We start from the raw sequence: 144,179 nt of genomic DNA on the forward strand, positions 1-144,179 counted from the left end.
ATGGCTGTTAGCTGTCTGTGGACTGTTATAACAGGCCAATACCTATTGATCCCGTTAAGCCATATATAGAACACTATACAATTATCCTCTCTGTCATACCCAGATATGTGGCCAGGCTCTTGGCATTGCTTCCCTATTCTTTTCCATTATCCAAGATGTCGGACATTGGCCTTACATATATAACACGCAAGCGCGCACTTGGAATTGCCTTGCCCACAACTAGTATGGCCGCCCGACGTCTCGGAACAGCATGCGCTGCGGTCTCCAAGCCAGATGACGTGATCTCCGCTGTACAGCCGAAGCAACTTCCGTTACGCATTGTTTCCGGACATGCGTAGATCTACTGTTTACAAGCCGTGAACGGAATACCATACTTTGGACGCGGGCCCTCCCCGGATTGGTGGTTTTAACTGACATCATACAGATGGACAGGTCAGATGTCAAGCGTTATGTTTGTTATATTATTATTTCTGGCGATCGGAAGTCAGGACTTATAATATGGACATTGTGATATATTTTATTTCATTTATGTTGATTGATTGCACTATATACACTGTATTTGTCACAGGAATTATATGATCTGTATTGTTTATATTCACGCCCCTTGTTAGAGAGGTTGACACCCACATTAGGTCAGAGGGTAACACCCCGTTATGTCGTCATCTATTGGTGACCCTATATAACACTTGTCTATATGATGAATCACTATGCTTGATAAAGACCTTATTGTTAGGTCGAAACGTTGCATCACCTGTATGTTCTGGGACCAATAAACTCACTCATTTTTGGACACCAGCCGGAGTGCCGTCTTCCTATGTGTTTGTATTGGGTCTTCTACCTTAGACCTATGGTATTGATGGAGATATTTTGTAATGGATGGTCTGTGTCTCTGCAGCACCAGTACAGAAGCATCATCACTATTGCCATTGAGGATCACAGGAGATGCCAGTGGGAAGACCTTCGCCACGATAGATGTCAAAGTACAGGAAGAGAGATTTGATGTTTATTAAAGAACTAACAACATGCTCATGACAGACCAAGAAGAATGCAACCTAGAGTCGGAACAAACAAAGGGAACTTCAAAAGAATAGATTTGATAATGTCATACAGAAACCTCATTGGAGGATCTGGGCTCAGGTAGAACTTTATTATTGAGGATTTTTCTGAACCCTAGAGACCATTATGGACCTGAATATAGTTTATTATGGACTCAAATACTTACCAGATATTGAAGACTATTATCGAAGAAGGATACCTTCATACAGGGGGAATGTCGAACCTCCCTAGTGATCATGTGGCACAATGTCACACAGAATCTTCATTGGAGGACCTGGGCTCAGGTTGAACTTTATCCTTGAGGACCTTTTTTGAACCCTAAAGCTCAATAAGGACCTGAATACAGTTAATTAAGGCAACTTCAGAGTTGGAGAGTAATATTATTCTCAGAGGTACTAGTAAATGTTTTATATCACTAAGCACTTTACCAGACATTAGGATCAAAAAGAAGCAGGAATGGATAATGCACCATATTTTATTATATGTTATCTATTTATGAACAAACTAATAAATTATGTCAAGCATATCTTTTTGTGGGAGGAGGTGTGTCTGGCAGGTTGAGCTCACTTAAATTAGAAGACTATTGAATCTTATACGCCTCCATTGGCGGTTACTATGGTAGGGGTCACGGTTGATACTCCTAATATTGGGCGCATTGTTTGGCAGCTCTAATTTGCCATCTTTTAATATAGATATGGAGACAATAGGTAGATGGGACATTTTGTCTCACCTTGAAGATACCGTTCACAGACATGATGGTACCTCAGGGGATTGGGCAGACAGGAATTGGGTAGATAGGATTTGGAATATGGGGATATAATCATGATCCCAATTTTCCTATTGGGAGCAGTAAGTCACCTACTTCTATAAGGTATTGTATATTTTATCTTATTCTCCTCTTTTCTAGATTTAGTGGGACGTTTGTTACTATTATCTATCACAAGTAGTATGTGTCTATGTTGGGGGTTTCTTATTTAGGATCAACTATTGGGAGGTATGCATTACATAGTTCCTTCCACTTTATTATAGTGGATAAGGTCTGTTTGGCACTAGATAATTTATATATTTTATGTCACTTAAGGGTATTTATTCTTTCTTTTATCACATATTTCACTCTTTTATAAATATTGTAAGGAACCGTCCTCGGGGATTCACTCTGGGATCGTCCTGGACTACGCCACAGGATGCGTTTCTTCTCAATAAACCAGCAAACAAACGTTTATAATGCAAATCTGGCACCTTGCCAGTTTTATTAGACAGGTTGCAGGGAAAAAAAATAAACAAAAAGCAGGAACAAAACAAAATCCTAGACCGTCTGGTCACTGACTAAACAGATCAGGTTGTCCTGACTAACAACCGCTGAGCTTCCCTCAGCCGGTTAAACATATGTCCCCTGCAACCTTCTACTCACAATTCATGTCACTATTTGAGCCACTCATAGCTCGGGCTGTGTACTCCTCAGCAGGCTCTGTCTCTTCCCTACAGCCCACTTGCTGTCTCCTAGGAAGAGCCCAGATTATACTGACTCTCCATTTTATATATACACCTCCCTTCCCTCCTGCCTCATTAATTAAGAAGCAGGTGAGATTCTCCAGGGTTAGCCAAGTAAATACACCCTTTCCTTGCCACCTCATCACAATATATATACATATATATATATATATATATATATATATATACTCATATAGAGGGATCTATACATCCACAGAGGAAGCTTTTGACTTCATATCCTGTCGTCATATATTGTTGTGATATCCCAACCCTATATCTCGACCTCCTATCCCGACCTCCTATCCCGACCTCCTTTCCCGTCCTCCTATCCCGTTCTCCTGTACCGTCCTCCTATCTCAACCTCCTATCTCGACCTCCTATCCCGACCTCCTTTCCCGTCCTCATATCTCGACCTCCTATCCCGACCTACTATACCGACCTACTATCCCATCCTCATATCCCGTCCTCTTATCCCGACCTCCTATCCTGACCTCCTATCCCGTCCTCCTATCCCGTCCTCCTATCTCAACCCCCTATCCCGACCTCCTATCCTGACCTCCTATCCTGACCTCCTATCTCAACCATCCCATCCTCCTATCCCGTCCTCCTATCTCGAACTCCTATCCCGTCCTCATATCGCGACCTCACATCCCGACCTCCTAACTCGACCTCCTATCCCGACCATCCCGTCCTCCTATCTTGACCTCCTATCCAGAACTCCCATCCCGTCCTCATATCCCGACCTGTAATATGTGTCCCAGGTATTGAAATATCTCCAGCCATACAGAAGTTATGTGAGAACATAAATTTCCCATTGATTTGCATGGAACTTTAAACGAAAACCCTGACCCTCACAAATGGGGGTAGTTAAGGGTTAAATTAACTGTCCTATATTTTAAGTGGACATATAATTAACATGTGACCAAGTATTATCAAAATATATCCAGCCGTTTGGAAGTTATGCAGTAACATATATTTCTCATATAACATGTGTGCCAAGTTTCATCTTAATATCTTTAGCCGTTTGGACGTGATGCTGGAACATACATACATACACACATACAAACATACACACATTGAGTTTTATATATATAGATATACTAGCTGAGTACCCGGCGTTGCCCGGTTTTTCCTTCCTCATCCTTGTTGGAGAGGAAAATCAACATAGGAGGAAGCTTTTGACTTCAAATACTATCCCCATATATTGTTGTCATATCCCAACCCCATATCCGTCCTCATACCCCGACCTCCTATCCAAACCTCCTATCCAGTCCTCCTATCCCGTCCTCCAATCCCGTCCTCCTAACCCGTCCTCCTTACCCGTCCTCCTATCTCGACCTCCTATCCAGGTTCTCCTATCCCATCCTCCTCTCCCGACCTCCTATCCCGTCCTCGTATCTCGACCTCCTATCCTGTCTTCCTATACCATCCTCTTATCTCGACCTCCTATCCCATCCTCCTATCTCAACCCCCTATCCTGACCTCCTATCTCGACCATCCCGTCCTCCTATCCCGTCCTCCTATCTCCAGATCCTATCCCGTCCTCATATCCCGACGTCATATCTCGACCTCCTAACTCAACCTCCTATCCCGACCATCCCGTCCTCCTATCTTGACCTCCTATCCCGACCTCCCATCCTATCCTCATATCCGGACCTGTAATATGTGTACTAGGTATTGAAATATCTCCAGCCGTACAGAAGTTATGTGAGAACATACATTTCCCATTGATTTGCATGGGACTTTAAACAAAAACCCCGACCCTCACAAATGGGGGTAGTTAAGGGTTAAATTAACTACCCTATATTTTAAGTGGACATATAAGTAACATGTGACCAAGTATTAAATATCTCCAGCCGTTTGGAAGTTATGCAGTAACATATACTTCCCATTGACTTGTATGGGACTTTAAACATAAACCCCACCCCTGGCAAATGGGGGTGAGTAAGGGTTAAATAACCTATCCTATGTTTGTTGTTGACATATAAGTAACATGTGTGCCAAGTTTCATGTTAATATCTTTGGCTGTTTGGACGTGATGCTGGAACATACACACATACATACATACATACACTACTAGCTGAGTACCCGGCGTTGCCCGGTTTTTCCTTCCTAATCCCTGTTGGGGAGGAAAATAAACAAAGGAGGAAGGTTTTGACTTCATATCCAGTCCTCATATATTCTTGTCATATCCCAACCCCATATTCCAACCTCCTATCCTGACCTTCTATCCCGTCCTCCTATCTCGACCTCCTATCCCGACCTCCTATACCATCCTCCTATCCCATCCTCCTATCCTGACCTCCTATCCCATCCTCCAATCTCGAGCTCCTATGCCAACCTCCTATCCCGACTTCCTATCCTGACCTCCTTTCCCATCCTCATATCTCGACCTCCTATCTCGTCCTCCTATCCTATCCTCCTATCCCGTCCTCCAATGTCGAGCTCCAATCTCGACCTCCTATTCCATCCTCCTATCCCGACCTCCTATCCCGACCTCCTTTCCTATCCTCCTTTCCCGTCCTCATATCACGACCTCCTATCTCGACCCCCTATCTTGACCTCCTATCCCATCCTCCTATCTTTTCCTCCTATCCCGACCTCCTATACCGTCCTCCTATCCCAACCTCCTTTCCCATCCTCCAATCACGACCTCCTATCCCGACCTGCTATACCGACCTCATATCTCGTCCTCATATCCCGTCTTCATATCCCGTCTGTCACGATTCGGCTTCCAGGTAGTGGATCCTCTGTGTCAGCGAGGGAATGGCGTGGACCGTGCTAGTGGACCGGTTCTAAGAGGCTACTGGTGTTCACCAGAGCCCGCCGCAATGCGGGACGGTCTTGCTGCGGCAGTAGCAACCAGGTCGTATCCACTAGCAACGGCTCAACCTCGCTGACTGCTGAGAAGGCGTGGGACAGAAGGACTAGGCAGAGGCAAGGTCAGACGTAGCAGAAGGTCGGGGCAGGCGGCAAGGTTCGTAGTCGAGATGGATAGCAGAAGTTCAGGTAACACAGGCTTTGGACACACTAAACGCTTTCACTGGCACAAGGCAACAAGATCCGGCAGGGGAGTGCAGGGGCAGTGATCAGATATAGTCTGGGAGCAGGTGGGAGCCAATTAAGCTAATTGGGCCAGGCACCAATCATTGGTGCACTGGCCCTTTAAGTCTCAGAGAGCTGGCGCGCGCGCGCCCTAGAGAGCGGAGCCGCGCGCGCCAGCACATGACAGCAGGGGACCGGGACGGGTAAGTGACCTGGGATGCGATTCGCGAGCGGGCGCGTCCCGCTGTGCGAATCGCATCCCCGACGGCCATGACAGTGCAGCGCTCCCGGTCAGCGGGACCGACCGGGGCGCTGCGGGGAGAGAGACGCCGTGAGCGCTCCGGGGAGGAGCGGGGACCCGGAGCGCTAGGCGTAACAGTACCCCCCCCGTAGGTCTCCCCTTTTCTTTGTCCGGTAACTGCCTCCCCTGGGATGAGGACACCGGGAAAGAATGGAGGGTTTCCTCAACGGCAGGCAGCACAGCAGGAGTGGGAATGGGGAGGGAGGGCAGAGGGCGAAGCCTGGCACGGGGCAGTGTGACACCAGGACGGGGGCCATGAGGAGGCACTGAGGCTTGCCAGACGGGACTGGGAGGGGGGGGAGAGGCACTTCCTATGGCAGGCAGAGTCCCAGTTCTTGATCTCCCGGGTGGTCCAATCAAGGGTGGGAGAATGAAGCCGGAGCCATGGCAGACCGAGGAGGACCTCAGAGGTACAGTTGGGAAGGACGAATAACTCAATCCTTTCGTGGTGGGGTCCAATAGACATCAGGAGGGGTTCTGTGCGGTAACGCACGGTGCAATCCAATCTGACTCCGTTGACCGCGGAAATGTAGAGCGGCTTGACGAGACGGGTCACCGGGATGCTGAATTTATTCACAAACGACTCCAAAATAAAATTCCCAGAGGCACCAGAGTCCAAGCAGGCCACGGCTGAGAGGGAGGAGTTGGCTGAAGGAGAAATCCGCACGGGCACCGTGAGAAGGTGGAGAAGCAGACTTAGAACCAAGAGACGCCACACCCACGTGAGCTGGGTGCGTGCGTGCGTTTCCCAGACGTGGAGGACGGATAGGGCAATCCACCAAGAAATGCTCGGTACTGGCACAGTACAGACAGAGATTTTCTTCCCTACGGCGATTCCTCTCTTCCTGGGTCAGGCGAGACCGATCCACTTGCATGGCCTCCTCGGCGGGAGGCCCAGGCGTAGACTGCAAAGGATGCTGTGGGAGAGGTGCCCAGAGATCTAAGTCTTTTTCCTGGCGGAGCTCTTGGTGTCGCTCAGAAAAACGCATGTCAATGCGGGTAACCAAATGGATGAGTTCTTGCAGGTTGGCAGGAATCTCTCGTGCGGCCAGCACATCCTTGATGCGACTGGATAGGCCTTTTTTAAAGGTCGCGCAGAGAGCCTCGTTATTCCATGATAACTCGGAAGCAAGAGTACGAAATAGGATGGTGTACTCGCCCACTGAAGAATTACCCTGGACCAGGTTCAACAGGGCAGTCTCGGCAGAAGAAGCTCGGGCTGGCTCCTCGAAGACACTCCGGACTTCAGTGAAGAAGGACTGGACTGTGGCTGTGGCAGGATCATTGCGGTCCCAGAGCGGTGTGGCCCAAGACAAGGCCTTTCCTGAAAGAAGGCTTACTACGAACGCCACCTTAGACCGTTCTGTAGGAAACAAGTCCGACAACATCTCCATATGCAGGGAACACTGAGACAAAAATCCACGGCAGAGTTTAGAGTCCCCATCAAATTTGTCCGGCAGGGACAGGCGGAGGCTAGGAGCGGCCACTCGCTGCGGAGGAGGTGCAGGAGCTGGCGGAGGAGATGGTTGCTGCTGTAGCAGAGGCAGAAGTTGCTGTAACATGGCGGTCAACTGCGACAGCTGCTGTCCTTGTTGGGCAATCTGCTGCGATTGCTGAGCGACCACCGTGGGAAGGTCAGCGAGACTTGGCAGCGGCACCTCAGCGGGATCCATGGCCGGATCTACTGTCACGATTCGGCTTCCAGGTAGTGGATCCTCTGTGTCAGCGAGGGAATGGCGTGGACCGTGCTAGTGGACCGGTTCTAAGAGGCTACTGGTGTTCACCAGAGCCCGCCGCAAAGCGGGATGGTCTTGCTGCGGCAGTAGCAACCAGGTCGTATCCACTAGCAACGGCTCAACCTCGCTGACTGCTGAGAAGGCGTGGGACAGAAGGACTAGGCAGAGGCAAGGTCAGACGTAGCAGAAGGTCGGGGCAGGCGGCAAGGTTCGTAGTCAAGATGGATAGCAGAAGTTCAGGTAACACAGGCTTTGGACACACTAAACGCTTTCACTGGCACAAGGCAACAAGATCCGGCAGGGGAGTGCAGGGGCAGTGATCAGATATAGTCTGGGAGCAGGTGGGAGCCAATTAAGCTAATTGGGCCAGGCACCAATCATTGGTGCACTGGCCCTTTAAGTCTCAGAGAGCTGGCGCGCGCGCGCCCTAGAGAGCGGAGCCGCGCGCGCCAGCACATGACAGCAGGGGACCGAGACGGGTAAGTGACCTGGGATGCGATTCGCGAGCGGGCGCGTCCCGCTGTGCGAATCGCATCCCCGACGGCCATGACAGTGCAGCGCTCCCGGTCAGCGGGACCGACCGGGGCGCTGCGGGGAGAGAGACGCCGTGAGCGCTCCGGGGAGGAGCGGGGACCCGGAGCGCTAGGCGTAACACCGTCCTTCTATCCCGACCTCCTATCTCGACCTCCTACCCCAACCTCCTATCTCGACCTCCTATCCCGACCTCCCATCCCGTCCTCATATCCCGACCCACAATATGTGTACCAGGTATTGAAATATCTTCAAACGTTTGCATGGGACTTGAAACAAAAACCCTGACCCTCACAAATGGGGGTAGTTAAGGGTTAAATTAACTGTCCTATATTTTAAGTGGACATATAAGTAACATGTGACCAAGTATTATCGAAATATCTCCAGCTGCTTGGAAGTTATGCAGTAATATATATTTCCATTGTATGGGACTTTAAACATAAACCCCGCCTCTGGCATATGGGGGTGAGTAAGGGTTAAATCACCTGTCCTATGTTTGTTGTTGACATATAAGTAACATGTGTGCCAAGTTTCATGTTAATATCTTCAGCCCTTTGGAAGTTTTGTGGAACATACACACACACGTTGAGTGTTATTTATATATATATATATATATATATATATATATATATATATATATATATATCTATATCTATATATATATATATATATATCTATATATATATATATATATATATATATATATATATACATATATATATATTTATTTTTTTATATATTTTTTTTCATTTTTTATTGTTTATTTTTTATATTTTTTTTATATATTTTTTATATATATTTCTTTATAAACAAATTTTCTTTTCTTCTCCATATATATTTTTTATAATCAACCTTTTTTTCCATTTTCATTTTTTATACCTTATTTCACATTTCCTATCTTTGACTTTAATATTCTTGATCTTTAATATTCTCTCCATATTTGCATACACCCTATACTGAGCTTCAATAGGTTATTCTCCATCTGCCCATGTCATATTCATATATAAGAGTAATAACTTTTTTCTGGTATGAACTGATGTTTAATCCCCCATAATATACTATATTACATCAATCAAAGTCCCATTTCCTCTTTCTTTTCCTTTCATCCGTATACATACATTTATATACATGCCGTATATCTTTTATCCAATCAATATATTTGGCTGAAATGTATGTGTATGGATTGGTTGCTATTGGTTGTTATTACAATGTAGGGGTGTGGGAATGAATGAGATGCTGTGATGGCCTACGCATGCGCAATGACTATGGTAATAATGTTTACCGTTATGACTTTGGGCGCATGCGTGGAAACACTCTCGCTAGTAACAACAGGATGCATTGTTTGCGTCCGTGATGGTCACCTTCTCGCAAGAAGAATTGAGTATACATCACGTGATCGGGACTTCAGTCCCATACACTAAATATGTTCCATATCGTGTGCCTCTGCTCATGCGTCGTGACACACACTCTTTCATCTGTGACTATTGCAAACCGTATTATCAAGGTGCGCATGCGCGGTCTTTGGAGTCATCTCGCAATATTCTTATACAGGTGACACATGACCGGGACCTTGCGATCCCGTATCACGTGACACCCCCAAGGCCAGAAGGCATCCGGACCGAAATTTATCGCATGATGCACGTTGCTTGACATTATGAGGTGTGAAGTGGGCTCACTTGCCAGGTATCACCTCAATTAGTATGTATATATATATGTATATATATACTGGATGTGGGGACAACTGTAGCACAACACTCCTGAGGAAGTCGCTTAGCGACGGAATGCGTGGGGCTCTGGCGTGATCCTGTCCCTGCCTATCGGATGTCCATCTGTGTCTCTCACCTAAGTATTATTCAGACTCCCCTATATTCTTATACAGTGGGGATCAAAAGTTTGGGCACCCCAGGAAAAAATTTGTATAAAGAAGCCAAGGAGACTTCCGGTTCCGGCGCCATATGGTGAGGACGCAACTCACGAGAGCTCCGCATCTCGCCCCACTTCTCACTCTGAAACCGGCACTAAAGCCCTTTAACGGGATCCTGTTCCCTACCCCAGATCGGTGGTATCTTTATGGAGAGGTACCTCCTCAGGATGGGGAGCCGACAAAAGATTAAGGGCCAGCACAAGACCCCGAAGCGTGGTGAGGGACCTGGCAACACGGCGGACTCCCCCTGCTCCAGCCGCGTGACCTCTCATACACGCTCTGAAGGTGCGCATTCAGACGGGGGAGATGAGAAGGATCTGCTTCAAATAGACTATGCCAGGCTGGCGGTGGAGGTGGCCAAGCATTTATCTACTAACCTCCAGGGCAGTGTGGCGTCCTCCGTGCAAGCCTCCCTGCAATCGCTGCAAACAGAGGTGCAAGTGCATGCCGGCCCGTATAGAGGAAATGGAGATCCGGGTGGCGCAGACGGAAGGGGCGACCGACAAGCTGAATTCGCGCTCTGACCTACTGTAAAGGGAGAACAAACGTCTGTGGGAGAAGGTTGAGGACCTCGAGAATAGGTCCCGCAGGAACAACCTGCGTATTGTCGGCATACCGGAATCTGTGCCTGCGCGGGATCTGCGCCACATCTGCGAGACGGTGATTCCCCAGCAGCTGAACCTACCCCATAGGTGCAGAATCGAGCGGGCGCATAGGCTCGGACTGGATCTTCGCACCCCTCCTGAACCGGGTATGGCTCCGGGCTGCAACATAAGTCTAGGCCCCGTCAAGTGATCGTGCGGTACTTGGATTTTACTGACAAGACTGATATATTGAATGCCTTCCGCCGCAAGAGAGACGGCTTACATCTGGACAATCACAGGCTGTTCGGGGACTATTCCGCAGACGTTGCACGTAGGAGGAAATTGTTTGCTCCCATATGTTACCGTTTGTTCCAGAAGAACGTTCGCTTTGCCCTGATATACACTGCAACTTTGAAGATTTACCACCCTGATGGATCCGTGGACACTTACCTGTCGGCCGAGGAAGCGACATCGGGACTAGCTGGCCTGCTGAGCCTCTCTGTGGTGTCACAGCGCTCCCCTCCAGGCATGGGGAGGGGGGGACACAGCTCTTCTCCTCCACGCCTGAATGCCTCTGCCGAGACTTATGTGCCTCCCCCGTCGCATCGGGAGCTTAATGACTGGTCTTAAGAGACGCCGGATGACTTGGACTGCAAGGCCACTTTCGGACGACCTCCTGACGATTGGCGGAGGTTACTACGAGACTGTGATGTATCCTTCTATTAGGTGGCGATGGAAGCCCGCAAATTTAAAGAATTAAAAAAATTCAATGTTAATGTGATACAGTTTCTAGTTTAGGGTTGGCCCTACTTAGTAAAGGGGCATACTTTCCTTCAGTTCAGTAAGCACTATGGAAGGGGATAGTTCTTTGGGGGGGGGAGGGTTTTAGAGGGCAGGGGGTAGGCGTAGTGGGGAAGGGGGGGTAGAGGTAGGGGTGGGGGAGGGGGGATAGGAATAGCGGGGAAGGGAGGATAGGGGGGTGGGGCGTAGGGGGTGGAGATTAACGTTACTGGAAGGGGACACACAAAAAAAAAATATTTTTGCTACTGACTCTATCTGGAGCGCCTCTCACTGAACGGTTATCTTGACGTTTTTATCTTAGTAGGTGGGGTCTGATTACTCCATGTTGGCTCTCCGTAGGTTTATGTCCTGATGTCAATGCTATATCGGCTATGTGGTTCACCGGGGGTAATTTTAGGGGCGAGGGGGCGGAGCGGAAGTGGATTGAGGTTGTCAGACATGGAAAAAAGTGAAGTCGAGGGAGCTATGGTGGGTTCCACTATGGTGGGGACCTCTTGCTCGGGGGAGTCAGAGGGTGGGGGGGGGGAGTTGGGATGGGGGGGGGCGGGAGGAGGCCAGGGTGTGAGACATGTGTGGAGTTCTGTTTTTACTGGTACGTGGGGAGTTTTTGTAACTGCAGGTATATTACTTTGTTACTTATTGACAGAGACATTTACATCTTTCTTAGCATGGTTTAACTGTAATGCAATTGGTTTCATGGAATGTTAAAGGTTTGAGGTCACCGCACAAGCGAAACATGGTTCTGAGACACTTGAAACGCTTTTCTCCTGATGTAGCGCTTTTACAGGAGACACACCTGACTGACCAAGACTATGTAAGGACGCGTAAAAGTTGGGTGGGGGAGGTGGTAGGTTCACCGTCCAAGGGAGGGAAGGCCGGGGTTCTTATTCTTTTCCATAGGAAGTTCACCTACCAATTGATCTCACACTCTGAGGACGATGAGGGCAGGCTCGGCAGGGCGCATGTCAGAACTCCCTCTGGAGACTTGGACATTTTTAACGTTTATGGACCGAATGAGGGTCAGGCTCGTTTTTACGACTTTGTGGTAGCTCAGGTACAACAAAGCTTAGTGACCGACAGGATAGAGGCGGGAGACTTTAATTTAGTAATGGATGATCTGGAGGATGGGAGATGCACGACTCCCGTGGGGTCCTCGCAGCGGGCGAGACAGTCGGAGTCACTCCAACCCTGGGCGACTACTCTGGGATTCCTGTACTCGTGGAGGTTACTGCACCCTGACTCGAGAGAGTATTCTCATTTTTCCCACGCGCACAACTCGTGGTCCAGGATTGATTACATATTCACGTCATCGTCCCTGGCCTCGAGGATTGCGCACCACTCCATAGAGGACCTGGTTATTTCGGACCACTCCCTTCTAGTGTTCACATGTAAGGACTTGGGGCAAGGATTACCTGTGGTACTTCCAGAGGGGACTAGCTAGAGATGACCGGTTTGTCGACTTACTTAAGGGTTGGTGGCAGGAATATGTTACAGATAATAGTACACCCGGGATTGGCCCACAGACGTTCTGGGAGGGTGCTAAGGCAGTGTTGCGTGGCAGGATTCTGTCCTATGTTTATTCTACGAGGAAGCGGCTGGCGGGCCAACTCCGGGGGGGGAGCAACTGGGGAGGGAGTATACGCAGTTACTACAGCACTCGACTGCTCATAATAAGCAAAGGTGGGGTTTGGCGAGGGAGGAATATGAGGGCTATCTGGAAGGTAAGGAAAATATCAACAGGTCGTATCTTGATGCTCAATTATTCAGGTACGGGAACAAGCCTGGCAAGTTGCTGGCATGATTTGCTAAGTGTCCCCTTAAACAGTCTCATATAGTGTCATTGAAAGATGCCAGTGGGAGGACCCATTCTAATCCAGAGTCGGTAGTTAAAGTTCTGGCAGACTACTTCGAGGCCCTCTATGGGACTGTTTCACAAGGGGAGACACAAGTAAGGGATTGGATTGGTGAGGCACACCTTCCGTCCCACACCCCAGAGGACTTGGAGATGCTCAATACGCCTGTCTCTAGCGAGGATGTTAGCCCTATGCATCAAGAACCTCCCATCAGAGAAGGCACCTGGCCCGGATGGGTTTCGGCCGATTTTTATAAACTTTTAGTCACTGAGATTTCTCCCTCCCTGCTGGAACTGTTCAATGCATACCTTGATGGTCTCCCTATGTCGCAGGACATGAACACTGCACACATAAAGGTATTACCCAAGCCAGGGAAAGATACCCGGACGCCAGACGGATATAGGCCTATTTCTTTAATTAATATAGACTTAAAAATGATGTCCAAGATCATGGCGTATCGACTGGCAACTATCCTCCCGAGACTGATAGCCCCTGCCCAATTGGGTTTTGTAAGGGGGCGAGCGGCAGTGGCCAATCTCAGGAAGGTTATTGCGGTTCTGGATGATATTCACATCCGTCCCGAGGCGCATCCCTCTCCGGCCATCCTATCGCATGATTCCACTAAGGCATTTGATAGTGTGCAATGGGCGTGGTTATGGAGGGTGATGGGAGCGATGGGTTTCAGTGGATCGTTTCTCACTTACTTACTTTCGTTATATTCTAACCCATGTGCCAGAATATCCATCTCGGGCTTCTTGTCCCCTAGATTTATCCTGAAGAGGGGGACCAGGCAGGGTTGCCCACTTTCGCCTCTCCTGTTTAATATTGCATTGGAACCCTTAGCGAGGGTCCTGGCTTGCTCGTCGTTGGCGTCTGGAATACGGGTCGGGACAACAATACTTACAACGGATCTTTTTGCCGATGATAATCTGTTGTTCCTGGCGCGGCCGATGAGGGACCTGGAAGGGATTTTTGCAGCTGTTGCAGATTTTGGCAGGGAATCGGGATTCTCGGTGAACCAATCCAAAAGTGTGCTGCTTGACCTCAAGGGGACGACCGGATCGAATGCGGACTTTTGTACCAATTCTCCGGTGAGCATCTCGTACTCGAGCGTCACGTACTTGGGGGTTTGTGTGGGTTGTACCCCGGACTCTCTTTACCAGCTAAATTACCCTCCCCTGATAGACAAAATAGTCAGGGAACTTGACAGGTGGAATTCACTCCCTCTTCCCTTCATGGAAAGATGCGATTTGATAAAGATGATGAGTTTCTCGAAAATGGTGTATCCGATGCAGACTATCCCGGTGTTGCTGAAGCACTCAGATGTGAATAGACTGAACTCTGCATTCACCAAATTTATTTGGTCTCATAAGCGACCAAGAATTTCTTTACAAAAGCTTATGCTGTCAAGGGAATTGGGAGGCCTGAATTTCCCGGACGTACGCCACTATAATTTAGCTTGCCTCCTCTGGCACAGGCTTGACTGGGTTAAGGGGACATCATTCTATTCAGTTACCACATTAGAATCTGGGATGGTTTGGCCGTGGACCTTGTCCTCCTTGCTACACACCAGGTACGCTGCTTTACCTCGGGAGGTTTAGAATAGTTTGTTGTTGCGGGATACCATTGCAGCGTGGAAAGCGGGGAGAAAGGCAATGCAATTACCCTTTCTGATTAGCAAGTCGATGCCACTCTGGTCACACCCTGAATTTCCCCAGGGAAGAGGTAATAGACTGTTTGGTAGATGTAGGGAGGCGGGGGTGGAGAAGGTGCAACATCTTTTACACTCTCGAAAACCTAGATACTTGACTTTATTGGAATTGGGGGAGGCTTATGGGATAGCCTCGACCCACTTCCTTCAATATGGTCAACTGATGGCATTCCTGCGGCCCAGGCTGATGGATGTTTCAGTCATCCAGAGGCATACATCCTTTGATAGTCTCATGTCCACTGCTGATAATACTCACTCTCTATCGTATCTATATTGGAAAGTAAAACGTAAGGGTAGCGACTCCATAGAGTCATCCCTTTTCCTCTACTGGGAACGCAAACTGGATAAGACTGACCTGGCAAAGCCAATCTTGGAGGGGTGGGGGAGGGTGAAAAAAGCAGTAATAGGGGAATCGTGGAGGGAGACACAGTTTAAGGTGATGCACCATGCCCAGTATGGTTTTACCCTGCCTAAATCCCCGAGTAAACCTGACTGACTGGAGGCTTGCCCTAGCTGCAATAGACCGTGGACGGACCTTCTTCATGAACTGGTGTCGTGCCCCCGTTCTCGGAGGTTCTCGACAGACCTGTTTAATGTTATGGAGGAGAAATTGAGAGTACGTCTACCTGTTGATCCATTACTGATTAAGTTTCATATTTTTACTGGTCGGTAAGCGCTGCCTCTTAGCTAGATGGTTAGTGTCCTTAATGCCCTCTACTGAGGACGTCGTTTCTCAAATTACTAAGTACCTACACTGGGACAGGATGGAATATAGTCGGACTGCTAATAAGTCTGCAAAGGGGTTCTTCAAGAAATGGGCAACTTTTCTGACCTCCTTTTTGACGGATGAGGAAATTATACTAGTGGTAACACCATTTAAAGACTCGGAATGGTATCTGAGGAAGTCCATAGCAGATACTTTGGGACAACTCGGGCTTCCTTCTTGATAGTCGGTGGAAGCACTATTTCTATTTTATTTTTATTTTCTTAGGAGAAAGCTGTGTTTCGTGGTGGGGTGACCTCATGCCTCATGGCGATTTCTACCATAACTACTATACATTGTTTGTTGTTTTATGGAATTACCTGTAGTGTCCCTGATGTGCTGACAGCGGGGGGGGGGGGAGAGAGTTGGGGGGGGGGGATGGCATGATAATTGGGAGTTAGTCCATTACTGTCTGTACTGCTTCACTATAAGTTTGTCATTGTTCTTATTCCTTGAATCATCAGGAGAGGCCCTCCTGTCTTTGTTGGATATGTGGAAAATTGAAAAAAAAAAAGCCAAGGAAAGATGGTAAAATCTCCAAAAGGCATCAAATTACAGATTAGACATTCTTATAATATGTCAACAAAAGTTAGGGCTCGTTCACACGGCCATCTGTCCCCGTTGTTTTATCCCCGTTTTGTTTCCTTTCTTGCAGGCTTTAAACGGATTCAAAACGGTTAAAAAAAATCCCATTCATGTGAATGGGATTTTTTTACAATCCTTTTGCACCCGTTTGCACCCGTCTGCACTCATTTCCGTTTTTTTTATGGCAGAAAAAACGGCACATGCAGTATTTTTGCTTCCGTCCAAAAAACAGAAGAAAAAATGGATACAGTAAATTTAACATTGAAGTCTATGGAAAACGGATGAGCCTTTAATGTCATCCGTTTGCATCCGTTTTTTCAATCCGTTTTTTGATCCGTTTTTACTTTTGAGCATGCTCAGAACCAAAAAAAATTTTGGGGGGGTTTATTAACTGAACAAAAACAGATGCAAACAGATAACATCCGTTTCCATCCGTTATTGTCCGTTTTTTAAGTCCTTTTTTTATCTTTGATGGGAGAACGGGACGGGTCTAGACGGCCATGTGAACGCAGCCTTAGGTTTTATTTCCATCATTTACACTTTCAAAATAACAGAAAACAAAAAAATTGTGTCTGCAAAAGTTTGGGCACCCTGCTGAGTTAATATCTTGTACTGCCCCCTTTGGCAAGTATCACAGCTTGTAAATGCTTTTTGTAGCCAGCCAAGAGTCTTTCAATTCTTGTTTGAGGTATCTTTGCCCATTCTTCCTTACAAAAGTCTTCCAGTTCTTTGAGATTTCTGGGCTGTCTGTCACGCACTGCTCTTTTAAGGTCTATCCATAGATTTTCAATTATGTTGTGGTCAGGAGATTGTGAAGGCCATGGCAAAACCTCCAGTTTACGCCTCTTGATGAAATCCCCCTTGGATTTCGAGGTGTGTTTAGGATCATTATTCATTTGTAGAAGCCATCCTCTCTTTAACTTCAGCTTTTTCACAGATGGCATCAAGTTAGCATCCAAAATTTGCTGAAATTTTATTGAATCCATTTTTCCTTCTACTCGTGAGATATTCCCTGTGCCACTGGCTGAAATACAACCCCAAAGCATGATTGATCCACCCCCATGCTTAACAGTTGGACAGAGGTTCTTTTCATTAAATTCTGTTCCCCTTCTTCTGCAAACGTACCTTTGCTCATTCCGGGCCAAATAGTTAAATTTTAACCTCATCGGTCCACAGAACTTTCCAAAATGCATCAGGCTTGTCTATATGTTCATTTGCACAGTTCAAATGCTGATTTTTGTGGTGAGGACGTAGAAGAGGTTTTCTTCTGATGACTCTTCCATGAAGACCATATTTGTACAAGTATCTCTTTATAGTGGAATAGTGTACCACAACTCCAGTATCTGCCAGATCTTTCTGGAGGGATTGTGCAGTCAAACGTGGGTTTTGAATTGTTTTTCTCACAATCCTGCGAGCTGTTCTGTCTGATATTTTCTTGGTCTTCCAGATCTTGCTTTAACTTCCACTGTTCCTGATGACTGCCATTTCTTAATTAAATTCCGAACAGAAGATAATGACATCTGAAAATGTTTTGCTATCTTCTTATAGCCTTCTCCAGCTTTGTGAGCGTCAACTATTTTCAGTTTCAGATTTCTAGACAACTGCTTAGAAGAACCCATGGTGCTGATTGTTGGGGCAAGGTCAGATGAGTCTGGGCATTTAAAACCTTTGAGATTTACATCACCTGGTCTTCCCAGATGATGATTGAGAACAATCCATGACATTGGCAGGTCTCAGCTTTGCAAAGGGGGCAGTGCATGCCATAAATTCTGCAGGGTGCCCAAACTTTTGCAGATGCAATTTTTTTGTTTTTTGTTATTTTGAAAGTGTAATCTGTAATTTTATGCCTTTTGGAGATTTTTCCATCTTTCCTTGGCTTCTTTATGCACATTAATACAATTTTTTTCCTGGGGTGCCCAAACTTTTGATCCCCACTATATGAGACTGTTTATGAGACAGTACATTTTCTACATTTTTGTGGTTATTCTAATACAGTTTGTTTATTGCGGATGGGGTCACTTACCTGTGGGAAGGGGGTTCATGGCCCTTCTCCAGGGTTGTGCCGTGCTCTGTTTGAGCAGTTTTAATTGTTTTTAAATTGTCCCTGAGTATATGTTTTTTGATATGTTATTTGTACATGTGCCCTAAGGCTATTGTTACGCCGAGCGCTCCGGGTCCCTGCTCCTCCCCGGAGCGCTCGCGGCGTTCCCCTCTCTGCAGCGCCCCGGTCAGACCCGCTGACCGGGAGCGCTGCACTGACATTCACGATGGGGATGCGATTCGCATAGCGGGACCCGCCCGCTCGCGAATCGGATCTCAAGCCACTTACCCTTCCCGGTCCCCGGCTGTCACGTTCTGGCGCGCGCGGCTCCGCTCTCTAGGGCCAGCTCTCTAAGATTTAAAGGGCCAGTGCACCAGTGATTGGTGCCTGGCCCAATCAGTCTAATTAGCTTCCACCTGCTCCCTGTCCATATAACCTCACTTCCCCTTCCCTTCCTTGCCGGATCTTGTTGCCTTGTGCCAGAGAAAGCGTTTAGTGTTGTCCAAAGCCTGTGTGCCAGATCTTCTGCTATTGCCATTGACTACGAACCTTGCCGCCTGCCCCGACCTTCTGCTACGTCTGACCTTGCCTCTGTCTAGTCCTTCTGTCCCACGCCTTCTCAGCAGTCAGCGAGGTTGAGCCGTTGCCGGTGGATACGACCTGGTTGCTACAAGCTTTGCGGCGGGCTCTGGTGAATACCAGTAGCAACCTAGAACCGGTCCACTGACACGGTCCACGCCAATCCCTCGCTGACACAGAGGATCCACATCATCATCATAACAGTAGATCCGGCCATGGATCCCGCTGAGGTGCCGCTGCCAAGTCTTGCTGACCTACCCACGGTGGTCGCCCAGCAATCTCAGCAAATTGCCCAACAAGGACAGCAGCTGTCGCAGTTGACCACCATGTTACATCAACTTCTGCCACTGCTACAGCAGCAACCATCTCCTCCGCCAGCTCCTGCACCTCCTCCGCAGCGAGTGGCCGCTCCTAGCCTCCGCTTGTCCCTGCCGGACAAATTTGATGGGGACTCTAGACTCTGCCGTGGTTTCCTGTCTCAATGTTCCCTACATATGGAGATGTTGTCGGACCAATTTCCTACAGAACGGTCTAAGGTAGCTTTCGTAGTTAGTCTTCTGTCTGGAAAGGCCTTGTCTTGGGCCACACCGCTCTGGGACCGCAATGATCCTGCCACAGCCACAGTCCAGTCCTTCTTCGCTGAAGTCCGTAGTGTCTTCGAGGAACCAGCCTGAGCTTCTTCTGCCGAGACTGCCCTGCTGAACCTGTTCCAGGGAAATTCTTCTGTAGGCGAATACGCCATCCAATTTCGTACCCTCGCCTCTGAATTATCTTGGAACAACGAGGCCCTCTGCGCGACCTTTAAAAAAGGCCTATCCAGCAACATCAAAGATGTACTGGCCGCACGAGAAATTCCAGTTAACCTGTCAGAACTTATCCTTTTGGCCACCCGCATTGACAAGCGTTTTTCTGAAAGACACCAGGAGCTCCGCCAGGAAAAGGACCTTGATCTCTGGGCACCTCTCTCCCAGTATCCTTTGCAATCTACCCCTGTGCCTCCCGCCGAGGAGGCTATGCAAGTGGATCGGTCTTGCCTGACCCATGAAGAGAGGACTCGCCGCAGAGATAAAAATTTATGTCTGTACTGCCCTAGTACCGAACATTTCTTGGTGGATTGCCCTATTCGTCCTCCACGTCTGGGAAACGCATGCACGCACCCTGTTCAAATGGGAGTGGCGTCCCTTGGTGTGAATTCTGCTTCTTAATGTCTCACTGTGCCCTTGCGGATTGCTCCTTTTGCCAACTCCTCCTTCTCAGCTGTGGCCTTCTTGGACTCTGGTTCTGCTGGAAATTTTATTCTGGCCTCTTTGGTTAATAGGTTCTGCATTCCGGTGACCCGTCTTGTCAAGCCGCTCTACATTTCTTCGGTCAACGGAGTGAAGTTGGACTGCACTGTGCGTTACCGCACAGAGCCCTTGCTTATGAGCATTGGACTGCATCACGAGAAAATTTAATTTTTTGTTTTGCCTAACTGCACCTCTGAAGTCCTCCTCGGTCTGCCATGGCTCCAGCGTCATTCTCCCACCCTTGACTGGACCACCGGGGAGATCAAGAATTGGGGTCCTGCTTGTCACAAACGATGCCTCACATCTGCTCCTCATAGCCCCCTTCCTGGTGACACTCTGCCCCGTGACAAGCTTCACCCTCTGCCCCCCCTCCCCATTCCCACTTCTTCTGGTTTACCTGGCGCTGATGTAGCTACCTAGGACTTCTTTTTGTTCCAGAAGGAAACTCAAGAGGCGTCCCCTATGTTCTCGTCTCATTTTAAGGGACAAGGAGACAAAAAGAGGGGGAGACCTAAGGGTCTTGTTACGCCGATCGCTCCGGGTCCCTGCTCCTCCCCGGAGCGCTCGCGGCGTTCTCCTCTCTGCAGCGCCCCGGTCAGACCCGCTGACCGGGAGCGCTGCACTGACATTCACGATGGGGATGCGATTCGCATAGCGGGACGCGCCCGCATCCCAAGCCACTTACCCGTCCCAGTCCCCGGCTGTCACGTTCTGGCGAGCGCGGCTCCGCTCTCTAGGGCGCGCACGCGCCAGCTCTCTAGGATTTAAAGGGCCAGTGCACCAGTGATTGGTGCCTGGCCCAATCAGTCTAATTAGCTTCCACCTGCTCCCTGTCCATATAACCTCACTTCCCCTTCCCGGATCTTGTTGCCTTGTGCCAGAGAAAGCGTTTAGTGTTGTCCAAAGCCTGTGTTCCAGATCTTCTGCTATTGCCATTGACTACGAACCTTGCCGCCTGCCCCGACCTTCTGCTACGTCTGACCTTGCCTCTGTCTAGTCCTTCTGTCCCACGCCTTCTCAGCAGTCAGCGAGGTTGAGCTGTTGCCGGTGGATACGACCTGGTTGCTACCGCCGCAGCAAGACCATCCCGTGAATACCAGTAGCAACCTAGAACCGGTCCACCGACACGGTCCATGCCAATCCCTCGCTGACACAGAGGATCCACATCCAGCTAGCCGAATCATAACAGCTATATTTCTACTTAGTTTTCTGTCCTGCGTTTTTTGGTTTGAAATTTCATTTGTGTGGAAATTGCATATTTGGCCCCTTTGGCGTATTTTTTTTTGGTACCCAAAATTTGTTGGGCACCAAAAAAAAAAAAAAGGATGCAGTAGTGTTGGAAAAAAAATTATTTAACGAAATGTATATTTTTTATAACGAAATTTGAATACATTTTTAGTAAAGTGTGTGTGTGTGTTTCACTTTTTTTTCCCTCTCTCTTTTTTTACCTTTTTTAGGTAGTACTACTACTCCCAGCATGAAACAGACTGTTCCATGATGGGAGTAGTAGTACCTGTACTAATAGACACATCGCCCTGGGCTGAAACCATCTGGCCAATCACAGCTCTCTGTGGGAAATATGAATAGGTGTAGATACGTTAGTGCAGGGGACCATAGAAGAGCGTCCGGCCGCATCTATACATTATACAGGAGGATCGCAACAAAACCCAAGCGATCTGTCAATTAGTACAGGTACTACTACTCCCATCATGGAACAGTGTGTGTTCCATGCTGGGAGTAGTAGTACCACCTAAAAAATTAAGAATAAAAAGTGAAATACACACACACACTACATTTTTATTATTGTCGGCTATATTTTCAGTGCCCTGCCCGCCCACATAAATTGATCCCTGTTTAAAAATTTATAAAAATGTTGTTATAAAAAAGGTACATTTCGTTGAATACAATTTTTTCTGTCACTACTGTATTTATATATTTTTTTTAATGGTACCCTACGATATTTTATTAAAAAAGGTATCTCCATCACTTTTTTGGATCGCTAAAGTCCAAAAGAGAATAAAAACCACCTGAAAAAAGGCCAAAGTTAAAACCCACATGGCATTTTTTTTACTCCCATAGACTTCTATGGGAGAAAAACGCCCCGATTTCAGGGGAAAAAACGCCAGTGGCTCAACATGCTGCTATTTTGCAAAACCGCCAAGGAGCTGAAAAATGCCTAAAAAAGAGTGAAAAATGCCGCCCCCACCCCAAAAAAAAACAAAAGAAAAACAAAACAAGTACAAAGCCTAATAAAGCTTTTGAAATGCATTCATCAGCCACCCCTGTGCAAATCACCAACTTAGGCCTCAAATTTGTGCTCTCACACCTGAGCCCTGTTGTGCACCCTCAAAGCACTTTACGTCCACATATGGAAAGTATGGGGCAACGCCAGCATGTTAGTGTAAAAGATTAATTTTTTTTTTACACTAACATGCTTGGGGTAGACCCCAACTTTACCTTTTCACAAGGGGTAAAAGGAGAAAAAAAAAAAAAATTTGTAACGCAAATTCTCCCGAATACGGAAATACCCCTTATGTGGCTCTAAACTGTTGCCTTGAAATATGGCAGGGCTCCGAAGTGAGAGCTCCATGTGCATTTGAGGCCTAGATTAGGGATTTGCATAGGGACACACTCCGCCACCAAAAATACCCTACGGCAGCATTTCCCAAACAGGGTGCCTACAGCTGTTGAAAAACTCCCAGCATGCCTGGACATTCAATGGCTGTCCGGCAATACTGGGAGTTGTTGTTCTGCAACAGCTGGAGGCTCCGTTTTGGAAACAGTGCCGTACGAGATGTTTTTATTGGGGGGGGGGGGGGGGGGAGGGGGTTGTAACTGTGTAAGGTTGTGTATATGTAGTGTTTTACTTTTTATTTTGTGTAAGGGTAGTGTAGTGTTTTTATGGTACATTCACACGGGCGGGGGTGCACAGCAAGTTTCCCGCAGCTCAAACTTGAAGCAGGAAACTTGCTCTAAACCCCAGCTGTTGTATAATACAACTCTCAGCATGCACAGCCAAAGGGAATGCTGGGAATTGTAGTTTTGGAACAGCTGGAGGCACAACTACAACTCCCAGCATGCCCTTTGGCTGTCTGTGCATGCTGGGAGTTGTAGTTATGCAACATCTGGAGGCCCATTTTTACTATGAAATGTGTGGCTCAGCTGTTGAATAACTACAACTCCCAGCATGCACAGAAAGACAAAGGGCATGCTGAGAGATGTAGTTGTGCCTCCAGCTGTTGCATAACTACAACTCCCAGCATGCCCTTTGGCTGTGCATGTTGGGATTTGTTGCTAAGCAACAGTAGGAGGTTCAGCCTTCCCTCTTGCTATTGTCCTGCACCGCCGCTGCTGGTCCTGGGGCCCCCATCCTGCCGCCGGTAATCGAGGGCCCCAGCTGCCAGTGTCCACTTCCGGCACCCCTCTCGCCCTCCGGACTAGGGGCGGAGCGGGTGCCGTTATTGACACCCCCAGCAGCAGTTCTGATTCCGAATCAGGACGATCGTGAGGTGGCACCAGTGCCACCTTACTGCAGCTGGTAATGGGTGATTGGTGCTGTTTCTGACAGCACCAATCACCCTTTTTTTCCGGGTCACCAGAGACCCGACTGACCCGGAATGGCCGCAAATCGCCAGTGTCAGGACCCCCCCAGGGGTTTGCACGGGATGCCTGCCTAGGGATAACAGGAGGCATCCCGTTCCGTTCACCGCCTGGTTACTGGCGGTGAATGGAAAGGTTCAGGGCGTATAGGTAAGCCCTGGGTCCTTAACTCCTTGGGGCACATTCACATGGGGGGGGGGGGGGCCCAAACCTTCAGCTGTGGCAAAATGACAACTCCCAGAATGCGCTGACAGACCGTACATGCTGGGAGTTGTAGTTTTACAACAGCTGTAGGCACACTGGTGGGGAACCAATGAGTTAGAAAACAGACTCTAGCTCAGTGATTCCAACCAATGTGCCTCCAGCTGTTGCAAAACTACAACTCCCAGCATTGTTCTGCAATATCTGGCCCTTCAGATGTTGCAGAACTACAACTCTCAGCATGCCTGGACAGTCTGGGAATTCTAGGAGTTGTAGTTAATGTTATGCAACAATTAGGGAAGAACAGTTATGAGACCGCTAAGTAGTGGTCTCCAAACTGTAGCCCTCCAGGTGTTGCAAAACTACAACTCCAAGCAGGCCCAGACTGTCCAGGCATGCTGGGAGTTGTAGTTCTGCAACATATGAAGGGCCAGATATTGCAGAACTACATGCCCAGCATTCCTGACTGTCTGGCCATGCTGGGATTTGTAGTTTTACAACATCTGGAGGGCTACAGTTTAGAGACCACCGTATAGTGGTTTCCAAACTGTGCCACTACAGATGTTGCAAAACTACAACTCCCAGCATGCCCAGACAGTCAGTGCATGCTCAAAGTTGTAGTTTTGCAACATCTGGAGGACCACAGTTTAGAGACCACTACACAGTGGTCTCCAAACTGTGACCCTCCAGATGTTGCAAAACTACAACTCCCAGCATGCCCAGACATCCTTTGGCTGTCTGGGCATGCTGGGAGTTGTAGTTTTGCAGATTTTAGAAGGGCACAGAGAAGATCACTTACCACGATCTTCACTGCAGCCTTCTTCGCCGCACTTTCCGTCCGCTCCTCCTGCTGCCGCCGCTGCTCTGGTATGCCGTCTCCGCCGCCATTTTTAAACCTACTTATTTTCGTGCATAAAGTTATAATTGTTTAACAGAAGTAAAACAAAATCCAACCTATATAAGTAGGGTATCATTGTAATCGTATGGACCTACAGAATAAAGATAAGGTGTCATTTTTACTAAAAAGTGCTCTGCATAGAATCAGAAGCCCACAAATGTATTTTTTTATTTAGCCCCACAAATATTATTTTCTGTTTTTGCCATAGATTTTGTGGTGAAATGATAAATGTCATTGCAAAGTAAAATTGGTGGCGCAAAAAGAAGCCCTTATATTGGTCTTTAGGAGGAAAATTGAAAACGTTATGATTTTTAGAGTCAGGAGGAAAAAACTAAACTTCAAAAAAGAAAAAAACCTGTGGTCCTTAAGGGGTTAAAAGGCGAGGAGGAAAACAAGAAAATGGAAAAAAAAACTAAAATCGTTGCGTCATGAAGGGGTTACATGTCAAAGAGGGAAAATTGTCTGTGCCCTCAAGGGGTTAATAGATTTCTGGGAATGTATTATTACAGTAGAAATGGGAAAGATTGCTGCTGTGCCCCGTGATGCCAGTTTTGTTGTCAATAAAGAACAAGTGAAGCTGTTTCTGCCAGGACAAGCAGCAGCATAAGCCTCACGTGACCGTCCTGTCACCCAACTCATCCTAAAACCCGCCCCTTACGCCACTACTCCTGTGCGTGATGACATCATTGCCGTAACTGCTCACGTTCTCCGATGAAGGCGATATAGAAAGCTAAATGTCCGCTTATAACAATAAATAAGAGCGGCGCTCCTGCATGACAGCGCTGGGGAGGAGCGGCCTGGGTGTCGGGGGGTTCTAGCGTGCCCCGGAGCAGGGTGGCGGCTGACAGAAATAATAGCTGTACTTCATAAGGAAGGAGGGCACAGCTGCCGGGCCGCTGTACTAACCGGAGGATAGGGGGGAGCAGGGCTCTGTCTGGGGGAACCGGAGAATATGGCGGCGGTGGAGCTGGAGTGGATTCCGGAGACCCTGTATAACACGGCTATTTCCGCCGTGGTGGACAACTACAGCCGAGCCCGCAGAGACATCCGCAGCCTGCCCGAGAACATCCAGTTTGACGTGTACTACAAGGTGACAGCTCTCTGTGTGATGTGTACATACAGTGTGTGTGTGATGTGTACATACAGTGTGTGTGTGATGTGTACATACAGTGTGTGTGTGATGTGTACATACAGTGTGTGTGTGATGTGTACATACAGTGTGTGTGTGATGTGTACATACAGTGTGTGTGTGATGTGTACATACAGTGTGTGTGTGATGTGTACATACAGTGTGTGTGTGATGTGTACATACAGTGTGTGTGTGATGTGTACATACAGTGTGTGTGTGATGTGTACATACAGTGTGTGTGTGATGTGTACATACAGTGTGTGTGTGATGTGTACATACAGTGTGTGTGTGATGTGTACATGCAGTGTGTGTGTGATGTGTACATGCAGTGTGTGTGTGATGTGTACATGCAGTGTGTGTGTGATGTGTACATACAGTGTGTGTGTGATGTGTACATACAGTGTGTGTGTGATGTGTACATACAGTGTGTGTGTGATGTGTACATACAGTGTGTGTGTGATGTGTACATACAGTGTGTGTGTCATGTGTACATACAGTGTGTGTGTCATGTGTACATACAGTGTGTGTGTCATGTGTACATACAGTGTGTGTGTCATGTGTACATACAGTGTGTGTGTCATGTGTACATACAGTGTGTGTGTCATGTGTACATACAGTGTGTGTGTCATGTGTACATACAGTGTGTGTGTCATGTGTACATACAGTGTGTGTGTCATGTGTACATACAGTGTGTGTGTCATGTGTACATACAGTGTGTGTGTCATGTGTACATACAGTGTGTGTGTCATGTGTACATACAGTGTGTGTGTCATGTGTACATACAGTGTGTGTGTCATGTGTACATACAGTGTGTGTGTCATGTGTACATACAGTGTGTGTGTCATGTGTACATACAGTGTGTGTGTCATGTGTACATACAGTGTGTGTGTCATGTGTACATACAGTGTGTGTGTCATGTGTACATACAGTGTGTGTGTCATGTGTACATACAGTGTGTGTGTCATGTGTACATACAGTGTGTGTGTGTGATGTGTACATACAGTGTGTGTGTGTGATGTGTACATACAGTGTGTGTGTGATGTGTACATGCAGTGTGTGTGTGATGTGTACATGCAGTGTGTGTGTGATGTGTACATACAGTGTGTGTGTGTGATGTGTACATACAGTGTGTGTGTGATGTGTACATACAGTGTGTGTGTGATGTGTACATACAGTGTGTGTGTCATGTGTACATACAGTGTGTGTGTCATGTGTACATACAGTGTGTGTGTCATGTGTACATACAGTGTGTGTGTGATGTGTACATACAGTGTGTGTGTGTGATGTGTACATACAGTGTGTGTGTGTGTGTGTGATGTGTACATACAGTGTGTGTGTGTGATGTGTACATACAGTGTGTGTGTGTGTGTGTGATGTGTACATACAGTGTGTGTGTGTGTGTGTGATGTGTACATACAGTGTGTGTGTGTGTGTGTGATGTGTACATACAGTGTGTGTGTGTGTGTGTGATGTGTACATACAGTGTGTGTGTGTGTGATGTGTACATACAGTGTGTGTGTGTGTGTGTGTGATGTGTACATACAGTGTGTGTGTGTGTGTGTGTGTGTGATGTGTACATACAGTGTGTGTGTGTGTGTGTGTGTGATGTGTACATACAGTGTGTGTGTGTGTGTGTGTGTGATGTGTACATACAGTGTGTGTGTGTGTGTGTGTGTGTGATGTGTACATACAGTGTGTGTGTGTGTGTGTGTGTGTGATGTGTACATACAGTGTGTGTGTGTGTGTGTGTGTGTGATGTGTACATACAGTGTGTGTGTGTGTGTGTGTGTGTGATGTGTACATACAGTGTGTGTGTGTGTGTGTGTGTGTGATGTGTACATACAGTGTGTGTGTGTGATGTGTACATACAGTGTGTGTGTGTGTGTGTGATGTGTACATACAGTGTGTGTGTGTGTGTGTGATGTGTACATACAGTGTGTGTGTGTGTGTGTGATGTGTACATACAGTGTGTGTGTGTGTGTGTGATGTGTACATACAGTGTGTGTGTGTGTGTGTGATGTGTACATACAGTGTGTGTGTGTGTGTGTGTGTGATGTGTACATACAGTGTGTGTGTGTGTGTGTGTGTGTGATGTGTACATACAGTGTGTGTGTGTGTGTGTGTGTGTGATGTGTACATACAGTGTGTGTGTGTGTGTGTGTGTGATGTGTACATACAGTGTGTGTGTGTGTGTGTGTGTGTGATGTGTACATACAGTGTGTGTGTGTGTGATGTGTACATACAGTGTGTGTGTGTGTGTGTGTGTGTGATGTGTACATACAGTGTGTGTGTGTGTGTGTGTGTGTGATGTGTACATACAGTGTGTGTGTGTGTGTGTGTGTGTGATGTGTACATACAGTGTGTGTGTGTGTGTGTGTGTGTGATGTGTACATACAGTGTGTGTGTGTGTGTGTGTGTGATGTGTACATACAGTGTGTGTGTGTGTGTGTGTGATGTGTACATACAGTGTGTGTGTGTGTGTGTGATGTGTACATACAGTGTGTGTGTGTGTGTGTGTGTGATGTGTACATACAGTGTGTGTGTGTGTGTGTGTGATGTGTACATACAGTGTGTGTGTGTGTGTGTGATGTGTACATACAGTGTGTGTGTGTGTGTGTGTGATGTGTACATACAGTGTGTGTGTGTGTGTGTGTGTGATGTGTACATACAGTGTGTGTGTGTGTGTGTGTGTGTGATGTGTACATACAGTGTGTGTGTGTGTGTGTGTGATGTGTACATACAGTGTGTGTGTGTGTGATGTGTACATACAGTGTGTGTGTGTGTGTGTGTGTGTGATGTGTACATACAGTGTGTGTGTGTGTGTGTGTGTGTGTGTGATGTGTACATACAGTGTGTGTGTGTGTGATGTGTACATACAGTGTGTGTGTGTGTGTGTGTGATGTGTACATACAGTGTGTGTGTGTGTGTGTGTGTGTGATGTGTACATACAGTGTGTGTGTGTGTGTGTGTGTGTGTGTGTGATGTGTACATACAGTGTGTGTGTGTGTGTGTGTGTGATGTGTACATACAGTGTGTGTGTGTGTGTGTGTGTGTGATGTGTACATACAGTGTGTGTGTGTGTGTGTGTGTGTGATGTGTACATACAGTGTGTGTGTGTGTGTGTGTGTGATGTGTACATACAGTGTGTGTGTGTGTGTGTGTGTGTGTGTGTGTGTGTGCGTGTGTGATGTGTACATACAGTGTGTGTGCGTGTGTGATGTGTACATACAGTGTGTGTGCGTGTGTGATGTGTACATACAGTGTGTGTGCGTGTGTGATGTGTACATACAGTGTGTGTGCGTGTGTGATGTGTACATACAGTGTGTGTGTGTGTGTGTGATGTGTACATACAGTGTGTGTGTGTGTGTGTGATGTGTACATACAGTGTGTGTGTGTGTGTGTGTGATGTGTACATACAGTGTGTGTGTGTGTGTGTGTGTGATGTGTACATACAGTGTGTGTGTGTGTGATGTGTACATACAGTGTGTGTGTGTGTGATGTGTACATACAGTGTGTGTGTGTGTGATGTGTACATACAGTGTGTGTGTGTGTGTGATGTGTACATACAGTGTGTGTGTGTGTGTGTGTGATGTGTACATACAGTGTGTGTGTGTGTGTGTGTGATGTGTACATACAGTGTGTGTGTGTGATGTGTACATACAGTGTGTGTGTGTGTGTGTGTGATGTGTACATACAGTGTGTGTGTGTGTGTGTGTGTGATGTGTACATACAGTGTGTGTGATGTGTACATACAGTGTGTGTGTGTGTGTGTGTGATGTGTACATACAGTGTGTGTGTGTGTGTGTGATGTGTACATACAGTGTGTGTGTGTGTGTGTGTGTGATGTGTACATACAGTGTGTGTGTGTGTGTGTGTGTGTGTGTGATGTGTACATACAGTGTGTGTGTGTGTGTGTGTGTGTGTGATGTGTACATACAGTGTGTGTGTGTGTGTGTGTGTGTGATGTGTACATACAGTGTGTTATACATGTTATCAATGACTGTTCATTGTCCGGTATGGTTGCTGCAGATGACACTTAACATATTGGGAGAATTTATCATTGTGGAACTATTGTGGAGAGTTATGAAAACCAGTGTAGAGTGATGCAATTGCCCATAGCAACCAATCAGATTGTTCTTTTATTTTTCAAACTGAAAGAACAATCTGGTTGCTATGGGCAACCGGTCAACTCTTCCTTTGCACAGCTGTTGCTAAATCGCCCTTATATATCTTGCTTTAAACTTGTCGCGGTTGCTTTTTTTCTTCTTGTAGACTATTTTCTCATGACTGTCAGTATCAAGGTGATATTTCTATAGCGGTCAGGAATTTATCATTTTCATGAAAAATCTACAGCAGCCCAGATCTGCCTAACAAAACTAGCTGTGGCCAGCATAAGAAAAAGGCGTACAAATTGTCACAACATGGTGAAGAGTCACTGAGGTGTAAGAAATAAAGTGTACTAGCCCCAGTGACTTGCCAAGTTCACATTGGCATCAGGGATGTTGTTTGGGGGACAGTTTCTACATGTATGGAGTCAGTAGCCTTTTAGCAGCCCTCAGACTACAGCTACCAGCATATCTTATTATGGCTTTACAGTAACTGGCTCTAGTTGTCCCACAACAAGTTGCAGACAACCATGTGCTTAAAGGGGAACTCTGGTGGAAACAAGTAGAAAACAAATGTTTTCTAATCAACTGGTACCAGAAAGTTTAAACTGATTTGTAAATTACTTCTATTTCAAAATCTAAAGTCTTCCAGTACTTATCAGCTGCTGAATACTACAGAGAAATTTGTGAGGTTCTTTCCAGTCTGACCACAGTGCTCTCTGCTGACACTCTTTTTTTATTATAAAAGTACAAAACTTATACAAAAACACAAAACAAGCTTAACCAGCTATAACATAAATAAGAAATACACTGGTACCAAAGAACAAAAACAAAACCCTGCCTAACCGGCCAGCCCAGCTTTACAAAAACCTAAAATATGCCAACCCACCTAACCGAACCACACTCACACACATAACAAAAATGAACAAAAAAAAAAAAAAAAAAAATAGCGCTTGGCTTATCAAAATATGAAAATAAAATTTAGCACTACCTGGCTACAACTCAAAATCATCCATATTCGGGAAACACAAAAAAAAAAAAAAAAATTATAAATTAAAATTAAAATACAAAAGCACAACTTGGCTTTGCAAAATATAAACATAAACATAAAATTTAGCACTACCTGGCTACAAAAAAAAAAAAAAAAAAAAAAAAAAAAAAAATAATTTTTAATAAAATAAACAACGTAACAACATGAGAAAATCAAGTAAACCACGTAACATAATAACTGGTCCGACTGCCATGACTACTGTAATGCTGTAATATAGAAACAAAATGAAAACAATATATAAACAATATACATACAAAATCACATGAACATAATAATATAGTATTTAACTAAAAATAAATATATATACACTAAAGAAAACCTACAAAAACAATAGAAAACCCTACCAAAATCCCTACACTAAAACTGTACCCTCTCCCACACCACCCCTCCTGCACATGGGTCAGAGTCCATACCGTTCGTACACAAAGTCCTGTCCCTAACTGACCCATGTCAGGTCCCCAAAAGAAAAGCAAACACCACCACCCACAAATACACCCTCCCCACCTAGCACTCCTCCCAACCAACTTACACACAGACTTATACATACTAACATATACACACTAAACCAAAGCTACCTTTGGCCCAAGTTTGGTCGCCTGTAAGCCCTTCATACCATATCAGCTTAAAACAAAACAAAAAGCTAGCGTGTGCATGCATTAGCCCACCACCAGGAAGAAGGATGGCAGACTTGATACATCAAAATAATTTTAAACTCTTTCCCTAACTCCCCCCTACAATTTTCCCTAATTCTATCCCTCCATTAAAACTGACCCTGCTCTCACCCTATCACTATCCCTATAACACTGCCCCTAACCAAAATAAAGGTACTCTACCTAAAAAGGTCTAGTACCTAGGGCACATCAAAAGAAAAACCTCTCCACAGGAGAGAAGCCCTACTGGTACCAAGACTGCCATACTCCAAAGACCTGATCTTCCCGAGGTCACCGGTGATGTTCCTACAGACCTCCACCTCGGAGAGGATTTTCTGTTGGGTCGACACTAAACACCGTGCGTTCCACGTGTAGTACCTAACCACTAAACTAACTAAGAATAAAGTGCCCCGATCTCGGCCACCCAGGTTCCTGAATGCCCCATAAGCCCACTCCGGATAGGTTAGGCCGGCAAGTTGACTCCAGCCGATGGAAGCGCCCACCCTGTTGTAAACCCCTATATTAAAGGGACAATGAAGCAGGAAGTGGTCCATGCTTTCCAGCGTGTCCCCGCACTCTTCTCGGGGACATCCCCGGTCATCAGAGTTCCTGCACTTCAGGTTGTCCCTTACATATAGCTTCCCCTGAAAGCAGCGCCAGGCCAAGTCCCAAAACTTCTGGGGGATCCTTTTCATGTTTAAAAGGTACAACCCCACCCTCAGATCCCGACCTGGGCAGTCCCTGAGCGCCAGAGGCTTCTGGAAATGGGTCAACAGAACCCGTTTGTCAAGGAACTGCCTTGACTGGGTCCTGATCTCCCACACTCCCAGACCCCACCGACGTATCGCCTTCAGAGTCAGGGTAGCATAAGCCGGAAGATATCCATGGGGCGTGCGGAGGTCCTTCACTCGCCCTCCTCTCTCCCATTCCTGGAAGAAAGGCCGAAACCATTCCCTGCAGGAGAGTACCCACGGAGGAGCCCTCTCTTTCCAGAGGTTTGCGATGTTAGCTTTCAAGAAGGTGTTCGTAAAGAACACCACAGGGTTTACCATAGATAAACCCCCTAGTCTCCTCGTGTGGTACGTAACCTCCCTCCTGACTAGGTTCATCCTGTTCCCCCATAACAGTTGGAAAAACAGGCTGTAGATCCTAGTGTAGTAAGCCTCTGGCAAGATACATACGCTGCCCAGATAGATAAACAAGGGGAGCAGGTACGATTTGATCAGGTGTACCCTTTCCCTGAGGGTCATAGACCAACCCTTCCATTGGTCCACCTTCTGAGCGGCATCCTGGAGCTTACCATCCCAGTTTTTGGTGGGATAATCATCCTGGCCGAATGTGATGCCTAAGACTTGCTGATTCTTGGGGCCCTGGAAGGGTGTCCGGGAGATCAAACGTGGGATCCCCCCCTCCCAGCCAGAGACTCTCACACTTATCCCGGTTGATCTTAGACCCGGATGCCTCCGAGTAGCGGTCCACCTCCGACATCACCACATCGACCTCCTCCTGTGAGGAGACGAAAATAGTGACATCGTCAGCGTACGCCACCACTCTCTGGGTGACATCCAGCTCCGCCAGACTCATCCCGACTCCCGCCAACGGCCCACAATCTACCCTCCGGACGAAGGGATCGATTGCAAACACGTATAAAAGCGGGCTCAAAGGACAACCCTGACGGACTCCGGACCCCACCTCAAAAGAGCGGCCAGACCAACCGTTCACCAGCGGGAAACTCTCTGCCCCTGCATACAAGATCTTAAGCCAATTAACAAAAGTACTCGGTAAGCCATATCTCAGGAGGACGGACCAGAGGTACTCGTGGTTCACCCGATCAAACGCCTTGGCCTGATCCAGGGACAGCAAGTACCCCTTCCAGAAACCCGCACTACTCCGCTCCACTGCCTCCCTGACACCAAGGACAGCACTTAAGGTGCTTCGGCCTGGAACAGAGCAGTGCTGAGTCCCCGAAAGGAGCCGGGGTGCAAACTTCACCAGCCGATTAAACAGTATCTTGGCCAGAAGCTTCCTGTCCGTATTGAGAAGAGCTATGGGCCTCCAATTCTCAATTCGGCTGGGATCTTTACCCTTTGAGAGAAGAATCAGGGCTGACCTCCTCATTGACTTCGGCAGAGTGCCCGAGGAGAGACACTCATTGAATACCTCAGTCAAGAGGGGAGCTAAAGACTCCTTAAAGGTCCTGTACCACTCGGATGTTAAGCCATCCGGACCTGGCGACTTCTTAGGGGCAAGCCCCTCGATCGCCAGTCTCACTTCCTCTTCCCTGATTTCTTCTGCCAAAACAACAAGAGAGGGGTCTACCCCTGGCTCAGGAATGGTTTCAGCCAGGAAAGCCGACATCCTGTCTCGATCTAGATCCTTCCTTCCCAAGAGGTGCGAGTAGAAGGATCTGACGACCTCCAAGATCCCTGATCTGGACCGATTCAGAGATCCCGTACTATCAATCAGTCCTGAAATGACTTTACTACTCACTGACATCTTACAGTTTCTGTAAGGGTCGGGCGAGCGGTACTTCCCGAAATCCCTCTCAAAAACCAAAGATGCGTGCCTATCGTACTGACACCTCATCAGCAAGGACTTCACTCTGGAGATATCCTCTCGGCTACCTCCAGTCGAGACGAGAAGCTCGAGTTTCCTCCTCAGACCCTGATACAAGCGATACCTGTTCAGGGACCTGAGGCTCGAGAGCTGGCGGAAGAACCCCGCAACCCGCTTCTTGAATATCTCCCACCACTCTGACTTACTACTACAAAGATCCAGTAAAGGTACCTGACTCTGAAGAAAATCCTCAAAGGACTGTCTTACCTCCGCTTCCTCCAGGAGGGACGAATTCAGCTTCCAATAACCTTTTCCCATCCGGGGGGTCTCTGAAACATTCAGGGAAAACAAAATCATACAGTGATCGGAGAACTCCACCTCAACCACGGACACTGCGGAAGAGACGGCTTCCTCCTTCAAATAAAACCTATCTATTCTAGACCTGCGACTACCTTGATGATAGGTGAAACCCGCGTGGCCCGAGGGGCTCCGGATGTGGGCATCCTCTAGGCGAGCTTCTCTAGTTATGCTAATCAGTGCCACACTATCGCAAGTCAGCGGACCATTGGAGCCTCTCCTATCTTGGGACCTCGTGACATTATTGAAGTCCCCTCCAAAGATCACCTGCCGACTCGTAAAAAGAAAGGGCTTAATCCTCATAAAGAGATCTTTACGGCCCCGCTTAGTTTGCGGGGCGTAGATGTTAATGAGTCGGAGCTCTTGTCCCTTCATGAAGACATCTAAGATCAGGCACCTCCCCATTTCTAATTCAATAACCCGTCGGCATTCAACAGGAGCGGTAAAAAGGACCGCCACCCCACTATACGACTCAGCCGCAAGAGACCAGTGGGAGGGGCCGCGCCTCCACTCTCTCCTGGCTTTTACCAGGGAGGCTAGATCTGACAACCTGGTCTCCTGCAGATACAAAATGTCGGCTTCAACACGGCCGAGAAAAAGGCTGCAAATCTAGCCGTATCCGACTTTATGCTGGCACAATTAATAGATGCCAGCGTCAATGGGGTGAGTGCCGCCATACAGGGTGATTGAATTAGATGGCCTCACCATTTATTTCTTTTTCCCCTTCTTTTTAGCCCCCTCATCCCCCGAAGACGACGAAAGGGCAGGACCACTCTTACATCTTTTTTTAGACTCCGATTGGTCCATAAGGTCCCCGTGTCCGTCCGGCCCCGGTCTAGCCCTGCCCTCTGAGGAAGGTGCCTCGACAGGACAGGGCCCAGTTCCCCCCAGAGGCTCTTTCTCCCGAGGCACCCCGCCCTCACCTTCCCCCTCCAAGGAGGGGGAGGAGATGGTATCGAGGACGAGGTATCGGTTTGACAGGTCAATCAGAGGGGGGGCAGCCAGGCTTCCGCTTTGGACCTGGCCGGTAGTACCAGGAGCTTCAGAGGGCTCTGACCTCTTCTTTCTCCCTTTCCTTTTGCCCTTTTCTTTCTTTTTGGGCCTCACCCCACTTTCCTCATCCACACTTTCATAGTGGGAGGAATCGGAAGGGTCGGCCATATTGCTTTCCTCTCTGTGAAGTCTCCTGATCTCCTCATCCAGCACATTCTCCACCAGGGCTTCAGCAGTTACAGGGCCAGCTTCAGGAGCAGGGACTGAAGCTACCCCCGCCACCTGGGCACTCTCCAGCTCCCTACTCCTTCTACGATTTTCCTCCCGCCTTAGTTTGGCAGGGCCCTTTTTCCTCCTCACTAGCCCTGTTGCGCCCCCATCCCTGCCCGTACCCTCCCCAGCCGAGGCAACGTCACAGCTCTCCTCAGCTGGAGCGGCCGCCGCATGGGCGAAGGCGCTAGGACAACGGCTGAAAGGGTGTCCGAGGACACCACACAGGTGGCACCGGATCTGCCGACAGGATGCGGCCAGATGACCCACCCCACCACACAAAGCGCAGACCTGCACAGTACAGGCTGCGCTAAAGTGGGTGGGGCTGCCACACCTGTGACAGACCTTAGGCTGCCCCTGGTAGAAGACCTGGATCCTATCACGTCCAAGGAAGGCGGCTGACGGAATGTGGGCAACCGTACTCCCTGAATGCTTGAGTTTGACGGAAAACGTCCAGGCCCCGGACCAGATCCCGTGCTCATCCAAGTTTTTCTTGGGCATGTCCGTCACATCCCCATACCGTCCGAGCCAGGTCATGATATCATAACAAGAAAGTGACTCGTTACGGGTCAAAACGGTCACCTTCTTGACAGCATTCTGACGGGAAATCGCCTTTACGGCGAACTCCCGCCAGCCGGGCTCGTTTTTTGCCACTTCGTAGTTCGACCAGAAGAGTTCAAGACCCTCCGGCCGAACGAAACTGACATCAAACTCAGACGAACCATAGGGGTGAATCAGAGCAAAGATGTCATTCGCCCTGAATTCCATCTGGAGGAGGAGCTCAACCACTTTAGCGCGAGGCGGGCACACATCCTTGCCCCTCCAAATCAGACGGACCACGTTCCTACGGTTATTGTCCTGCCCGGGTGTCGGGAGGGACCAGACCACCTCCCCATTCTGCTCTCGGAATGCCCCCAAACCGTGCCTCTCTATCCAGAAAGACAGGTCGACCTCACCCCTTCCCTCTACCTCGATTGACCTGTCGCCCCTACGTAGAGCCTCCAGGAGGCGCTGCTGCAAGTGACCCCCGGGGCCGGATGGAGAGGGGGACCCCCCGGCAGCGACATGAGCATAGCTCCTAGGAGCAGTCACTACCGGGGGGGCAGCCGAACCAGACCCAGACTCAGACCCAGGACCACCATTCACACCACTACACCCACCAACATTCACACCACAATTCTCATCATCCATACCAGACTTTGTATTCATACCACCACTACTCCCACCATTATTCACTCCACTAACACTCCCACATGCACTCTTCTCATTCACAACACTACCACACCCATCATCCTCACCCCCTACACTCGCGTTGTGCCTAACATATCCTGGGCTGGCTGGGACTTGTAGTACTGCCGGTTTTAACAGAGTCTTTTTCGCTGGCTTTGCTGTTGCTGGGGTCGACTCTGATGGCTCCTCCTCCATGGGCGATGTTACTGCCTGAGCCTGGGGCTGCCCCTCCGAGCGCACCCCAGCTCCTCCCACAACGCCATCACCATGTCTTCCCGACTGCACGGGCTCTGAGGCTGGCACTGGCACTCGGACACTCCCCCCCCTCACAGGAGAGTGCCCCGCAGCACCCACAGAACACACAGACCGACCGTTTTCCACTCCCGATGCCCGGACACTCCCCCCCCTCACAGAGGAGTGCCCTGCAGCGCCGGTAATGTCCACGGCACTCGGGGGACCGCCCCCCAAGCACACAGACATATCACTTATCTGGACACTCCCCCCCCTCACAGGGAAGTGCCCCTCAGTGCCAGCAACACCTGGGGAACCGCTCCCCAAACAAACAGTAGCATAGCTTGCCCCTGGTGCCTGGACACGCCCCCCGCCACCCTGGGGCGCTCCCGCAGCACCAGGGCTGCTCACCTTAAGCCCAATAGGACTTGCTGGCTCTATAGCGTCCTCTGCCGTCTTGGACGCCATGCTGTACCCCCCTTTCTGGCCCCGCTTCACCACAGAAACGGGGACTGGCAGTTTGGGGGGCCCAGCAGTCTGAACCAACTTTACAGCTGGCCCAGACTGCTGGAAAGGACGAAACACATAAGTCACAGTCTCCTGAACCTTCTGCCTTTTCTTCCTTTTCTTTACTAGATCATCTTTACCGAGATCCTCACCAAAGGTAAAATCCTCCATACGGGTAGGGGACTCCTGCTGTATAATGGCTTGCAGCAAACCCCCACTGGCCAGCTCCTCCTCACCGCTCTCCTCTGTCTCCCCATCACTGGAGGGTAGCGCCACCTGGGCTGGCTCAGGGTAGCTATCTTGGGGGGGCTGGGGCTCACACACACTAGGGGTGGCATCCATTTCACTTCCCACAGCCGACTCTCCGCCATCTTCCTCCCCTCCTTCCTCCTCACTGCTCTCCTGAGGGCAGCATGCACCATACTTCCTTTCCTTGAATCTCTCCTCATTAACCAGTTTTTCTTTTAGGAATCCTGCCCCCTCAGAGATTTTTCTTTTGGCCTCCTCCACCTCCGCCACCTCTATCTTCAGAGCCCGCACCTGGGCAGTGAACTTCTGCCTCTTACCTGTAGGGCCCTGGTCAGCCTGGTAGCGGGCAAATCTCAGGTCCTCTCTCAGAGTCCTCAGCTTCCTGCCCAGCTCTTCGTACTCCGCCATCTTTGCTTGTATCCTTGAGCCATATGTCGCCAATGACTCCCTTGGTCCCCGTGCCCCCCATTGCTGGGGTTCCGGGGTAACAGAAGGACCGCTGGTCTTTGCTGATGCCTTATGTCCCTCTGATCCGGTCAGGGGAGTGGGCTCCACATTTCTGCGGGCCCTGCTGGAACGTCTCACCCCGACCTTGAATCCGGCTGTAGACACTTTCTTCCCCCCTCTCGCCAGCCGGGAATGAGAGGTAGAAGCCCGAGGCTCCATGCAGGAAAGCCCTCCCAAGGAGCCTGCCACGCTCCTGGGAAAGCCCGATGTAAAAACCTGCTTCTCTGCCTGGAAGTCTGGAGAGCAAATGGAGCCACACCCGACAGCTGCACACACTGAAACCACAGGATGTGCTCTCTGCTGACACCTCTGTCCATGTCAGGAACTGTCTAGATTAGGAGCAAATCCCTATAGTGAACCTCTCCTGCTCTGGACAGTTCCTGACATGGACAGAGGTGTCAGCAGAGAGCACTGTGGTCAGACTGGAAAGAACCTCACAAATTTCTCTGTAGTATACAGCAGCTGATAAGTCCTGGAAGAGTTAAGATTCTTAAATAGAAGCAATTTACAAATCTGTTTAACTTACTAACACCAGTTGATTTGAAAATCTTTTTTTTCCCACCGGAGTTCCCCTTAAACATTTGTGTTGGACCTTGTGTTGGGTCACACAGGGAACTTGTCAGTGCTGGTGTCGAGAGCATGCAAACACTGTTCTGTATCAAACATTCTAGTGTCAGACTGCGCTTTAAAAAACTCTTGGCAATGCATTATGGGGGAGATTTATCAATACATGCATAGAGGAAAAGTTGACCGGGTGCCCATAGCAACCAATCAGATTGCGTCCTTCATTTTTGAAAAACCTCTAAAAATGTAAGAAGCGATCTGATTGGTTGGTTGTTATGGGCAACTCAGCAGCTTTTCCCCTTTTTTGAAATGTGTGTGTATATATATATATATATATATATTTTTTTTTTTTGGACTAGTTTTGATAGATCTCCCTCTAAGTTCTCAGGGTTCTATGTACTAGGAATATTTTCATTGGACCTATTGTGATGTGAATAGACAATAATGTTATGCCGTCTCCTTCTGTCAAGAAATATATGTATCTCATATCTGTGACTGACTATGCAGCTGCCATAGAGGCTATGGATTGGTGGCTTTTGTGGAAATGGTTGAGCCCAGATGAAGCAGTGTGTAGGTTTTTCATTTATGTCTCATTCACAGGGGTAACAATCCATGCTGATTTGGGTGATGGCTGCGTGGTTTTCAGTGTCCATGTCAGTGTATTTTTTCATAAAATCGCATTGAGTTCAATAGTAACCTTTACACAAGGCAGAAAAATGAGTTTTTCAGCATTTTTGCATGGATTTGCTGCAGATTTCTCCAATACTAAAATCGCCATGTTAAGGGTGCGTTCACACGCTAGTAACTAGCAGCGGAAATCCGCTGCGAGTTATGCTACCATTGTTTTAAATTAGTCCACAGACAGTCCGCAATAGTGTCAGATTTGCGGGCTGTCCGCGGACCTATTCAAATGAATGGTAGCATAACTCGCAGTGAATTTCCCGAAGCGGAAAATCCACTGCTAGTTACTATCGTTTGAACGCACCCTAAAGGCGTACTCCAGCGCTATCTTATCCCCTATCCAAAGGATAGGGGATAAGATGCCTGATCGCTGGGGTCCTGCCACTGGGAACCCCATGATCTTTCACGCAGCACCCCATTACCATCAGCCCCAGCAGCATGTTGGCTCCGGGTCTGATGACTGCCGATCGATCATGCTCTGGGGGCTGATGGTAACTGGGTGCTGCGTGAAAAATCACGGGGGTCCCCAGTGGCGGGACCCCCACAATCAGGCATCTTATCCCCTATCCTTTGGATAGGGGATAAGATGTCTTAGTGCCTGAGTACCCCTTTTAATCCACCTCAATTTCAGATGTGAAATTCCTGTACAGATTAAATCTGAGTAATCAAATTTTCTAACATGGGAACAAGCCCTGAAATCCTTCACTCTTGCGACTTTGGCTGAAAAACCAGCGCAACGACGGCAAGTGTGGTTCCAACCTAGAGGGGTCTTTGTACAATTGACTTTCATTAACATCCATGGGATAGGTAATAAATCTATGGTCACTGTTATCCCTAAGGCTGGGTTCACACTATGGAATGTCCTAGCGGAATTCTGCTCAGTAAATTCTGCTGGATGAAGCTTGACATACTGGTGAATCAGTTTTCCGTGAACCCATTCACACTGTGGAATTCTCTGGTCTGAAAATTCTGATAAAAACATTCTGACAGAACACTGAACCTGTGTGTCCTGGCGGAATCCACTCTGCAGACATTGCCGTCTGTGGGGGTGGAAATGTCAGCGTGGCTGCGCTGGCACTCGGACGCTCTGGACTGAAGTTTTCTGTAAAGTGCGAACCCGTTCTAACTTTGACCTTGGTGAGGAGAAGATTGAATGAAGTGTTGGTATAGCATGCACAGTGCTGAAGTTTTTAAATGGATGGGATTAAAGGGGTAGTCCAGTGGTGAAAAACTTATCCCCTATCCTAAGGATAGGGGATAAGTTTGAGATCGCGGGGGGTCCGACCGCTGGGGCCCCCTGCGATCTCTCTGTACGGGGCCCCGGCTCTCCGCCGAGATAGCTGGTGTCGACCCCCGCACGAGGCGGCGGCCGACACGCCCCCTCAATACATCTCTATGGCAGAGCCGGAGATTGCCGAAGGCAGCGCTTCGGCTCTGCCATAGAGTTGTATTGAGGGGGCGTGTCGGCCGCCGCCTCGTGCGGAGGTCGACACGCCCCCTTCCAGCGGGCTGTCGGGGCTCCGTACAGGAGATCGCGGGGGGCCCCAGGGGTCGGACCCCCCGTGATCTGCAACTTATCCCCTATCCTTAGGATAGGGGATAAGTTGCTCACCACTGAATCACCACTGGACTACTCCTTTAAGTTTCCACTTGGGTTTTTTTTCTGGCAGTTTTTGGATATCTGCCACTGCAGTTTTTGAGCCAAAGTTAGAAATGTATTCAAAAGGAATAGGACATATATAGGAAGGACTTACACTTCTCCTCCCTTATGGATCCATTTCTGACTGCAGTGGCAGTTTTCCAAAAACTGCCAGAAAAAAAAAAAGTGAAAACTTAGCCTAAGGTTATGTTCACCTGACGGAATGCCCGCATGGAGAATCTCTGTGCGGACATTCTGGAGAGTGCGGGCATCGGCATTATCTGCTGATGTACGTGAATGCGCCGTCTCATAGACTGCTATGCAAGCTTAGCACAAAGAATGAACATGTTCATTCTTTGTGCAGACACAGAAATAGGAATTTCCGTGCTGGGAACATCTGGCACAGAAATTCCACCGTGTGCACAGAGCAGCAGAATCTGATTAACCCATTAACGACGCAGGACGTAAATGTACGTCCTGGTGAGCTGGTACTTAAAGGACAACTGCAGCGGAATTACTTATCCCCTATCCACAGGATAGGGGATAAGTGTTTGATCGCGGGGGGTCCGCCATTAACCCCTCAGATGCCGTGGTCAATACAGATCACAGCATCTGCAGCATCTCGGTACTTTGAATCGATGATCGGATTGCCTGCAGCGCTTCCGCGGCAATCCGATCATCCAGCATGGCAGCCGGAGGTCCCCTCACCTGTGTCTGCTGCCTTCCACGGGTCTTCTGCTCTGTTCTGCGATCGAGCAGACCAGAGCAGAAGATGACCGATAACACTGATCAGTGCTATGTCCTATGCATAGCACTGAATAGTATTAGCAATCGAATGATTGCTATAAATAGTCCCCTATAGGGATTATTAACGTGTAAAAAAATAAATAAAAAAATACAAAAAAATAGAAAAAAACCCTCCCCCAATTAAAACGTAAATTGTCCCATTTTCCCTATTTCACCCTCAAAGTGTAATAAATAAATAAAAAAATATACATATTTGGTATTGCGGCGTGTGTAAATATCCCAACTATTAAAATAAAATGTTAATGATACCGTACGGTGAAGGTCAAAAATAGCTTTTTTTTTTTTTTATAACATTTTATTAAAAAAAATTAATAAAAAAAGTTACGTTTTATATAAGCTAATATGGTATCAATAAAGTACAGATCATGGCACAAAAAATGAGCCCTCATACCACCACTTTTATATGGAAAAATGAAAAAGTTATAGGTCTTCAAAATAGGGGGATTTTAAACGTTTGGTTAAACAGTTTGGGATTTTTTTTTTTTTTTTTTATGAGCGCAACAGTAATAGAAAAGTATGTAACATGGGTATCATTTTAATCGTATTGACCCATAGAATAAGGAACACATGTCATTTTTACCGTAAATTGCACGGCGTGAAAACGAAACCTTCCAAAATTTGCTAAATTGCGGCTTTCTTTTTAATTTCCCCACACAAATAGTATTTTTTTGGTTGCGCCATACATTTTATGGTAAAGTAAGTAATGGCATTACAACGGACAACTGGTCGCGCAAAAAGCAAGCCCTCATACTAGTCTGTGGATGAAAATTTTAAAGTTATGATTTTTTTTAAAGGCGAGGAGGGAAAAAATCAGAGTTGTGCCTAGTAGAAAGGAGACTTCTAAGTCCGTCCTTTTTATATTTCACATTCCTTTTGTATACACTTCTGTCTAGGCTCAAAAACAGCAGTTGCAGTTTTCCCGAAAAAAAACCTGTGAAAACCTAGCCTTATGGAGATGGCCATTAGTATAGTACCGCACTTAGTGGTTTTTTGTCACCCATGAAGACTGAATGGAGTGTGCATATTCCATTCAGTATCCTCATCACTGAGACTGCGGCGCTCAACATTCAATTGCACGCTCACCCCATTGATCTTGGGGGTCCCAGGCAATAAGACATTCCTGTGGATAGGTGATAAATGTTGGTTGTGGAAAAATTAAACGGTCATCTAAAAAATAATTTTTTTTCAGTTGACATCTCAAAAGTATAGCTCCTTGTGCGCTCCTCTCTAGCTCTTAGCAGTGACGTCATTTTGTTACTCAATAGGAGTCATTTTAATTGCATGGATACATGGTTATTGACTCGGATGAATAATCTGGATCACTGTAAGTTCACAAGCGGTTTTGTTTTTATTTTCCGTTGCAATTTTTTTTTATTCTTTTAGTTTTTCGAACAGTCACCAGTTTCATACTTGTTCAAGTAATAAAATACATTTTTTTTATTTTATTTTTTTATTTTATATTTTGCGTCTGATCTACTGTTTGAATATTATGGTGTACGGATGCTGTGGCATTTTTGACAATTCTCCACAAAGTTTCCTGGAGAAATAAAGACAAAAATAAATGAATAAATAAAAATAAAGTGTGAGGTCATGCCCCCTCCCATAGACTTGTATTGAGGGGGCGGGGCTATGATGTCCCAAGCTCCAGCATTTGGAACAGTTTGTTCCAAACGCTGAGCAGCGGAGTACCCGTTAAAGGGGGTTATCCAGAATAAAAAAAATACAGCTGATTTCTTCCAAAAAAACAGCACCACCTCAGTCCACAGGTTGTGTGTGGTAGTGCAGCTCTGTTCCATTAATGTGAATGGAGCCAAGTTGCAACACCACGCACAACCAGAGAACAGATTGATGCTGTTTTTGGGAGTAGTTATATCTGCTTTTCCTCTACTGGATATAAAATAACTTTGAAAGCATGTAAGCTGCTGGTCCAGACTGAGCTGTCTTTCAGAGTGAATTAAAGTTTTGTGGGCTGGAACAGCCTTGTTAGAGATGGGCGAATTTTTCAGAAATTCAATGAGGCAGATGCAACGAATTTTCTGAAATTTTTTTTTGATCCGAATTTATTTGCGGCGTATCGCTATTAATAACGGCTATTTCCAGGCTATACAGAGCCTCAATAGGAGTGTAGAACACTTTGCCTTGCTGTAAGACGCATAGGAAGTGTGCTGTGTTAGTGAAATAATACTGTTATTCAGTATGACATGCAGATTACAGGCATCGCTATTAGAATCACTGCACTGTCCCTGCTTGCAGTCTTTGAATGTGGAGTGCTTCATGTGATGATCTCGATTGGCAAACTGTGAAACGACTTCTAAACTCTGCTTGCCTGCCTGCAGTGATGTGGACTTGAAGTCAATGGATTTCCCCTGTTCTGATCTGTATTGTCAGTAACAGATTATTGACCACACAGTGTCTGCTTGGTCTCTAGCCAGAACAAAGATCTGTATTGTCAGAAATGGGGATTAGTGTGCACACAGTCTCTTCTCTCTCTGCAAAATGCCAGTCTTCTGCAACGGCTGCCATGTATATAGGGCTGGGTAGCCGCCATTTTAGCGCGTTTCCCCCCCCCCCGGTCCTCACAAAATGTAGTGAATGAAGCGATTCGTTACCACGAAGCACGAGGAAGTTCGGATTCAACTTAATCAGCTTTGACTCCTCTAAGTCTGATAATAGGAAAACAGCTTTTTTTTTAAATTTCAGATACATTACTAGGTTTCTTATCTTCTCTTGTACTATTTTAGGTTTGAAGTGACATTGGGACATTTAAATCTTAACTCTTTGGTGACACACAGCTTTTTATATTTTTATTTTTTATTTTTTTTGTGTGTTCATGAACTCCAGAACTGAGCATACTTCACAGCAGTTGCCTGTCTGCTTCTATAAGATGCCAGCATGCACGGTTAATGACTGACATCTGTCAATACCAATTTTCAGGCATTTAAATGTGTACATTTGCCAGTGGTTTGGGGAAACCGATAGGCACCCGGCAACCGTGCCAATCACTTAGTTTGCAGTGGCCTTCTGTAGGCCTCCGCGCTGCCCATATTGGTTCTACTTATACAGTCTGCCTTTGGGTATGCAATTGCATTGATCAGTATAAGCAGATTAATAATTAGTTCTAATAGTCCCCTATAAGAAATTAAAAAGTCTAACTAAAATTCTGGTTGCAGTATAGCATAAACTTAAACGTTCTTTACATAAACCTCTGAGCTACCTTACCCTAAATATATGAGATATACACTGGGCCAGGCACCAGGAAGAAGACTGGCCCAGTCTGTCATATTGACCTTCAACTGTTGGCCAAGGCCGATCACCTCTGTGACCAGCAATTAGCAAAGCTGCTGTGTTGTGCATCAGGTTAATGCAAGAATACAGTGGAGACCAGGACAGCAATACTGTAGTCATCGGGGAAGCGGCGAGAGTTTTTATCATTCATTAAGACTTGGGACAACTTTTCTACCACTCAATAGGCAGTCTTTTTAGGGGCCTCAGACTAGCATCAGGAGGGAAAATGGCTACAAAGTACTCTCTAGGTGGCACTATACCTCAAATAGTCTACACAAATTTAACCCCTTGCACCCAGACAAATGCACAACAGAGGTGGGAACTCACTTGCACATGTGGTGGAATTGTTCCTTTTGTCCAGAACTACTGGTCCCTTTATTCATAAGAATATTAATCAGATATGTAATCTTAACATCTCCCTTCAGCTTGAAATAACTCTCCTACACACCTCCCTGGGCAGTATTCCTTCCAGATCTTCGACTCTCATCAGAATTCTACTTTCTGCAGCCAGAGTTCTACTTTCATTACTGTGGAAGTTGCAACAAATGCCCTCCCTTAATGAGTGGATATCGAAGATCGTATTAGCTGCTTGAGAACACTGCTCACGTGCCAAGTTGTATAATATAGGACTTGTATCAGATTTATCATAGTCATCTTGACTTATAATAATGACTTCACCTTGTTGGCGAACATATTCATGTCTTTGCTTTTGGATCCTAATACATAATCAAGAATAGTAGTCGTCTATTTCCATATCACTATGTGTATATAAGATCTATTACACGTAACTAAGATGACGTAATGTTTTGTATTTTCATTCTGTTTCTGTTCAAATTTGGTAAAGAACACCAATTGCATTGGTAAATTTGCAATGTTTAAAAATATAAATTTTTTTTTAATTAAATTAAAACCTAATATCATCCAGATACAAAACAAGCAACAGCAGCCTGACTTTACCAGAATGGCCAACGGCCATTTTTCTATTTTAATTTAAATTAAATGTTTTATTTCCCAGCCTGAATAAAACTACCCTGCTACTACTCCGGCCAGGGAGCTCCATTTTTGATGGTACAGGAGCAGGGAATTCAGTAAAGTGTCGGAAATCTGGATACCTGCACAGTATACAGTGGTGCGCTGTGCACCGATGTATACTGTATGGCAAGTAGAGTTTAGAAGGGGTACAGTGTAATGTCCCATTTAGCTTAGCACCAGCAGTTCAGTTCTTGATGTAAACTCTTGCTGTGCTGCCATTGTTTCTCTTCTTTCTGCTCATAACACCTTGCAGATCCAGATATCAATAGTAAAAAACACCACCAACCACTTTTTTGCTTTAGTGAACAACTTGTATAAATTCACAATGTCTTTAGCAAAATTTTGCAAAAAATGACCATACAAAAATATCATAAGATCATGATTCACCCAAAGTGCACCTTCTACGGACGCTCTCGACACTCTCCAAGCTGCAGGAAATTTTCACCCCATGTCCGGGCTTCCTTCAACAAGACGACCTTCCTCTCACGAAGGGGAACAGACTGGAGCTTGCGTCGACACCTTTACGATGTTTCGGAAACCACGCCTCCTTTTTCAAGTATCCCTAACGTGCTCACCATCACCACAGTAAATAGGTATGTTACTCTCGTGAGAACTTATCTCTGAAAACGAGAATAATAAAATTAAAATCACATATATAAAAAATGGATCTACGGACAGCATATAAGATGACTTCTCACAGCTACACTCGTAAATTACGATTCATTCAGCCCATTCGGGTTCAGTGAATGTAATGTCTCAATTCAATAGACTTCACGTTGCAGCAATCTTTTCTTTATTTCATTTTCTGTACTACCTTGTATTTCTTAAATTATCATCCACCTCAGTTCACTGATTCTATGGTTCTGTTCAACAAAATGTCTGGCAGCCCCCGTTTCACCATATTTATTACTCTCCTCAATTGTTTTTTTTCTTCGCAAGTGCATTCCGGGTCACAGAACGATGTTCGTTAATCCGGTATTTCACACATCGCATCGTTTGGCCTACATAAATTCTGCCACAGGGGCAATGGTAATGGGGATAGGTTGAATTAAATTCCATCTTCATTGAAAAAACGCAGTCAATTTGATCCTAGTGTGAACTGTCAGTTGTTCGTAAGTTTTTAAAAAAGCGGTGATTACTGAAGTATATGAAAAATGTAATAAATGTGGTTTCGAATCGCCTTCCAATTTAACTGTACTTGAAAAAAAGCTCTTACTGACTTGGTGAAAGAGGATAGTGTGATAATAAAGAAAGCCGATAAAGGCAGAGAAACGGTGCTATGGACAAACGGTAAACGGTCATATCTTTATGAAGCAGAGCAGCAATTAAATGATGAGATAGTGTATAGAAAATTGGGAGGAGATCCGACTGCCACATTTAAGAAAGATGCAGATGTTGTTGGATGAAACATTGGATTCAGGTATCATAGATGCCAATCTACATCGAGCACTTAATAATATTTTTCACGTATGCCTATATTGTACTTACTGCCCAAAGTCCATAAAAGTATGGAGTCACATTCTCTCCCATATAGTAGACACATCTCCACGTGGTTCGATATGTGGACGACGTGTTTGTTATGGGAGGGAACACGTAACGAACTTGATAGTTACGTAGAAACATTGAATCTATGCCTTGATTTAATTTTACTCTAGAGACCGATCTCCAGAGGATCCATTATCTGGATGTGGAAGTGTACAAGGAAGGACAAAGCTTCAGTCCACTCTATATAAGAAAGAAGCTGACAGAAATAATTTACTATATAGTGATGGCTTTCATGCCCCCCAGACATTTAAGGGAATTCCTAGAAGTCAGTTTGTTAGGGCAAAACGAATCTGCAGTACTGAAGAGGAGTATGTGAAAAATAAAGACATGTTAATTAAAAAATTCATTGAGAGAGGAAATAGAGAGAAGGAAGTAAGAAAAAACTTGAGGAGAGGAAGTACAGGAGATTCAAGACAGCAATTAAGAGAAAGAAAAGAAGATGAGGATATATAAAGAAACTGATGGAGGAGTTTGTTTAGGTACTTATTGACAAACTGGATAAGAAATATTGGGGTTCCTCAGGTTACTAATTGGCATAAATGTTTCGGCAAAAGGTTTGGCAAAATGCCCCATTTCACATATAAAAAAGGAAATCACTAGAAAATAGTCTGGTGAAGGCTGATGTCAAAAAAAGAAATGCCTAAACAAATGTTTTTTACAATCTAAAAACAAAGGTACATTTGTGCTTGCCTGTCATGTTCCAATTGTTCTAGCATTATTAGAAGTGATCACATCGTCCATCCATTGTATGGAACTAAGTTCCCTACTAAGGGATGGTACAGCTGTGAAACTTAAGTGATTTTACTTACTCAAATTCCCTGTGGCAGAATTTATGTAGGCCAGATGATGCGATGTGTGAAATACCGGATTACCGAACATCGTTCTGCGAGGGAAAAAAAAGATTGAGGAGAGTAATAAATATGGTGAAACTGACAGACATTTTGTTGAACAGAACCATAGAATCAGTGAATGAATGTGGTGGATGATAATTGAAGAAATACAAGGTAGTACAGAAAAGGATTATAAAGAAAAGATTGTTGGCAACGTGAAGTCTATTGGATTGAGACATTACATTCCTGAACCCGAATGGGCTGACTTGTATTTCTGATTTGTAGCTGTGGAATTCATCGTAATTTGCTGCCGTGTCCTGTGAGAGTCATTTTATATGCTGTCGTAGTTCATTTTTTTTATTTAGTGATTTTAATTTTATTCTCGTTTTTAGAGAAAAGTTCTTGCGAGAGTAACATACCTATTTAATGTGGTGATGGCGAACAGGTTAGGGATACTTGAAAAAGGAGACGTGGTCAACTAAATGTCTTAAGGTGTCGACACAAGCTCCAGTCTGTTCCCCTTTGTGAGAGGAAGGTCGTCTTGCTAAAGGAAGCCCGGACATGGGGTGAAAATTTCCTGCAGCTTGGAGAGTGTCGAGCGCGTCCGTAGAAGGTGCACTTTGGGTGAATCATGATCTTTTGATATCTTTGTGTGGTTATTTTTTTTGCAAAAGACATTGTGAATTTATACAAGATGTTGACTAAAGCAACCTAAAGGCAAAAAAGTTGTTGTTGGCATTTTTGACTATATTGATATATGGATTGCCAGTGAGTTGTGAGCCCCCTTACTAATAAAAAGCATGGCACGCACACCAAGTGGGAATAGGTGAACACACATTTATTTGTTGGACCTTGCAGATCCAGGGCATCAGTTACACCTTCTCTCCCTACATGCCATCTATAGTACTGTTTAAATCATCCCTCAGCACAGTGCCACCTTGTTCAGTCCAGTGCTCTTTCACCAGCAATATGTCACTGCATAGCAGAAAGGAATATGTTCTGTGATTTGAATAGAAAAGTAAGGAAAAGGAAGTCCAGGTGTAAGTACTACTGGCAGATGAATAAGCTCTGATTTCAACCCTGAAATGTAGGAATGAGAAATAGCAGTGTGCCATGGAGGGGACTAATAGCACAATAGCAGCAGCAGTAAGAACACTAAAATCACCTTGTCACTACTGAAGGGTTAATATAACAAAACCATGCAAGTTTTTAACTTTTAAACAGGTACGCTTTAATACATTTCTGTGCATTATTAAATGTTAAACTGCTATTGTGTGTGACATTAAATTCCTACTGTTCTAGAAAACAAAACTGCAAGATACACCAAAGGTAATATAGTACGGTACTGCAAGAATAATACAGGAGGAACTGTTCGTGTGACTTTTTTACTTTACAATTTTATTTTAAGTAGAATATTCTGGAAAATTCCCCTAGAGCTGTTTCTATAGAAATCCTGAATTGCTGAAACTTATGATAAAGCTACATATAAGGGAAAAGCAACACAATGTAAATGTGAATTTTCGGTATGAATTACAGTAGGAGAATGTCCTGTTAAACCCAGCTTTACAATGTTCCCTTGAGGTCAGCATATATGACATGAACGTGTCCCCATTGAGAGACCTTTCCAGATAGCTGTCTGTCCTGTTCTGATAATTAGTAGGTGCTAGAAAGCAGACACAAAGCGCACTAACACAATGTGCCAGACAGTGTGACACGTAGTGTTGGGGGCACCCGGGGGCACACAAGTTGTAGCGCTAAGTAAGAACTGTCCTCTATTTTCATCATTATCTGCCTGGTAATTGTTGAATGGCTGATGATGAATTTGGTCTAGTGCTCTGACCCAGGGTTCTGTGCGTCTTCTGATAGGGTCCCCAGTATTTCAGACACCTGAGGCTATTTCTGTCTTTTATGCTATATTGTGTATTCCAAATAAAGCTGTGTTTTCATTGTTGGGTGAAACAGAGTTGCATCAAAGGATGCAGTTTGTAAATCCCCTGTTATAGACGACTATGTATGTGCCATTGTACCAATTCAAAGAAATGGACAGAGATCTTGGCTGGCTGAAGAGTGGAGCGCAATGCCACCAATGTTCCCACGTAGTAATTTACCATCACAGCAGGTCGCAGGAATTGTAGTTTTCATCAATACAATTATTTCGATTTTTGCTATTTTTGATTTTCAAATTTTATTTTTTTTTGTGACCTAAAATCAGCAATTCTGGCATGTTTGTATTTTCTTTAACGTTTACACTGTTCACTGTGTAGGATCATAAACTGTATTTTGGGAAGGGGGTTACTCGCTGCAACACTGTACACTTACATTGCTTGTCCTTATGGGGTTAAACATAAAGAAAAAACAAATACAGTAAAGCATAATATCTCAGATGTATCTTACCAGAACAATGTGCTGCTGTATACTTCACGTATGCAGTTCTGTACTAGTTGGTAAGTGACCTAGACATTTTAGGAAGGTGGGGGGGGGGGGGGGATTTATCGCCTGCAGCGTGACGTTTGGGCCCAGTGTGTCATACTGCTGCTCAGCTACTGTCTTAGGCGGGACATTGCTGTGGTCAGTGATTGGCTGAGAGGCAGTATGACCCACTGGGTACAGAGGTCACTCTGAGCCCAAACATCACACTGCAGCTCAGGGAGAGGTTAACAGCCAGGGCAACAGCCGGACACTGAAAGGATGAGGAAGAAATTATAAACTGGGATCAGGAAAAAGCAAATATATTAAAGGGAACCAATCATCAGATTTTACCCTATATAATGCTTTGTCAAGCATTATATAGGGTAAAATTGTTGTCCTCCCCATCCCCGGGGGACGCTCCTGCCCCCAGGGATGGTGAAGATATGAAGTTATAAACTAGTCACCGCTGCCACCGTAAGTAGTCACCACTGTATTCCCCAAGGAAAATGAAATGCCAGGTGAAATACAGTGAGATAAGGTAAACTCCCCAGTACAGGTCACCTGTCTAACCCAGGAAGAAGTACAGTTCCGTCTACAAAAAAATAATCAAAATAGACAAATCACCAGGTCCAGATGGCATTCACCCCCGCCCCCCGTGTTCTAAAGGAATTAGGTAGTCTAATAACATGGACACTGGAGGCAGTGCTGGAGGTAACATAGTTCATAATGTTGAGAAAAGACCTGAGTCCATCAAGTTCAACCTATAACCCTAATGAGTCCCTACTGAGTTGATATACAGTGGCATTGTGACCCCCGTCCTCAGTTAGCTCCGACCAGCAATTCCCCCCCCGTCCGTCCTCAGTTAGCGCTGGCAGCTCCAAGCCCCCCCCTGTCCTCAGTTACCGCTGACGGCACCAACCACCCCCCCGTAGCTCCGGCACACGTCCCGGTGTGAGGTGGTTTTTTGCGCCCCCGTAGATCCATGCGTCCGCTCCTCCCCCAGCTCTCCGAACATTTCCGAAGCTAGAACTGGGGGAGGGCAGAGCAAGGGGAGAGAGAAGGTTCACGCCCCCTCCCTCATCTCCCCTCCCTGAGCTCGGCTGGACGCAGATCTCTACGGCACGCCCCCTCCCTGAGGACATAGATCGCCACGGCAGGTCCCCTCCCTCATCTCCCCTCCCTGAGGACATAGAGCAGTGCTCCCAATGAGCTCTATGTGTAAAGGGTGACATACTGCACGGGCTAAATTGGGGACATACTGTACAGACTGAAGGAGGACATACTGCAGGGGCTAAAGGGGAACATACTGTACAGACTGAAGGAGGACATACTGCAGGGGCTAAAGGGGAACATACTGTACAGACTGAAGGAGGACATACTGCACGGGCTAAAGAGCCCGTGCAGTATGTCCCCATTTACACACAGAGCTCATTGGGAGCACTGCTCTACGTCCTCAGGGAGGAGAGATGAGGGAGGGGACCTGCCGTGGAGATTTACGTCCTCAGAATCTGGGGAGATGAGGGAGGGGACCTGCCGTGGCGATCTATGTCCTCAGGGAGGGGGCATGCCGTAGAGATCTGCGTCCAGCCGAGCTCAGGGAGGGGAGATGAGGGAGGGGGCGTGAACCTTCTCTCTCCCCTTGCTCTGCCCTCCCCCAGTTCTAGCTTCGGAAATGTTCGGAGAGCTGGGGGAGGAGCGGACGCATGGATCTACGGGGGCGCAAAAAAACACCTCACACCGGCTTGTGACGGGACGTCAGCGGGCGGAGCTAGATGGACGGCGCTAACAAGACGCTCCGTCCGCACTGATCAGGCCCACACTAGTGAGCCCGGGGACAGTTGGAGCAGCCGAGCCAGCCAGCAACCAGTTTGCACCAGTCAGCCAGGTACAGAGAAAAAGGGGTGATGTGGGAGTTCTGGGGGGGGAGGTGTTGCTCACCCTTGTTATATTCCCCCCCCCGCCCCCCTCTTGTCACATTCTGCCCCCTCCACTCATTGTCACATATTCCCGTCACATTCCTCCTCCCTTGCAGCACACATGCTAGGTTTGTGTGTGTTTGCAGACCTTTGAGGACTTTTACCTTTCACCCAATCACTGGCTTGACATGTGACACCACTGCGGCCAGTGATTGGCTGAAGGTAAAGGTCCTACAGCTTGTATAGAGACACCGGGATCGCACGAAGGTGTACAGCTGCAGGGACCGGGAAGAGGTGAGCATAATGTTATATTTTTTTTTATCTCTGCACCCTTTACTTAGATCAGTATTTCTCTACCAGGGTGCCTCCAGCTGTTGTGAAACTAACACTCCCAGCATGCCCGGACAGCTTTTGGCTGTCCGGGCATGCTGGGAGTTGTAGTTTCATAACAGCTGGAGGCACCCTGGTTGGGAAACACAGACTTTTAATATTTAAATTTGTTTGTTTTTATCTGCCCTGGCCGGCCCGCGCTGCAGCCACACACGGGATCCGCCCGGGCAGATAATCGCAAATTTTCCCGGGGGCCATATCGATATATGACAAAAATCGCGATTCAATTGTTTTTGCGATATAGCGTGCAGCCCTAGTGTATACTAGTTTATTATATTTAGAGGATACAGTGTCTGGCAGGTTTATAATAATTATTATTATTTTCATATAGAGGATGAGAATGCCCGGTGGTATGTTCCATCTGAATTAGATAAGGAAAGACTATAGAGAAGACGTCACCTGTAATCACTGATATCATTGTGTATTCTCCTCACTATAGAGAAGACGTCACCTGTAATCACTGATATCATTGTGTATTCTCCTCACTATAGCGAAGACGTCACCTGTAGTAACTGATATTATTGTGTATTCTCCTCATTATATCCTATCAGAGCTGTAGTCACTTGTAAGTTCTGCAGTTAAGATGAGTGAAACTTAACTCCCAGCATAACCTCACCACTGCTTAAAGGGGTACTCTACTGGAAAACATTTTCTTTTGAATCAACTGGTGCCAGAAAGTTAAACAGGTTTGTAAATTACTTACTTGAAGGATTTAGATTTTAACTTCCTGGCACCAGTTGATTCAAAAGAAAATAATTTCCAGTGGAGTACCCATTTAAGTAATTCTGGGAGTTAGTTTTAAATGGTGAAAACCTCTTTAGCGCTTTTCCATTCTGTGGCAATTGGTATATTTAATTATTATACTGGAATTTTTCACAATGCGCTACACCAGTGGCATCTGTCACAACAGGCTAAAAACGTTATGTGGAGGGGGGGTAGGTAGGTAGGTATGGGGTGACACCATTTTCTACCGCATCGGGTGACGCCAACCCTAGCAACGCCACTGTTGATATAGATCTTCAATCCATAACCTGCAATTATGTTCTACAAACATGCATCCCGACCCCTTTTAACCCCTTAAGGACCAAGGACGTACAGGTACGTCTTTGGTCCTGCTCCCGTGATATAACGCGCGGGTTACACGGTAACCCCGCATCATATCACGGCAGGCCCGGTGTCATAGTGAAGCTGGGACCCACCGCTAATAGCGCGCGGTGCCGCGCACTATTAACCCTTTAGCCGCGCGCTCAGAGCTGAGCCACGCGGCTAAAAGTGAAAGTAAAAAGTGCCAGTTAACTCAGTGGGCTGTTCGGGATAGCCGCGGCGAAATCGCGGCATCCCGAACAGCTTACAGGACAGCGGGAGGGTCCCTACCTGCCTCCTCGCTGTCCGATCGCCGAATGACTGCTCAGTGCCTGAGATCCAGACATGAGCAGTCAAGCTGCAGAATCATCGATCACTGGTTTCCTATGAGAAACCAGTGATCAATGATAAAGATCAGTGTGTGCAGTGTTATAGGTCCCTATGGGAGTTATAACACTGCAAAAAAAAGTGAAAAAAAAAAGTGAATGAATATCATTTAACCCCCTCCCCTATTAAAAGTTTGAATCACCCCCCTTTTCCCATAAAAAAAAAAAGTGTAAATAAACATATGGTATCACCTCATGCGGGAAATGTCCGAATTATAAAAAATATATCGTTAATTAAACCGCTCGGTCAATGGCGTACGCGCAAAAAAAATTCCAAATCCAAAATAGGGCATTTTGGTCACTTTTTATATCATTTAAATTCACATTCACATTTGATCAATAAGTCCTATCAATGCAAAAATGGGTACCGTTAAAAACTTCAGATCACGGCGCAAAAAATGAGCCTGAAACCGCCCCATACATGGAAAAATAAAAAAGGTTATAGAAGATGACAATTTTAAACGTATTAATTTCCTCATGTAGCTATGAGTTTTTTTCCAGAAGTGCGACAAATCAACCCTATATAAGTAGGGTATCATTTTAATCATATGGACCTACAGAATAAGATAAGGTGTCATTTTAACGAAAAATGTACTATGTAAAACGGAAGCCCCCAAAAGTTACAAACCTGCGTTTATTTTTTCAATTTTGTCGCACAATGATTTTTTTTTTCCCGTTTCACCGTAGATTTTGGGCAAAATGACTGATGTCATTACAAAGTAGAATTGGTGGCGCAAAAAATAAGCAATCATATGGATTTTTAGGTGCAAAATTGAAAGAGTTATGATTTTTTAAAGGCAAGGAGCAAAAAACGAAAATGCAAAAAACAGAAAAACCCAGTCCTTAAGGGTTTAAAGTCTTTTAGAGAATTCACCATGACCACCTCCTCTGGCAGAGAATACCATAATATCAATGCCCTCTACAGTAAAGAACCCCCGTCTGTGCTGCTGTAGGAAACCTTCTTTCGTTCTATCTTTAACAAGGGGGCATCCTCTATGTTTACAGTCCTGGGTATGATAGATCATGGGAGAGATCTCTGTACTGTCCCCTGATATATTTATACATAGTTATTAGGTCGCCCCCTAAGCCTTCTTTTTTCTAAACTAAATAACCCCAATTCTGATAATCTTTCTGGTACTGTAGTCCTCCCATTCCCCGTATTACTCTGGTTGCCCGTCTTTGAACCCTCTCCAGCTCCACTATATCTTTCTTGTACACTGGTGCCCAGTATGTACACAGTATTCTATGTGTGGTCTGACTAGTGATTTGTACAGCGGTAGAATTATTTCCTTGTCATGTGCATCTATGCCCTATTGATACACCCCATGATTTTATTTGCCTTGGCAGCAGCTGCCCGACACTGGTCACTACAGCTAAATTTACTGTTAACTAAGATTCCCAAGTGTGCTCCCCTTTAATACATAATCCCAGCCCGGATTTTTCTTCCGGCATGTTCATTACCTTTTATCAGTGTTGAACCTCATCTGCCACTTCCCAGCCCAAACCTCCAACCTATCCAGATCCATTTGTAACAGTGCACTGTCCTCCTATTGTGTTTACCGCTTTACAGAGTTTAGTATCATCTGCAAAGATTGCTACTTTACTATTCAACCCCTCTACAAGGTCATTAATAACTATATTAAATAGGACAGGACCCAAGACTGACCCCTGTGGTACCCCACTAGTAACTGTCACCCAATCAGAATAAGTACCATTAATAACCACCCTCTGATTTGTCTATGTTGATTATTTTTTTTTGTAGGCGGTACTGTACTTCTTCCTGAAGGTGACAGGTGACCTGTACTGGGGAGTTTACCTTTATCTTTCTGTGTTTCACCTGGCATTGAATTTGTTTTAATATATTTGCTTTTTCCTGATCCCCCTTTTATAATTTCTTCCTCAATCATTTCAGTGCCCTGCTGTTGCCCTGGCTGCCAACCTCTCCCTGAGCTGCAGTGTGATGTTTGGGCCCAGAGTGACCTCTGTACCCAGCGGGTCATACTATCTATATCTCTATATAGATAGTATAGTCTCTCAGCCAATCACTGACCACAGCAATGTCCCGCCTAAGACAGTGGCTGAGCAGCAGCATGACACACTGGGCCCAGACGTCACACGGCAGTTTAGGAAGAAGATCCCATTCCAGAGGAGAACTCCTCATGAACTGTGATATATTTTCCTGATGATCTGATATACTTGTTTATGCCTTCCTGCAATAACCTTTTACATGCAATTACGCTGCTTGAAAACTAAGTGCCCTATTACACGGGGCGATTATATGGCCAGCATTCAGCTGATCAGTTCTTTTTTTTTTTTTTTTTTTTTTTTTTTTTTAACCCATCAAAAAAATAAAATAAAATAAAAATCCTTGTGTGTATTATCTGCTGCACATCTTCTCGTGCAATAAGGGACATGTGGCTATTAAGTGATGGCAGTAATTATTAAAGTGGCACTCCGCTGGAATTTTTTTTATTTTAATCACTGGTGTCAAAGTTAAACAGATTTTGTAAATTACTTTTTCTTTAACAATCTTAATCTTTCCAGTACTTATCAGCTGCTGTTTGCTCCACAGGAAGTTGTATAGTTCTTTTCTGTCTGACCAGTGCTCATTGCTGACACCTCTGTCCATGTCAAGAACTGTCCGGAGCAGGAGAAAATCCCCATAACAAACCGCTCTAGACAGTTCCTGACATGGGCAGAGGTGTCAAAAAGAAAAGAACTTCCTGTGGAGCATACAGCAGCTGATGGGTAAGATTTTTAAATAAAAGTAATGTACAAATCTGTTTAACATTCTGACACCTGTTGATTTAAAAAAAATAAAAATAAAAATACACCCGAGTACCCCTTTAACCCTGCTATCCTTTGTAGGGCTCTTTCAGTATGATACTCAGTAATTGGCTCTGTAAAGTAAGCACTGATTTACGTGATTGACACTTGTATACAACGATCAGCGGGCCATCTAATAGGGCCCTAAATTGCTAATCCAATTTTAGAGATTTGTCTCTTCTTTGAGGTTTTTTTTTTTTTTTTTTTTTTTTTTTTTTTTTTTTTTTTTTTACACCCCAGAGGTGTCGGAGCTTAAAGGGATACTCCAGTGGAAAACAAATTATTTAAAATCAACTGGTGCCAAAAAGTTAAACAGATTTTTTGCACTTTCGTTTTTTCATCCTTGCCTTTTAAAAATAGTTTTTTGCACCACCAATTGTACTTTGTAATGACATCAGTAATTTTTACCAAAAAATTTAGGCGAAACCCCCAAAAATACCGTATGTATGTATGTATATATATTTTTATTGGACATAATAATAATTTAAAAAAAATATGCTATTTTGTAGCTTTTGGGGGCTTCTGTTTCTATGCAGTGCTTTTTTTTCATTTTTTATTTTTTTCTGTAAAAAGCACACCTCCTTTATTTTTTAGGTCCATACGATTAAAATGATACCCAATTTTATGTAGGTTTGATTTTGTTTTACTTCTGGTAAAAAATCATATCTATATGCATGAAAATTAATGTTTAAAAATTTCCTCTTCTGACCCCCTATAACTTTATTTTTTTCCGCATACAGGGATGTATGAGGGTTCATTTTTTGCGCCATAATCTGAAGTTTTTATCGGTACCATTTTTGTTTTGATGTAACTTCTTGATCGCCTTTTTATTTTTTATTTTTTTTGTATGGTATAAAAAGTGACCAAAAATACGCAATTTTGGAGTTTGGAATTTTTTACGTGTACGCCATTTACCGTGTGGTTTAATTAACAATATATTTTTATAGTTCGGACATTTACGCACGCAGCGATACCACGTGTTTTATATTTTTTATTTACAAAGTTTTTTTTTTTTTTTTTTTTTAAATGGTGGGGGAAAAGGGGAGTGAATCAAACTTTTATTAGGGAAGGGGTTAAGTCACATTTATTAACTCCAGCCTGGATCTTGTGCATGGACCAATCAGTAGGAAGGTAGGGACCCTCCTCATGTGTCCTCAGCTGATCGTGACACCGTGGTTTTACTGCGGTAATCCCGATCAGCCCGACTGAGCTGCCGGGAAGCATTTTTATTACAGTTTGATCCCAGTGTCTAAGGGGTTAATTCCGGTCATCATCGTGATCGGTGAGGTCCGGTATTAGCCACAAATCCCAGCAGTTGCTAGGTGTCTGGACCGACCAGACATGACCCAGGGTCAGCTCTTGACCCTGCGTTATATCATGGCAGCGGGCGCAGGGCGTACAGGTATGCCCTGTGTCCTTAACAGGTTAAGAATCTTAATCCTTCCAGTGTTTTTCAGCTGCTATAGAGGAAGTTGAGTTGTTGTTTTCTGTCTGACCACAGTGGACAGTTCCTGACATGGGTGTCAGCAGAAAGCAGAGCAGGAGAGATTTTCTATGGGGATTTGTTCCTGCTCTGGACAGTTTTCGACATGGACAGAGATGTCAGCAGAGAGCACTGTGGTCAGACTGAAAAGAACAACTCAACTTCCTCTCTAGTATACAGCAGCTGATTAATACTGGATTTTTTTTTAAATAGGAGAAAATTACAAATCTGGAAATAGCTTTCCACCGGAGTACCACTTTAACAGTTATTAAATGTCATCACTGTGATTGATTTATGCTACATAAAAGCAAACCCTGACATGTCAACCATATTTAAAGCCACACTCTCCCCCCTTTTGATGTAGAGCTATTGGCCTATACTATATTCATGAGTTTGCAGCAGTTGTAATCATGTCTTTAATGATACTACAAGAGCTTGGCGAATTTTATTTTTTGATTATTTTTTTTTTTTTTTTTTTTGTTTGTTTAAGAACTGCTTAAATGAATAAACACATTACTGCAATGACCAGCTTCCCTTTCTCACATACATTTTGGTTATCTGGTTGAAGACATTTATATGCCATAATGTGTGCAATCGGGCATACTATTGATTGGAAGAAATTATATATTTTTTTTTCTATCTTTATGTATTATATTCCAATATTTGTATGGCTTAAAATACAACTTAATAACTTATATATAGTTGCACTGGGTTATGTATGAACCTTAAACCCCTCACAGATGGGCCTTTTTTCCTCAAGGGTATGGCTAATTTTCATTTTCGCTTTTTTTTTTTTTTTTTCGTTTTTTTCTCCTCCTCCTCCTCCTTTTTTTTTTTTTTTTTTTTTTTTCTTTATGCAGTACCATTTATACTTTATAACAACAACTTTGCCATAAATGTACAGCAAAACACTAATTTCCATTTTGGCTGTGTTTTTGCTGTGATTCTTCAAAACCTCAGAAAGAATGATTCTTCTTTACTGCGATTGCAATTTTCTGGCAGTATATATACGACGGTGTGCTAGCAGTGGACCGTTAAATTTAAAGGGGTACTCCACCCCTAAACATCTTATCCCTATCGCATCGGGGGTCATGACATCATTCAAACACCCCCCCCCCCGGGTGATGTCGCACCACGCCCCCTCCATTGATGTCTATGGGAGAGAGAGTGACAACGTGACTCTCATAGACATGAATGGAGGGGGCATGGCATGCCAGTGTTCTAAACATAGATGATGTCTAGGGGCGGAGTACCCCTTTTATTCGTGGGACTCAAGTGTGCTAAATGTATATGGGCATGCCTATCCACTTGATAAGTGATCAACAGCTAGATTGGTGCCCTTGACTCTAATCATAACAGTAGGGCACATGATTGATGTTCACAAAGTCAAGTGCATTACTTTAGCTTTTTAACACTTATCGAGTGGATAGGCAATAAATGCCTCAGGCCAGGATGCCACTTCAAGTATTGTTTAAAGGGGTTATTCCGCCTTATAAGATAGCCTATCCTCAGAATACACCATCAATATTAGACTGTCGGGGGTCGGACTCCTTGTACGCTCACCAATCAGCTGTTAGTGGCTAATGCTAATGTGAATGCTCCAGCCTCCTAGTTATTTATTTACTTTGATAGTCTTTGCATTGCTGTACTATTAGTAGGGGCCATCCAAGATACCTCGCACCACCGCTACCAGCAGTGCAAGATCGGGCAAAAGTAAACATTGTTAAAAAAAATAATAATTTTAATAAAAATTTAAAATGCATTGCATGAATGGTCTGTTCAAGTCAGAACCCCTCTCATCTTCTATTGATAGCCTGTCTGAAGGATTAATAATAATAATGAAAACTAATGCAGTCCTGAGTCTAGAAAACCAGCTGATTATTTGGAGAATTATTACCATACCGTGCACACTAATAGCGATCTTATCACCCTCTTGTGCTACACTAGATAAGATCTTCATTACATACGGCACTTACCAAATCTTACTTTTTATGCTGGTGATTTGTTACTTGCAGTTTGACTCTTCTGCCCTATTTGGAATATAAATCCACTGAGTTCCCTGTGTAGTGTCTGGGGCCCATGAGACAGGTGGCAGGTTCAGACTACATCCAATAGATGACCGCTATGTATAATACCAGCAGAAGTTAGGGCTTTAACTTTTCATTTTTTTTTTTTTTTTTAATACCTGACCCTACTAAAGTGTTAAAAGGCCATGTGAAAATAAGAGCAGTACCAGAACTAGTAAGAATGTTGTCAGTGTTCATGTTGCAGTTGAGCATTTCTTCTTTTATATATGGGAGGATTTCCTAATATAAATCTGAAAAGCTTTAAAGGGGTTATCCAGGAAAAAACTTTTTTTTTATATATCAACTGGCTCCAGAAAATTAAACCGATTTGTAAATTAGAAGAAGAAAGCAGGTAGATGCCAGCGGATAAGAAACTTCACCTTTTATTTTCATCACGTTAAAATCTTAGACATGGAGAGACTTCAATAAGACATGTAGATAAAATCCTTGGAATAAGCGCCAGGCATGATGCGTTTCAGGTCATGTGACCTTTCATCAAATGCATAGATTTGTAAATTACTTTATTAAAAACGTAATCCTCTCAGTACTTATGAGCATCTGAAATGGAGTTGTTCTTTTCTGTCTTAGTGCTCTCTGATGACACCTGTCTTGGGAACTGTCCAGAGTAGAAGCAAATTCCCATAGCAAACCGCTTCTACTCTGTGCTGTTCCCGAGACAAGCAGAGATGTCAGCAGAGAGCACTGTTGCCAGGCAGAAAATAACAACTCAACTTCAGCAGCTGATTATTATTGGAAGGATTCAGACTTTTTAATAGAAGTAATTTACAAATCTGTTTAACTTTCTGCAGCCAGTTGAGATAAATGATAAATATATGTAACAATTTACACTGGGGATGGTTAAAGGGGTTTTCCAGGAACAAACATTATATAATATAATATGTGTGTGTGTGTATATATATATATATATATATATATATATATATATATATATATATATATATAATGCTTTTTTCCTGGAATACCCCTTTAACCATTCCCAGTGTATAGAGGGGAGGTTTCTCTAAACCTGTGTACCGGAAGCAGTTGCAACCAGATAGCCTCTTACATGTTTCAGAGACCTTTTCAGCAATGAAAAAAGGAATCTTGTTGCTATGGAAAACTGCACCACTCTTTACACAGGTTTTGATAAAACTCCCCCCATATAATGGGATTCCTCACCCATAGGCTTCTATATGAGGAATCGCAGAAAAACAAGTATATATCACAGTGGTGCATTCTGTATAAATAAGTTGCATTGTGATAGACATGTTTCCCCTAGTTACACCAATGCTTCATTTGGGTTATGTTGGACCAGTATTTTATGTCAAATTTCCTTTTTTAGAATTTTTTTTTTTTTTTTTAACAAATGAAGATTTACAATATCATCAATATAAAAAGGCAGGCTATGTAAACACATCAAAGTTAAAGTGACCTTTAGGTTTGTGTAAAACAATAGGTTTCAGTGCGTCATGCAAAACACAAACCCAGAATTGTCATCTAGAACTCTTCGTAACCATAAACTGGGGTCATTACATTTACAAATTGGAGCCCCTTTACAGAAAGGGAAAGTGATAGCAGAAGAAAGGACAAACTCCCATCCTCTCAATCAGGATGCTTCTGTAAAATAGACCAGTATTGTATACCAAAATTGTGGGGCTGACAATTTTAAGGCCAATAGTTTTTGGCCAGAAAACCCCTATTTAATGGATAGGCCATCAACAGTTATTTGTATGTTTACAGTCTATCAGCACTGTTGTGACTACAGAAATAAACAATGTATGGGAACCAGAAACCCATCAACTCCTATTGAAGCTGCTCAGCAATTTCTCAGCACCCCCATCACTCAGTCAGGGTCTCCTTGCTGGGAACCCCTATGATCAGGAGAACGAGCAAGGAGAAGCACACTGTAGACTTAAAATCAGACTGTCCAGAGAAGCTGGACACTGAGCACTGTGAAGCGTGCTTCTCCTCACTTGTTTTCCTGATTGGTGGGGGTCTGCACGGAGACCTTGACTGATCAAAGCGTATCATATGTCTAACTTTTTTCTTCTATTCCCCTAAAGCAGTGGTCTCCAATCTGCAGACCTCCAGATGTTGCAAAACGACAACTCCCAGCATGCCAGGACAGCCGTTGGCTGTCCGGGCATGCTGAGAGTTGTAGTTTTGCAACATCTGGAGGTCCGCAGGTTAGAGACCACTGCCCTAAGGGATGTGTACGTTTTAAATAAAGTAATTTTTATTTTATATTTTCCAAAACTTCCCAAAAATTAAAAAAAAACTCCCACCCCCATTCATCCCATGCACATTTTATACAACCAAAGCACAACGACTGAAAATTCATGGCAAATAGATCCTATGGTCTGTAGTGCATTTAGATTTATACATTGTCTAACTAAACAAGCAAAAAGTCAACTCGAACAATGCACTTTATTATCGGTATGCTGTGCGATATATTCGGAAAGTCCTTTTTACTCTTAACATTTTATGTTGCAGGCTTGTGCTAAAATAAAGTCAATAAAACAAATGTATTTTCCTTGATCATTGTGCACTCACTAGCGGTTAATGATAGAAATCTAAGCTAGCTTATTGAAAAGGAAAAAACAAAAATGTGGCCATAACATATCTCAATTATCATCATCAATTAAATTATCACAACCAGCCTCCAGCTGTTGCAATATTACAACTCTCAGCATGCCTGATTTGACTGTATAAGCATGCTGGGAGTGGGAGTTATTAAACAGCTGGAGGCACCCTGGTTGGAAAGCATAAGTATTCCGACCCTTAAAGGTGTTTTAAGCCAAAAAACATCTTATCCCCTATCCAAAGGATAGGGGATGATGTCTAATCACGGGGGTCCCGCCGCTGAGGACCCCCGCAATCTCCGCTGTGGGACAACGCCCCCTCCATTCATGTCTATAGGAGGGGGCGTGATGGCTACGTACTAGCAGTCATGCCCCCTCCCATAGACATGAATGGAGGGGGTGTGGTGCCACTGGGGTGCCACAGCGGAGATCGCGGGGGTCCTCAGTGGCGGGACCCCCGTGATTAGACATCTTATCCCTTATCCTTTGGATAGGGGATAAGATGTTTATCGGCAGCTTACCCCTTTAACCTACTATTTGAAACTCAACTGGCAATGCCCACAGCCTCCCAGTGTTCTTGAGAATGATGGCTTAAAGGGGTACTCCAGCCCTAAAACATCTTATCCCCTATTCAAAGGATCGGGGATAAGATGTTTGATCATGGCGACCCCCCGCAATCTCTCATGCAGACACCCACCTGTGGCAGCTGCACAGAGCTATTTTTTATTTATTTTTTTTTTTTCTCACTCCGTGTCTGAAGGGTCACGACTATGGGGCCAAAGTTTCGTTAAGTCACAACTCCGCCCCCTTGCTCCGTCATGCCCCCTCCCATAGACTTGCATTGAGGGGCGGGGCATTCCATCACAAGGGGCGGAGTCGTGACGTCATCTTAACTCCGGCCCTATAGTGATGATCCTTCAGACACAGAGCAAACATCGCTCTTTGCAGCTGCCACAGGGTGGTGTCTGCATGAGAGACCCCCGAGATCAAACCTCTTATCCCCTATCCTTTGGATAGGGGATAAGATGTCTTAGGGCCGGAGTACCCCTTTAAGCTTAGCACACATGGACAATTGGATTTTCTGCCATAAAGCCCAGATTGGTGGAGTGCTGCAGTGATGCTTGTTTCTCCCACCTGCACCCAGGATCTTCGATGCTTGGTCACCTATGTTAATAAGACCCTCCTTTTACCTTATTTAATATTTTATATATTTCGTTTTGTGTGTGTAAAATTTCCCCCAAAAAGTTAAAGCAAGCTGTGCTGCAACCTTTCACAGAGCAGTTTTGCACTCCACTGCATTTGTGAGTACCATATGCCCCCCCCCCCCCCCCCCCCAGTGGTCATCAATTTATAATTTGCAACTTTTGTAATCAGTCTCTAATTTATGCCCAATGAACCACATTTATACATAGTCTGACCAACATGGTCACTACTGCTCCTGTATACAATTTATGAAAGGCCATAAACCTTTAGACAAATTAGTCCCAGCCACATCAGATCCACTGCAAGGGAAACCGGGTAAAAACGTACATTACACACTACAATACATTCCTCCTGTTTGGATGTAAAGTAGCATTTACTCCAATATTTTCCATCCAGGGTGCCTCTAGCTGTTGCCGTCCTGGCATGCTGGGAGTTGGACTGTTTGGGAAACACCAATTTGTTAATATACATTCTTTGCGATTCTTAAATATAGATGCTAAACCTCCTCCTTTATTTTCTTTCAGCTTTACCAGCAAGGAAGACTTTGCCAGCTTGGAAGTGAGTTCTGTGAATTGGAAGTTTTTGCTAAAGTATTACGTGCATTAGATAAAAGGTAGGTGAGCCCAATCTGTAATTGGAAATCACATTGTACCACGTTCTTCATGTTGCTCCCAATTATTAGAAATGTGGGGCAGATTTATTCCTGCTTACTTTTAGTTTGCAGAAAGGAGTTGTGGCTTGTCAGAAAAGGGGTGTGACTTGAGATCGTCCTCTTGGCCCAAAAATTTGGCACACGTTTTTGGCGTGAAATAAGGCAACTAAAAGGTGGATAATGCTTAGTCTAAACAATATATAGATGCACCAAATTATCAAACCACATAAGCCCCTGTGATTAAATCTGGTGCATTTTGACTGTCTAGACTAAGTTTACAGTGCCTAAAAATGAGACTGTATTGGTATATTTTGCTGATGCATTGCTTTGAAGACTGTCTTAGCCTTTTTTTTTTTTTAAATAAAATGTAATGCAACATTACATGAAACCAAAGTAAGAAATTTAATGCAACCCCCCCCCCCCCTTATTTAGTATCAAAAATTACGGTTTGAGTATAGGGTGGTAGCAGATTGGCATTATTAGGCTGAGGGCCAAAATAGATTGCCATTTTCACCCTGATAGCGCCAGGCTGCTAATACATAGTATCTGTATCTGGATGACTTTGGAAAATAGAGGGTGGACCCCTCGTCCCCCCCCCCCCTCAATAAAAAAGACTAAACTTTATTGAAAATATAAAAGACTAAGCTTTATTTTCAATAAACACCCACTCATCACTTCCAGCCTGCATTATTAGGCTGAAATCCATGCTCTGTCTCTATAACACCTGTCTTCAGTGCAGTACCCAGCAATGCAGAATTTTATTGTGCTGGAGGGTGGGTGCTATGAAGGAGAGCTATTTAATCGTCAAATTCGAAATCAAAGTGACCTGGAAAAATTACTATTGTGCACAATAGTAATTTTTCATAAAAGCACTAGAGGTACTCCTGCAAAGTCATTTTGTCATCTTTGCAAGGAATATCAGGAGCAGGACATGCACCTTTAAATGGCATGGCTTGTGATAAGACAACCCCTTGTACATTTATAGATTGAAAATTAAAGAGGCTATCCAAAAACAGGTGGGTTGTGGTATTACAACTTGACTCCATTCACTCCGGTGGAAAACTTTTTATTTTTTTAATTTTTTTAAATCAACTGGTGTCAGAAAGTTAAACAGATTTGTAAATTATTTCTAGATAAAAATGTTAATCCTTCCAGTATACTACAGAGGCATTTCTTTTTTTTGAATTTCCTTTGTCTGAGCACAGTGCTCTTTGCTGACACCTCTGTCCATTTAGGAACTGTCCAGAGTAGGAGCAAATCCCCACAGCAAACCTATCCTGCTCCGGACAGTTCTTAAAATGGACAGAGGTGTCAGCAGAGAGCACTGTGGTCAGACAGAAAGGAAATTCAAAAAGAAAAGAACTTCCTGTGGAGCATACAGCAGCTGATAATTACTGGAAGGATTAAGATTTTTAAATAGAAGTAATTTGCAAATCTGTTTAACCCCTTTGGTACGCCCCGAGTCCACTCCCATTCTATAATGTGGGGCCGCAGCGTGATCAATGTAATAGATCAGTGTGTGCAGTGTTATAACCCCCTATGGGGGCTATAACACTGCAAATAAAATAAAAAAAAGCGAATAAAGATCATTTAACCCCTTCCCTAGTAAAAGTTTGAATCATCCCTTTCTCCCATAAAAAAACAAAAACCTGTAAATAAAAATAAATCGCCGCATGCAGAAATGTCCGATTTATAAAAATATATAATTAAACCGCATGGTCAGTGGCGTATGCGCCCCAAAAATTTTTGGTCACTTTTTTTATATCATGAAAAAATGTATAAAAAGCAATTAAGTCCGATCAATACAAAAATGTTACTGCTAAAAACTTCAGATCACTGTGCAAAAAATGAGCCCTCATACCGCCCCATACGCTGAAAAATTTAAAGTTATAGGGGTCAGAAGATGACAATTTTAAATGTATAAATTTTCCTGCGTCTAGTTATGATTTTTTTTCAGAAGTAGGACAAATCAAACCTATATAAGTAGGGTATCATCTTAATCGTATGGACCTACAGAATAAAGAGGTGTCCTTTTTATCGAAAAATGTACTGTGTAGAAACGGAAGCCCCCAAAATTTACAAAATGGCGTTATTTCTTCAATTTTGTCGCACAACTTTTTTTTTTTTTTTCGTTTTGCCGTAGATTTTGGGGTACAATGACTAATGTCATGACAAAGTACTGTATTTTTCGCCGTATAAGACACACTTTTTCTTCCCCAAAACGTGGGGGGGGGGGGGAGAGAAAGTTGGTGCGTCTTATACGGCGAATATACGCCCGAGGCTGCTGCGGGCGAGAGCGGGAAGTCAGCGGTAAGTACAGAGGCTGCGGCGGTGCGGTACAGCGCTCACTACCCGCTCCCCGCCCGCAGCAGCCTCATGACTGCCGGTGAATTTTTCACCTCACACCGGCTATGTTTATTGCCCTAGGACTAGAACATACAGTGCCGGGCAGGGGAATTAGTAATAACTGTATACTAAAAACCAGGGTGCCTCCAGCTGTTGCGAAACTACAACTCCAAGCATGCCCGGACCGGCAAAGGCTGTCCGGGCATGCTGGTAGTTGTAGTTTCACAACAGCTGGAGGCACCCTGGTTTTTAGTATACATGAATTAGTTTTTACCTGCACTGGCCGGCCCCCGCCTGCAGCCGCACACAGGAGCCGGCCCGGGCAGATAATCATAGGTTTTCCTATGCCGGACATCCCTGTGTCCTGAAAAATCTTTTCGGGACATAAGGATGTCCGCGGGTCACTAACCATTCCCCGGCCGATGCGCGCCCTCCTCCGGTCCGCCTGCGATCCTCCGCCTCTCTATGGTTGTATGCACGGGATGTCCGTGACGTCCCGTGCGTACAACCATAGAGGCACCGGAGGAAGACGCGCGCCGACCGGGGCCTGGTGAGTGACAGGCGGCGTGTAATCTTCAGTGTTCCGGTCACCACTCCTCCGGTCCCGGCACCTACTGCTATGGTCCATAGGCCATAGCAGTAGATTGTGACACCGGGCCAGAGGAGCGGTGACCGGAACACTGTAAGGGCAGCATACAGCCTCCAGCCGTACACTGTATATGGCTGGAAGCTGTATGTCTGTGGGGGGAACCTGCCTATCATTGTGGGGGAACTATACTGCCAACTATTGTGGGGGGGGGGGGGGGGAAAGCTGCCAACTATTGTGGGGGAACTATACTGCCAACTATTGTGGGGGAACTATACTGCCAACTGTTGTGGGGAACTATACTGCCAACCACTGGGGGGGGGGGGGGGGGGGGAAAGCTGCCTACCATTGTGGGGGAACTATACTGCAAACCATTGTGGGGGGGGGGGGGGGAGCTGCCTACCATTGTGGGGGAACTATACTGCCAACTATTGTGGGGGGGAGCTGCCAGTGCCTACCATTGTGGGGGAACTATATTGCCAACCATTGTGGGGGAACTATATTGCCAACCATTGTGGGGGAACTATATTGCCAACCATTGTGGGGGAACTATATTGCCAACCATTGTGGGGGAACTATACTGCCAACCATTGTGGGGGAACTATGCTGCCAACCATTGTGGGGGAACTATGCTGCCAACCATTGTGGGGGAACTATGCTGCCAACCATTGTGGGGGAACTATGCTGCCAACTATTGTGGGGTGGAGGGGGGGAGCTGCCTACCATTGTGGGGGAACTATACTGCAAACCATTGTGTGTGTGTGTGTGTGTGTGGGGGAGCGGCCTACCATTGTGAGGGAACTATCCTGCAAACTATTGTGGGGGGAGCTGCCAGTGCCTACCATTGTGGGGGAACTATACTGCCAACCATTGTGGGGGAACTATACTGCCAACCATTGTGGGGGAACTATACTGCCAACCATTGTGGGGGAACTATACTGCCAACCATTGTGGGGGAACTATACTGCCAACCATTGTGGGGGAACTATACTGCCAACTATTGTGGGGGAACTATACTGCCAACTATTGTGAGGGAACTATACTGATATAAAATATTTTACTACAGTATTTGGTTCAGAATCTTTTTTTTTCCAGATTTTCCTCCTTTAAAATTGGGTGCGTCTTATATGCCGGAGCGTCTTATATGGCGAAAAATACGGTAAATTGGTGGCGCAAAAAAACAAAAACGCCATCATATGGATTTTTAGGTTAAAAATTGAAAGAATTATTATTTTTTTTTTTTTTTTAAAGGTAAGGAGGTAAAACGAAAAAACCCTGAGTCCTTAAAGGGGTACTCCGCCCCTAGCATCCAAAGGATAGGGGATAAGATGTTGGATTGCGGGGTCCCACCGCTGGGGACCCCCCAGAATCTCCGCTGCAGCGCCCCGCTATCATTATTGCACAGAGCAAACTTGCTCTGTGTGTAATGACCGGCGATACAGGGGCCGGAGCATAGTGAAGTCACGACCCGCCCCTGCAATAGAAGTCTAGGGGAGGGGGCGTGGTGGCCATCACACCCCCTCCCATAGACTTGAGGGGGGGAGCCGTGACATCCCGATGCTCCGGCCCCTGTATCGCCGGTCATTACGCACAGAGCGAGTTTGCTCTGTGCAGTAATGATAGCGGGGCGCTGCAGAGGAGATCCCGGGGGGTCCCCATCGGCAGGACCTCCGCCATCTGACAACTTTGGATAGGGGATAAGATGCTAGGGGTGGAGTACCCCTTTAAGGGGTTAAAAGGGTACTCCGATTGAAAACTTTTTTTTTTAAACCAGTTAAGGACCCAGGGTGTACAGGTACGCCTTGATGCCCTGGTACATAAGGACCCAGGGCGTACCTTTACACCCATGGGAATTTCGGTCCCTGCCAGTCGAAGACCGGACCGGGATGACTGCAGATATCGATCAGCAGACACCCCGCGCAAATGCCCAGGGGGGTCATTAGACTCCTCCCCATGTTGGCGATCGCCGGTGAATTCACACCGGCGATTTGCGACGATTCCGGGTCATACGGGTCTCCGGTGATTAGGGTTGTCCAAGACACCCACGATCCCCCTGAAGGAATAGGAGTGAGGTGGCAGGGGTGCCACCCCTCCTATACCTTCTATTGGTCGTTCGCAAGCGTAGGCTGGGAAGAACGGGGTAACTGACGAGGACCGGTGCCAAAATCCACCTACCCATCGGCAGCGGGTGGCGGTGATCGGCGGCAGAAGAGGACGGTGATGCGGCTCCCTGGATCCGATGGAAGCCGGTGAGTTGCCTAGCAACATCTGGAGGGCTACAGTCTGAGACCACTATACAGTGGTCTCTAAACTGTAGCCCTCCAGATGTTGCACAACTACAACTCCCAGCATGCGAGGGGGGGGGGGGGGGGGAGAGAATCTGCTTACCGGAGTGGGAGCGGCAGAGACATCAGGAGGAGTGCGGCGGAGGAGGCTGCAGTGAAGATCGCAGGTAAGTGATCGCTGTGGCCTTCTAAAAATAGCTAAACTACAACTCAAAGAATGCCCAGACAGCCAAAGGACATGGTGGGAGTTGTAGTTTTGCAACATGTGGAGGGCTACAGTTTGGGGACCACTACTTAGCGGTCTCAAAACTGTTCTTCCCCAGTTGTTGCATAACTACAACTCCTAGCATGCCTTTCGGCTGTCAGTGCATGCTGGGAGTTGTAGCTTTGCAACAGCTATAGGCACACTGGTTGGGAAACACTGTGCTAGAATCTGTTTCCTAACTCAGTGATTCCAACCCTTGTGCCTCCAGCTGTTGCAAAACTACAACTCCCAGAATGCACTGAAAGGCCGTACATGCTGAGAGTTGTAGTTTTGCAGCAGCTGGAGGCTAACTGGTTGGAATCACTGAGCTAGAGTCTGTTTCCTAACTCAGTGGTTCCACACCAGTGTGCCTACAGCTGTTGCAAAACTACAACTCCCAGCATGTACGGTCTTTGCAACAGCTGAAGGTTTGGCCCCTCCCCCCCCCCCCCCCCCCCCCCTCAATGTGAATGTACAGGGTACATTCACACGGGCGGGGGTTTACAGTGGGTTTCCTTCTACAAGTTTGAGCTGCGGCAAATTTTACGCAGCTCAAACTAGCTCAAACTCCCAGCGGAAAATTCACTGTGACCCCCACCTGTGTGAATGCACCCTAAAAACATTACACCACACTACACGAACACATAATAAAAAGTAAAACACTACATATACATATACCCCCCCCCAAATAAAAATTAAAAACGTGTCATATGACAGTGTGTTTCTAAAATTGAGCCTCCAGCTATTGCAAAACGACAACTCCCAGTATTACCGTACAGCCATTGACTGTCCTGGCAGGCTGGGAGTTTTGCAACAGCTGGAGGCACATACGTTTCATTTTCACAGGCGGTAAAAGAAAAAGACCCCCAAAGTATGGAAATGTGGGCGTAAAATGCTCTGCAGATGCACAACAGGGCTCAGGAGCGAGAGCACACTATGTACATTTGAGGCCTAAATTGGTGATTTGCACAGGGGTAACTGATAGTTACAGCATTTCTGACATAAACGCATGACCCGATTTTGGAAACTACACCCCTCAAGGAATGTAACAAGGGGTATAGTGAGCCTTAACACCCCACAAGTCTTTGACAAATTTTTCTTAAAGTTGGACGTGGAAATGAAATTTATTTTTTTAACCCAAATTTTTCATTTTCGCAAGGGGTAATAGGAAAAAAAAGCCCCCCCCCCCAAAATGTTTAACCCCATTTCATCCGAGTATGGAAATGCCCCATATGTGGAGGTAAAGTGCTCTGCTGGCGAACTACAAGGCTCAGAAGAAAAGGAGCGCCATTGGGCTTTTGGAGAAAGAATTGGGCTTGAATTGAAGGCCATGTGCGTCTACAAAGCCCCCATGCTGCCCGAAAAGTGGACCCCCCCCACATGTGACCCCATTTTGGAAACTACACCCCTCACGGAATGTAATAAGGGGTTCAGTGAGCATTTACACCCCACAGGTGTCTGACAGATTTTTGGAACAGTGGTCCGTGTGCAAATGAAAAATTAAACTTTTCATTTACAGCCCACTGTTCCAAAGATCTGTCAAATGCCTGTGGGCTGTAAATGCTCACTGCCCCTCTTATAAAATTCTGGGAGGGGTGTAGTTTCCAAAATGGGGTCACATGTTCTGGCACCACAGGGGGCTTTGTAAATGCACATGACCCCCGACTTCCATTCCAACCAAATTCTCTCTTCAAAAGCCCAATGGCGCTCCTTCTCTTCTGAGCATTGTAGTGCGCCCGCAGAGCACTTTACAGCCACATATGGGGTATTTCCATACTCGGAAGAAATGGGGTTACAAATTTTTGGGGGCTTTTTCTCCGGTTACCCCTACTGAAAATGAAAAATTTGGGGTAATGCCAGCATTTTATTGAGAAATGTATGTATTTTTTTTATTTTATTATTTCCTTACGCGAGAGAAATGGGGTTACATATTTTGGGGGGCATTTTCTCCTATATCCTTGTGAAAATGAAAAGTTTGAGGTAACACCAGCATCTTAGTGTTTTAAAAAAATCAAATTTTTCATTTTCACGTCCCACTTTAACAAAAGTTCGTCAATCACCTGTGGGGTAGAACGACTCCATTTACCCATTATTATGTTCCTTGAGGGGTGTAGTTTCCAAAATAGTAGGCCATGTGTTTTTTTATTTTTTTAATATACTGTTCTGACATCCTGGGGGCTTTCTAAATGCGACATGCCCCCCAAAAACCATTTCTGCAAAATTTGCTCTCCAAAATCCCATTGTCGCTTCTTCCTTTCTGAGCCCTCTAGTGCACCCACAGAGCACTTTAGATTCACATATGAGGTATTTCCTTACTCGAGAGAAAATGAATTACAAGTTTTGGGGGGCCTTTTTACCTTTTACCCATTGTATAAATGAACACAATGGGGCTACAATAACATGTTAGTTTAAAAAAAGATTTTGATTTTTTTGCCATTTTGCTGCTATTCCTGTGAAACGCGTAAATGGTTAAACTTTCTGAATGTCATTTTGAATACTTTGAGGGGTGCAGTTTTCATATTGGGGTCCATCATAGGGGATTTCCAACATAAAGACCCTCAAATTCACTTCTAAACTTAACTGGTCCCTGAAATATTCTGATTTTGAAATTTTCGTGACAAATTGGAAAATTACTGCTTTACGTTGAAGCCCTCTGATAGCAGCATCATAAAATTGACATGTTTTTACTTTTTGAAGACAACATAAATGTAACATATTGTACATGTTAATCAATATGTAATTTATTTGATATGTCCCTTTTCCTTACAAGCAGCATACTTCAAAGTTAGAAAAATTCAAAATTATGGAATTTTTCCAAAAATTTTGGAATTTTTCACCGAGAAATGATGCGAGTATTGCCGAAAATTTACCACTAACATAATATGTCACGAAAAAACATTCTCGGAATCAAATTTATAAGTAAAGGCATCCCAGAGTTATTAATGCTTAAAGTGATAGAGGTCAGATTTGATAAAAAAAAAATGCTCCCTTCCTTAAGGTCCTAATTAGAGATGAGCGAACTTACAGTAAATTTGATTCGTCACGAACTTCTCGGCTCGGCAGTTGATTACTTATCCTGCATAAATTAGTTCAGCTTTCAGGTGGATACAGTCCTAGGAGACTCTTTCCTAGGACTGTATCCACCTTTTCCAGCCCCCCGGAGCACCTGAAAGCTGAACTAATTCATGCAGGATAAGTCCTCAACTGCCGAGTTGAGAAGTTTGTGACGAATCGAATTTACTGTAAATTCACTAATCTCTAATCATAATGGGCTCCGCACCAAAGGGGTTAAAAAAAAATTATAATTTCCACCGAAGTACCCCTTTAAATGGAACGGGGCTTCAACACCACACACAACCTGAGTACAAGGTTGGCGCTGTTTTTTGGGGAAAAAAATCTATGTTTATCTAATCCTGAAAAGTCAAGTTTTCTTTGTGTTAATTTAAAATAAATGTTTTCCTTTCTTAAACCCCCACCCTATTTGTGATCTACAGACATCTTCTGCATCACTGCTTTCAAGCTCTAATGGACCATGGAGTTAAGGTTGCCTCTGTATTGGCGTATTCTTTTAGTAGACGTTGCTCATATATAGCAGAATCTGATGCTCACGTTAAAGAAAAGGCAATCCAGATCGGCTTTGTTCTTGGTAAGAAGTCTTGTGTTCAGATCTGTAATGATCAAATGAGTTGATCAAACTGTTAAAATTCCACGGGTGTACCCCTTTAAGTTTTTTTTTATTTTTTTATTTTTTTTTAAATCAACTGGTGCCAGAAAGTTAAACAGATTTGTAAATTACTTCTATTAAAAACTCTTAATACTTCCAGTACTTTTTAGGGGCTATATACTACAGAAGAAATTATTTTCTTTTTGGATTTCTCTGATGTCATGACCACAGTGCACTCTGACCTCTGCTGTCCATTTTTGGAACTGTCCAGAGCAGGAGAAATATAGCAAACATATGCTTCTCTGGACAGTTCCAAAAATGGACAGCAGAGGTCAGCAGAGAGCACTGTGGTCGTGACATCAGAGAAATCCAAAAAGAAAAGCATTTCTTCTGTAGTATATAGCCCCTAAAAAGTACTGGAAGGATTAAGATTTTTCAATAGAAGCAATTTACAAATCTGTTTAACTTTCTGGCACCAGTTGATTTGAAAAAATAATAATTTCCACGGGAGTACCCCTTTTAAGGGGTATTTCAATGGGAGACACTTATCCCCTTTCTATAGTATAGGTTTGATCACAAGGATCCAACCACTGGGACCACCACGATCAGAGACTGCAATACATGTTTAGGTTATTAAAGTTACATTAAAGTTATTAAAGACAACACATTGTTTTTCTGTATCTTTGCCTTTTTTATTTTATTTATTTTAATGCTGAAAACGGTGATTTAGTTATACTTAAATACATATTAAAAGCAAAGTTATTCAAAGAGCTGGGGAATTTCCGTTCTATAATTTTGCATGTTATATTTTTAGTAAAAGTACAATGTTTGGTTGACTTTTTCCATACTTTCCTCAGATGTAAACGTACCCATTTTATAACAAAAAAACTGAAAGCTCTAACTTTTTGGCATATGTTATTTGAAAACAAAGTCCCAAGGCTCTTTTTTTCCCCATCCACTTTTGTGTGGGGGGGCAGAAAGACCAAGGTAATGAAATGTTGGTAAGCCAGACCAATATAGTCCGAGTATGAAACTATATAATACTATCCCAATATTAAAGGGGTTGCACAGTGAAATGTAGAATAGGGAAGAAGTATCTGATCACAGGTGGGTCTGACTGATGGAACCCTTCACGATCTCCACAACAGGGCCCCGGCCCTCAGAGAAAGCATGTGCTCTCCATTCATTTCTATGGGGAAGAGCCGAAGATACAGTGTACAGCATTTAGGCTCCCATAGAAACTAATGGTGTGTGTGCACTCTTTGAGAGTCTGGAGGCCCTGTTTTGGAGAACAGATGCTTATCCCCTATCCTGTGACGGACAATAGTGCCCAGACACAACCCTAACAAAACTGCAACCATTGTTAATGATTTGTCTATGCAAACTTTTTGACAATTTACACTGCATGCCGTTCTCCCCACTGTAAGTAACTGTGAATATGTTTGTTTTACTTTGCAGGGGGCTTCCTTTCAGATGCAGGCTGGTATAGTGATGCGGAAAAGGTGTTCCTTTCATGCCTACAGCTCTGTACTCTTCATAATGAAATGCTCCATTGGTTTCGTGCGGTGGAGTGCTGTGTCAGGTATGTTTAGCTGACTTTATTTGATTCATAGTCATTTACAATGACAGGTTTTGAAAAGATAAAACTAAACATGAATTGCTAGCTAAAAAAAAGCTTCTAAATGAAATTATTTATCAGGGAGTCTCTCAGGTAGTCAAAATCCTTAATAAATAAGTTCTGAAAACACTGCTTGCTGGGCAGCGTCTCAATAAGTCTAGGTGGCTGCCGTTGACAGTACAAGGTCTCCATGCCTCACCAGTTACACTTCCTCCTCAACATTTTACACAGTACTTCTGGAGTATGCTAGTAATGAATGTTAACCTGAAACCCATTGTTAACTTGGGAAGCAGTTAAAGGGTACTCCAGCACCAAATTTTTTTGCTTTAACTTATGCTGGGGATGCAGTAAAATCATCATACTTGCTTACCCCTGTCCCCCTGCTGGTCATCGCTTGTTGCTAACTCCAAGATAAGCAGTCTTGGCAGGACCTGCCTACTCAGCCAATCTCTTACCGAGGCAGGAAAACACTGCGGCTTATTTGGCTGGTGCTGTTCTGACAGCTCATTTTGGAAGGAGCACTGAGTGATGACCAGCAGGGGGCCGGGCATCACTGGAACTGGAGCTGTGAGGGACTGGTAGGAAAGTATGACTTTAAAAAATAGATGTGGTATATGGTAGAGGCTGCTATATGTGTATAAGGAAGAAAGTCACAGAGGGTAGTTTTGATTTGGCTCAACTCTTCATGCTTGCGATGTTATTGGATGAGGGGGGGGTGGGGTTTAATTTAATTTAATTTTAAAAAGGTTAAAATTGAATGTGTTATCTTAAATGTTTTCTCCTTAGGTTGCTGCATGTTCGAAACGGGAACTGTAAATACCACTTGGGAGAAGAAACCTTTAAACTTGCTCAGAGCTATATGGAGAAGCTAGCCAAGCATGGGCAGCATGCAAACAAAGCTGCTTTGTACGGAGAGTTATGTGCCCTGCTTTTTGCAAAAAGTCATTATGATGAGGTAGATACTTTTTCTCTTTATAATGCATTTAAGAAGATGTCAAATTAAATGCATTTGGAATTTTGCATTTGCTTTTAACAAATTTGAAATGTAGTTTTCAGTTTCAGCGGCTTACTTTAGAGAATAATCTTCTTATAAGGTTACGTTATTAAGCCGAAATACCATAATGCTAAGTTGAAGTACAAAAATACATCTCTGTCAATGCAAAATACTGTATTGTTTGGGTAAATGCCATTTTTCACTCTATACTAGTTTAGCAAAGGACTTATGGGATGTCAGAATTACAAATGAAATGTCATAGAAAACTAGAAGACCTGATGCAATTTTGGGTTAAGGCTGCATGATGCAATGCAAAAATGACCTAGTCTTTTTTATAAATCATATCTGTACATGAACTATACAATGTAACTGCTTATTTGTTAAAGGGAACCTGTGAGGAGCTTCAAGCATCATGAAACAGCCTGCCTTATTAAAATGAATGATCTATTCCAATACACTGTAGCACATGGTTTCAGAGTAAATTACACTTGGTTGTTATGTCACAGTAGTCTGTCTCTGTTTCATGCTGCTCATGGTTCACAGCATTAAAGGGAATCTGTCATCCGTGTTGCCTGCACTAATCGGTTGTACAAGCTGGCAGTGCAGGTGACACTGATGACAATTATACTTACCGGTCCCTGCGCTGTGCCTCTGTCCTGCCATAATTCCGGTTCTTCGGTAAATGCAAATGACCGGCTTGGTGCTGCATGGTGATGTCTGGGTCACATCTTCATGGTAATGCCTCCTCCCTTGTGCTGGGAATTGCCCCCCCTGTGCACTAAGGAGGTCATTTGCATGAACCAAAAAATTGGGATTGTAGTGGAATGGAGGCACGGAGCGGAGAAAGTATCATGGTCATCAACGTCACTTGCATTACAAGCCTGAACAACAGGTCAGTGCTGATGACAGATTCCCTTTAAGAATCTTCCAAACTCCCTTTTTACCTCTTCCTCCCACTCTCTCATAAATGTTTGTGATGAATGCAGTAAGGTGGTATGATGCATGCTTAGGAGCAGAGTAAAAATCAAGCCCTCTTATGGCTTGAGCCCTCTAAAAAGAGTTATGGGGTCCAGAACCTGAGGTGGAAAATCCAAATACACAAAAACAAAAATTACTGTGGTCACCACCACTTGCTCAATACTACTTTTAAGCAGGAATAAAAAGGAATTACCGTATTTATCGGCGTATAACACGCACTTTTTAGGCTAAAATTTTTAGCCTAAAGTCTGTGTGCGTGTTATACGCCGATACACCCCCAGGAAAGGCAGGGGGAGAGAGGCCGTCGCTGCCCGCTTCTCTCCCCCTGCCTTTCCTGGGGTCTAGAGCGCTGCTGTCGGCCCTTTTCACCCCCTGGTTATCGGCGCCGCTGCCCGTTCTGTCCCCCTGACTATCGGTGCCGGCGCCGATAGCCAGGGAGAGGGAAGCGGCGCCGACAGCCAGGGGGAGAGAAGGGGCAGCGGCACCCATTGCCGGCGCCGCTGCCCCGTTGCCTCCCCCCCCCCATCCCCGGTGGCATAATTACCTGAGTCCGGTCCGCGCTGCTCTGCTGCTCCAGGCCTCCGTCGTGCGTCCCCGGCGTCATTGCTATGCGCTGAACGGCGCGGCGCATGACGTCAGAGCGCCGCACCGTGCATAGCAACGACGCTGGGGACGCACGACGGAGGCCTGGAGCAGCGCGGACCGGACTCAGGTAATTATGCCACCGGGGATGGGGGGAGGCAACGGGGCAGCGGCGCCGGCAATGGGTGCCGCTGCCCCTTCTCTCCCCCTGGCTGTCGGCGCCGCTTCTCTCCCCCTGGCTATCGGCACCGGCACCGATAGTCAGTGGGACAGAACGGGCAGCGGCGCCGATAACCAGGGGGTGAGAAGGGCCGACAGCAGCGCTCTAGACCCCAGGAAAGGCAGGGGGAGAGAAGCGGGCAGCGACGGCCTCTCTCCCCCTGCCTTTCCTGGGGGTGTATCGGGGTATACACGCGCACACACGCACCCTCATTTTTTCATGGATATTTGGGTAAAAAACTTTTTTTACCCAAATATCCGTGGTAAAATGAGGGTGCGTGTTATAGGCCGGTGCGTGGTATACCCCGATAAATACGGTATTTCCTACCGTTAATTCGGTTTCCACTAATCCTTGATGACTGCACCAAATTTGGAGGTTGCTCCTCCCATCACTGTAGGGACAGGAAACAGAGGTTTAAAAGGGCCACTCCCCTTACACATCCCAGTGCTTTTCAAATTACTACCAGGATGTGAGATATAATGAACCCAACACCAACAATATAGGGTGGGAGTTACAGTGGTGCCGTCATAAAGGATTAGTGGAAACTGAATTAACGATAAATAATTCCCTATTTTCAATTCATCATCACAACAGCACCACATGAGATTTCCCCCAATGATCCTATCGGAACAAGAAGCGCAAAGAGGTTAAAAGGCCCCTCCCCAGATAACCCCACAGTGTTTCCTGTTCCTATTAGAAGCATTGAGGTTTACCTCTGGATCCTGGGGCTGGCGTCGGGATCTTATTTAATGGTGGAGGTTGGCATCCATTCATTCCCCCTCTGTAGCACTGCTCCGGGTAGCGTGCACACTGCGGCATGCCTCTCCGGGCCCTCGATCTCCCCGGCTCTGGGAGTTATTGTGGTGTAGAGGATAGGCTCTGGCAGGTCCTTGGGCGCACGCGTGTCCCTGCTGGTCCTTTCTGGTCTTCGGCGGGTTCCGGCACTGGTGTGTGTGACGTCGGCAAGCGCATGGCATGCCGGGATTGCTGGAGACCGGAAGTCCTGTCTCCTGTATGGCGTGGAATCTGAAACTTCATGCCAGGGACAATCTAAGTCCGGACGCCAGCGTTTGGGCACCAAAATTCAAATCTGGGTGTGTATTTGAGGTAGTAAGCCTTCCATTTTCTTGTCTCTTGTCATTATAGAAGCTAAGCTCTGACTCTGTGGAGCAGGGGAAGACTATCTGGTCTATGGATTCACTTACTTTTGCTTGTTTGGGTTTCTTTCTCTTTTTGATTGGCTGTCCTACTCTCCTTTTTAGGGAGACAAGGAGACCCTGAGAAAACCTAAAGAATCTAAAGCTAAGCCTAAGAAATGTGCATTATGCTTTGAAAAATTGCCTGAAGGATATGTGAAGGCCCTTTGTGTCTCATGTATTGTTAGGATTGTTCAGCAGGAGTCTTTCATGGATGAATAAAAAAATTTGATATGTCAGCAAGTGTGGCTCTGTGGCTGCTGCTCTTCCTTCTCAATCCACCGCTGGTCCTCCTGCTACTAAAAAAATCCAGGCAAGATGTACCTGTTGATTCAATCTCTGATTCGGATGTATATGTTGGCTTGCCTGATGTGGAATCTGAGGATGTTTTACCTTCCGCTTCTAAAAAAAGTGGAAGATAAAAGATATTATTTCTCTGCAGAGGATACGGTTACCCTCTTAGATACTGTTAGGAGTGCTATGAATATTGAAGAGACTCTGGTAGTTCAGACTGTGCAGGATGAGATGTTTGCGGGTCTTAAGCCTAAATTAGCAACCTTTTTTCCTATCCATGAAAACCTTGAAAGCTTGATTGTGGATGAATGGAAGGAACCTGACAGGAGACTAGTGATGCCTAAGGAATTTAGATCTAGTTTCCTGTTTAATTGTGACGATACAAATTTGTGGAATGAGTCTCCTAAAATTGATATTCAAGTTGCCAAGGTAGTAAGAAAAAAAAACTCTTCCTTTCGAGGATGTTACGCAATTGAAAGACCCTTTAGATTGGAAAATGGAATGCTTGTTTCGTAAAAATTGGAATGCTTGTTCAGCCTTATTGAACCCAAATATTGCAGTGACAAGTGTGGCCAGAGCTCTTTATTTATGGTTAAATCAATTGTAGAGTCGTGTTGGAAATAAAACTCCTAGGGAGCAACTGCTTTCTACCATTCCCATGCTAAAGCTAGCCACTACCTTTCTTGTGGATGTGTCAGTGGAATCAATAAGAATGGCGGGCAAGTCTGCAGCTCTATCTAACTCGAAGCTAGAAGAGCACTGTGGCTGAAAAACTGGCAGGAAGATTGTTTCAAAAAGTAAATTATGTTCTATACCGTTTGAAGGTAAACTTGTGTTTGGCTCTGTCTTGGATAATATTTTACAGCAGCCAGCCAACAGAAAAAAAAAGTTTTCCAGAAGAGAAATTGGCAAAACCTAAAGATTTTTCGTCCCTTCAAGAATAGACAAGCATCGTATAAAGGTAGGGTAACTCCACCTTCCGTTTTACTCCTTAAGGGAGGAAAAGGTCGCGAGTTCTTACTCAACCCCAACCTCTCTGAAAAAAAAATGCAGCAGTGATGTTTCCTTCGTGGGGGTGGGGAGGTTATCTGGCTCTATTTTTCCATCAATGCAAGGAAGTCACCCGAAATCTGTTTACCCTCAATTCCTTGGCTCACGGATTCAAAATAGAGTTGGTCTCTCTGCCACCTCGAAAATTTGTCACAACAAATCTCAGGTCCGAATGTTTGAACAAGTGTCTATTTATGTCAGGAAATTCAAGACTCTCTCTCTCTTTTTTTTTTTTTTTTTTTTTTTTTCTAATCCAAAAGGTCATGAATTTTCATCAAAAGGATACATCTTCCATCAGGAACACCATGTCTCTACTCGGATCCATGACATCTTGCATTCCGGAAGTACCTGGGAGCAAGAGCCATTCACAAACTCTTCAGAAACACATCCTAAAAATTTGGGATCGGTCTCAACATTCTCTGGAAGGAAAGATGGTGATTTCTCCTGCTGTAAAACTATCTCTGAAGTGGTGGATGAAGAAGAAAAATCTCACCAAAGGTGTGTGTTTTGGATCAGTCCTCCTCCTATCACACTGACGACAGATGCCTGTCTGACAGGTTGGGGGACAGGGGGCGCATGTGCAGGATCAGCTTCTTCAGGGTGTCTGGTCGGAAGAAATTAATCTTCTCTCACCCAACTTCGGAGAATTGTTAGCGGTTTTCAAAGCACTGAAGGCGGCAACCACCCTTGTTCCGAACTGTCATGTAAAAATCTACTCTGACAATGCCACTGCAGTGGCTTTTCTGAGTCATCAAGGGGAAGCAATGCACAGATCCCTTCAAGACCTGGCGGAAAATATATTTTTTGGGGCAAAAAAGGATATTATCCATTACTGCCGTTCATCTCAAGGGCAAAGAAAATATCCAAGCAGACTACTAAAGTCGTCATTGGGTCAACCCTGGAGAATGGGAATTGAATCCTCAGGTGTTCCCAATGGGGAGCTCCAGGAAGAATAAAAAGGTAAAAGAATAAAAAGAATAAAAGAAGGTAAAAAAGACTCTCTTCCCTATTTCCAGGCGATCGGCCTGACTGCATAGAGTCCCTTCAGCAGACATAGGGCTTCAAGACTTCCTACGCCTTCACTCCCTTTCCCCTAATCGGGAAGATGCCATGAACAATTCGAATGGAGTCTGACAGTTATTTTTGTAGCACCAAGATGACCGAAGAGGGGATGGTTTTCTCGAATACAACAGCTAGCAGTGGATCAGCCTTATCCTCTTCCCCCGAGAGAAGATCTTCTGCTACAAGGTCCTCTATATTACAAAGATCTGAAGAATCTTCAATTGACAGCATGGCTCTTGAAAGGGCAATATTAGGACAAAAAGGTATCTCTTCTGAGGTAATTGACACCATTTTAATGAGTAAAAAGTCCACAACTTCAGCGATCTACTGGAAACAGTGGAAGAAATATGTTTCCTGGTGTGGTCCTCATCCTCCAGACCCATTAAAACCGGACATTCCTCAAATTTTACATTTTCTGTTAGCCGGATTTGACAAGGGCTTGGCCCTGAGTACATTTGAAGGTCCAAACTGCAGAACTTGGGCGCTTTTTTGATACATGTTTTGTGGACCATAAGTGGATGAAGAGATTCTTTAAAGCCATTGCCAGGTTAAAACCTAAAATATCTAACCTCTCGCCTCTGTGGGATTTAAATCTGGTCCTTTCTAGTCTATCCAAGGATCCCTTTTAAACCAATACAAAATATTTCTTTAAAATGTCTTACCTGGAAAGCCGTTTTCTTAACAGCCATTACTTCAGCAAGACAGGTAAGTTAGATCCAAGCACTATCCATTGAAGATCCTTACTTAACTGTTTTAGAAGACAGGTAGACATGCTGGATTTAATTTCAGAATTATCCTAAGGTAGTTTCGAACTTTCATAGGTCACAAGACATTGCTTTGCCAACATTTTTTAACCCACCGATAGACGACAAAGAAGTTTTTAATTGTTTGGATGTGAGAAGGACTATATTACATTACCTTCAACAAACTAAAGATTGGAGAAAGGATTAAAATCTATTTCTTCAGTTCCAAGGTCCTAACAAGGTGAAGAAAGCTTCAAAAGCTTCTAGTCAGCAATTTCGGAGGCTTATAAAAGATCAGGGAAGCAAGTTCCGGAACACCTTAAAGCTCATTCTACTAGAACTTTGTCTGTCTCCTGGGCTGAAAAGTCTTCTGCCTTGTTAGAACAGATTTGCAGAGCAGCAAGCTGGGCTACTCCTCACACCTTTTTTAAACATTGTAAACTTAATGTGAGCTCATTGCATGACTTGGCGTTTGGTCTAAAATGTCTCATGTGGTGCTGTTGTGGTGATGAATTGAAAAAATGGAATTATGACTTGCCGATAATTTGGTTTTCCTGAATCATCACAACAGCACCCTTTTAATCCCCCCTAAGTACCATGTTTAATTATTAGTATTATTTTTTGCTTCTTGGTAAGTTGTAATCAATGAGGGGTTGTCTGGGGTGGGGCCTTTTTTTTAACCTTTTTATGCTTCCTGTTTCTATAGGATCATTGGGGGCAATCTAATGGGGGGCTGTTGTGGTGATTCAGGAAAACCGAATTATCCTAATAATTCCATCTTTCCACTGTATCTCCCTTCATGAGGGCACCAAATATGGAGCCATACCAGATAAGTAGCTCTGGGGAGGGACCACGGCCTGAAGGACCTTGCGCCCCCAAAGGAGCAGTCCTTGTTGGCCAGCATGTCTACTCTGTAGTGATGGATGAATGTGTGAAGGCTCAACCACGTAGCCGCCCTGCAGATCCGATTAGGAGATGTCTCTGCTTTCCCGGCCCATAATGAAGAGACTGCCCTTGTAAACTTCCACGATAGCTGACTTAATCCACCTACCACCAGGGCTGTGGAGTCGGTAGATAAATGTTCCGACTCCGAAGTTTCTTGTACTTCCGACTCCTCTGTATTAATATGCGAATGTATTTTATACATTCCTTGAAGGATAGAAAGGCAACATACATGTCACTACCACAGGACTACTGGCCGGGAAGCCAACAGTCTACTGTATGGAACAGTTTGTGTGCTGATCTGCCGCTGAAGATAGGGCAGTATATATAATATTAGGGAAACCTAATTTCCCTAGTAGAATCCCATAGTCATGTTTAAAGGGGTACTCCCCTATCCAAAGGATAGGGGATAAGATGTCAGATCGCCAGGGTCCCGCGCTTTCATTACTACACAGAGCAAGTTTGCTCTGTGCATAATGACGGGCGATACAGGGGACGGAGCAGCGTGATGCCATGGCCCCGCCCCTCGTGACATCACAGCCCACCCCCTTAATGCAAGTCTATGGCAGGGGGGCGTGACGACCACCACGCCCCCTCCCATAGACTTGTATTGAGGGGGTGGGCTGTGACATCATGAGGGGCAGGGCCATGATGTAACTATGCTCCGGCCCATGTATCGCCCGTCATTACGCACAGAGCGAACTCTCTCTGTGCAGTAATGATAGCACGGTGCCGCAGCGGCGATCCTGAGGGTCCCCAGCAGCGGGACCCTGGCGATCTGACATCTTATCCCCTATCCTTTGGATAGGGGATAAGATGTCTAGGGGCGGAGTACCCCTTTAAGCTAGCAATCGAGTTTACAAGTTTTTATAACCTTTTTTCCAATGGTTTACAGCTTCAGTCTTGAACTATTGACCGTCCATTCCCTTCCCTTTCCAGTGTCTCTAGTCCTGCAAAAAACATATTTACTTAATCCCTTATCAGTGAGAGGCTAGGTTACCCATGGGTTCCCTGTAACAGCAGAACACAACACTATTGAAAGTATAAGTATTGCCGCTCCTAATTGTGCGTTACGTGCCATATAGTAAATGCTTCTTCACGGTCACTTAACGTGCTCGTTTTGCGGTTACGTGAGGCACTGCATGCATTGGTCTTTATTCTTACAGTAGAAAAGTCATTAATTATAACTTTTTGTGAATTGGGACATTTAAACTTACTTTTTTTTTTTTTTTATTCCAATCTAAATTTAGTAGGAGTCTGAGTCGGTGCATTGTTTGCCGACTCCGACTCCAGGTACCCAAAATTTTGTACGACTCCACAGCCCTGCCTACCACTGTGTCTTTTGAGGCCTTTTTACCCCATACTAGCTTCCAGGTACCTGAGCATAATTCCTCAAATATAAAGTGTGGATCCCTGGGGTTCTGAGAAAAAAAAAGGGTAGAATTTTTTTCTTGACTTCTATGAAAGTAAGAAGACACCTTTTAGAAAGAAAACCTGGTACGTGCCTGAGAATTATCTTCTCATCTGTAACCCTAAAAAAAAGTCTAGATCTGGGTAGCTGACGCTGACCCCCTAAAAAAATAAAATAAAAACAAATTAGCCTGTCCTCAGCTAGTGACACCCGACAGTTGTCCTCTACACTTGAATAGTTATACAACTTAGGCCCTTTTTACATTAGGTTACAGGGGTATTCCAGGGAAAAACTTTTTAAATTTTTTTTTTTTTTTTTAACAACTCGCTCTAGAAAGGTAAACAGATTTGTAAATTACTTCTATTAAAAAATCTTAATCCTTCCAGTAGTTATCAGCTGCTAAAGTTGAGTTATTCTTTTCTTTCTGTCAAGTGCTCTCTGCTGACACCTCTGCTTGTCTCAGGAACTTCATACTTCCGCAGCAATTTTCCAATTTTTCACACAATTTTCAAAATCGGAATTTTTCAGGGACCGGTTTAGTTTTGAAGTAGATTTGAGGGGTCTTCATATTATAAATACCCCATTATAAAAACTGTATTCAAAATTACATTCAGAAAGTGTGTTAACCCTTTAGGTGTTTCATAGGAATAGCAGCAAAATGAAGGCGAAAATTCAAAATCTTCATTTTTTACACTCGCATGTTCTTGTAGACCCAGTTTTTGAAATGTTACAAGGGGTAAAAGGAGAAAAAGCCCCCCCAAAATTTGTAACCCAATTTCTCTCGAGTAAGGAAATACCTCATGTGCATGTCAAGTCTTCTGCGTGTGCACTACAAGGCTCAGAAGGGAAGGAGTGACAATGGGATTTTGGAGAGTGAGTTTTTCTGAAATGGTTTTTGGGGGGCATGTCACATTTAAGAAGCCTCTATGGTGCCGGAACAGCAAAAAAAAAAAAAAAAACATGGCATAGTATGTGAAACTACACCCCTCAAGGAAGGTAACAAGGGGTCCAGTGAGCCTTAACACCCCACAGGTGTTTGACGTCTTTTTTTGTTTAAAGTTGTACGTGAAAATGAAAAATGTAGTGCTTTTTTTTTTTTTTCCACTAAAATGCTGGTGTTACCCCAAATTTTACATTTTCACAAGGGGCAATAGGAGAGAGCCTCCCAAAATTTGTAACCCCATTTCTTCTGAGTATGTAAATACCCCATATGTGGATGTAAAGTTCTCTGCGGGTGAACTACAATGCTCAGAAGAGCGCCATTGAGCTTTTGGAGAGAGAATTTGGTTGGAATAGAAGACCAGGCCAGTGAGTTTACAAAGGCCCCTGTGGTGCCAGAACAGTGGACCCCCCCCCCCCCCCCCCCACACACACACACACACACACACACACACACACACACACACACACATGACCCCATTTTGGAAACTATACCCCTCACAGAATTTAATAAGGGGTGCAGTGAGCATTTACACCCCACTGGCATTTGACAGATCTATGGAACAGTGGGCTGTGCAAATGAAAAATTTAATTTTTCATTTTCACGGACCACTGTTCCAAAAATCTGTCAGACACCTGTGGGGTGGTGTAAATGCTCACTGTACCCCTTATTACATTCAGTGAGGGGTGTAGTTTCCAAAATGGGGTCACGTGGGGGGGGGGGGGGGGGGCTTTGTAAACACACATGGCCTTCGATTTTGGACACATTCTCTCTCCAAAATCCCAATGGCGCTCCTTCTTGTCTGAACATTGTTGTGCGCCAGCAGAGCACTTTACATCCACACATGGGGTATGTGCTTACTCAGAAGAGATGGAGCTACAAATTTTGGGGGCTTTTTTCCTATTCTCCCTTATGAAAATGAAAAATATAGGTTAACACCAGCATTTTAGCGTGAATTTTATTTATTTTTCATTTTCACATCCAACTCGAACGAAAATTCATAAAACACCTGTGGGGTGTTAAGGCTCACTATACCCCTTGTTATGTTCCGTGAGGGGTTTATTTTCCAAAACGGGGTCACATGTGGGTATTTATTGTTTTGCGTTTATGTCAGAACCGCTGTAAAATCCCCTGTGCAAATCGCCAATTTAGGCCTCAAATGTACACGGTGTGCTCTCACTCCTGAGCCTTGTTGTGCGCCCTCAGAGCATTTTACGCCCACATATGGGGTATTTTCAGACTTGGGAGAAATTGCGTTAAAAATTTTGGGAGCCTTTTTTTTCCCCCCCCTTTTACCACTTGTGAAAATTAAAAGTATGGGGCAACACCAGCATATTAGTGTACGGAAATACCCCATATGTGGCCCTAATCTGTTGCCTTGAAATACAACAGGGATCCAAAGTGAGACAGGGCCATGTGCATTTGAGGCCTAAATTGAGGATTTGCATTGGCATGCTGAGTGTTGTTGCTAAGCAACAGCAGGAGGTGAATAGGCCTCACCTCCTGCTGTATCCTGCCGCCGGGTCCGCCACTGCTGTCCCTCCTGCTGCTCCTGTCACCGCCGCCGCACCAGAAGGGACCCCCTCCGGACCAGGGAGAGGCAAGAGACCCCCCACTGGCCCCAATCGCCACCATGATCGCCACCCAAATCACCACCCAGCAGGGTTGTGATTGGTCGGTCATTCCAACCGTTCAATCACATGATCATGAGGTGGCACCCGTGCCACCTCACTCCTGCTGGGTAAGGGTGAATGGGGCTGTCTCGGACAGCCCCATTCACCCTTTATTTTTTTTCTGGGTCACCAGAGACCCGATTGACCTGGAATCGCCGCAAACTGCGATCGCCGACATGGGGGTTGTCAGGACCCCCACAGGGGTTTGCACGGGGTGCCTGCTGATGGATATCAGCAGGCATCCCGGTCCGATCCCCGCACGGCGGGGACCAAAATTTCCACGGGAGTACAGGTGTCTTTGAGTACTAGGTCGTCAGGGCGGTGGTTAATATTGGGGTGAAAGGAATATTTGCTGTCCGATTCACACAGCAAATTTTCCACTGCGGAAACTCTGCATTCCGGATTCTGCAAAAACATTCAACCTGTCAATAGTTTTAGCAGAACTCCTCAGCAGAGTCCATTGAAGTCAATGCATCTCTGAATTCTGTCCGGAATCTGTGTGTGAACACGGCCCCAGGAGATTTTAGGTCCCAGCACTAGGGCCTGATTGATAAGGGAGTGTTTCCAGCCATAGAAGTACTATACCAAAGACAAAAGAGATACGCAATATAGTGCACACTCACCATTCCTGTATTCAAAAAAGAGGGGAACCCCACCCAGGGCACCTGCCTCCACAAATATATGAATTACAAGCCTGTCACAAGATAAAGTGATGTCACACCAATACAGTCAATCCCACAGCAACAATAACTTGTATACAACCTGAATAGTTTTCCTAGTAACATAGGGGATCATATCATACACACACATAATGATAGTAGGATCTATTCTCTAAATATGGATGATCTATGTGTGTATATATACATATGCACACAGGTTGTAGAGATGCGGACTGTGGTGCGCATGCACGTGGATAGGGAATTGAGCTGAAGCTATGGGTTAGGTTGACGAATGTGCACTGAGTCTGCATGGAGAGGTGCGCAAGCGCAGAGACATAGGACTGCGATGTATGAGAGAGGCATTTAGCCGACACTATGGAGCGTACCTGCGCATTCGTATGTAGTTTGCTTGTGGAGTATGATGTGCGCAGATGCGAGAGAGTGACGGAGCAGATGTGGATGACGGAGCGGATGTAATTCCCTCAGTACCCGGAAGTAAAAGCAGACGAATGCCCGGACACAGGGCACAATGGACAAACAGGTATCTCCTTCACATTAATTAGCTAATTATGTTTGAGATATATATATATATATATATATATATATATATATATATATATATATATATAATATAAAAATATATACATATGGAACAGGAAAGCAGCACTCCAGAGGAAAAAGGTGCACGGGTGCCTACTGTGTCAGTTCCAGGTTGGGGACCCCTCCACGACACAAAGCAAAAATAAACAGTGGCACACCAAGTGAAAAAAAAGGTGATTTATTTCAAAAAAACTTGTTAGGCAACGTTTCAGCTGGCTCACCCAGCTTGAAAATGGCTGAGTGAGCCAGCTGAAACGTTGCCGAACACGTTTTTTTTTTTAAATAAATCACCTTTTTTTCACTTGGTGTGCCACTGTTTATTTTTGCTATATATAGATCTCTATCTCTATCTATCTATCTCTGTCTATCTATCTATCTATCTATCTATCTATATCTATCTATATATCTCTATCTATCGATCTCTATCTCTCTCTATCTCTCTCTCTCTCTCTCTCTCTATCTCTCTCTATCTCTCTATCTATCTAAACCAAAGAGACACAGCACCCCTGAGGAAGTTGCCGACGGGCAACGGAACGCGTGGAGTCCTAGGGGGGCACCTGCCTGGTTGCTCCTCCATCAGCCGTCCTTTGCTCTTTATCCCCTATGTTACTAGGAAAACTATTCAGGTTGTATACAAGTTATTGTTGTTGTGGGATTAAGACTATATTGGTGTGAAATCACTTTCATTTATCTTGTGACAGGCTTGTAATTCATATATTTGTGGAGGCAGGTGCCCTGGGTGGGGTTCCCCTCTTTTATGGGGCTCCCCCTGTTAGTGCGGTGGCCATTTGGGCCTTTTAATTGATTTTAACTGTACTGTCTGCGTTTTGTATAAATTTATGTGCAATAAAGATTAATTTTTTGAAATACAGGAACGGTGGGTGTGCACTATATTGCGTATCTCTTTTGTCTTTGGTGTAGTACTTGTTGGTCGGTACGCATAGTAGCACCCTTCTAATGTTTATGGTGCTGAGCCCGCCTATTCTTATGTGTATCCAGCCATAGAAGAGCAAATCTCCTCCCTAATCAAGGCCTATTGTCTTGCATCCTAGCAGACTTCTCATTATTATGGCCCATACAGGTGTTACTGATTTAGCACCTATACTTGCTAGTTAGAGGAATACAGCACATTGCACAACTCTTGGCTCGCTCTTATCTCATTTCTCCCTCCTCAGAGGCCCCTTGAACCCTTACTTGTGGGATCTCTCTCTGTCCCTTTTTTTTTTTTTTTTGTAAACAGTGGTAAGAAGGGGAATAGGTGAAAAACCACCGTTCTCACCATTTCATATGTCTTCAGGGCTTCTGCAGGGTTTGCATGGTCAGCATTCATGATGCCTTGTAGTCTGAGCGCATGTTGAGACAAGCAGACTGGTGTGTTATTCCATGTGTGAGCAAGGCCCACCGTCACAGGTACATCTCCATGCTGGTGCCCATCATTATGCAGCGCGTACCTCCACGTGACCCTGCCAGCTTAAGACGCACAATGCAGGACACGCTAGCTGCTGAAGCCTTGAGAGCTGCTCAGCCACCTGCAGAGCCCCCTGAGCAGCTGTACTGGTTCGGGGACGTTTTAACCCAGGACAGGGGACTGGCTCTCTACAGGGGAGAGTACTGGCCTGGGGGTGGGAACTTGCACAGAGGAAGAAGACCTTAAGCAGGCCTCGATCGACCGATCCCCACGAGATCTTCAGTGCATCCATGCACCTCTACTCCATCCCTGTAGGGACAGGAAAAACACTGGGGTGTGTAAGGGGAGGGGCCCTTTTAAACCTCTGTTTCCTGTTCCTACAGTGATAGGAGGAGCAACCTCCATATTTCGTGCCGTCATGAAGGGAGATGCAGGGGAAATGTGGCCCTAAAGTATAGTGTTTTAAAGAGGAATTCTGGTCTGGGACAATGTATGGTATATCCACTGGTTATCCCTTTCTGGTACCTTCTACAATTTCTAAAACGAGGGGTTCTCTGACCCTCTAACTTGCTGGCAGTCACTGGAGCCTATCGGAATGGCTGTTCTGTGCAGTTTGTGTAACTACCATTAATGTTACTGCATGAAAAGCTCAGCTCCAAGAGCATATGTAAGTTTTGGATTTTGAAAACGGCATAGCTAAAACTTCTGGGACTCACACCGATTGGACATTGATGGCATATCCACAGAATATGCCATACATGTCCCGGATGATGAGAACCTTTTTAAATGTTAAGAGTATTAAGTCTCTACATATAACTGGATTTGTAAGGATCTGGTAGATTTGTTAAAGGGAGAATAGTGCACAAAAAATGCGCTTTGTATTTTTTTCCAACCTCCCTTCACACTCCCAACCGCGCCCCCCCCCCCAATACTTCTATGTCAAAATTAAAGCCCTTAATGGCTTTGTAGATGGAAAAAGAAAAGAAAATCCAAAATAAACATTTATTTTTTGTCCTTAAGGGATTAAAAGAGCGTAGAGTGGCTTAAAAGGAAAAAATAGGGAATGTCTGCCTTATCTTCTGCCATGTTTACTGTTCCTTTTCCTGCTGCTCATTGGTTCCTGGTGAAACAGGCAATGTGTTCGTTCTTAGCCAATCAGTGGGCCTCTTGTCTGTTGAGATGTCACTCGAAAACAGTGAGCACTGGGGACCTGAGCACTCTCAGAAAGGCAGTTACAGGGATCAAGCAGTTGAGTATATGTTGTGTTCTGTTGTATACCAAAACTTTTTATTTTTTTCTTTTTCTTTCCCCTAAGGCTTATAAATGGTGTATAGAGGCCATGAGAGAAATTACCAATGGACTACCTGTGAAGGTGATCGTAGATGTTTTGAGGCAGGCATCTAAGGTTTGTGTGCCTAAAAATTATTTATCTGTATTTTTAAAGTTTAAAGCAGAAAACTGGTTGGGAGAGAAGATGCAGGTGTTTCACCCCTTGTCTTTTCCAGAAGAAAAGAAGGGGTGGGGGGTGGTATAAGTATCAGCAACAAAAAAAATACCTTTCTTTGCCAAAAATATGCATCCAGCTATACATTCCTATGTAGTCCCCAACTCAAATGTATGCCACAGCATATAACCACATGTTCAGTTTATTTCAGTGTGCCAAACATAGTCTATATGTGACTAGGTTTGAGGTTTGGCACAGTGGTAAGTACATAAAATTTTATTTTTTTGTGGGTGGCCATGCTTTTGAGTCCCATAATAAACAGTATTTGCTTGGAAATGTGATGGATGTAGTCACTTTAAGGGTAGGGTCACACGTAACGGATCAGCAGCGTATTTTACGCTGCAGATCGACCGGTGACGACCCATTTTGTGCCGCTATGAGCAGGCACACGGGGCCTGCGAGTCGGTGAGTCCGCTCAGACATCGCGGAGCAGCCGCGCAGTGCACTCAGACATCGTGGCTGCTCCGTGATGTCAGTGTTTCGCCAACTCGCAGGCCCCCTGTGTGGACGCTTGTAGCGGCAGAATGCCGCTGCGAGCAGGCCATGGGCGAGGCAGAGGAATGGCAGGTGGCAACAGCTGGTGGCACAAAATGGGTCGGGTAAAATACGCTGTGGATCAGTTACGTGTGACCCTACCCTAAGGCAGTTTTGCAGAATAGTTATAGGTCTGTGTACCAATTGATCACTTTGTCAGTGGGTACCACAAGCTGAAGACTAGTTTCTTTCAGAACATGGGGGGATTTTTTTGGCTAGGTGTAAGTGGCATATTTAAAATTAGAAATAATTTAGGATGGTAGTTAAAAATGCAGTAGTGCTATTCTATCTAACGCTGACCCACCTATAAATTACTGGCCAGTAAAATATAAAAAATACTTACTGGTTGTGAATATGATACTCTTTAATTAGGTTCCTAAAATCACTTTTATAGATTTTGATTGATTCATAGATTTTGGATTGATTGAAAATTTCTGCATGTTTAAATAGAACCATCAAATATGTTTTAATCTGTGGATTTAATCTGTTTAGTATTCATATTTATTTTAGGCTTGTGTGGTGAAGAGAGAGTTCAAGAAAGCTGAACAGTTAATAAAACACGCCGTATACCTTGCTCGGTAAGATTGTTGTCCTCAAGCTTTACTGTTTTTGGACTTTATTATATTTTAAGTTAACTATTGTTTTTGGATTTAATTTTTTCTATTGTTTAGGGAAAATTTTGGCCACAAGCATCCAAAATATTCTGATACATTACTAGATTATGGATTTTACCTTTTGAATGTTGACAACATATGCCAGTCCGTTGCAATATATCAGGTACTGTAGTCATTCTTTTCTTTCATATTGCTGACAATATTAGGGCTAGAAATTTGCAACCTTGAACTGCACAAGCAAAGCTCAACAATATAAAATGGCTAAATGAGATTTTGACAGGAGCGTTAACCTATATACCACTCACACAATGGTGGCACAAATAATTGTGCTTTTTCAAATGTAATACTCTTGCATATAGTCAACTGTTACTACATTAATAAAATTCAAACACAAAGTCACCCTTCATATTTGTGAACAAGCAATTTATAATTTAGCATTTATAAGCCGTGATTTGATTAATAATTTTGTTTGAAATTTGTATAGTTTGAAGGAAAATGTTCTCTCTTAATCCTGAAAATATCTTTGTAGACTGCCCTTGATATCAGACAGTCAGTATTTGGAGGAAAAAATATCCATGTGGCAACAGCCCATGAAGACCTGGCCTACTCTTCGTATGTTCATCAGTACAGTTCAGGGAAATTTGATAATGCATTGTGAGTATTTTGCAACTTTGTTCTCATACACCACTGTTTTCACAGTTTGCTCCTTTGTTTTTTGTTTTTAATATGGTTTTTCAGAAGCAGAAAGTAAAATAAAGAGCTTTTGTTAGAATTTCCATTTCAGAATTCCAAATTTTTAGAAGTGTAACACTATAAATACTGTTAAAGGGGTATTCCAGGAGTTTATTGTTATTTGACTATGCTACAGGAGCTGTGAAGTTAGTGTAGTTCATAATAGTGTCTGTACCTTTTTGTGTGATGGATATCTCACAATTTTTTTTGTGAATATTGCCCCAATATTTATTTTTAACAGCATACAAAATTACTCATGTCTCGGGATTTCCCAGGTTGCAGAGCGTCGAGACCTGACATCACTAGTCAGGTTATCAGAGGGAGCCTGTCCTGCTTCAATTTTGCAACAGCTGTAGGCCCCATGATTAGAAAACTGTTTCAATGGGTGGGGTGGCTGATGTGTGGGAGGAAGGAAAGTGACCTCAAACTTTCAAGCATGGAACTGTGGGATGTGTAGTTTAGAGAACAATATCAAACAGGAAATACCCAGTTCCGGCAGGTAAGTACTAAAATCATCTTATGGTGGATAACCCCTGTAATAATATGTAGGTTGGGCACACTTTAGAAGCAGAATCAGCTGCTTTACAAGTTAAAGGGGTATTACAGGAATTTGTTATCTTTGACTATGCTACAGGAGCTGTAAACTTAGTGTAGTTCATAATATAGTGTGTGACGGTGGTCTTGCAATTCTTATGTGATTTTCGTCCGAATATTTATTTTTAACAGTATACAAAATTACTCAGGTCTTGGGATTTCCCAGGTTGCAGTGTGCAAAGTCAGTTGTGCAAAGGGAGCCAGTCCTGCTTCAATAGGTGGAGTAACTGCCGTGTGGGAGAGATTATTTTGCAACAGCTGTAGGCACTATGGTTAGAAAACCACTGGTCTTTTGAATGGCTGCAGCTTATTTGTGCTGCAATTGGTGGGGTGGCTGATGTGTGGGAGGGAGGAAAGTAACTTCAAAATTACAAGCATGGAGCTATGGGATGTTTTAGTTTGAGACCGAACTAAAACAGGCAATACCCAGTTGACAAAAAGAGAGCCTGGAAGATATGTACTAAAATCACCTTATGCTGGATAACCCCTCTTAAGCGCTGCATAGCGTTACACCATTCTTCCTGCTGTGCAGGGAGCTTCAGCTTCTGACTGTTATGGAGCTGTATTGCACTTGTCTGAAAGGTGAATCCCAAAAGGCATCCTCCTAAATTCATTAGGTGATGTCATTTACTAGATCATGATTAGAGTACCCCTTTAAGTAAAATTTTGTTTCATAAATGCATTAGCTTATTGCATACTTTCTACTAACGTAACTTTTTTTTTTTTTTTTTTTTATTAAAGATTTCATGCTGAGCGTGCCATAGATATCATTACCCATATACTCCCAGAAGACCATCTTTTATTAGCTTCCTCAAAAAGAGTTAAAGGTATGTGTATTCATTTTTCTCATCCTTTTTTGTTTTTCTTTTATTACTTACTGATACTATTTGGGATAGTTAATAAGCGAACATTTGATGTCTGATGCTAATTTTACAAAACACTGTATTAAAAGCCTAGGGCTGCACAGAGTTGACTGATATACATGGCAAAATTGTGGCATTAGTACAGATCTCACACATTTTATTAGGGGATGGCATATTGCTAGGATAGCATGAAGATTATCCACATTAACAATGTAAATGTTGCCGTTCGATTGTGTGTAACTTTCTCTTCTATCCTTTACCCCAAAGCTCTAATCTTAGAGGAAATTGCTATAGATTGTCACAACAAAGAGACTGAGCAAAAACTTCTTCAAGAAGCTCATGATCTTCACCTTTCTTCACTACAACTTGCTAAAAAAGCCTTTGGAGAGTTCAATGTACAGACAGCAAAACACTATGGAAATCTCGGCAGGCTGTATCAGTCCATGAGAAAGTTTAAGGTGAGTAAAAGCTTTCAGTAGTTCTGTTTTTTTTTTTTTTTTTTAAGAAATACTTTCTTTCAGTCTTCACAATAGTTTTTAAGTCCACTCCTGGTTATCTATCTTTGTCTACAGAATTTTAAAGCTGATTCTTTGAAATGGGTTAGTTTTGAAGTATCTTCCACGCTTCTAAGACTAGTTCTATTTGTTACTATGCATAGTGGTAGCATACTCTTTAACATTGTCTGTTTTGTATAACCGCAATTATAAATTCTCTTTTCTAACCTTGTCGTCCACTCTCTGACTTGCCACTTAGGAAGCTGAAGAAATGCACATCAAAGCTATCCAAATTAAGGAGCAGCTACTAGGCCAAGAAGACTACGAAGTAGCACTTTCAGTTGGACATTTGGCTTCTTTGTATAATTATGACATGAATCAGTATGAAAATGCGGAGAAGCTCTATCTTCGGTCAATAGCAATTGGTATGTAGAGTAATATTTTAATTTTGTCTCTTACCATCGCTTTAAAAGAAAACTCACATTGCGAGAGCAGCAATATTCATGAGCTGCCGCTTTCGTTATCTTTAAGCAGCCCACTGACTGCTTTAAGCATAGTATAGGCAGCAAGCAACAGACTTTAACCTTTTAACCCCTTAAGGACGCAGGGTTTTTCTGTTTTTGAATTTTCATTTTTTCCTCCTCATCTTCTAAAAATCATAACGCTTTCAATTTTACACATAAAATTCCATATGATGGCTTATTTTTTGCAGTGATATTAGTCATTTTTCAAAAAAATCCACGTAGAAACGGAAAAAAAATTCATTGTGCGACAAAATTGAACAAAAAATTTCATTTTGTAACTTTTGGGGGCTTCCATTTCTACACAATGCATTTTTCGGTAAAAATAACATCCAATAATGGAGCTACAAGGGAGCAGAGGGGAGTTAAAGGAAATCTGTCATCAGTTTCACCTGCATGGAGTCAGTACTAGGGATCGACCGATTATCTATTATCGGCCGATATTCACGATTTTGGACGTTATTGGTATCGGCAATTACCTTGCCGATAATGCACCGTCCGCACTGCACCGCACCCCCCACCGCATCGTCGCGCGCACAGGGGGGGGGGGGGAGGGGTTTGCGGGGACATAAATAGCCGATAACTTATGCCGGAATATCGGTATAAGTTATCGGCTATCGGCCTTAACCTCCACAGATTATCGGCCCTAAAAAAAGAATCTATATCAGTCGATCCCTAGTCAGTACAGACAGGTAGTGCAGGTGACACTGATTACAACGGTACTTACCAGGTCCTGTGCTGTAGTTCTCCGGTATCTTCAGCTCTGGGCCCGGCTTGGAGCATGGGTGGAGCTTAGTGATGTCACTGCTGCAGTTTGCTAGCAGCGGGACCCAGCAGAGAACAGCAGTGGTGAGGCGACTAAGCTCTGCCCATGTTCAAGTCTGTTGAAAATACCAAAGAGGATTGCCAGAGAACGACAGCACAGAACGGGACAAGGCAAGTACCGTTGTCATCAGTGTCACCTGCACTACCTGACAGTACAGACAGGTTAGTGCAGGTGACACTGATGGCAGATTTCATTTTAAAGTTTATTTTTAGGCAGGCTGTGGACAATGGCAACGTAAAAAAAATTCCACTGGACAACCCCTTTTCACAGTTGCAATAAAATTAGAATATCCATCCTGAAAATATAGCACATAACTTGGGTGCCTAATGTGGTTGTCTAATTATTTAAAACCCAATTTCATTATTATACAGTCATGAAAGTTCTGTTCCCCTGTTTGGTCGTGTGGCAATTCTCTTTATTTCTTCTAACTTCTGCTCACATCACAAACACACTGGCTAGGATACATGGTGAGGCAGTGTACCTTTACTTTAGATGGGAGGAAATATGCTGCTCCTCAATAAACTGATAGGCAGACGCATGCCCAGTATAAATAGTGAGTCCTCTTGGTGATATTCAGGTACCCACAGATGTGTTCACATGCTGCTTCAACATGTCCAGATATGTGAGTAACCTCTTTGTATTCATGCACAATAAAAACATGTTTGATGAAAAAGTGTTACTGTTGTCACTGCGTCGCAAGAAATATACCTTGTTTCCATCAGTGTATCTGTATGAAGGCTTGTTTTTTTTACATAATGAGCTGCATTTTTTATTTATGCAATTTTTGAGGTACATAAGTTAGTAGTTTGTTTTTGCTTGTTTTTGTTTTTTGATTTGAGGAAGGTAGGTGGAGTTTTCTCTTGCATTCATTTTATTGCAGTGACATTAAGATATCTTTTTGAAAGCTAAAACCACTTTTTATGGAAATTGGATTCATATTTTTTTACTTTGTAGATTTACTATTTACCTTTTAGTCACTAGTATACTACATTCAGTCCATTGAACCTAAAGAGGTACTCTGGTGTAGAACTTTTTTTTAATCATCCCCAGGCTGGCAGAAAAACAAAAATCCTGACTTGCCTGCTGCCGCTTCCTCCGTGCTCCCGTACTCTGCTGCAGTCCTCTTCTTATTTGTCAGTGGTTGACGTGTCTCACTGCTGCTCAGCTAATCACACAGCGATGTCCCGCCTCAGCTAGCGATAGGTGAGCAGCTTTGTGAAGTATTGTGCCTCAGCACTGGTCTCCCTGGTGCTGGGACTAAATATGTAACAATGCAGCTCAACCTATCACCGGCTGAGACATGACAACACTGCAGCTGACGCTTAGCTGAACGACAGTACGATGTGTTGACCACCGGCAAACAGGAAAGTAGACCAACCTTTTTCGTGGCAAATATGATTTTATTAGCATTAGTGTTTAAGCATAGTTTGAGAGTTTGCAATCCTCTCTAGACTCATTTTTCTTTTATATTCATGTTTTTATTTCAGGTAAGAAGTTATTTGGTGAAGGTTACAGTGGACTGGAATATGACTACAGGGGCCTGATTAAACTGTATAACTCTGTGGGTAATTTTGAGAAGGTGTTTGAATACCATAATATATTGGCAAATTGGAACCGACTGAGAGATCGCCAGTTTTCAGTCACTGATGCCCTTGAGGATGTAAATGCCAGCCCCTTGTCAACAGAGGAAGTTGTACAATCGTTTCTCATGTCACAGACCACCAATGAAGGACAGCATTGTTAATTTAAGGAGGAATAAAAACTCTTCGACTGTTCCAGCTATTTCTCAACATACTGGGAAAGTTCATACTGTGAAATTTCAGAGAAACACAGATGCAACTCGGTTATCCAGGCCATTTTCCATAGGAGAAAACTAGTCTCCCATCTGCTTGGCTAGTCCCATATGGAATGTTCACATCTTAATCAACTATTTCTACTTATGTCACAGGACAAAGAACTAGTGTTTCATTTTTTTTTTCTTTTTTGCAACTCCAATAGGATGATGCAAATAAAACTGTTAAGAGTTTATAAGATATGTGTTTTCCCTGATTCATTGGGGCAAGGTGTTACATGGATATAAAATACTGCTCGTGCACTCCGCCTATTATTTCATGTTCACCAAAACTCCATTTTTGATATGGCTCACTTGAGTTAATGTTTTTTTACGTCCTGTTGATGCCAGATTTTGAAGGAAAAACAGTGTTCATTGAAAAACCCATAAGGCAATAGCCTGCTATCATCTTCGCTGCTTCCTTTCCTCGCTGCGCATGCTATGTAGAAGAATTCTGTTTTTTATGTGATTCATTTGCTGTGGATTTTAACAGCTTGGCTTGCTGTAAGTTCAGCTCCTTAACGCTTGGCACTAAAAAACACACATAGCTAATGATGGTACAGATATACCCCCAAGTTTTCTTTTCCTTCTGGTTCAAAAGAAATATATTCCAACAAAGTAAAAAAAAAATTCTGCAGCGCCTTAGTCCAGATATTTTTTTTTATTTTTTATCACTAACTGTACAGTCTAAAATGTATACACTGCTATTATGAAGTGCAATGTGGAATAGTCATTCAAATTGTTTGTGCCAAGGAACCCTTACACATTGCAGATAGTCACTTTTATTGCTTTTAATGTTATCATTTATTGTTGTAGAATGGTTTAATATGTAGTGTGTATGTGAGCTGTTGATTAAGACCACATTCATCATGTGTTAGGTAGATGCCAAAAAACACTATCTAGGCCATCAAGCACAAGCAATGCAAACCAGAATTGAAATAGTCATAAGATTCATTGGCAAGCTTTAAAATTTCCATTGGCATTGAACCGATGGGCTTTGCAGTCTAAGATCTGGACATTGAGTTAACACGATGCATACGTATATTTAATGTAAAATCCAAACTGAAAAACAATTTCTATCTGATAGAAAACATTTTATGCCAAACATATTTAGTCTTAATTTAGTTAGGCATAGCCTTGCTAAACAAATATTTGTTAGTAGGGGGTGTAGATCTTGTGATAAGTCTTGTTTGTGGACTGCAATTGTGCACAGAGTTAAGGCTATGTTATGTACTGGCTATAAAATGGGTTCCTTAGTTTTTGACAGGCCTTCAAAGGGTCATCAGACATACATGCTTGTATTGTATTATGGATGTGTATCATTGTGCATTGAAGACAGGCATTTTGGGTGCTCTACTAGATGAATGGTTCTTGGCTGCTACTTTACCTAACACCCCATTTGTACTTTTAGTTTGTTTTAATTTTTTTGTTCCTCACAAGAAGTGGGCGCTATCTGCTCATGTGTGTATCATAATTTAAAAATGTCCCTGTCTTATTCCCAGCATAATTTTGCCTTTAACAGAATATGTCTAATAGACCTTTGAGATGAGCTTAGGAAATTTGTGGCTATGAAATGTTTGTACACAATGGTCTGTATTTGCTGCTTTAGTAGGCATGCTGGGTAAAATCGTTGTGCCTTTTTCCAATTTTCACTGGTATAACCAGTAAGTGCCTCTTTCTGCTTCTCACACTTATGATGCTAGCAGACAGAGTAATATAGTTATAGATGGGACTAAGCAGATACATATACCCACAAAAAATTCTGGCTGTAAAAAAAAAATATATATATGTAATAAAAAAAATATATAGACATATATAAAAATATATATAGAAATAATATATGAACATTGCCAGGTTTTGAAGGAACATGATAGAATGGAGTAATACCTGGCAGAGTGCATATTTTCGTGCTTTTCAGCCAACAATGACCTCAATTTGCTTGAATATACATTGTTTTTCTTTTGCTACTGAAGTGTAGCTTTAAAAGAAAAAAACTTTCACTTTTTCTTTGGTTCAGTCTGGCATGCTGTATTTTACATGACAAATGCTAGGAAGTACAAAAAAACAACAACATACCCGATAAGGAGTTGGTTATTACTCTGGCCACATTTCAGCATTTGCTTGTATTAGCTGTTGTCTAAATTGTGATTATCGGCAGATGCGTACCTGTGCATAGTTTACAAAACATAAAATCACTAGTATATATTAAATAGAAGTACTATCTAAAAGTAACATTGCATTTTTTACATTTGGTTAATATCCAGTCTGTATATTAGCCTTGGTTTCTGCAATATATCATTAGAATTTATATATCAGTGTTTATCGCCATGGTTACACTTGGTCAAGTTAAAGAGCCTCTTTATTAAATTATACACTTTAAAGAGAACCTGTCATCACTCCCCCCTCACCACAATCTTTCCAGATAGCTACCAGCACTATGTCACATGGCATATCAGCACTATATGTGATGTGAAGCCATAAGTCTCCCTAATCTAAGTGAGCGCGTAATTGAGAAGGCAAAGTTGTTCAGTCATTCATCACATGTTGTATGTGTATAAGCTGACTGCCAAGTGTCTTGCAGGCATTCACAGCAAACAGTTTTCTCAGCTATACTCTCGCTTAGATTAGCAACATAGTTATGTATAATCTGCTTACTAGGTCATTTTATATAGGACAGAAGTTAACTGTTCTATAGCAGGGGATGTGAATTGACAATTTTACTTTAAAGAAATAAGGTACAGTTCCTTAAAGGGGTTACCCAGCTATTAAAATCGTATTCCCGTTCTATGTACTCCTCTTGGCAATGACTGCCATTACGGCCAGTGATTGGCTGAGTGGGCTGTCAGTGCTGAGAGAAGTATGTCTTGGAAAGTAAAGGCCAGAAAGCACAGCAGGGGAGTCGGGGCCCTTTTCGGAGATAGGGGATTTGCTTTTAATAGCTGGATAACCCAGTTCAAGCCAACAGTTTAGCAATATATATATTATATAATATATATTATTAATTATGCCTCACATCCAGCTGAAAAGGATAGCAATATTATCACTGGCTGACGTTCTGAACATTTGGTTGTGCACGCTGCTGGGGTCGGCCATGCCCCCTCGTGCTGTCACGTCAGGCCCCCTCAATGCAATTCTATGGGAGGGGGCGTGGTGGCTGACACGCCTCTCCCATAGACTTTCATTGAGGGGGTGTGGCCTGAAGGCACGGGGGAGTGCGGCTGACCCCAGCATCGTGCACAAAGCGTTTGAAAACTCCTTTTGGATCTAGAATCATTTTTGTCATTTTGTTGTTTAAACATTTTTGTTTAAAAAAAAAAAAAAAAAACACTTGACAAATGTATGAACTGCATTCTGTATTTACACTAAAACTGCAGAAGCCAGAGAACCCTCTGTTTCCTCATTCCTCGGCCATCCCTATGTCCTGTGTGATCATCTAAGATCAATTATGATAGCTTAGTAATACATAGAAGTTGAAAAAGCCAAACAGTTGAACATCTTTAGTTAAACCCTCTTGAAAAAATGATTTTTAGCACAAAATATATGTATTTTGGTAAGAAGGAAGCCTCCAAATGAGGCATCCATTATGTCTTAGAAATGACAATGTATGTACGCTTCATGCTATTATCTTATATTGCAGGCATTCTATGTTAAATGTATTTTATTTATTTAAAAAAATCTTCATTTTTGGTTGAATTAAATGTATGTTTAAATTGACCCAACTACACACTATAATAACTATTATGCTTCATTCTAAGTTCTTTAAAATGTACATTGTGATCTGCATCTCACGGTTTTATTTTATAGTGGGTGTTTTTTTTTTTTTGTAAGAAACTGCATAGTGGGTGCACTTTTCTGCTTGAACGAGTTTATACTGCAATATTAAAAGCTACAGTATTATTGTAATATTTCTTTGTAGCTTTAAAGTGGTCCACAAACAAGTTTGTCCGACATTTCTTTGCATAACTCAGTGTTGGAATCCAAAACTCGCACTAATTTTCATATTTCTTATATGTACTTGTTTTCTTCTATGAAAGTGCTTCCCATAATAAATCTGATCACTATACCCTATATATTTCCACTAAATGTGTTTTACTTTTTTCCATATTGACGGTACTTTATAAAATATAATACTGTAGTAATTGTGTGTTTCAGCAGTGCAAATTTAAAATCTTTAATGTAAAATCTCACTGAAGAATTTAAATACTACTGTAATGTGGCTTCAAAATCAGTGGTAAATGTAACGTGTATGTTGGCTAAAGATGTGATAAATATTTGTAAATAATTGAATTACATCAATATGGAGCCCCCCCTCCCCCTCTTTGACAGTTATTCTTTTATCAAGTTATGACCAGTTGAAGTTACAGCCCATGTGAGGGAGGCACTGCTTACTACAACTATATCTCATCTTTCTGTCCCGGTCTCATTTTTTGCTTACTATTCGCTGTTCAAAGTAAAGTAAGACACAGGCTTTGTTTGCGAAGGCACTAAACTAACGGTCCATAGGGGCAGTAAGATATATTCCTTTCTCACTAGAACACTAAAGGAACTTTACCACAGGTTTAGGAGTTCTGTTTAAGGCTAAGACTGTTTTGTGGAAGCATAACCAAAGTTGCCTTAAAGGCATTCTCCAGGACTAATTTTTTTTACATTTTTTTTTATTTTTTATTGTAAGGATAAAACTGTGCAGTCCTGGTCTTTTTACTGCGTCTTGTATGACAACTCTATCCCATTTACTTGAATGGGGAATAGCTACAATATTAGACGTACCCCTTAGTCTAGAGTAATGCCATTTCTTGAATAAAAACAGCAGACATACGAATATCATTTTTTTTTTTTTTTTTTTTTTCAAATTCTTTTAAATAGATACTGTCTATAGCAATGGTCTCCGATGTCTGACTACAGCTTTGGGTATGCCTGAAGTTGTAGCCCCCTCAGTAGTTGGAGAGCCACAAGTTAGACTATTTTGGAGGAATTTAGTGATGAACAATGCTTTTGCCACTATGATGAGCACCATGTCACAAGGTAGAAGTGGGAACTAAGAGGGAGATTTATCAAAACCTGTGCAGAGGAAAAAGTTGTTCAGTTGCCCATAGGAACCAATCAGATTGCGTCTTTCATTTTTCACAGGCCGTCCTAAAAATGAAAGAAGCAAGCTGATTGGTTGCTATGGGCAACTGGACAACTTTTTTTTATTCTGCACAGGTTTTTCCTAAATCTCCCCCCTTAATGGCTTGGTGAACAAAACATTGAGATCTGAGGGGGATTTCCTGGCCATTGACCCAAAATGTCGATCACATTGAGAACCTGTGGTCAATCCTCGGTTGGGCAAACACAAACAGGATTTGGCACAGAAGCGAATATCTAGCATGATATTCGGCAAATTGCAGAAGCCTTCATGGCTCAACACTTTAAATATTGAGTCATAAACTTAAAATATTTTATCTCTAAAAGTTAAAATATATAAAATTCTTAACTGTATTAAACACTGATGCAGCAAACTTTGTAGAAATCTAAATATGTGCCTCAAATCTTTTGGCCATGGCTGTAGTTGTTTCCGTGGCATACATCTATTTTAAAACAAACATGGGACAGAGTTTCCAAGTGTTGCCTCACATTAGTAGTCTGACACATATTACTAAATTATATTATTCAAAATCCCCAGTGTAGCTTACAGGAGGGTAGTCCATTGGTGCCAAATTATTGCTGATAACCTCATAGGTGAAGGAAAAAATACCCACTTCCTAATTTTTTTAATGGTTTTTATTTTTAAAGTGCCTCCTACATTTTTATAACTGAGATGCTGATATATTTCTGATTTTTCTTTTCTATGTTAAATACATTCCATTTTTTTCATCAAATGACTAAAATAAAGGTTATTTTCTGTTACATCTTAAACATCAAACGCAATTCAGTTTTTTCATATTTGTTTGGTAAGCACTTGTCTGTCTTTTTTTTTTTTCTTTCTTTTTTTATATAGTAAGCACTTGATTTTCCTTTTTTTTCCTTTTTTTTTAAGCTAATGTTTGATTTATAAAGTCTCTTCACATTCAGATATTCATAAAAACTTACTTAGCTACATTTGCTCATGAGTGACTTAAATACATGTTTAGGTGTGTTACCTAAATGTAGAATAGCATGTTTGATGCAAAAATACACTCACAAAATCTCCAGATAGTTTATATTCTTAGGGTATTTGTATGGGGAGATTTTTATTACTATCAAGTATACTCTATGGTCTTTATTTTATGCACTGTGTGAAAGGGGTACTCCACTGCCTCAGTGCAGGTCATGACCACACCCCCTCGTGACGCCATGCCCCCTCAATGCAAGTCTATGGAAGGGGGCATGACTGACGTCACGAGCCACGGCATCCGCACTCAGCGTTCAGAACAAAATGTTCTGATCTCTAAGGCAGTGGAGTACCCCTTTAAAGGATACCATGGTAATTATCTGTAATAAGCAGAAAACTGCCTGGAAATCTTTTTATTGCAGAATCCATGAAAATTATACTTTGGGGTACTATGTTTCACACCTAAAATTTAGTTATGGGACTTACTTTAAATAGCAGTTTAATGTCTCACGTATGGCGTCCAGACTGTAGCATTAAAGATGACTAAACTATAAAAAAAAATATATATATGTTCCTAACAATCTACACTGCAGTGCTGGGATACACAAATCTGTGTGTTCATTAGTGTTCATTATAGAAGGGACTAGTGCCTTTTGCTGGCACGGTCAATAGTTCATACAGATATTTGGACCTTTTTGGTTGTTTTGTAGCAGGCAGTGTTGGCAGATGTGGTCATTGCATGTACAATATGAAGGGATGCCTACCTACTTACAGAATTGCAATGAGAATCTTTTTTTATACATGAGTTCCCTTATGCTCATATTACAGCGGAACAGGGTTTCTGGTTGTTTTTTGTTTTTGTAAATGATGTGCTGTTTATTCAGTAAAATGTAGGCAATGTAAAATATATCAGGATAAGTAAAAGATGCAGAACTTACAGAGAATAGGAGTTTCCATACAATCCTAGATCCAGTGCAGGGATTTGGCTTTTAATAGAACACTGCCATACCTGATAACTCAAGTTTACCACAAATGGGTCCTTCTACTATGATAGGATTCAGAAGGCTGCAGCACTAAACACTACTTCCCAGGACATAGTACATGTTAAAAACCTCATTCTAACCTTGATAGAAAACTCAATATAACCAATGTGAATTAGTTTTACAGAGACTTAAATATTTACAGTTTTACATACATTGGGCTTTCCTAGTTTTTTTTTTTTTTTGTTTACCAGTTTTAAAAACATAAATTTACATTTCTGGCCCTTTGAAAGACCTTTTTTTAACAGTGTGGATTGTTGGTATAAACTGCTCAGCTAGAAGTGCCCTTCCAGTTTTTGGTTAATCCGTCAGTAAGTTTCTTTTTGTTAATTTGTATATCAATTGTTTACATGAAAACTCACTCAGTTTATCTATAAAGATTGACTTTTTGAGTTTCGCTATAAACCTGCTATATTTCTTAAAATGCCATAGACTATGTGCAGGGGCTTCTGGATTTGTGCAAATACCATTTATATGGGATAATTCTTGATGGATTGTTATTGCAAATATTTTCCCATTAACTGTTTTTAAAGAAGTAGATACAAAAAGGTCTTTGTGTTTTGGAATACGGTTATGTTACATTTTGCACTGAGGTGGAAGTGGTTTGATTTTTGTTCAGTTTGTATTTCCAGTCATATGACTGATACTGTGCCAGTCTTTTAGTAATGTAGTTTGTGTACCGTGCATAATGCTTTCTACAAGGTGTACGTTTGATGGTCACGTGCTATGTATTTGTTTCTGTATCTCATGCAGGTGGTCTGTGGTGTTTTATATCGGGCTTGAGAGTTAGACTGGCACTTGTTGTTAGAGGGGATAAAAAGAGTTAACCAGGGTAATGAGTGCCCAGGAAAATGCCGCACATTAAGGCATATTGTCTGTGTACCGGATTTTTTACTAACCATGCAATTTTCTAAGGTCCCTGTATCTGAGGTAGATGAAGCTGCTACCCATATCTAATGCATGAGTGGCCTTAGTGAGTTTGTAAAAACTGAATTTTTTTATGTCCATTTAAAGAAAACTTAACTTAAAATATATACATAGCTATCTAGAGAAAAAAGCAATCATTGGTGCACAGGTTTATTAATAAAAAACATTGCTTGTATTCTTTTGACTTGTTAGTGGTACAGTAATTTCTAAATCAATATACAGTATATGTCACTTGAGACTTTCTATATGATGACAAATGGTAACTTGAGTGTATGGTGAGTACGTCTGTGCAGTAATGTGTGGAGAATACATAGAACTTGCACACATCACTAATATTTTTCATATTCTTTATAAACCAAAACAATTTTTCATGCCCTAATTAACATATTTGTTATAATATTGGGGGAAAAAATACAAAATATATCTTCTAGATGTCTCCTAGTTTACCCAAATGAGACATATCTTGATGTTAAATTTGTGTGAAGAATAACGTTCATACCATACTGGGCATTTCTATGTGCCAGGTTACTTGTGTTCATCCAGCCATACTGAAAATGTTTGTATTTGGCATTGTGATAACATGTAATTGCATTGCTAATAATAAAAAAAGATAAAGATACTGACTAAAATAAACAAATGTTTCTTCTACTACATACTAGTATGTGAATGTTTTTTTTTTCTTTTTTCTTTTTTTTTTTTTACTTATTTCAATAAAAGCTAAATATGGATCTTGATGTATCTTTATAGTTTTACTTATTGGATCATGGGTTGACTGCAAAACTGCATCTACACCAAATATAACATAAGGTAAGTGCAGCACACACAGGGCTAGGTGGGAGGCTGGATTGGGGACTTTAGAACTGTCCATGCCTCTTAGATGCAATACATTGGAAAATGCTTCAACCTTAGAAACACCAACACACTGCCTATGTTAATTCATGCTTGCGGGTTTTTCTTCATACATTTTTATTTATTTAATATGAGAGGCATTCAGAAATTACATGAAAATTGCTTCCTTTTTTTTTTTTCTCTAAAAGCAAAAACTATTTTAAGATGGTTGTACTAAATATATTTTTAGCACAGAATATTGAAATGCACAGTAGTGTGAATGAATGTGCCAAGTCGAAATTGCTGTCAGTCTTTTCCCATACTTTGGTCTGATTTGAGTTATTCCTGCTGTTATTTCTCATTTATGGATGTAAAAAAAAACGTGCTCAATATTTTAACGCCAATGTACAATTTTTTTAACTATTGTATAGCCATATTTTTTAGAAAAATATGGTTTTGTTTTAGACTTTGAAAAGCAAATATTGGTCAGCACATCCTACACAACGATTTTCCATTCACATCACGATTTCTCCATTTTCTCCATCCGACCTGAGTACACGATTTTTATAACTTAAAATCGTATGAAATCGTATATAAAGTCGGATCCATTGACCTCCATTAAAAAATCGGATCCATTACACACATCCGATTTGATCAGCATCCGATTTCACACAATTTTTGTTCAGGTCTGAAATCGTGGTCAACCCCGATTTCAGACCCGAACAAAAATCGTGTGAAATCAGATGCGGATCAAATCGGATGTGTGTAATTGATCCGATTTTTTAATGGAGGTCAATGGATCCGACTTTATATACGATTTCATACGATTTTAAGTTATAAAAATCGTGTACTCAGGTCGGATGGAGAAATCGTGATGTGAATGCAGCCTAACAAGTACACAGTTGCAAGCTGCTGCAGCTGGACTAAAAGTACAAACGGATTACAGCAGCATACTGCTAGCATGAAGATATATGTGAAATATAAAATGTTTTACATAGCAATACTGCTATAGAGAAAAATAAAGGTTCTTAGCCTACCATTTGGCCAAATAGTGTGTACCATCCCACCATGATAAGGTGACCTAAATTTTTGGACAAATGGCTTGTTATGAACCTCTATTTTTCTCTATAGCAGTATTGCAATGTAAAACGTGTTATATTTCACATACCGTATTTATCGGCGTATAACACGCATTTTGTAGGCTCATTTTTTTGCCTAAAGTCTATCTGCGTGTTATTCGCCGATAATCCGCTGCAGTTCAATGATTTAAAGGGGTACTCCAGTGAAAATATTTTTTCTTTTAAATCAACTGGCTCCGGAAAGTTAAACAGATTTGTAAATTACTTCTATTAAAAAAAATCTTAATCCTTCCTGTACTTATTAGCTGCTGAATACTACAGAGGAAATTCTTTTCTTTTTGGAATGCTCTCTGATGACATCATGAGCACAGTGCTCTTTGCTGACCTTAATATAATAATAATAAGTCTTTATTTATTGTTGTGCTTAGTGGGATTTAAACCCAAGGCCCCAGCACTGCAAGGCAGCAGTGCTAACCACTGAGCCACCATAAAATGGACAGAGATGTCAGCAGAGAGCACTGTGCTCGTGATGTCATCAGTGTTCCAAAAAGAAAGGCATTTCCTCTGTAGCATTCAGCAGCTAATAAGTACTGGAAGGATTAAGATTTTTTAATAGAAGTAAGTTACAAATATGTTTAACTTTCTGGCACCAGTTGATTTAAAAGAAAAAAGGTTTTCACCGGAGTACCCCTTTAATCTTCTTTCTTAAGCTATCATTGTGCATTTTCTGGTGATCAAGTTCTTCACTCCTGCAGCATAGACACAGAACATTGTTGGCAAAAAATGACCATCTGGTCTATCTAGCCTGACATTTCCCCCCCCCCCCCCTTCCTTTAAATCTTTGGATAGATAGATATCTATCTCAGGAATGTTTATATTCACTTAAAAAAGTGCAGAGAAGCAGTATGCAATCAGGCACTGCTAAACACTAATGCCGAGCGGTGGCAATCTGCCTTGGCTATATGTCCTGAACAAACTGGTGGTGCTAACGTAAATGATACAAGTGGTATAGAGTAATGGTAAATGTAGGGATCTGTGTAACAAATTTTATAGTATAATAGGAAGTCCACAGATTTCATAAAACATAGCTTTTATTATGAATACAATAAAATGAACATAAACAATTGTGATGAATAAATATGTACAGTGAAGGCCTAGGTAAGGCCCACTTCTATTTGCCTAGGCTGACCCTTCTGGTCAACAGACCCCCTATCCTATAGAGAGCCAGCCCGCATCCGGATCCTCCTATCTCACCCTAGGGCTTAAGGATGGAATAGAGGTAGGTATGGGGAATGATGCGTATATGGCAGATATCTGTTAGACAGTACTACCAGGTATCACCGCGTGAGTCAGGTGTATACAATACATTTAGTATACAAATAACAACCAATTGATATATATAATTAAAACAGGTACCCACTATATGTAATATCAAACATTTGTCACCTGAGCTATAAGTTCATCTTATACATGAAATATCTATATCTTGACGAACTGTCTGCCTAAAAAGTGATGAACATATATATGCGAATTCTCCCATGCTAAATATCTTCTGTGGGAGAAGAGAGAAAGGCACTTATCTACTGATTATCTCTAACTTGAATTTCCCTGATGAATGGTGCCACAGAGTAACAGGCACAACGTAACGCATTGGATATTAACTATATATTTGTGGATATCAATTGGATGCTAACTATTTAATTATATATATATCAATTGATTGTTATTTTTATACTAAATGTATTGTATACACCTGACTCATGCCGTGATATCTGGAGGTACTGTCTAACAGATATCTGCCATATACGCATCATTCCCCATACCTACCTCTATCCCATCCTTAAGCCCTAGGGTGAGATAGGAGGATCCGGATGCGGGCTGGCTCTCTATAGGAAGGCCTCCCTGTTGACCAGCAGGGTCAGCCTAGGCAAATAGAAGTGGGCCTTACCTAGGCCTTCACTGTACATATTTATTCATCACAATTGTTTATGTTCATTTTATTGTATTCATAATAAAAGCTATGTTTTAAGAAATCCGTGGACTTCCTATTATAACATAAATGATGCAAGAAAGTCCAATAAGGTAATGATAAAGAAATGTTGCACTCACACAGAAAAAGTCTGATGAAAGCTTTATTCCGTAATAAGAGGATATTTAATCGAAGTGGGGAGATCAGCAGCTCTCTAAGGGGGGGGGGGGGGCACACCACTAGAGACAACTAGTTTCACGCCCACGTGGGTTCTTCTTCCGGCCAACTGTACGTCACCCTAGAGTGGTATGTATGCCTAAATATACAAAAAGAGTTACCATAGTGACAAACAAATACAAAATAGTGCAAAAAGAAACAAAATACATGTCAAAATCACATAGGAACTAAAGTGACTTAAAGAAAAGAGGAGAGATCAATTCTTTAGTTCAGTCCTAATGAACCCTATAATTTTTACCCTGTAGGGCTACTATCATGGCAATCAGCCATATGAGAAATAAACCGGGTAGCTCCTGTAGAGAAGAGAAGAGAATATAAATGTCCCCGAAACGGTATGGGTAATTTTCTCTTTGTTTTACCAATATAGAAAAGTCCACATGGGCATATTATGCAATAGACGATAAAGGTAGATTTGTACTGACAATAATGACAATTCTTGAATGGATAGTTACCTTTCTTTTCAAATTTTCTTAACCAATTTTCATTTTTTGTCCTTTGTATAAAGAAAAAAAAATATTGGTTTTGCCTTTTCTGCATCCTGCAATTCAGTATCATGGTAAAAAGGAACCAATTATTAGTAATGCTTTTTTTTCCAAAGATGTTTAAGGATGTGTTTGCAATAAAATGCTGCTTTTTTTCTATATAATGGCCTTGTCAATAACTGCCTGGGAGCATTCTTTTAAATGTTATTTCAATTCAGCTTCCTGTTCAGAATATTTGAAACTAATTACAAGCTTTAATTGTTAAAATTGACTGTATGGGATGTTATCTTTTATATTTTGATTTATATAATAAACTATTCTAAAAAAATTTAGAAGGTCTAAAACAAAGAAACGCTACAGGTCCAATAGGACTGAACGAAAGAAACAATCTCTCCTCTTTCTTTTGAGTCACTTTAGTTCTTTTGTGATTTTAACATGTATGTATTTTGTTTCTTTTTGCACCATTTTGTATTGGTTTAGGATGACGTACAGTTGGCCGGAAGACCTGAAACTAGTCATCTTTGTTCCAAGCATCTACTACTCTCAGTAAAATAATTTATCATGTTACTCCCGAACTTTCCCTCAACAAACCAAAGACCCCTTTGTTCTTGTGTTCAGTTTCTTCTTATCTTCTTGGTTCACCTTGTGTCAGTCACTGTTTTCCTTTTCTTTAAAATATGTGAAAATTAAGGAATCTGTACACTTAACCCCTTTATATAGAATCCATTATCAGCAAAACCACAGATTTCTTCAAAAACTGCACCACATTTGTCTGCAGGTTGGGTGTAGCTTTGCAGTTCAGTTCCTTTGAGGTTTGTGGAACCAAGTTGTAATACCAAACACAACCTGCAGACAGGTGTGGTGATGTTTTTGGAAGAAATTAGTTCTGTTTTTCTATTCCTAAATAACCTCTTTTTACCATAGTCATGCCCTAACTTTGAGAAGAGTTCCATCATTTTCAGGTGTTGGTGTACAGATAATGTTTTCAAGCTGTGAGTTCACATTTAGCAGAGGGCTGTCAAAATAGTAGCCATGTATAGCAGATACATAACTCAACAGAGTCCTTTAATTCCATAAAATGACCTACGAAAACCCACTTGGTATTTTAGGTATTGTATTTTTTAATTTAACCACACGAGGGCAGCATGATCATACATAAGAGGTTCCATGCTAGTTCTGCAGATAGTGTACTGCAGTCATGTATTGTAAATTAATTTCTATTATAAGATCCCACTGTTTATATAAAAATTGTATGAAGACTCTCTTCATTGATCATGGTTTATTGAACTGTGACCACATACATTTTGAGATGACATTTCGAGGTTGTCATTGTTATGATATTTTGAAACCTTTGCATCTGAATGCATTGTATCTTCTTTCTCTTTATAGAGTGCATAATATACAACTTTTTACTGCAATATCCAGTAACCGTGCCCAGGAGAGCCATATTTACAATTCATGCTGCCCATGGCAGTTTTTAATACCTGCCTCCCACTTGAACAAGGGATCCTAGCTCCCCTGACATCAGCTGTTGGGGGAGTCTGCCAACAAGTTATTAGGATTCATAGTCCTACAGAAGAAAAAAAATGTAGCCCAGAAAATGGAAACAATTCTTCTGCACAGAAAATGTTCTTGCAACTGTATAGAGTAGATGTAGAGTAGACTAGTTGGTGATGAAGTCACTGATGTTTATAGGAAATCAGAATAACCTCATAATAGACAAGTACATGCAGATATAAGACAATATTGAAGATTCTATTCTGAAATTGTTGTTCAACTGTAGGGTTACAGCGAGGCAATTTTTTAAAATTTAGTCAGCCACCAATTGTGCAAGTTCTCCCACTTAAAAAGATGAGAGAGTCCTGTAATTTTCATCATAGGTATACACCTTAACTATGAGAAACATAATGAGAAAAAAAAAATCCATAAAATCACATTGCCTGATCTTTAAAGAATTTATTTGAAAGTTATGGTGGAAAATAAGTATTTGGTCACCTACAAACAAGCAAGATTTCTGGTTCACAGACCTGTGACTTCTTCTTTAAGAGTCTCCTCTGTCCTCCACTTGTTACCTGAATTAATGGCATCTGTTTGAACTTGTTGTTACGGAGCTTAATGTGGATCCTCTAACCTGTGTAGCTGATGACTCGCACCGTATCGGGGAGCGGAGTCTAAGGTGCCGCTGGTCTTTACCAGAGCCCACCGCAAGGCAGAATGGGCTTGCTGCGGCAGGCGACACCCAGGTCGCTACCCCTGACATGGCTCAACCACACAGATAGCTAGAAAGGCGAGATGCCAAAGGATAAGTCAGTAGTCTAGTCAAACGTAGCAGAAGGTCAAGGCAGGTGGCAAAGATGCGAAGTCAAATAATGTAACGGGAAGGTCTGGATACACGAGTAAGGCAAACAGGCAATATGGAATGCTTAATTTCAGGCTAGGGGCACTGAATATCCGGCAGGGAAGTGTGGGAGGTGCAGGGACCTTATAATGTAGTATCAGGTGCAACAACTAATTATGGGCGCACTGGCCCTTTAAATTTCAGAGCTCTGGCGCACGCCCTAGGAGACGGGGACACGCGTTCCGGAGCTGAAACAGAGGAAGAGGCAGAGGGTGGGGAGTGATGGGCTGGGATTCGCATGTGGGCGCGTCCTGTGATGTGAATCCCAGTCCCGCTGGCAGACGGGGACACAGGGACACTGCGCTCACGGCCGGAGCGCAGAGTGTAACACTTGTTATCAGTACAAAAGACACCTGTCCACGACCTCAAACAGTCACACTCCAAACTCCACTATGGCCAAGACCAAAGAGGTGTCGAAGGACACCAGAAATAAAATTGTAGACCTGCACCAGGCTGGGAAGACTGAATCAGCAATAGGCAAGCAACTTGGTGTGAAGAAATCAACTGTGGAAGCAATTATTAGAATATGGAAGACATACAAGACTACTGATAATCTCCCTTGATCTGGGGCTCAACGCAAGATCTCATCCCGTGGTGTCAAAATTATCACAAGAACAGTTAGCAGAAATCGCAGAACCACACGGGGGGACCTAGGGAATGACCTGCAGAGAGCTGGGACCACCGCAACAAAGGCTACCATCAGTAACACACTACACTGCCAGGGATTCAAATCATGCAGTGCCAGACATATCCCCCTGCTTAAGCCAGTACATATCCGGCCCCATCTGGAGTTTGATAAAGAAAAAGACCTTTGGAGGGAGTTGAAAGTCTGTGTTGCTGTCACGTTATGCGCTTCGGCCGCACACGCTGACCATCACTCACCTGGTGCTTCTCCTGCCCCCGCCTCTGTCTCTCTGCTCTGGCATGTATCCCTGTCACCTAGGGCGCGTGTGCGCCGGAGTTTTAAGATATAAAGGGCCAGTGCGCCCATTAGTAAAGTAACACCTGTGGCTCATTGATAAATTCCTCCACTTCCCTGCCTGATCTTTGTTGCCCTAGAGCCTTAGAGAAAGCATTCCTGTGTATTGCCTTGACATGTATCATACCCTTGCTCCGTGACCTGACCTTGCTCCTTTGCAGCCTGCCTACTGACTATTTGCTACGCTCCTGACTATGCTACTCTGCTACTCTGCTTCCTGCCCTGACCTCCTGCTATCCAGACCATGAGGTGCCTTATCCCACCTGTGCCTCGAATCTCCTCAGCCGCCTGTGTGGTCGAGCCGTGCCAGGGGTAGCGACCTGGGTGCCGCCTGCCGCAGCAACTCCATCCCACTTTGTGGCGGGCTCTGGGTAAAACCAACGGCCCCTTAGACTCCTCTCCCTGGTACGGTCTGAGTCATCTACCACACAGGTCCAGCGGATCCAGTATTATCAGTGTTCCAGTCTACTGAAACGTGAGTGTTACAGTTGCCCAGCGACAGCCCCAATACATCACTGCTCTAGAGGAGATCTGCATGGAGGATTGGGCCAAAATACCAGCAACAGTGTGTGGCAACCTTGTGAAGATGTACAGAAAACGTTTGACCTCTGTCATTGCCAACAAAGGGTATATAACAAAGTATTGAGATGAACTTTTGTTATTTACCAAATACTTATTTTCCACCATAATTTGCAAATATATTCTTTAAAAATCAGACGGACAACGTGATTTTATGGATTTTTTTTCTCATTATGTCTCTCATAGTTGAGGTATACCTATGATGAAAATTACAGGCCTCTCTCATCTTTTTAAGTGGGAGAACTTACACAATTGGTGGCTGACTAAATACTTTTTTTCCCCACTGTATGAGGACTCTGAACAGCAGCACCAAGTATTCATAGTGATTGTCAGAGGCGTCACAAATCTGCAACAGGGCCCCATGTGCCGATTAAAATACTGGTCTCTTATAGGGCACATGTACCTTGGGGACCAGGAAAGAACCAGGGCACTGGTGCGAGAACTACCTCTGAACCCCCAATAATTCTGCCCCTTGTGACTGTCCCAGGATCTAATGGCATTCTTCTCTTTATTTTTGCTTTGGATAATGTTCAAAACCTACACCAATCCAATTGGAGGAATAACAATCTGGCATTACTGTAGTGCAGTGAATTCACTGGTCTTCAACATTAACCCTACAGGGAGGTGTGGACTACAGGAATATCCCCAGGTCACGGTCCCCGGAATAGTCACTGTGTAGCAGCAGTATCGCTCATACAGCAGTAGTGTCATCAGGAACAGAGCCAAGGGTCTTCACCAGGAATAAAAAAAAATGGATGTCAGGCAGAAAATTTGAGGACAAGCAGCAAACACAATAATGGCTTACTGCCCTTTAAATGCAAGACTTTCAGGCCTGATTTCATTGGCAGGCACTAGTTGCCTGACAATACAATGATTCCAGATGTCAGAGAATTGCAAAACCCAAGGTTGGAACCAGTGAAGTAAGTGTCTGGTTGTAAAGGTTGTCCATAGGAGCCAGGGCTGCTTACCAAAATATTGCTCTGGGACCACGTGAGATAAGTATTATACCCTACATCTTCCAAGGAAAAGATTTTGCATATTAACCCCCTTAAAGGGGTTCTCCGGTGCTTAGACATCTTATCCCCTATCCAAAGGATAGGGGATAAGATGCCTGATCGCGGGAGTCCCGACGCTGGACACCCCCGTGATCTTGCACGCGGCACCCCGTTTGTAATCAGTCCCTGGAGCATGTTCGCTCCGGGTCTGATTCCCGGTGACCACAGGGCCGACGGCGTGTGACATCACACCTCCGCCCCGTGTGACGTCACGCTCCACCCCTTAATGCAAGCCTACGGGAGGGGGCGTGATAGCTGTCACGCCCCTCCCATAGACTTGCATTGAGGGGCGGAGCGTGAGGTCACACGCCGCCGGCCCCGTGATCGACAGTAATCAGACCCGGAGCGAACACGCTCCTGGGACTGATTACAAATGGGGTGCCGCGTGCAAGATCACGGGGGTCCCCTTTGGATAGGGGATAAGATGTCTAAGCACCGGAGTACCCCTTTAAGGACCAAGTCCATTTTGACCTTAAAGACCAGGCCAATTTTATTTTAGCATTTTCGTTTTTTCCTCCTCATCTTCTAAAAATCGTAACTCTTTCATATTTTCATCGACAGACTAGTATGAGGGCTTGTTTTTTGCAAGACCAGTTGTCCTTCATGAAATCACAATTTTACCATAAAATGTATGACGCAACCCAAAAAATACTGTTTGTGTGGGAAATTTGCGTGTTCTTTATTCTGTGGGTCAATATGATTAAAATGATACCCATGATTACATACTTTTCTATTATTGTTGCGCTTAAAAAAAAATCGCAACCTTTTTAACCAAATTAGTATGTTTAAAATCCTTCTATTTTGACGACCTATAACTTTTTCATTTTTCCGTATAGGACATAGCACTGATCAGTATTGTTAGTGATCTTCTGCTCTGGTCTGCTCGATCTCGGACCAGAGCAGAAGACCCGGGAGACGGCCGGAGCAAGGTGAGGGGACCTCCATCCGCCATGCTGGATGATCAGATTGCCGCAACAGCGATGCGGGCGATCCGATCATCCATTGAAAGTACCGTACTGCCGCAGATGCCGTGATCTGTACTGATCACGGCATCTGAGGGGTTAATGGCGGACATCCGTGCGATCGCGGATGTTACCATTACCGGCGGGTCCCTGGCTGCTGATAGCTGCTGGGACCTGCCGCGCATGACGCGTGCACCTCCCGGTGCTCGCAGTCATGGCGGCGCGTAAATGTACGTCATGGTGCGTTAAGTACCACGTCATCATCACGTTCATTTACGTCCATTGTCGTTAAAGGGGTACCAGTTTTAAATCAACTGGTGCCAGAAAGTGCTCTCTGCTGACCTCTGCTGTCCATTTTAGGAACTGTCCAGCGCAGGAGAAAATCCCCATAGCAAACATACGCTGCTCTGGACAGTTCCTAAAATGGACAGCAGAGGTCAGCAGAGAGCACTGTGGTCATGACATCAGAGGAAATGCATTTCTTTTTTGGATTTCTCTTTAATATACAGCCCCTAAAAAGTACTGGAAGGATTACGATTTTTTTAATAGAAGTGATTTACAAATCTGTTTAACTTTCTGGCACCAGTTGATTTAAAAAAAAAAAGTTTTCCACGGGAGTACCCCTTTAAGGGGTTAAAAATGTCCAGGAAGGTAAATGAGTTACACTATCTTTAAAAAGGTAGAACAATAATATACCGTATTTATCGGGGTATACCACGCACCGGCCTATAACACGCACCCCCATTTTACCCAGGATATTTGGGTAAAAAAAGTTTTTTACCCAAATATCCATGGTAAAATGAGGGTGCGTGTGTGTGTATACCCCGATACACCCCCAGGAAAGGCAGCGGAAGAGAGGCCGTCGCTGCCCGCTTCTCTCCCCCTGCCTTTCCTGGGGTCTAGAGCCCTGCTGCCAGCCCTTCTCTCCCGCTGGCTATCGGCGCCGCTGCCAGTTCTCTCCCCCTGACTATCGGTGCCGGCCATAGGCGTGCGCAGCCTATTGCATTAGGGTGTGCACCCTAAAGCACAAACTCACTCCGCGCACGCGTGTGTGTTTATGTGTATATATATATATATATATATATATATATATATACATACATATACACACACACACACTCTTGCTTGCATAGTGCAGGAGGATTGTATCCAGGATTGTATCCACTAGACCTCCCACTTGTGTGTATGTTTGCTGGTGTTTATAGGGATGCATTTGATGTGGATTTGAAAAAAAATTGTAAGTTGAATGGTAAAACTCATGTTTTTCTTTACTTGGCAAACAGAAGAACGCTTTTACTATAAGATGGGGGCACAGAGGGGGGAATATTCCAAATAGAATTTTTTTTTTGCACCAGATTGTTTGAAAAAGTGATGCGGCACCCAGCAAGCTTGGAGCAGCATGCACGTTGTAGTTTTGGGTCTGCAGCTGACCCAAAACTAGGACTCCCAGCATGTTGCACCATAATCTAAATTGTACTCCTATATAGTGCAAGATGTGTGGAGTTGTAGTTTTGGTCATCATAGATTGTATCAGGGCATGCTGGGAATTGTAGTTGGTAACTGGACCTCCCAGCATTGCATTCCTTCAAGGAATGCAATGCTGGGATTTGCAGTTACCAACTACAATTCCCAACATGCCCTGATACAATATATGGTGACCAAAACTACAACTCCCATTTTGTTGCACTGGGGGTGCTGTGTGTATGTGTGTGTGTGTGCGTGTGTGTGTGAGGTGCTGTGTGTGAGTGTGGGGGGGTGCTGTGTGTGTTTGAGGGGTGCTATGGGTGCTGTGTGGGGGATTGGGCACATAATACATACATAATATAAAATACATACATAATACATAAAAAAAAATAAAAAAAATGTTATTTCAGCTACCTGGTCGGTGCTGTTGTAGTTTTTAGTATTTTTGCTGGTAGAAGAGCACGGACTGCAGAGAGTGGGCCGTGTCCCGTGTATCAGAACAAAGGAAAAAAGAAAGTTGCCTCTTTCAAGGTGCTTGTAGTATTAAAACATCAAACCTTTAATCTGTATGCATTAAATATAGAAAAAGGTGGACATCAATCATAAAAGAGAAGCGAAACCCCAACACGTTTTGAGCAAAATGTAGCTCTTAATCATGGCTATATGTAGCCCAAAACGCACTGGAGTTTCACTTTTCTTTTATGATGTCACCTTTTTCTATTTTTAATGCATACAGATTAAAGGTTTGATGTTTTAATACTACAAGCACCGTTATCCTTGGAAGAGCTGGAGGAAACTTTCTCTTTTCTTTTGTTCTGATTCATAATACATATATACATACGTCATACATACATACACACATCATACATGCATAACCTACACACACACACATATATATATATATATATATATATATATATATATATACACACACACATACATACATAATGCATAAATACATACTATATGCATACATACAAACATCATACATATATAATACATGCATACATCATACATAGATAATGCATGCATCATACATACATATGCACACCATACATAATACATACACAAATCCATAATATATACATATACACATCATACATAAATACATCATACATACATAACATGCAGTACATGCATAACATATATATATATGGTATGTATGTACTGTATGTTCTGTATGTATGATGTGTGTATGTATGATGTATTTATGTATGATGTGTATGTATACATAATGGATTTGTGTATGTATTATGTATGGTGTGCATATGTATGTATTATGTATGTATGTATTATATATGTATGATGTGTGCATGTGTATATTATGGATGTATGTATTATGTATGTATTATATATGAATGATGTTTGTATTTACGCATTATGTGTGTGTGTATATATATATATATATATATTATACATACATAATGCATAAATACAAACATCATACATATATAATACATACATCCATAATATACACATGCACATCATACATAATACATCCATAATACATACATAATACACACCATACATACATATTACACACACCATACATACATAATACACACCATACATACATATTACACACACCATACATACATATTACACACACCATACATACATATAATACACACCATACATACATAATACACACCATACATACTACACACACCATACATACATAATACACACCATACATACATATAATACACACCATACATACATATTACACACACCATAAATACATAATACACACCATACATACATATTACACACACCATACATACATATTACACACACCATACATACATATTACACACACCATACATACATATAATACACACCATACATACATATTACACACACCATACATATAATACACACCATGCATACATATTACACACACCATACATACATATTACATACACCATACATACAATACATACCATACATACATATTACACACACCATACATACATATTACACACACCATACATACATATAATACACACCATACCTACATATTACACACACCATACATACATATTACACACACCATACATACATATAATACACACCATACATACATATTACACACACCATACATACATATAATACACACCATACATACATATAATATACACCATACATACATATAATACACACCATACATATATATATAATACACACCATACATATATATTACACACACCATACATACATATAATACACACCATACATACATATAATACACACCATACATACATATTACACACATCATACATACATACATAATACACACCATACATACATAATACACACATCATACATACATACATAATACACATCATACATACATAATAATACACCATACATATTACACACATCATACATACATATTACACACATCATACATACATACATACATATAATACACACACACATACATTACACACATCATACATACATACATACATATAATACACACCATACATACATATTACACACATCATACACACATACATAATACACATCATACATACATATTACACACATCATACATACATACATACATATAATACACACCATACATACATATTACACACATCATACATACATACATATAATACACACCATACATACATATTACACACATCATACATACATAATACACACCATACATTCATATTACACACATCATACATACATACATAATACACATCATACATACATAATACACACCATACATACATATTACACACATCATACATACACACATAATACACACCATACATACATAATACACACCATACATACATATTACACACATCATACTTACATATTACACACATCATACATACATACATACATACATACATATAATACACACCATACATACATATTACACACATCATACACACATACTTAATACACACCATACATACATATTACACACATCATACATACATATTACACGCATCATACATACGTACATATAATACACACCATACATACATATTACACACATCATACACACATACATAATACACACCATACATACATATTACACACATCATATATACATATTACACACACCATACATACATATAATACACACCATACATACATAATACACACCATACATACATATTACACACATCATACACACATACATAATACACACCATACAGACATATTACACACATCATACATACATATTTATTACACACATAATACATACATACATATAATACACACCATACATACATATTACACACATCATACACACATACATAATACACACCATACATACATATTACACACATCATACATACATATTACACACATCATACATACGTACATATAATACACACCATACATACATATTACACACATCATACACACATACATAATACACACCATACGTACATATTACACACATCATACATACATATTACACACATCATACATACATAATACACACCACACATTCATATTACACACATCATACATACATACATAATACACATCATACATACATAATACACACCATACATACATATTACACACATCATACATACATATTACACACACCATACATACATAATACACACACCATACATACATAATACACATCATACATACATAATATACACAGCATATATACATATAATACACACCATACATACATATTACACACACCATACATACATATTACACACATCATACATCCCACCCCCCTCCCGTCCTCGGTCTGTGCACTTTTCTCACCTGCGGCAGCCATGTTGGGGTCAGAGGCCGGGCACGTCAAATCCCATCTGCTGCACACTTTGCACCATCGCCCACTTCTTCCTCATGCCGAGGAGTGGACACTCGGTGCCAGGAGTTGCAGCCAGGATCATCCCAGGAGGTGGAAGGAGACGTGCGCAGCTGCGGGGCAGCCCCTGCGTCTGCAGTTAGCGCAGCAGTGTGAAGGGGGGAGGAGCGGCCCGGAGGAAGGGGAAAAGAGTGGCCCAGAGGAAGGGGGGATTGAGCGGCCGGAGGAAGGGGGGATAGAGCGGCCGGAGCCGCACATTCCGCAAATTAAAAAAAAAATGCATTTTTAAACATCCGGTGTGCCCTGAAAGTCTTTCAGGGCACACCGGATGTTTTAAAATGGATTTTTTTTTTTTTTTTTTTTGCGACTCCGGCCGCCAAGGGGGGACACAGACAACAGAGGGCCCCTGTGCAAAGAATATGCCTGGGCCCCCCCCCCCACCCAGGTAATATGTTTGCTAGGTAAGCAGGTAGTACGTTTGCAAGTAGTAAATTAGGTAAGTAGAACATTCTCTAAGTAGGTAGGCAAGTAGTAAGTTTGCAAGTTATTTAGGCAGGTAGTAAGTTCAGTTTGTAGGAAGGCAAGTAAAATGTTTGCCGCTAGGTAGGTAGGTTATCGTATATACTCGAGTATAAGCCGACCCGAATATAAACCGAGGCCCCTAATTTCACCCCAAAATCCCAGGAAAAGTTATTGACTCGAGTATAAGCCTAGGGTGGGAAATACATCATCCCCCCCTGTCATCATCCAGACCCCCGTCATTAACACCCTCATCATCATCACCCTGTCATTATCACCCTGTCATCATCCCTCCTTCATCATCCCCCCTTCATCATCACCGCCTGTCATCATCCCCCCTTCATCATCCCACACCCCCCCTTCATCATCCCCTTGTCATCATCCCCTTGTCATCATCCCACACCCCCCTTCATCATCCCCTTGTCATCATCCCACACCCCCCTTCACCATCCTCTTGTCATCATCCCACACACCCCCTTCATCATCCTCTTGTCATCCTCCCCTTGTCATCATCCCCACCCCCCTTCATCATCCCCTTGTCATCATCCTCTTGTCATCATCCCACACCCCCCCTTCATCATCCTTGTCATTATCCCACACACACCCCCTTCATCATCCCCTTGTCATAATCCCACCCCCCCCCTTCATCATCCCCTTGTCATCATCACCACATGTCATCATCATCACCGCTTGTCAATGTCTGATACAGTGGTCTTCAACCTGCGCACCTCCAGATGTTTCAAAACTACAACTCCCAGCAAGCCCGGGCAGCCATCGGCTGTCCGGGCTTGCTGGGAGTTGTAGTTTTGAAACCTCTGGAGGTCCGCAGGTTGAAGACCACTGCGGCCTTCGACATCATCCAGCCCCCTCTCACCCCCTTTAGTTCTGTACTCACCTCCGCTCGGCGCTGGTCCGGTGCTGCAGGACTATCCGGTGGGGAGGTCGTCCGGTGGGATAGTGGTTCCGGGCTGCCATCTTCACCGGGGGGCCTCATCTCCGCGCTTCGGGCCCGGAATAGAGGCGTTGCCTTGACGATGACGCAGAGGGACGTTGGTAATGAAGGTACCTCTGCGTCGTCGTCAAGGCAGACTATTCCGGGCCCGAAGCGCGAAGAAGAGGCCCCCCCGATGAAGATGGCAGCCCGGAACCACTATCCCACCGGACGACATCCCCACCGGACAGTGCTGCAGCACCGGACCAGCGCCGAGCGGAGATGAGTACAGAACTAAAGGGGGTGAGAGGGGCTGGATGATGTCGAAGGCCGCAGTGGTCTTCAACATGAGGACCTCCAGATGGCTGCCCGGGCTTGCTGGGAGTTGTAGTTTTGAAACCTCTGGAGGTCCGCAGGTTGAAGACCACTGAGGGCGGAGAGTTCACTCGAGTATAAGCCGAGGGGGGGTGTTTTCAGCACGAAAAATCGTGCTGAAAAACTCAGCTTATACTCGAGTATATATGGTATACGTTTGTTAGGTAGGCAGGAAAAGCATTTGCTAGGTAGGTAATATGTTTGGTTGGTAGGTAGGTATATGTTTGGTTGGTAGGTGGGTGGCCACGTTACATTTGGTAGGTAGGCCCTTAGTCCAGTGTTTTCCAAACAGGCTTTGGCTGTTTTGGCATGCTGGGAGTTGTAGTTTTGCAACAGCTGGAGGCACTCAGGTTGGGAAACACTGGACTAAGTGCCCAACTACCCACCAAAATGCCACCTTCTGCTGCAAAACTCTAACTTCCAGCTTAAGAATGTCCGAGCATGCTGGGAGTTGTAGTTTTGCAACAGATGGAGAGACAATGTTTCAAAAACACTGCCGTAGTTAGTGTTTCCCAACCTGGGGGCCTCCAGCTGTTGCAAAACTACAACTCCCAGCATGCCCGGACAGTCTTAAGCTGGGAGTTAGAGTTTTTCAACAGCTGGAGGCACCCAGGTTGGAAAACAATGGACTAAGGACCTACCTACCAAACCTGAGTGTCTCCAGCAGTTGCAGAACTATAACTCCCAGCATGACTGGACAGCTAAAGACTGTCAGGGGAATGCTGGGAGTTGTAGTTTTGCAACAGCTGGAAGTCCCTGGGTTGGAAAATACTGACTAAGGTAGTGTTTTCAAAACAGTGTCTCTCCAGGTGGTCCAAAACTACAACTCCCAGCATTCCCGGACAGTCTCTAGCTGTCAAGGCATGCTGGAAGTTATAGTTTCACGCCCCCTGACGAAGCCCATACGCGAAACGTGCGTTGGGGTGTTGGTGCTTGGTGCTCCTGGCCTTTGGGTATATGACAGGTAGTGTTTTTTAGGTATTTCCTATTTATGTCTGTTGCATTGCATTGCTGCTCCCCATGTTACTTCAATGTATGTTAGATATTATATCTATTGTTACGATATTATAAGCATGCAGCTAAGCTAGCCTTATATTATGTATGCTCTTGACTGAATACCTACATTACCCATACCAGGTCCACTGGCACCTGTTGTCTCCTGCGTAAGGTCATCCTCTGCCTTTTACAAATTTTTTAAAACTGTTTTTTATTGTCTAATAAAGATTGTTATACTTTTTGAAATAATATTAGTATTGTGGGTCTCTTTGTTTTTGGCTATATATTGGTACCCCCGGGACCTACATACGGCACGTATTGTTTTGCCGCTCTTGTTGTTTGGCTAAATTAAAAGTTATAGTTTTGCAACAGCTGGAGGCACACTTATTTGTAAACACTGGTGTAACACTGGAGGCACACTGATTTGTAAAACTGGTGCTGAAACAATGATGACACTGAGCGCACCGTGATTCACTGACCTGTAGGAAAAGCAGAAGGCGGCGAACAGAGAACGGGACACCAATATTGGAGCAACTTTATGATATATTAGAAAATGTTTAGATATGTTAGAAATGTTCGAGCTTAAAGGGCCAGCTGCATATCTAATGTGCTCTTGCATGCGTTTTTTAAGGGACCTTTTGGTGGAACCCACATATGTTAAGTGACATTGGGGGACATGTATCATTGCATTTAGACCATTTTTCACGTCTACAAATTTTGCGCAATTGCGCTTTTTTTTGCATAGAGCTGCGTTTTTTTTGGTGGACAGTTTTCTAAAGTTGTCACCAGTTTGGTCTACCGTATACCACCTAATCCAGTGGACTGGTATTTATCAATTGCGCAAAAAAAAAGTAGATGTTTTTTTTTGCGCAATTGCGCTTTTTTGCAAGAAAAGTAGTATAAACCTAAGAGTGCTAGCAAGGACTCGTAGAAAATGGCGGACGGTGGAAGATGCAGGTGGGGGATGCAGGAGCTGTCTCTCAGCACTGCAGTACTACAACTACTCCCATCATGGGACAGAATCTGTCCCATAATGGGAGTAGTTGTAGTACCGGAGCGCTGAGAGACGCACATCCCCCGTCTGCGGGACTCTATTGTGACTGTTAGGACTACTACTCCCATCATGGACATACTCTGTCCATGATGGGAGTTGTAGTCCTGGGGCTGAAGGACAGATCGCAGCAGGTCATTCTCCAGAGACCGGCTGCGATCTGCATTTATTAACTTAAAAAGCCGGCGGTACATGCGGCTCCACTGCGCTGCCGCCGTCTCCCGTATACAGATGTCACGATTCATAATCCCCGCCTCCGGGAGAGGGGAGCTCTGATTGGTGGAAAGCTATTCACCACTATTAGCCAATCAGAGCTCCTGTCTTCTGGCGGGGATTATGAATTGTGACAGGTCTATACAGGGGAGCGAGTGGAGCCACTTCTACAGTATATAATTGTTATGTGTACTGTACCCCCCCCCCCCCCAGACTAATACTGACCCCTTCTATAGTGAGCGCTGGGACCGCTGTGTGATTGACAGGTCCCCAGCGCAAGTGTCCGGCCCCACTGACCTTTATATGTTATAAATCTTTATGATACACACTGCCCGTCCTCCTCTTCATTCTTCTGATACCGGAGACGCGCGGCTTCTGCTTTCACTATAGTCAGAGCGCCCCCTGCCGTTGTCTGGCCCCAGCCCTGTGCAGTGTGGAGGCCGGGAGGGGGCGCTCTGTCTATAGACTATGATACAGAAGCCGCTCGTCTCCGGTATCAGAAGAATGAAGAGGAGGCCGGGCAGTGTGTATCATAAAGATTTGAGATGATGCTCCCTTTGAATTACGTTTCTGTGGCATTACCCAGTGTAAACTAGGTCCGAGACGCGGCAATCTTAACACCAGACTGCTTCAAGAAGAAGCCCGTTGGATTTGGAGATTAAAATCCCAAAGTCCAAATGGACTGAATGAAGGCTTCACCTTTGCAGCCTTCTTGTAGGACAGGAATCACTTATTACAATTGTTACTATATAGAAGAGCCGTTATAAGCCTTTATTAATTATATTTATGATTAACTTCCGTTGATGATATGAATTAATTATGACTACATCTATGCAGAACAGATGAGTAATTGCTCCTCCCTCTATCGATTAATATTTCCTTGTTCTGATCTTATACTTACGTTGCTAGGTTGGCCGTCTTATATTGCCAGATAGTAACTTATTAGTGTTCTCGAATTAACCTATCACTTGCTACGCAGTCGTTGTTCACAATAGTGGTTATATTGTGTATTACAGCCCTATCACAATAGCCATGAGTGAATCATATGCCAAAAATCGGCTAAGTGCCCGCGCATATGTCTGCCGCGCAGCTTCCAGCAGTGCCTGTATATGACTAAGTATTCGCGCACGTTTTTCTGCGCATCCGTACTGCGCATGCGCCCATATCGGAGGTTCGGGAAGCTATTAGTTAGCGCAGGACCGATGGCGCACATACGTATACAGCTTCCGGCACCAATGAGGAGTTCAGAAGCTTGATTGTTCTCAGCTGGTTGGTCAAGGATGCTGTCAATCAAACGAATATAGCAAGATGCATCCTGGTCTAAAAATTCATTGGCCAGGAAGCGGTCAATCATGAGTCTGCATATGATTGTAACCAATGAGATGTCATGTTAATACAGGAAGTGACATGTTCTAATGACGTTAGAGACAGGAGGTTATTTAAACCCCTGCAAGGCTTGTTTGCACGCCATTTGCCTCTTAGCCCTTGATAAAGCCACAGCCTGTGGCGAAACGTCGGGCGGGCGGGCAATGTGTTAGATTTTTAATTGTCTCACACTATAGACTGTGGACTGCAGCCACAGTCTAATTTTTCAATTCACTTCTATAGCATGCAGTGTCATGCCAATCAATGCACCATGGATCAATATGTGTGAGGTTATTTTAATCTCGGCTCATTAAACGTTAAGTTTTAAATTGGGTGGGAAATTTAGGGTCTTAGTGACCGCTTAGCGGTCAAATGTTAATAATATTGGATTTACCCTCCACTCATAGGTCCCTCCTATTGCATTATCATAAAGATTTATAACATATAAAGGTCAGTGGGGCCGGACACTTGCGCTGGGGACCTGTCAATCACACAGCGGTCCCAGCGCTCACTATAGAAGGGGTCAGTATTAGTCTGGGGGGGTACAGTACACATAACAATTATATACTGTAGTGTAGAAGCGGCTCCACTCGCTCCCCTGTATAGACCTGTCACAATTCATAAACCCCGCCAGAAGACAGGAGCTCTGATTGGCTAATAGTGGTGAATAGCTTTCCACCAATCAGAGCTCCCCTCTCCCGGCGGCGGGGATTATGAATCGTGACATCTGTATACAGGAGGAGGGGGGGAGGGGAGTGCAGTGTTGCCGCTGGCTTTTTAAGTTAATAAATGCAAATCGCAGCGGGTCTCTGGAGAATGACCTGCTGCGATCTGTCCTTCAGCCCGAGGACTACAACTCCCATCATGGACAGAGTCTGTCCATGATGGGAGTAGTAGTCCTAACAGTCACAATACAGTTTCGCAGCTGGGGGATGTGTAAGAGCCATCCCTCAGCACTGCGGTACTACAACTACTCCCATCATGGGACACAAAATTTCCCATGATGGGAGTAGTAGTCCAAGGGCAGACTGACGGATCTCAGGGGTCTCACTCTTGAGACCCCTTGCAACTTCTCCGCCCCTGCCCCCTAGTGATGACATCATTAGGGGGCGGAGCTTCACAGTCCAGGCCTGAAGCCAGGGTGGTAAGTATGGCTCTGTTCTCATTATGCGTTTTGCATAATGGGAACAGAGCCTTTTTGGCAGTGTGTTCCCAAACAGGGAGACTCCAGCTGTTGTTTACCTACAGCCCCCATGATGGGAGTTGTAGTTTAGCAACAATTGGAGGCTCCCTCTTTAGGAACACACTGCATTATGTGCGCTCTACCCAGGGGAGAGCGCCAAAAATGTACTGACCCATTTTTCGTGTTTTTATTTTCTTGTCATTTCAGATAAGTGAATGCAGAGGACTACCTGAGATTCGGTGGAGTGTGACGATGACTAGCATTTTTTTATGTCAATAAAAGGGTTAACGAGGGCTGTGGGGGAGTGTTTTTTTAAATCCATTTTTTATTTCATGTGTTGTGTTTTTTATAATTGAAATTTCAGGCTTAGTAGTGGAAGCCGTCTTGTAGACGGAATCTATTACTAAGCTGGGCTTAGCATTAGCCCCGAAAACAGCTAGCGCTAACCCCCAATTATTACCCCGGTACTCACCGCCACAGGGGTGCTGGGAAGAGCCGTTACCAACAGGCCCGGAGCATCAAAAATAGCGCTCCTTGGCCTAGGCGGTAACAGACTGGGGTTATTTAGGCTGGGGAGGGCCAGTAACAATGGTACTCGTCCATCCTGGTAATGTCAGGCTGTTGCTGATTGGTTGGTGTCTGATTGACACTGAAAATATGGGGAAGCCTATGTGTTGTTTTTTTTTTTGTAATAAAAAAAAGTGTATGGTTCCCCATATTTTCAGTGTCAGTCAGACACCAACCAATCAGCAACAGCCTGACGTTACCAGGGTGGGCGAGGACCATTGTTACTGGCTCTCCCCAACCTAAATAACCCCAGCCAGGAGCGCTATTTTTGACACTCCAGGCCTGTTGGTACTGGCTCTTCCCGGCAACCCTGTGGCGGTGGGTAAGGGGGTAATAATTGGGGGTTAGCGCTAGCTGTTTTTGTGGCTAACGCTAAGCCCGGCATTGAAAAAAAAATGTATTTAAAAAAAAAAAAAACACTCCCCACACAGCCCTCATTAAACCTTTTATTGACATTAAAAAAAGCTGGTCATCATCGCAATACACTGAATCTGACGTAGTCCTCCCCATTCACGTATCTGAAATGAGAAAAAAAAAAAGGTTAGGACATCATTTGCGATCTCACCTGGTGAGTGCGCCCATACTGCAGTGTGTAACAGGGAGCCTCCAACTGTTCTTGTCTGCCTACTGTATCCTGTATATACAGTCATCTATAGATGGCTGTATATACAGGAGAGCGCACAAAGATTTAACTCAGAGCTGCAGTGTGGGTTAACTCTTTCCTTGCTGGGCTCCTGTATAGTATACATGGATACACTATGCCCCCTGTATACTATACAGCGGGCGGAGGTCAGTAGTGATGCTCTGCACCCTGTATATGTATATGCTATACATCACTCCTTACCTCCTTACACTCCGTGGGGCGGGTGCTCTGCATCCGACCCATGGAGTAGTACCTGCACTGAAAAAAATGCACACAGGGTACAAAAATGTTTGTTTCCGCACACCAGCAAAAATGCAAGAAAAAACACAAGGGGGGAGATTAATCAAAACCTATGTAGAGGAAGAGCGGTGCAGTTGCCCATAGCAACCTATCAGATTGCTAATTTCATTTTTGTAAAGAAGCAATCTGATTGGTTGCCATGGGCAACTGCACTACTCTTCCTCTGTACAGTTTTTGATAAATCTCCCCCAAGAAAAATTACCAAAATGCAGGAAAAGCTGGGACTGTTTTTCAGGCGTTTTTGCTGTGGACAAAAAAAACCCTCAGTGGAATCCTGAAAAACAATAGAACAAAATCCCAGCGTCCAGGATACACCACTATTCCTGTGAGGTGTAGAACAGGTCTACAAATAGAACTTTGTGGAGATTTAGACCATTGCACGAAATTTATCATGGGGCTTGCACAAGTTTGATAAATTTGGAGAAATTTGCTCCAAATTTAGACCAACCAAAATGATCTACAAAAAACGTCTACCAATAACAACATTGATACATCTCCCCCATTGTGTGCACATGATTTTATATAAAACAAAAGTGCTATCACAGTTTATAAAGTTGTGAATGACATGGCATTTGCCATCCACCGTACCTTCTATTTTCTGGCATTTTTCGGCAAAGGGACATACCACACACCGCAATTTACCGCACTTGTGGAAGCCCTTGGTGCTAATCCACTGGGTGGTAACACTAGCCGTGTCCACCATACTGGGAACAAGGAGATTGGATAGAGTAGGTGCCCGCCTCGCTGCAAATCTCACACCTGACTTTATAATCTCCCCTACCGTGGGATCTGTTGATAGCAAAGGTAAGTGTTTAATTACAATGCGTTTGATGTCATTAAATTCTGGACTGTACGTGGTGACAAATGTAGGACAATCTTGTGATTCAGTTGGTTGCTTACTTGTAAAAAGGGATTTTCGATCCATAGGATCCACTCTCGACCAAGCTTTTTTCAAGAGCCATCCAGGGTAACCTCGAGCCGCCAGGCGTGTGCATGCTGCATCAGCTTCCCTGCGGTACACCTCGGCGGAAGAACTGTTCCGCTTAATTCGTATAAGTTCACCTACTGGTATGGCTCTTACTGTTAGTTTGGAATGGCATGAATTCGCCCTTCGGATGGTATTGCCTGATATCTTTTTTCTGTAAGGATCAACCTCAATTTTATTTGTATCAGGGTTGCCACGTAATATGACATCCAAAAAGGGGGTTTCACTTTTACACCATGTGTGGGTAAACGTAAGATTGAACCGATTATTATTGATATATGTCATGAATGCATCAACGGTCAGATGGTCAGACGACCAAATGATGACTACATCGTCTACATACCTCCCATACCATGCGAGGCATGTGGAAAATGGATTGGTGTCAGAAAAAATTAACTGCTCCTCCCACCAAAAAACAAAAAGCTTAGCCCGAGCTGGTGATGACTTTGCTCCCATTGAAGCACCCGTGCGCTGCAAATAAAAATTGTTACCAAACATAAAATAATTGTGTTTTAACACAAAATCTACCACCTCAATAATGTAATGTCTCAAATCCACAGAATATTTAGAAAATCTCATCAGTATATCCGGGTTTTGCGGAATACTGGAATAGAGCGATTCAATGTCGCAAGTACCGTATTTATCTGGGTATACCACGCACCGGCCTATAACACGCACCCTCATTTTACCAAGGATATTTGGGTAAAAAAAGTTTTTTACCCAAATATCCATGGTAAAATGAGGGTGGGTGTGTGCGCGTGTATACCCCGATACACCCCCAGGAAAGGCAGGGGGAGAGAGGCCGTCGCTGCCCCCTGCCTTTCCTGGGGTCTAGAGCCCTGCTGCCGGCCCTTCTCTCCCCCTGGCTATCGGCGCCGCTGCCCGTTCTGTCCCCCTGACTATCGGTACCGGCGCCCCATACGCCGATAAGCCGCTGCAGTTCAATGATTTAAAGCGGGCGCTTTAAATCAATGAACTGCAGCGGCTTTGCAGGTGCAGAGACTGCCAGCGCTGCCGGCTTCTCTGCCCCTGTCGGCCCTCCTCTCCCGCTGGCTATCGGCGCCGCTGCCCGTTCTCTACCCCTGACTATCGGTGCCGGCGCCCCATTCCCGGCACCGATAGCCAGGGGGAGAGAAGCGGCGCCGACAGCCAGAAGGAGAGAAGGGGCAGCGGCACCCATTGCCTCCCCCCATCCCCGGTGGCATAATTACCTGGGTCGGGTCCGCGCTGTAGGCCTCCGGCGTCCCCTGCGTCATTGCTATGCATGACGCGGCGCACTGACGTCATGCGCCGTGCAGCACATAGCAACAACGAAGGGGACGCACGCCGGAGGCCTGCAGCAGCGTGGACCCGACCCAGGTAATTATGCCACCGGGGATGGGGGGAGGCAACGGGGCAGCGACGCCGGCAATGGGTGCCGCTGCCCCTTCTCTCCCCCTGGCTATCGGCGCCGGCAATGGGGCGCCGGTACCGATAGTCAAGGGGACAGAACGGGCAGCAGCGCCGATAGCCAGGGGGAGAGAAGGGCCGGCAGCAGGGCTCTAGACCCCAGGAAAGGCAGGGGGAGAGAAGCGGGCAGCAACGGCCTCTCTCCCCCTGCCTTTCCTGGGGGTGTATCGGCGTATAACACGCACATAGACTTTAGGCTAAAAATTTTAGCCTAAAAAGTGCGTGTTATACGCCGATAAATACGGTAAGCCACGACAGAGAATCGCTCCATGTGAATTCATCCATGATTTTTAGATATAACTTGGGCATTGCATAACCAGAGGTTGCAGTTCTGAGTCCAACCACTCGCATAGGTGTTCGTTAAGGGATCCGATCCCCACCCCGATCGGACGCATCGGCGGTGGGAATAGGTCCTTATGCAGCTTGGGTAGCGAGTGGAAGATAGGAATAATTGGAGCAGGCACGAAAATATAATCCACTTCTTTTTGGGTCAAAATAGATCTGGCTTTCCCCTCTTCCAACAGAGTCAACAGTTCTTTTTTAAAAGGTTCAGTGGGATCCCCACAAAGTTTAAGGTAAGTTTTATCATCAGATAGTAGATTTTCATTTAAATAGATATACAGTCCCGTGTCCATACATACTACCGAGCCGCCTTTATCGGCGGATCGGATTGTCAAATTTTTGTTTTTCTTTAATTTCTTTATGGCAGCAGCCTCCTTTTTATTCAAATTAGGACATTACTTTTGATTGTAGATTAACCAAATCTTTCATGATAAGGTCCTGGAACCAAAATCAAAAATTGCTGGTCTGGTCTGTATGGGGTAAAAATTTTGGTTTTTAGTGGAGAAGGTGTGTGCAGTATTCACTTCATCACAAATTGATATCCCACTATTTTCTAGGAGACAGAGATCTCTAAAAGCAATTTGTTCTGCTAACGTATGCATTAGTGGTAAATCAGGGTTTATAGAAAGTTGAGGTGGGTCCGATGGTTCATCAGCATTTTCCGCAAAAAAATTTTCTTAACTGTTAAAGTTCTCACAAATTTATTTATATCCAAAATTGTCCGATAAACATCAAAATGATGTGTAGGAGAGAAACCCAGTCCTTTCCACAGGACCGAGGTTTCTTCATCTGTAATGATTTGTGCAGAAATGTTAATGACTTGAAAATCCTCTTTTATTACTTTTTCCGTTTGTCCTTGTTACGCTCTGAAGCTCTTCTTCCTATGTTTTCTGCCACCGCGCCTTCCTCATTTTTTTGACTGTCTTCTCACATTGCGATTCTTGTGAATGTTCACATGTTGCGGTTCTGAGTCCCCGCTAGTGTCCGTGGTATCTGAACAATCTGAATTTTCAGTAAACTCCTGGTCAGAAGAACTAAATTCACATGGAGCGATTCTCTGTCGTGGCTTACTTGCCACATTGAATCGCTCTATTCCAGTATTCCGCAAAACCTGGCATTATCAGCTATCTCGGATATACTGATGAGATTTTCTAAATATTCTGTGGATTTGAGACGTTACATTATTGAGGTGGTAGATTTTGTGTTAAAACACAATTATTTTATGTTTGGTAACAATTTTTATTTGCAGCGCACGGGTGCTTCAATGGGAGCAAAGTCATCACCAGCTCGGGCTAAGCTTTTTGTTTTTTGGTGGGAGGAGCAGTTTATTTTTTCTGACACCAATCCATTTTCCACATGCCTCGCATGGTATGGGAGGTATGTAGACGATGTGGTCATCATTTGGTCGTCCGACCATCTGACCGTTGATGCATTCATGACATATATCAATAATAATCGGTTCAAACTTAAAGGGGTATTCCAGGCAAAAACTTTTTTATATATATCAACTGGCTCCAGAAAGATAAACAGATTTGTAAATTACTTCTATTAAAAAATCTTAACCCTTTCAGTACTTATGAGCTTCTGAAGTTAAGGTTGTTATTTTCTGTCTAAGTGCTCTCTGATGACACCTGTCTCGGGAAACGCCCAGTTTAGAAGAGGTTTGCTATGGGGATTTGCTTCTAAACTGGGCGTTGCCCGAGACAGGTGTCATCAGAGAGGACTTAGACAGAAAAAAACAACCTTAACTTCAGAAGGTCATAAGTACTGAAAGGATTAAGATTTTTTAATAGAAGTAATTTACAAATCTGTTTAACTTTCTGGAGCCAGTTGATATATAAAAAAAAGTCTTGGCCTGGAATACCCTTTTAAGTCACAGGAGGCACTTGGTCCTAGTGGGGTTAAAAGGTCAAAAGATTAAAATATATAAACTAAGAAGACACTGTGAAGTACGGGGATATACTCGGCAGGCCTGGAGAAATATTTTTCTAAAAGATGTTTTTATGTACTTGATGTATTTATAGGTGTATATTAATATATATATATATATATATATATATATATATATATATATATATGTCAAAGAAGAAAGCAGCACTCCTAAAAGTAGGTGCCTCCAGCTAGGATCCGGGTCCAGGATCCTGCATACGTAGTTCCAAGGAAAATGCTGTGGCACTCAAGGTATGGTGAAAAAATGAAAACTATTTATTCATCCCAAGTGTGCAAAGAGCAACGTTTCAATGGTCTCACACCATCATTATCAAGTGGCTTGATGTGTGAGACCATTGAAACGTTGCTCTTTGCACATTTGGGATGAATAAATAGTTTTCATTTTTTCACCATACCTTGAGTGCCACAGCATTTTCCTTGGAACTATATATATATATATATATATATATATATATATATATATATATATACACAAATCAAAAAATATGTTGCAGTCTCTTGTAATACCTTTTTTTATTGGACTAACAGAATTTTGTAGAGACAAGCTTTCAGGATTCCTCCCTTTATCAAGTCCAATAGTCAAGGACTAATGATCAAAGGACTTTATAAATTATCAGGGAGGAATCCCAAAAGTTTGTCTCTACAAAATTCTGTTAGTCCAATAAAAAAGGTATTACAATCTGCATCACTGGACTAATATGGCTACTCACATTTACTATACAGATATACACATACCTGAAGATGGTTTAGAACCCTGTGATGTCACACATGCTTGTGATGATGTCACCGTAAGCTGTACAAGGAGGTGCGCGCCGGCTGCAGTCTCTTCAGTGTGTTTTGCATTCACAACCTGTGGTGCAAAGTGTTTGAGAGAGAGTTTCTATTTGCGATAGAGAATTCAAGATTTTGACCGTTCCTTGTCTGAAGAGAGAACCACAAGGTAAGTCTCAGCCTCTTCTATTCATACATACACAGGGCTTTTTGTTTGACAGTTTTTTTTTTATTGCTGTTGCTTTTTTTTTTAGCAAAAAAAAAACCAAGAAATTAATTTCCAAAAGAAATAACAAAAGTTATATTTCTCATAGCATGGTGACAATACTTGGCTTAGGCATTAAACATAATAAAACGCACAGATAGTATCATGACCAGAGCTTTTTCTTGCAAAACTGCTAAAATGCAATTATGCCCAAAAAAGCCCCCAAGAAAAAGAGTCCTAATTCATGAAGTTCTAAAAGATATAAGTCTATGAGAAAGATTTGGTGGTGTAGTAAAAGAATAACAGAAAGATTAGGGCAGAAATATAATATTATATAATAGAATTCGTGGTTGTACTAACAATAGAAATACTCCGGGTACTAAGAAAGGGAAAATTTTCAAATCAACTAGTGGCAGAAAGTCATATAGGGGACGGATAGATCCCAATGAGGTGGGGTAGGTTCATTATTAGTAAATGTATATAGTAGGATAGCCCAATTGTATCTACAGTATGAAGTTCACATGGCCCAGTGACCATACAGCCAAGCCCCTATAATCCGCCATTACTAGGACAGATTCAGGGTTATCAGATATTACTATGACCGGAGAGGTTCAGGTTTATCAGATATTACTAGGACCGGACAGGTTCAGGGTTATTAGATATTACTAGGACCGGACAGGTTCAGGGTTATCAGATATTACTAGGACCGGACAGGTTCAGGGTTATCAGATATTACTAGGACCGGACAGGTTCAGGGTTATCAGATATTACTAGGAACGGACAGGTTAAGGGTTATCAGATATTACTAGGACCGGACAGGTTCAGGGTTATCAGATATTACTAGGACCGGACAGGTTCAGTGTTATCAGATATTACTAGGACCGGACAGGTTCAGGGTTATCAGATATTACTAGGACCGGACAGGTTCAGGGTTATCAGATATTACTAGGACCGGACAGGTTCAGGGTTATCAGATATTACTAGGACCGGACAGGTTCATGGTTATCAGATATTACTAGGACTGGACAGGTTCAGGGTTATCAGATATTACTAGGACAGGACAGTTTCAGGGTTATCAGATATTACTAGGACCGGACAGAATCAGGGTTATCAGATATTACTAGGACCGGACAGGTTTAGGGTTATCAGATATTACTAGGACTGGACAGGGTCAGGGTTATCAGATATTACTAGGACCGGACAGGTTCAGGGTTGTCAGATATTACTAGGACCGGACAGGTTCAGGGTTATCAGATATTACTAGGACTGGACAGGCTCAGGGTTATCAGATATTACTAGGACCGGACAGGTTTAGGGTTATCAGTTATTACTAGGACCGGACAAGTTCAGGGTTATCAGATATTACTAGGACCGGACAGGTTCAGGGTTATCAGACATTGGTAACCTCAGGGAAGACGTCTCCATATAAAACACTTATAGAGAAGCGTCTTCTTCTGAGGCTGCGATGGTCTTAGTGTTATCTTGTGGTTCTGTGCTGGACATTTCTGCTCTGTATGAAGGATCTATTGTATAATGACAGGAATGATGACATGTTGTCTAATGTGTTCACTTACTCTCTCTCTCTAGTGTTTTCAGGCTCTGACCTGTGACCATGGCCTCTCCACAAGACCCATTGCTGAAGGAGGAGGAAGAAGCAATGGAGGACCATAGTGATATGGATGTAGAAAAGGGCGATATCCCTGAGAGGCAGAACCTGCCATCTCTAAGCGTGATGTCCACCGCACGTTCCATCATCACCGTAGTGATCCTCGCCTTTGTTAATTTGCTCATCTATGCAAATCGCTCCAGCGTGGCGGGGGTGCTGCCTTATATACAGAAAGCATATGACACCAATGCTAGTCTGTCCGGCTTATTGAATACATTGTTCATTGGAAGCTACGTGCTGGTCGCACCAATTGCCGGATATTTGGGCGACCACTGTAATAAGAAATATACTGTTTGCGCAGGAGTCATCGTTTGGCTGAGCATGACACTTACCCTGTCATTCATCCCTGACGGGTATTTCCTGCTCTTCCTGCTGACAAGTGGACTGGTTGGAGCCGGAGAGGCGACTTTCTGCACCATCGCCCCCTCCATCATTGCAGACCTTTTTACAAGTGACCAGCGGACCCGCATGCTGAACGTGTTTTACTCCGTCATACCTGTAGGCTGCGGACTAGGATACATCATCGGGCCCAAAGTGACTGATGCAGCAAGGGGCGATTGGCACTGGGCGTTTCGGGTCACCCCTGGCCTGGGCCTCATAGCTGTTGCTTTGTTGATTTTGGTCACAAAGGAGCTTCCAAGAACGACTACAAACGGGAAGAAGAACAACAAATCCCAGAAGTTTGCCAAATGGGCGACAGATCTGAAAAAACTATTTAAAAATCGAAGCTTCATGTTAACCACCATGGGATCGACGGCTGTATCCTTCATAGTGGGAGCCTTAGGTGTATGGGGTCCGTCATACCTGACCCACGCACGAACACTCCTACAAGAGAAGGACCCTTGCCGTGCTGAACCGTGTGACTATCACGACATCCTAATATTTGGTGTGGTTACAGTCGTTTCCGGCATTCTGGGAGTTGTAGCAGGGACGGAGATAAGTAAAAGATATCGCAAATCCAACCCACGGGCGGACCCGCTTGTGTGTGGATGCGCGATGATGCTCTCCGCCCCTTTTCTTCTGTTGGCATTGACTTTTGGCAACATCAGCCTCGTTGCCACCAACATCTTCATCTTCATCGGAGAGACGCTTCTGTCAGTAAATTTCACCCTCATATCTGACATTATACTAAAAGTAGTAACTCCGTGGAGGAGATCTTCAGCCCTGGCCGTGCAGATGACAATCTATCACCTCCTAGGTGACGCCGGCAGCCCGTACCTCATCGGCTTGATATCTGACACCTACGAACGAGGATATGCCAAATCCCCTCTTCTGAAATACCGCAGCCTGGAGTATGCCCTCATGACCTGCACCATAATGGCAGTCATCGGAGGGGCCTTCTTCATGGCCACGGCCCTATATATAGAGAGGGACGAAAAAGAAGCAGAGATGGAATCAGAACCTCCGTCATCCTCCTCCTCCTCACTGCTTCCTGCCGATGAGGACCGCGCTTCAGACTGAGGAAAAGTCCTTGCTTACCTTTATCTCGTTTACTTCATTAAAAAAAATTAAGAAAAAAATAACTGCATTTGTTCTATGTTCCACTTTACCCCTTATTCTCTACCCAGGGGCGGACACAGACAGCAGAGGGCCCTTGTGCAAAGAATGTGCCTGTGCCCCCCCCCCCCCCCCCAAAACATCAATTGTTCAGCACCCCCCCTCCATGTGTCACTTACTCAGGTGGACCCCCATATGTCACTTGCTGTATAAGTTTCTAATTATTTATTAAGGCCTCCCATATGCCGCAGCTTGTTCAAGCCCCCCCCCATTAGGTAGCATAGATTCCCAACATTAGGTAGCATAGATTCCCAAAATTAGGTAGCATAGTTTCCTCACATTAGGTAGCATAGTTTCCCCACATTAGGTAGCATAGATTCCCTACATTAGGTAGCAGTTTCCCCACATTAGGTAGCATAGTTTGCCCACATTAGGTAGCATAGTTTCCCCACATTAGGTAGCATAGTTTCCCCACAATAGGTAGCACAGATTCCCCACATTAGGTAACATAGTTTCCCCACATTAGGTAGCATAGTTTCCCCACATTAGGTAGCACAGATTCCCCACATTAGGTAACATAGTTTCCCCACATTAGGTAGCATAGTTTCCCCACATTAGGTAGCACAGATTCCCCACATCAGGTAACATAGTTTCCCCACATTAGGTAACATAGTTTCCCCACATTAGGTAGCATAGTTTGCCCACATTAGGTAGCACAGATTCCCCACATTAGGTAACATAGTTTCCCCACATTAGGTAGCATAGTTTCCCCACATTAGGTAGCACAGATTCCCCACATTAGGTAACATAGTTTCCCCACATTTGGTAGCATAGCTTTCCACATTAGGTAGCATACTTTCCCCACATTAGGTAGCATAGTTTCCCCACATTAGGTAGCACAGATTCCCCACATTAGGTAACATAGTTTCCCCACATTAGGTAGCATAGATTCCTCACATTAGGTAGCCATAGCCCCCCCAAACACACAGACAGACACAGACACACACAGAGACACACTTACCTGCCCTGCACATCGCTTCTCCTCTCCGGCAGCGGCCTGACGAGTGACGTCACTGACGTCCTCCTGAGCGGGTCTGCAGAAGTACGTCACTTGTGCAACGTCCCTCGTCAGACCCCGGTCGGCCGGAGGCAGAATCACTGTCTAAGGTGCCCGCTGCGCTATTATACCCTGCAGCTGCTTTAGAACAGTGAGCAGCGGCGGCGCCAACCCTACCATGAACCTACTAGGCACAAAAAAAAAAGGGGGGCAGCAAAATGCTGCCCCTGAAAAGTGCCACTTGGGACTTATGGTCCCACCGGGTCCCATGGTAGGGCCGACCAGAGGCGGCACTAGACTTTGTGAGGCCTTAGGCGAAACTTTGTGAGGCCTTAGGCGACATCACTGTGTATTATCCCTGTACTGTGACATCACTGTGTATTATCTCTGTACTGTGCCATCACTCTGTGTATTATCCCTGTAATGTGACATCACTGTGTATTAACTCTGTACTGTGCCATCACTGTGTATTATCCCTGTACTGTGACGTCACTGTGTATTATCTCTGTACTGTGTCATCACTCTGTGTATTATCCCTGTACTGTGACATCACTCTGTGTATTATCCCTGTACTGTGACATCACTGTGTATTATCCCTGTACTGTGACATCACTGTGTATTATCTCTGTACTGTGACATCACTGTGTATTGTCCCTGTACTGTGACATCACTGTGTGTATTATCCCTGTAATGTGACATCACTGTGTATTATCCCTGCACTGTGACATCACTCTGTATATTATCCCTGTACTGTGACATCACTCTGTATATTATCCCTGTACTGTGACATCACTGTGTGTATTATCCCTGTACTGTGACATCACTGTGTATTATCCCTGTACTGTGACATCACTGTGTATTATCTCTGTACTGTGACATCACTGTGTATTATCCCTGTACTGTGACATCACTCTGTATATTATCCCTGTACTTTGACATCACTCTGTATATTATCCCTGTACTGTGACATCACTGTGTATTATTCCTGTACTGTGACATCACTGTGTATTATTCCTGTACTGTGACATCACTGAGTATTATTCCTGTACTGTGACATCACTGTGTATTATTCCTGTACTGTGACATCACTGTGTGTATTATCTCTGTACTGTGACATCACTGTGTATTATCCCTGTACTGTGACGTCACTGTGCATTATCCCTGTACTGTGACGTCACTGTGTATTATCCCTGTACTATGACATCACTGTGTATATTATCCCTCCCTGTACTGTGACATCCCTGTGTGTATTATCTCTGTACTGTGACATCACTGTGTATTATTCCTGTACTGTGACATCGCTGTGTGTATTATCTCTGTACTGTGACATCACTGTGTATTATCCCTGTACTGTGACATCACTGTGTGTATTATCTCTGTACTGTAACATCACTGTGTGTATTATCCCTGTACTGTGACATCACTGTGTATTATCCCTGTACTGTGACATCACTGTGTATTATCCCAGTACTGTGACATCACTGTGTATATTATCCCTGTACTATGACATCACTGTGTATTATCCCTGTACTGTGACATCACTGTGTATTATGCCTGTACTGTGACATCACTGTGTGTATTATCTCTGTACTGTGACATCACTGTGTGTATTATCCCTGTACTGTGACCTCATTGTGTATATTATCCCTGTACTGTGACATCACTGTGTGTGTTATCCCTGTACTGTGACATCACTGTGTATATTATCCCTGTACTGTGACATCACTGTGTGTATTATCCCTGTACTGTGACCTCACTGTGTGTATTATCCCTGTACTGTGACATCACTGTGTGTATTATCTCTGTACTGTCACATCACTGTGTGTATTATCCCTGTACTGTCACATCACTGTGTATTATCCCTGTACTGTGACATCACTCTGTATATTATCCCTGTACTGTGACATCACTCTGTATATTATCCCTGTACTGTGACATCACTGTGTATTATTCCTGTACTGTGACATCACTGTGTATTATTCCTGTACTGTGACATCACTGTGTGTATTATCTCTGTTCTCT

At 43.6% G+C, this 144,179-nt stretch overlaps 2 protein-coding genes across 2 annotated transcripts; both read left to right on the forward strand.

Annotated features, from left to right (window-relative positions):
* Positions 1 to 25,670: 25,670 nt before the first annotated feature.
* On the forward strand, positions 25,671 to 108,935 carry APPBP2 (amyloid beta precursor protein binding protein 2). The gene is made up of 13 exons (XM_056556711.1): positions 25,671 to 26,076; positions 66,074 to 66,162; positions 75,157 to 75,308; positions 76,785 to 76,908; positions 77,731 to 77,899; positions 93,012 to 93,101; positions 94,245 to 94,312; positions 94,406 to 94,511; positions 94,878 to 95,002; positions 96,416 to 96,501; positions 96,805 to 96,995; positions 97,291 to 97,456; positions 99,866 to 108,935. The coding sequence occupies exons 1-13, from the start codon at positions 25,939 to 25,941 to the stop codon at positions 100,120 to 100,122; spliced, it is 1,761 nt and encodes a 586-aa protein (XP_056412686.1). The 5' UTR covers positions 25,671 to 25,938; the 3' UTR covers positions 100,123 to 108,935.
* Positions 108,936 to 137,749: 28,814 nt separating this feature from the next.
* LOC130357816 (protein spinster homolog 1-like) lies at positions 137,750 to 141,088 on the forward strand. Its single transcript, XM_056560545.1, has 2 exons — positions 137,750 to 137,901; positions 139,525 to 141,088. Exon 2 carries the CDS (start codon positions 139,550 to 139,552, stop codon positions 141,062 to 141,064), a length of 1,515 nt encoding a protein of 504 aa, XP_056416520.1. The 5' UTR covers positions 137,750 to 137,901; positions 139,525 to 139,549; the 3' UTR covers positions 141,065 to 141,088.
* The last annotated feature ends 3,091 nt before the right edge of the window (positions 141,089 to 144,179 follow it).

The sequence above is a fragment of the Hyla sarda genome, chromosome 2 (assembly GCF_029499605.1).
Source record: "Hyla sarda isolate aHylSar1 chromosome 2, aHylSar1.hap1, whole genome shotgun sequence".
NCBI lineage: Eukaryota > Metazoa > Chordata > Amphibia > Anura > Hylidae > Hyla > Hyla sarda.

Excerpts from the sequence above, each read along its gene's own strand:
- APPBP2 (XM_056556711.1), top strand. The coding sequence starts at position 25,939 with ATGGCGGCGGTGGAGCTGGAGTGGATTCCGGAGACCCTGTATAACACG. Across the intron at positions 96,502-96,804 it reads TTCCTCAAAAAGAGTTAAAG|CTCTAATCTTAGAGGAAATT; the intron begins GTATGTGTATTC and ends TTTACCCCAAAG. Across the intron at positions 97,457-99,865 it reads TCTTCGGTCAATAGCAATTG|GTAAGAAGTTATTTGGTGAA; the intron begins GTATGTAGAGTA and ends TTTTTATTTCAG.
- LOC130357816 (XM_056560545.1), top strand. The coding sequence starts at position 139,550 with ATGGCCTCTCCACAAGACCCATTGCTGAAGGAGGAGGAAGAAGCAATG.